The following is a 144179-nucleotide window of genomic DNA, read 5'->3' on the forward strand; positions in this document are numbered from 1 at the left end:
TAGCTTACATTTAAAGTGATAGGAAAGTCAAAATTAAACTTGCAGGATTCAGATAGAGCATGTCATTTTAAGACATTTTTAAATTCAATTCTGCTGTTGATTGGTGCCTGCACACATTTGTCTCTTGTGATTGGCTACCTAGATGTGTTCATCTAGCTACCAGTAGTGCAGTGCTTTTCCTTCAGCAAAGGATAAAATGTGAATGAAGAAAATTTGATAATAGAAGTAAATTGGAAAGTTATTTAACATTGTTCTATCCAAATCATGAAAGAATTTTTTTAGGTTTCCTACTTTGTGTATTTTTGTATGTACTTCACTGGACAGCCTAGTGAAATACTGAACTGTATGGTTTAATACTGGACACAAAGTAGGAAACCATGCCTGTGAGCAAAATATTTGGTGACCACAGTTGTTTTTTTTTACAGGGCAGCACAGGGGAAGCACTAGACAACAATTTATTTTACTTGGAGATTTGTATTTGTCTCCCTAACAGTGGTTGCCCCATCCTAAAGCAATGAGGAGCCATCAATCAAGCTAGAGGAGTGGAGCTGATTTGTTTTTCACCTTTCTCCAGGGCAATTAAACATGGAATATAGATAACTAGCTGTTGCCCGCGGTTTGCTCACGTGGATTTTGTGATTTGTAAAAAATAGCGAAAAACGCGACTACTTGCAATGAGGTGTGCCCTCACATGTGTGCCCGTTCGGGTTGCACACTCGCTGACATGAACTTCTTGAGTTTTCATTAATTCTCTGTCGCCTAGATTTAGAGTTGGGCGGTAGCCGTCAAAACCAGCGTTAGGGGGTCCTAACGCTGGTTTTTACCGCCCGCTGGTATTTGGAGTCAGTCAGGAAAGGGTCTAAAGCTCACTTTCCAGCCGCGACTTTTCCATACTGCAGATCCCCCTACGCCATTTGCGTATCCTATCTTTTCAATGGGATCTTTCTAACGCCAGTATTTAGAGTCTTGGCTGAAGTGAGTGTTAGAAATCTAACGACAAGACTCCAGCCGCAGAAAAAAAACAGGAGTTAAGAGCTTTTTGGGCTAACGCCGGTTCATAAAGCTCTTAACTACTGTGGTCTAAAGTACACTAACACCCATAAACTACCTATGCACCCCTAAACCGAGGTCCCCCCACATCGCCGCCACTCGATTAAAATTTTTAACCCCAAATCTGCCGCTCCGTATACCGCCGCCATCTACGTTATCCCTATGAACCCCTAATCTGCTGCCCCTAACACCGCCGACCCCTATATTATATTTATTAACCCCTAATCTGCCCCCCCCAACGTCGCCGTCACCTACCTACAATTATTAACCCCTAATCTGCCGACCGCACCTCACTGCTACTATAATAAATTGATTAACCCCTAAAGCTAAGTCTAACCCTAACACTAACACTCCCCTAAATTAAATATAATTTAAATCTAACGAAAAAAATTAACTCTTATTAAATAAATTATTCCTATTTAAAGATAAATACTTACCTGTAAAATAAACCCTAATATAGCTACAATATAACGAATAATTATATTGTAGCTATTTTAGGATTAATATTTATTTTACAGGCAACTTTGTATTTATTTTAACCAGGTACAATAGCTATTAAATAGTTATTAACTATTTAATAGCTAAAATAGTTAAAATAATTACAAAATTACCTGTAAAATAAATCCTAACCTAAGTTAGGTGCGGCCAGAAAAAAGCACGCGTAGCTAACGCACCCCTTCTAAAACTCCAAATCTAGGCCTGTGTTTCTTGTAAACTAAATACCAATTTTCATGTCTATACATCTTTGTTTTTTGAGATATACTGTAGGTATCCTCATAAATCACCCCCCCCCCTCCCGTTTTGACCTCCCTTAAGTGGATTTTGGGGAAATGGTAAAACATGTGTTTCTTTATTTTTCAAGGAGAATCTAAAAACCACTTTTCAGGTCTGCAACAGCGTCGGTTTTTGAGATATAGGTATCCTCATAAATCAGCCCCCCAATTTTGACCCCCTTAAGTGGATTTTGAGGAAATGGTAAAACAAGTGTTTATTTTTCAAGGAGAATCTAAATACCAATTTTCACGTCTGTAACATCTACAGTTTTTGAGATATAGGTAGCCTCATAAAAAAATCCACCCCCATTTTTCATCGCCTTCGAGACGTAATTTCTAAAAATCCTTCCTTAGTGAGTGCCTACGTCATAAAAACAACATACCTTTCAAATTTCACGTTCCTAGGTTAAACAGTTTGAGCTGGGCGTTGATGAGTCAGTCATTTAGTCAGGCAGTCAGGACTAATTCTTTTATATATATATATATATATATATATATATATATATATATATATATATATATATATATATATATATATACAGTAGATTATTGTGCTGTTTATTTACACCATAACAAAATAAGCTACATTGTAAAAAGTAGTACACAGCAGAAATGTTTTAGGTCTGAGAGGAAGACAATTAATATTTTATTCTGATGAATTTGAATTTGTATTTATTTTATTTGCCCACTGGAGGGGCTTCAGCTGCCTTATATTCTATTTTAAAACAAATGACATAAAAATACAAGTATATAATATATTTATTTCGATTAAATACAGCTTCAGATATTGGCCTCTAGTTATTAAGCTCCGTACTTACCTGCATTCGCCGGCCCCAATACGCCCGCCTAAGTTCACCTAACCTCGCTGCCACGGACCTGAATACGCTCGCCAAATGTATCAATAAAGCTGTCAAAAAGCCGCGCACCAAGTACGGAGCGATGAGCAGCGGACTGTGATATTTATCAGTCATCTATCTCGCTGCTCTTCGGGTTTTTCCCAGCTTTATTGATACCCCTGTCACTAAGCACCCACACTATACTATACTGTTATACCCCCTATATCGCCACTCCCGGAGCCCCCCGCAACTAAATAAAGATTTTACCCCCTATACCGCCGCCCCCGGAGCCCCCCGCAACTAAATAAAGATTTTACCCCCTATACCGCCGCCCCCAGACCCCGCCGCAACTATAATAAATATGTTAACCCCTAAACCGCCGCTCCCGGACCCCGCCGCAACTCTAATAAATATGTTAACCCCTAAACCGCCGCTCCCGGACCCCGCCGCAACTATAATAAATATATTAACCCCTAAACCGCTGCTCCCGGACCCCGCCGCAACTATAATAAATATATTAACCCCTAAACCGCCACTCCCGGACCCCGCCTCCACCTACATAATACCTATTAACCCCTAATCTGCCGTCCCCTATACCGCCGCCACCTATATTAAATTTATTAACCCCTATCCTGCCCTCCCTATACCGCCGCCACCTATCTTAAAGTTATTAACCCCTATTCTGCCCCCCCTATACCGCCGCCACCTATATTAAACTTATTAACCCCTAAACCTAAGTCTAACCCTAACACCCCCCTAAGTTAAATATTATTTAAATAAATCTGAATAAAAATTACTATTATTAACTAAATTATTCTGATTTAAAACTAAATACTTACCTATAAAATAAACCCTAAGATAGCTACAATATAACTAATAGCTATTTTAGGATTTAATTTTATTTTACAGGCAACTTTGTATTTATTTTAACCAGGTACAATAGTTATTAAATAGTTATTAACTATTTAATAACTACCTAGCTAAAATACTTACAAAATTACCTGTAAAATAAATCCTAACCAAAATTACAAATAAACCTAACACTACACTATCATTAAATTAATTAAATAAATTAACTACAATTACCTAAAATTAAATTCAATTAAATAAATTAAACTATAGTACAAAACCCCCCACTAAATTACAGAAAATAAAAAAAGAATTACAAGAAGTTTGTAATAATTTGTAATAAATAATAAAGCCCCCCAAAATAAAAAAATGCCCTACCCTATTCTAAATTACAAAGTAATCAGCTCTTTTACCAGCCCTTAAAAGGGCTTTTTGCGGGGCATTGTCCCAAAGTAATCAGCTCTTTTACCTGTAAAAAAAATACAACCCCCCCAACATTAAAACCCACCACCCACATACCCCTACTCTAACCCACCCAAACCCCCCTTAAAAAAACCTAACACTAACCCCCTGAAGATCCCCCTACCTTGAGCCGTGTTCACCCAGCCGGGCCGAATTCTTCATCCAAGCGGGGCAAGAAGAGGTCCTCCATCCGGTAGAAGTCTTCATCCAAGTGGCGTCTTCTATCTTCATCCAACCACGGCTCCATCTTGCAGACCTCCGACGCGGAACATCCTGCTGGCCCGACGACTACCCGACGAATGAAGGTTCCTTTAAGGGACGTCATCCAAGATGGCGTCCCTCAAATTCCGATTGGCTTATAGGATTCTATCAGCCAATCGGAATTAAGGTAGGAAAAATCTGATTGGCTGATTCAATCAGCCAATCAGATTGAAGTTCAATCCGATTGGCTGATCCAATCAGCCAATCGGATTGACCTCGCATTCTATTGGCTGTGGGTGAACACGGCTCAAGGTAGGGTGATCTTCAGGGGGTTAGTGTTAGTATTTTTTAAGGGGGGTTTGGGTGGGTTAGAGTAGGGGTATGTGGGTGGTGGGTTTTAATGTTGGGGGGGTTGTATTTTTTTTTACAGGTAAAAGAGCTGATTACTTTGGGGCAATGCCCCGCAAAAAGCCCTTTTAAGGGCTGGTAAAAGAGCTGATTACTTTGTAATTTAGAATAGGGTAGGGCATTTTTTTATTTTGGGGGGCTTTATTATTTTATTAGGGGGCTTAGATTAGGTGTAATTAGTTTAAACTTCTTGTAATTCTTTTTTAATTTTCTGTAATTTAGTGTTTGTTTGTTTTTTTTGGACTATAGTTTAGTTTATTTAATTGAATTTAATTTTAGGTAATTGTAGTTGATTTATTTAATTTAATGATAGTGTAGTGTTAGGTTTATTTGTAACTTAGGTTAGGATTTATTTTACAGGTAATTTTGTAAGTATTTTAGCTAGATAGTTATTAAATAGTTAATAACTATTTAATAACTATTGTACCTGGTTAAAATAAATACAAAGTTGTCTGTAAAATAAAATTAAATCCTAAAATAGCTACAATATAATATCTTTCACTATACCAATACATAATTTCAATTTAACAATATAAATACTTGCTCTCACAACTTACCACTACACTAGTATTTATAATATTTATAATATTCAGTCTACCATTCTATACAAAAGGGAATAATTGCTACAACCAAATGAGTCCATATATTATCCCCAGTTAAATTTATTTGTAACACTAGATACATAAGTGGAAACTGGAAAACTAGTAATATTAACTCCTGAGTATATGAAGATATATTTAAAATCACAGTGTTAATTCTGTGACATATTCAGTAGCTAATCTCGATAATGAGCTATGAAAAATAACATATACTTCTTAAAACAAAGATACCCTTATGTGAAAACATTTAGATATCTCTAGGAACCTGTTAAGCACTGATGATTATACTATGACATTATTTTATTATTGTATTATGTATATCTTCGGGACTTGTATTTGACTACAAGTCCCAGCAGGCTTAGGGAAGTGCATAGCAGCCGAGACATCAGGGCTCAAAGTATCCCATTACGCCATTCTGGGGGACATGAAATCAACTACATTTCCCAGAAGGCAGAGAGACACGTTTAGAAGCTAAGACGTTCACGTATGACGTCATCCGTATGGAAAATAGAACCGCTAAACTTAAATAGCGGCGAATCCGGGAAAATAAGGCAACTGATATTACATATATGCATAAGTCTAAGCCTTAGGTACCTTTTTAATGTTTTTAATGTTTATTATATATACGGCCACACTTCGCACACCACCAGTACAATCACATGACACTAGGTCACATGAACCAATAGGATTCTACCTACATCTGGGCGTGCCGCCGCCCCGTGGGTATGAATAGAGCTATACACACACCTCAGTTACAACAAACCCCTCTGAGGAAGAAGGAGACATAAACCTTTGAAACGCGTTAGGGTATTGCATTTAGGGTAACACTACTTACCTGTTTTATTATCTTTTAAACTGCTTTTTAAACTGTTTGGTTTTTTAAGCTAGCATTTTATGTATGAACTGAGCTTATGATCTGTTACTAACTGCTATTAACTGCTATTAACAACGTATACTGCCTGACCTGCCAGACTGGTACTATACTAATCCATCTGCACATGCAGTATTGATAATAACTGTATTAATATCGTTTATCTGGCCATCTGCTAATGGTGTGACATGTATAAAGACACTGGACATACCTAAATATATAAACAGACCAGCCCTTTACAGTCACTGACCCAATTAGCGATATTATCCGGATAAATTCCTGGCTACATCCTCACTCGGCTGTAATCACTGCTTGTGACATCTAAGGAATACAGACTTTATTTTCTGACTGGCTTGGGACATAACCATCTGTGAATCCACCTCTAATTATAAGTGCTGTAACAATACCTCATATCAGTGAGGACATAAAATGTGAGTGTGATATATGTTACTTTTTTATACTATTATTGAATAAAACGGTATTACACTATTTTTGCTGTTTTCTGTCTTTTTGGGTATATACCTGGACAAGAAAGTTCATACCAAGACAAGAGAACCAAGCTCCAAGAGGCAACAAGCCCAGGAAGTTTTCTAAGAAAACCAGCACAAAGGGGACCCACATCCCATTCTACTCCAAGAGGCAGCGAAACTATACAGATCAGAATACCTAGGACTCATCCAATCATCAGATACATCCTCCAATGCGGCAAACTTACCTCATAGGATTGAGGTAACTTTTGGTAAGGGTATCTAATACTCCTACACTACACCTGGATCTCCATATCTCATCTAAGACTTTATTATACAAGCGTATGACCATATATATTTTTTCCTCTTATCTACTTTTACCAACCAATACTGTCGAGACTCTATAATATATACAGTTTTTAAGAAAATCTATAAGCGCTGTTTATCCTTTGATATATATTAGTTATATTGTAGCTATCTTAGGGTTTATTTTATAGGTAAGTATTTAGTTTTAAATAATAATAATAATTTAGTTAATAATAGTAATTTTTATTTAGATTTATTTAAATAATATTTAAGTTAGGGGGGTGTTACGGTTAGGGTTAGACTTAGGTTTAGGGGTTAATAGGTTTAATAAAGGTGGCGGCCGTATAGGAGGGGCAGGATAGGGGTTAATAACTTTAAGATAGGTGGCAGCGGTATAGGGGGGGCAGGATAGGGGTTAATAAATTTACAATAGGTGGCGGCGGTATAGGGGGCGGCAAATTAGGGGTTAATAGGTATTATGTAGGTGGCGACGGGGTCCGGGAGCGGTGGTTTAGGGGTTAATATATTTATTAAAGTTGCGGCAGGGTCCGGGAGCGGCGTTTTAGGGGTTAGTAAGTTAATTTAGTTGCGGCAGGGTCCGGGAGCGGCGGTTTAGGGGTTAATAAGTATAAAGTAGGTGGCGGCGGTGTAGGGGGGCAGATCAGGGGTGTTTAGACTCGGGGTACATGTTAGGGTGTTAGGTGCAGACACTTCCCATAGAAATCAATGGGATATCGGGCAGCAGCGAACATGAGCTCTTGCTGCTGTCAGACTCCCATTGATTCCTATGGGATCCGCCGCCTCCAGGGCAGCGGATTGAAAACCAGGTACGCTGGGCCGGAAAAGTGCCGAGCGTACCTGCTAGTTCTTTGATAACTAGCAAAAGTAGTCAGATTGTGCCGAACTTGCGTTCGGCACATCTGGAGTGACGTATATCGATCTGTGTCAGACTGAGTCCGTTGGATCGTAGCTTACGTCATTAGATTCTTCTTTTGCCGGTCTGTAGGGCTTGATAACTACAGTGAATCAGCCTTGCCACAAATACGCTGCGGAATTCCAGCGTATTTGTGGTTGACGGCTTGATAACTAGAGGCCCATGTCTTCAAAGGATCCCTCATGTCAAGTGAAACAGGCCATCCTTAGCTGCAAAAAAAAGGAATACATCAAAGAGATAACAGGAATATTAGGAGTGGCCAAATCAACAGTTTGGTACATTATGATAAAAAAAAAGCAGTGGTGAGTTCTATAACACAAAAAAGACTAGACCTCCATGGAAGACAACAGTGGTGGATGATAGTAGGATCCTTTCCATGGTAAAGAAAAGCCCTTCACAACATCCAGCCAAGTAAAGAACACTCTCCAGGAAGTATGCATATCATTATCCAAGTCTACCATAAAGAGAAGACTTCACGAGAGCAAATACAGAGGATTCAACACAAACCATTCATAAGCCTCAAGAATAGAAAGGCCAGATTAGACTTTGCCAAAAAATATCTAAAAATGCCAGTCCAGTTCTAGAAAACCATTCTTTGGACAGATGAAACTAAGATCAACCAGTACCAGAAAGATGGGAAGAAAAAAGTATGGAGATGGCTTGGAACCACTCATGATCCGAAGCATACCACATCATCTGTAAAAAATGGTGGAGGCAATGTGATGGCATGGGCAAGGAAAAGTAAGAGTAAGATATCAGAGCAGAAAAAGATGTCACAGAGCTAACAGTGAAGATAAAGGATCCCTATACATCTAGAAAGCAAATATGTACAAGATACCCTCATATAACAAAGGATAAATTTGAATTAAAAATAAAACAATGTTATATTTAATCTAAAACAAATGTGCAACAATAAAAACAAGTTACATACATATATTGACAAATAAAAATCATACAGGTTAAATGTCCATATCAAAGTCGGGGGATTGTGTGTCCAGCGAGTTTTAACCAGAGCAAGTTATTGGCAAGATGACCGGGAATTGGTTCATGGCGTTCTAATAGTGATTCCGTTAGAAATAAGGCTTGTCCAGAATTTCCATTGTGAAGGAAAAGTAAAAAGAAAAAGAAATAGGGGGAATAAAATAACTTGGGTAAAAATAAGAGTACCAGAGGAACTCTGGATCAAACTCAGCAGCAAATTTGTCACCTAATAGTGGTGAATAGTTTAGTGCTGCAAGAGTGGGCTATAGAATATAGTGCTAGTATATAGGGTTTGAAAATATATTAATTAATTTGTGTTGAAAAAAATGTATAAAATGTAATACTAATAGGCCTCTAGTTATCAAGTCGTCAACCTCAAATACGCTGGAATTCCGCAGCGTATTTGTGGTGAGGCTGATTCGCCTTAGTTATCAAGCCCTACACACCGGCAAAAGTAGAATTTAGTGACGTAAGCTTCGATCCGCCGGACTCAGTCCGACACAGATCGATTCTTACGTCACTCCAGATGTTCCGCACACAAGTTCGGCACAATCTGACTACTTTTGCTAGTTATCAAAAAACTAGCAGGTACGCTCGTCACTTTTCCGGCCCAGCGTACCTGGTTTTCAATCCGCCCCCTGGAGGCGGCAGATCCCATAGGAATCAATGGGAGTCTGACCATAGCGAAAGTTCATGTTCGCTGCTGCCCGACATCCCATTGATTCCTATGGGAGCTGTCTGCACCTAACACCCTAACATGTACCCCGAGTCTAAACACCCCTAATCTGTCCCACCCTACACCGCCGCAACTAAATAAAGTTATTACCCCCTAAACCGCCACTCCCGGAGCCCACCGCCACTCTAATAAACTGATTAACTCCTAAACCGCCGCTCCCGGACCCCTCCGCCACTATAATAAACATGTTAACCCCTAAACTGCCACTCCCGGACCACGCCGCCACTATAATAAATATGTTAACCCCTAAACCGCCGCTCCCGGACCCCGCCGCCACCTACATAATACCTATTAACCCCTATCCTGCCCCCCTACACCGCCGCCACTATAATAAATTTATTAACCCCTATCCTGCCCCCCCTACACCGCCGCAACTATAATAAAATTATTAACCCCTAAACCTAAGTCTAACCCTAACCCCCCCTAACTTAAATATTAATTAAATACATCTAAATATTATAACTCTTATTAACTAAATTAATCCTATTTAAAACTAAATACTTTCCTTTAAAATAAACCCTAATATAGCTACAATATAAATAATAATTATATTGTATCTATTTTAGGATTTATTTTTATTTTACAGGCAAATTTCAATTTATTTTAACTAGGTACAATAGCTATTAAATAGTTATTAACTATTTAATAGCTACCTAGTTAAAATAAAGAGAAATTTACCTGTAAAATAAAAACTAACCTAAGTTACAATTACACCTAACACTACACTATACTTAAATAAATTATTCCTATTTAAAACGAAATACTTACCTGTAAAATAAACCCTAAGATATCTACAATGTAATTAATATTTACATTGTAGCTATTTTAGGATTTAAATTTATTTTACAGGTAACTTTGTATTTATTTTAGCTAGTTAGAATAGTTATTAAATAGTTATTAACTATTTAATAACTACCTAGCTAAAAGAAATAAAAAAATACCTGTAAAATAAATCCTAACCTAAGTTACAATTAAACCTAACACTACACTATCATTAAATTAATTAAATAAATTACCTACAAATAACTACAATTAAATACAATTAAATAAACTAACTAAAGTACAAAAAATAAAAAAAACTGTTACAAAAAATAAAAAAAATAAGTTACAAACATTTAAAAAAGATTACAACAATTTTAAGCTACTTACACCTAATCTAAGCCCCCTAATAAAATAACAAAGCCCCCCAAAATAAAAAAATGCCCTACCCTATTCTACATTAAAAAGTTAACAGCTCTATTACCTTACCAACCCTTAAAAGGGCCTTTTGCGGGGCATGCCCCAAAGAATTCAGCTCTTTTGCCTGTAAAAATAAAATACAACCCCCCCAACATTAAAACCCACCACCCACATACCCCTACTCTAACCCAAACCCCCCTTAAATAAACCTAACACTACCCCCCTGAAGATCATCCTACCTTTAGCCGTCTTCAGCCAGCCGACCACCGATGGAACAGAAGAAGACATCTGGAGTGGCAAGTCATCATCCAAGGGGCGCTGAAGAAGTCTTCCATCCGATTGAAGTCAACATCCAGGTGGCGCTGAAGAAGTCTTCCATCCGATTGAAGTCATCATCCAGACGGCGTCTTCAATCTTCATCCATCCGGAGCGGAGCGGAGCCATCTTCAGACGAGCCGACGCGGAGCCATCTTCTTCCACCGACAACTGAATGACGAATGACGGTTCCTTTAAGTGACGTCATCCAAGATGGCGTCCCTTGAATTCCGATTGGCTGATAGGATTCTATCAGCCAATCAGAATTAAGGTAGGAAAAATCTGATTGGCTGATTAAATCAGCCAATTGAAGTTCAATCCGATTGGCTGATCCAATCAGCCAATCAGATTGAGCTCGCATTCTATTGGCTGTTCCGATCTTCAGGGGGGTAGTGTTAGGTTTATTTAAGGGGGGTTTGGGTTAGAGTAGGGGTATGTGGGTGGTGGGTTTTAATGTTGGGGGGGGTTGTATTTTATTTTTACAGGCAAAAGAGCTGAATTCTTTGGGGCATGCCCCGAAAAAGGCCCTTTTAAGGGCTGGTAAGGTAATAGAGCTGTTAACTTTTTAATGTAGAATAGGGTAGGGCATTTTTTTATTTTGGGGGGCTTTGTTATTTTATTAGGGGGCTTAGATTAGGTGTAAGTAGCTTAAAATTGTTGTAATCTTTTTTAAATGTTTGTAACTTATTTTTTTTATTTTTTTGTAACTTAGTTTTTTTTTATTTTTTGTACTTTAGTTAGTTTATTTAATTGTATTTAATTGTAGTTATTTGTAGGTAATTTATTTAATTAATTTAATGATAGTGTAGAATAGGCATAACTCTTTTTATTTTTGGTAATATGTTTATTGTTTTCTGTAATGGTAGGTTTTTTATGTTTTGTAATGTTAGAATTTTATTTTTTGTAATCTTAGTTAGGTTAGGGGTTTAGATGTTAGTGGGTTACTTTGAAAAGGGGAATATGGCAGTTCAGGGGTTAATAGTGCAGTGGGTTACTTTGCGATTGGGGCTGTGGCAGTTTTGGGGTTAATAGTGTAGTGGGGACTTTGTGGTGGGCTATGTGTCATGCAAGGGGTTATTAGAGTGAGGGGCTTATGGTGTTAGTTGTTTTTTTTCCACATTTCTCTCTCCATTGAAGTCCTATGCGAGAGTAAGTTAACGCTGTTGCAATATTGTAACTTCTGCTCTTTGTGCTCGTTGGTTTAGCGTGCAAGCAAAAATATTTTATTTCAACTTTTAATACGCACTCTATCTGATGCATGCAAAAAGCAGAAGTCTAGTGGAGTTAGCGTGCGAGTGGGAGAGGTAATTACCGCTCTAGTCGTAATCTAGCCATTAGTGTTTAATATCCCTTTAAGCACAGGGAAATGTCTGCATTGCCTGCACTGTAAATCCACTCATCCTGTAACTAGGGTTGCCAGCTTTGCTTTGCTCTGCAAAATCACTGGACAACTTTAAGTTGACTGTGCACCCCTGACCCCGCGATAAATCTTTTTCACAACTTACAATTTTATACCTTGGTTGCCAGTAACACATACACAGCAGTAATTTGACTCCCTTGATTCCTAGTGCAAGAGCAGCGTTTTTACACTTTCAAGGTTACCAGTAATAGATAAGACATTTTTTTAACCCTCCTTGGCTGATAACAAAAACAGATGTGCAGTGTCACTTCTTTCTGGGGCCTATTTGTAAAGCATAGAGGCAGATGAGGCCTTTCAAATGTTAGCTTACATTTAAAGGGATAGGAAAGTCAAAATTAATCTTGCATTCAGATAGAGCGTGTCATTTGAAGACACTTTTAAATTCACTTCTGCTTTCAAATATGCTTTGTTTTCTTGGTATCCCTTGTTGAAAAACAAAATGCACATATCCTACAATAGTGGGATCTAGCTGCTGATTGGTGCCCGCACACATTTTTCTCTTGTGATTGGCTACCTAGATGTGTTCTTCTAGCTGCCAGTGGTGCAGTGCTATTCCTTCAGCAAAGGATAAAAAGGGAATGAAGGAAATTTGATAATAGAAGTAAATTAGAAAGTTAAATAATATTATATATATAAAATTTTGGGTGACCACAGTTGTTTTTTTTTAAAGAGCAGCACAGGGAAGGCACCCAACCACACCTTATTTTACTTGGAGATTTGTATTTGTCTCCCTATCAGTGGTTGCCCCATCCTGCAGCAATAAGGAGACGTCAATCAAACTAGAGGAGTGGAGCTGATTTGTTTTTGACCTGTCTCCAGGGCATTTACATATGGTAAACTTTAAATATAGATCATTATTGTGCTGTTTATTTAAACCATAACATATTAAGCTACAGTGAAAAAAGTAGTACACAACAGAAATGTTTTTGGTCTGAAAGGAGGACAAAGAATATTTTATTGAGATGAATTTTAATTTGTATTTATTTTGTTTGCCCAAAGGAGGAGCTTCCACTCTCCTATGTTAAAAAATGACGTACAAAATACAAATATATAATATTTTTATTTCAATTAAATAAAGCTTCATATATTGTCCATTGAATTTATTTGACAAAAATAAACTAATACAGCATATATAGCTTATACAACTGATTCTATTTACATTCAGTATACAAAGATCCACGTACTACCACAGTATTGATGGAATATAAATATTATATATATATATATATATATATATATATATATATATATATATATATATATATATATATGCTGTATATATATATAAATACACACATATATATTTTTATATGTGTGTATATATATATATATATATATATATATATATATTCACACACACTAACACATATTGGTATAATATATGGACATTCACAAACATTGCATAGTGGCTAAGTAGTCATATTTAACACAAGGGGTGAATGATATAAGTTATGGTCATTTAATATGTTCTTCTATTTAGAAAATATATTCTGAAGTTTAAAATATGTTAAAATCCCACTTGCAACATTAGATATGTGTAATATGTCACATGACTACAAACTGTTACATCTTCTCTTTCTTACTGACCAGCCTTGTATAGTCTGTGCAAATTTGTTAGCCTTAGTACCTGCAATAAATACAGTAGGTATAATGGCTGAATCCGGTACATGAGATGTTATTGACAACTGAGCTCTACAGAAAGCATGAATACTTTGCAAGTACCTTGCTGTATTGTTACTTTTCCTCTTGAACAAAATGATGTAACTTGTTGGTAAGAGGTGACATGATATGACTCCATAGTTTGACGCCAATACGGCCACAGCCTGCACTGAAGACAAATACATTCCAGTAGTGTTCATATAGACTGGAATAAATATAATCCATACAAACATGTAGATGAGCATGCTGAATGTGATGCTCTTGGCCTCGTTGTATTTATCCGGCAATTTTCTCCCTCTGTAAGCTAAAATAAAACAAGCAAGTGCAAGGAAACCAATGTAGCCCAACATGATACCAAAGGCCGCATACGATCCTTCATCACATTGCATTATTATAAGTTCAGGTATTTTGTAGATTTCTATTACAAAGGGTTCTTTCAGAATGATCCATACCATACAAAGACAGAACTGGAGACCAGTTAACACAGCAATAAGAACCACAGGCTGATATGTTAATGCTGGTGTAGGTTTACCACTTTTGTAGGACTCGAAAGCTAAGATTATTCTTAAAGATTTGACTAAGATGCAGGAAACACAAAGGGTGAAGCTGATACCATAGAGAGGTTGTCTGATCTTGCAGATAATATTTGTTGGCTGACCAATAAAGAGTACAATACTAACCAAGCTGACTAACAGAGATATCCCCAGTAGGTAAGTATAGTTGCCTCCTGCTGCTTTAACTGCTGGTGTATCTGAATATTTTATAAACAGGGTTTCTGTTATTAACACTAAAAGAGAACCCAATGAAGCAAAAGTCAATAGTGAATGTGCAAATGGATCATTCCAGTAGAAGTACTCAATTGTTCTATTATTACACTGAAAGCTTGTATTATATGACCACTGAGAAACAGGACACTTCAGACATTTATCCAAATCTGTAATGAAAAAAGGACAAGTTTATTACTTTAAAGATAATCTTATATTAAAACTCTTACATTGATGGGTATGATATCCAAACACAATATTTTGGCTGCAAAATTGCTAACCACAATCATGTAGCCAGAATGTCATGTGCATAGAAATCAATACAGGTATACCCCGCTCATACAGCGGGTTAAAGACCGGAGCCCTGCTGTAAAGTGAAAACCTCCTTAAAATGAAACAAGACGGTTTTAGCTTTCTTTTCACTTGCCAATGTGTTTAAAAACATGGAAACCTGTTTGAACTAACATATATGAGGGGTGCAATAGCACTATCTTTAGTTTAACACTTGCACAGCACAGTATTCAATTAGTATTCAATAAATACTGTACCTGTAACATAGTGACAATTACTGTAGTACAATATAGCACTGAGACACAGATTGCACTGTAATGCTGTAATCAGAGTGAACTGCGCATAACAAAATGGTGCCAGTCACTTTTCTCGCAATCTCACTATGATTTACAGCACTATTTCAAAATCCTTGGAGGTTGAACCTTAGCTCCATAAAACGCTGTATAAGCAAAGCGCTGTAAAGTGAGGTATACCTGTACCAATATTTTGTTGCCCTTCACATCCTGTTGCAATAATATTGTGTCAAGCAATATAAGTGTATAAAGAGGTTTGTAATATTTTCTCACTTTATGATTAATGTTAAGATATAGCGAGAATTAGTTCCAGACAATGGGGCCTATCTATCAAGCTCCATACGGAGCTTGACGCCGCAGCTCCATAACCCTGTCCGCCTGCCCTGATGAGGCGGACAGGAATCGTCGGAAATCGACCCGATCGAGTACGATCGGGCTGATTGACAACCCCCTGCTGGCGGCCGATTGGCCGCGAGTCTGCAGGGTGCGGCATTGCACCAGCAGCTCTTGTGAGCTGCTGGTGCAATGCTGATTACGGAGAGCGTATTGCTCTCCGCATTCAGCGAGGTCTTGCGGACCTGATCCGCACTGTCGGATCAGATCCGCAAGACCTTTGATAAATAGGCCTCATAGAGTTAAGGCTAGAATAAATAACTTTAAATGCTACCAGTTATAACTCCAGGTATGAGGAACAAATATATATATATATATATATATTGTGACAAGGCAGTAGGCCAGACATATTTCAAAAACAGTCAGGATGGCGAAGTTTGCAATATACAAATCAGGATGTGTAAAAGTAAAAATCTCTCTGGGACTCTTACCCCCTACCCAGGAAAGCTTCTCCCTATAACTAAGGGACAAGGAAGGTTTGGCACAACTATTGCTGAGATTTGAACTACTTTACCAAATACAGAGACCTCTCTCAAAGCAGTAGTATAGTGTTCAGTACACCCATGAATACAAAGCACCCCAACAGTATTATTTCTTCTTAACTGAAAGGGCTCAATTAAATTACCAGACATCAATATTAGGGCACTAATATTCAAAAGAACAGTCACACGGAAAGTCTGTGCACTTTCCACCATGCCTGAGAGGCATATCAGTCCACAACCTCCCAAAATGTTTGTTTTTTAGATAGGAAGGGCTGCCTTGATTTGTCTTAGGTATAGTGGGAAATGCTCCTGCAAGATCCTTGGCAGATAGATATCGCTCAACCTGGGCAGCCACAGCATCATAGGTAGTGGGGTTGCTTTGGCCAACCCATTCACAGAGTCCACGTGGAAGTTCCCTCAAGAAACGGTCCAGTACCAGGGTTTCCACAACTTGCACTGGGCTTTGGGACTCTGGTTTCAGCAATTTCTGTGCCAGGTGAATTAAGACAAACATCTGAGAACTCTGAGCTTTTCCTTCATTGAATCTCCAGTTGTAGACATGTTGTGCTCTGACAGTTGTCATTACCCCCATCCTGGCTAATATTTCTTTTTTAAGTCGGGAATATTCCGCAGCAGATTCCTCTTCCAGATCAAAATAAGTATTTGGGGTCTCACCCAGCAGAAAAGGAGCTATAATCCCAACCCATTCTGCTTGTGGCCAAGCTTCTTGGGTTGCTGTGTGTTTAAACATCAAGAGATATACCTCCCCATCATCCTCTAAAGTCAATTTTTGGAGGCAGCTGCTTCCACTAATTCTGTTTGCACCACCCAGCTGTGTGGGAATTCACTGAACAGCAAGAACTCTGCTTATATCCACAATGGAGTGTTCACTTTTCTGTGTCTCCATTACTGCTTCAAGTTGTGCCGCCAGCAACTGATTCTATTCTTGCTGAGCTGCCACTGACGCTGCAGTTTGGTAATTAGTTTATTTTTGCACAGCTGTAGCCTGTTGTAGGGCTTTTACAACATTCTCCATGTCAGAAAACCGTTTGGCTATCTTGTTGCTGACACCACTTGTGACAAGGCAGTAGCCAGGATGGCAAAGTTCATATAAAATATCAGTGGTTTATTCAACAACATTCACTTGAAAAAAGATAACTCCAGCCTTGGCAAATGCATTAAGAAAAGACCTTTATTGTTTCATGGTCCAAAGAAAAGCAACAACGTTTCAGACCTGCACTAGGTCCTTAGTCTGCATATGTACATACAAAGGCTACCTTTATACCTGTGGCCAGGTGTGGGTCAACCCCCATTGATTAAACAGCATCGCCATCTAGTAGTTATTTTTAAGAAATCTCCGTTAACAGCATTATTTTTTTATCTTAAAGAGACAATACTTTCCAATGGGATCTGTATTATACAAATAGGAATTAAATACACATGTAGCCAAAATATATACAAATTAAATTTACAAATGTAAGATCAGTATATCGGAATATAGAAACATTCATAAGTTGTTCTGACAAAATTCACTGAGAACAAAAGGCACATACACTGAGGATCAAATTCACTTTTTAATTGAATTACTTGAGATTATTTTATATCAAAACTATTTCCTTTTCTCATACACATTTTTTCTACAGAAACAGGGTACAGCTATGGGCTCCAATTTTGCCCCTACATACACCAATATTTTTATGAGCAGCTGTGAGGAGCACTTTGTGTATCCTCACAAGTTGTTTATACTCTATGGTGCCTCCTGGTGGAGGTACATAGATGACAACTTTGGTGTGTGGCTGGGCGACATTGGAAGCCTACTAGCTTTTGTGGATGATCTAAACAACTCTGTATTGGGGTTGAAATTTACTTTGACAGCCAGTGAAATATCAGTCAACTTTTTGGATACACTAGTCTATAAAGAAAATGGCTTTTTAAAAACAGATCTATATATTAAGCCTACAGACAGAAATAGTCTCTTACGATACAACAGTTATCACTCCCCAAATGTGTTAAAGGCATTACCCAAGAGCCAATTCACACGAATCAAGAGAATAGTCTGTAATCCTCAACAGTGTAACAAAAGACTAGAAGAAATGGATACAAAGTTTGTAGAAAAATAAAAAGAGAATGTTATTAATTTTCAGACAATATATTTTGTATTTCTATTAACTTTATATTTTGTTTTTTTATAGGTGGTAGACCTGAACTGTGAATTAGTTTCACTACATAAATTGAATAGTTAAAGGTTTGAGTTAATTTACATTCTTTTGTATTCTGGTTTTTAGTATTGCAATTAGATAACAATTAGATTGTTTGCATAGGTGAGCAATTAGGAGGGACCCACCCTATCTTTCTGAGGGTATTTAAAGAGATCGGTTTAGCTCTGCTAAACATTTAGCTCTGCTTCTTAGCAAAGGGATCAAACTAAAAAAGGATCAAATACATAAGGATATTTGAGTTATTTCAGGAGTTATTCAGGGTTATTCAGGCTTATTCAGTAGTAAATAATACTTATATTTGTTTATTGTTAAAGTGTTGCATAGTTTAAAATGTCTCAGATACAGTGCAATGGGTGTTTTGCACTTTTTAATCGTTCTACTTTTTGGAGATTTAGGGGCTGTCCTGTTTGTAAGCAGTTTTCCCTGTTAAGGGAGGAAATAGCTAAACTTCAAGCTAAGGTAAGTAACATACCTGTTACCTCTACAAAGCTGCCTCAGAAAGAAGCCCCTCTACCCCAGAGATCAACAAGGAGAGGCAGATGGATCACTGTAGGCTCTGGAAGAATTAGAACAGTAGACCAGAAGCATTGCCCACAACCTCTGCCATTGCAAAACTCCTATGCTGCTCTTGCCGAATACACTTGTGATGAGGAGATTGCTGTTTCTGAGCCCTCTGAAGCTGTAACAGGTAATTTAAATCTATTGGCACCTAATTTTCCAGGTAACATAACACAGGAAAGAACTGCAGATGTGTTTTTGAGAAAAAGACTGTTAGTGGGTGACTCTATTTTGAGCAATGTGTATTTAGGTGAAAGTAAAGGAGAAACAAGGGAGGTTAGATGTCTTCCAGGAGCTACTGCTCACAGGGATAAGAATCGTATTTTGAGAATTGTTAAGGCAGCAGGAAAGGGAAGTGAGTTAGATGTGATTGTTCATTTAGGAACAAATGATCTGGCTAGTAATCATGTTGCTGCTGTTCAGAAAGAGTTTTGTGACCTAGGTAATCATTTAGAGACTGTGGCATCAACTCTATCATTTTCTGCTATTTTACCTGTGTATGACCAGGAAGCAGGAAAGATGGAGCGGATAACAACATTTAATTCTTGGTTAGATAAGTGGTGCAGGGAACGAGGATTTGGTTTTATTGGCCATTATAGCTCTGTTTGGAAAGATACTAGGTTATTTAGGAGAGATGGCTTGCATTTGGATGCTAAAGGAACAGAGTATCTGGGAGAGGAGTTCAAATACTTTATTAGAAATCATTTAAACTTATAAAGGGGGGTAGCATTAATATATCCACCTGCCCCCCACAGCATGCCAAAACTGTTAGTCCAAGTAACAATTCTAGAAATTCTAGTAGAAAAATTCTTCGTGCCATGAGCACAAATGCTCGCAGCTTAGGAAATAAATTACCTGAACTCATTTCAATAATGACTAGGGACAACTTGGATTTAGTAGCTATAACAGAAACATGGTACAATGATTTGCATGACTGGGACATAGTCATACCTGGATACAGGTTATTTAAAAAGAACAGAGTAGGAAAGAAAGGTGGAGGAGTTGCTTTGTATGTAAATGAAAATATAAAGGTTACTGAAATTGTAGGAACAAATGATGAGGTGGAAAGTATTTGGGTGACTTTGGAAATTGGAGATAAAAATGTTTTTAGAATAGGGGTTGTATATAGGCCTCCATTGCAGGATGAAAAACTGGACAGTTTATTATTAGATTAAATAACCAAAATGACCATGAAGGGTAAGGTTATAGTACTGGGGGACTTTAATTTGCCAGATATAGACTGGAAGATTCCTTCTGCTAGATCGGCTAGAAGCAGGTATATTCTTGAATCTCTGCTAGGGGAATCACTTGAACAATTAGTCAAGGAACCAACTCGTAAGGAAGCTATATTAGATCTAATACTTACAAACAGTGATACAGTTTCAGATGTGTCTGTAGGTGATAACTTAGGATCCAGTGATCATCAATCTGTTTGGTTTAGTATTCATGTTCAGGAACTGTCCACCCAGACTAAAACAAAAGTTTTAGACTTTAGGACGGCAGATTTTTCATTAATGGGAGAATACCTAAAAAACTATTTAAAGGGGAAAACTCTTATTACAGGGGTTCAAGAACAGTGGGAATTTGTGAAAGGTGCCATTTTAGATGCAACCGCACACTGTATTAGACATGTCTGTAAAAGTAAAAGAAAGCGGAAACCAATTTGGTTTTCCAAAGAAGTAGCACATGCTGTAAAGACAAAAAAGATAGCTTATAAAAATTACAGACACACACAAGCAGATGATGATATGAAAATATGGAGACTCCAACAAAAAAAGACTAAGCAGTTAATTAGGAAGGTTAAAGCTCATGCAGAAGAGAAGATAGCACAGTCAGTAAAACATGGGGACAAAACATTCTTTAGATATATCAGTGAAAGAAGAAAAAATAAGGTAGGAATAGTAAAATTGAAATCAGTTGATGGTAGAATAATAGAAGGATAAGCAGATTGCAGACTGTCTCAATGATTACTTCTGTTCTGTTTTCACTAAAGATTGTGAAGATACAATGTCTACATTAAGGGATGCTACGCAAAATAGAAACAAGCTTAACAGTAATCTTTTTACAGAGGATGAGGTTTTGTTAGCATTATCAAAAATAAATGTTACAAAGGCAGTGGGTCCTGATAATATTCATCCAAGGGTTTTAAAAGAACTTCGATCAGTGCCAACTGTCCCATTAACTGATCTGTTTAATCAGTCACTATTAACAGGAGCTGTCCCAGATGATTGGAAAATAGCAAATGTAATACCTCTTCATAAAAAGGGCAGTAGAGAAGAATCTGGCAACTACAGGCCAGTTAGTTTAACTTCAGTAGTAGGGAAATGAATGGAAAGCCTCTTAAAAGAAAGAATTATGACTTACATAAAGGCAAACAATTTAGAGGACCAAAATCAGCATGGTTTTACTTCAGGGAGATCATGTCAGACTAATCTAATTGACTTCTTTGATTATGTAACAAAAGTATTAGACAAGGGAGGAGCAGTTGATGTAGCATATCTAGATTTCAGCAAAGCATTTGACACCGTCCCACACAATAAACTTATTCACAAACTATATCTCCTTGGTCTAGATTCAAAAATTGTGAACTGGGTGGAATGCTGGCTTAAGGACAGAAAACAAAGTGTCTTAGTAAATGGAGTTCATTCAGCAGAGGGGGCTGTTACTAGTGGTGTTCCTCAGGGGTCAGTTCTGGGGCCTGTTTTGTTTAACATATTTATCTGCTATATCAGCAAAGGGCTACAGGGGAAAGTATGTTTCTTTGCAGATGATACAAAAATTTGCAACAGAGTGGATGTTCCAGGGGGGGTAGACAAAATGAGAAGTAATATACAACAATTGGAGGATTGGACAAACGACTGGGATCTAGAGTTTAACACAGCAAAGTGTAAAATAATGCATTTAGGGAAGAAAAATCCAAATGTTAATTACAGACTCAATGACACTTTACTGACTGTTACAGACGAGGAACAGGACTTGGGAATTATTATTTCAGATGATTTAAAACTTAGTAAACAATGTAGTAATGTAGCGAGTAAGGCTAGCAGAATGCTTGGATGTATTGGTAGAGGTATTTGCAGCAGTATTTGCTCTTATCTGCCATCAATATCTATGTTTCTATGTTTCTATTAATGCCCATAAAGGCATTGAGGGTACTAGACAAAAAAACTGAGAGGTAAACCTTTGTAACCAAATATAACAACATGAGTAACAAAATAAATACAATTCTTAAAAAACACTGGCACATCTTGAAAGATCTTAACCCTTTTGTGAATGCTTTTAATAATCCACCTATGCCAGCCTATAGGAGAAATAAAAACATAAAGGACTATTTAGTTTGAGCAGATATAGGTGAAAAAAGGAAGTATACAGAAAACTATTGGTCCTGGGAAAACTGGTTGTTTTCAATGTTTGAGCTGCAATAACGGCAACTCTATTATAAAAGGAGAATTATTTTACCACCCCACTAAGGGTACTAAATACAAAATAAGACAATATTTAACCTGCAGATCAAGTTACATTATATATCTTATTAAGTGCCTATGTGGCCTTAATTATATAGATGAGTCATGTACAGAAGCTAGAGAACTAATTACAGAACACAAATCCAACATAAGGTGTAAAAATAAAGATGCTCCTGTCTCCTCCCACTTCTGGAAGTAGGACATAACATCAGTCAACTGAGCTTTCAAATTATTGAAAGGATTGATACTCCTAGAAGAGGGGGTGACAGGGAGGAACTACTCAAGGTTAAAGAAATTATTAAATCAACAAATTGCACACAATAAAACCCAGAGGTCTGAACAAGGACTTTGATTGGTCATTGTTCAGATAAAAAAAATTTGATGCTATTTTTATGATAATCTGATTTTTAAGTATTTGAAAAAAAACAACAGAAGTTAAGGTGAACATTTTAAACATAGCTTACTAAAAGAGAGTTGTTCCCTACAAACAAATAATACTAAAGGAACATGCAATATACTCTTCCCTCATTACCACTATCGGAATAACTGATTTTTTCTTTATTCCAATATACTGATCTTGTATAATTAGTAGCATAACCTCCTGTTTTTAATTTGCATATATTTTGGCTAAATGTGTCTTTTAATTCCTTTTTGTATAATACAGAACCCATTGGAAAGTATTGCCTATTTAAGAAAAAAAAAATAATGCTGTTAAAGGAGATTTCTTAAAAAATAACCACTAGATGGCGATGCTGTTTAACCAATGGGGGTTGACCCACACCTGGCCACAGGTATAAAGGTAGCCTTTGTATGTACATATGCAGACTAAGGACCTAGTGCATGTCTGAAACGTTGTTGTTTTTCTTTGGACCATGGAACAATAAAGGTCTTTTCTTAATGCATTTGCCAAGGCTGGAGTTATCTTTTTTCAAGTGAACGTTGATACAAGGGGGTGACTGACCCTAAACTCCCGTGCCTGATTCATAGATTGGTTCTTATTCAGCAACATGTCAGGGTGTATTAACTCTTTAATCCATAGCAAGGATAGCATAAACATAAACAAAAACCTACTCCTTTTAAGAGGCTTACTAAACAGTTTAACAGTCCTGTCTAAACATGAAGTGGCCAGCTAATCTGGTTACCAGCCAAATAAACATTTCACAGAATAAAAATTGTACATAACAAGCATTTATCAGCAGCAATTCTCCAGCTTTACCTCCCTTTTATCTGCCTGCTTAATGAGAAAGACACTGCTTACCACAGACCTGCCTATAAAGTCCCCACTGATTAAAAGTGAGACGGTATGTGAACTGCAGTAAAAAGTTAACCCATACATTACGGAGGAAACACTATCCTTTCTAATCTCCTACTGACATAAATGCCTTGTTTCGCATCTCCCCAGCATTTCTGTCAGATAATGCACTACTTCATCCAGAAAATTGTTGCAATTACAAATTTTTAGGCATTCTAATGTTTATTTATTTTGTTTGTTATGGTACCGACACAAAAAAGTGGAGAAAAAAAGCCAAATCTAACACATTTCACACAAAACTCAAAAAATGGACTGGACAAAATTATTGGCACCTTCTCAAAATTGTAAGAAATAATTGCATTCCAAGTTTGTGATGCTCCTGTAATTTGTAATTAAACTCATCTGTACCAATTAATAGGTGCTGACAATATAGAAATCACACCGGCAACCAGGTAAAATGGTGAAAAATTGACTCAACCTTTCTGTTGTGTGTCTCTGTGTGCCACACTGAGCATGGAGAAGAGAAAGAGCAGCAAAGAATTGTCTGAGGAATTGAGAACAAACATTGTAGAAAAGCATGGACAATCTCAAGGTTACAAGTCCATCTCCAGAGATCTTAATGTTCCTGTGTCCACAGTGCGCAACATTGTCAAGAAGTTTACAGCCCATGCCACTATAGCTAATCTATAAAACAAAAGGCTCCCAACAAACACTCTTCGTAACTGCCCAATAGTTAACTCCACATTGGTAAAGTCATTTCATCCAGTGTTACACAACTGCTACTAGCTCACTTACCAGTGAGAACAAAACACCACTTTCACAGAAAACACGCTGTCATGCCAAACACTATTCCGATAACGATCTTAGGGTATTCTTATAAGTTGGGAACCAAAATTTGCTTGTTATTACATAAAGGGCAAACCAAAGTTCTTCATGAGTTGTATAGTTACCACAGTCCATAGGCAACAGGTCTGTTCACTTAACCACAGCAAACGATTGCTGCCTCCAGATCCTTGTCCGTCCACCAAATGTGGATGAGCGTGTTCGTGTCCACGTGATAACGGTGACATCACCAGACCAGTGCGAAAACCTCCTGGCTGCATTAGGTGCCAAAGTACCCCAAATTCAATATCCTTGTTTAAAGGGAAGACAGCGTGCTACTGCAGTGATGAGTAGTTGTGGAATATAGCCACAGCAGTTGGATTCAGTCCATTGTGAGTGGCAATGCAGCTATAATATTACTGGCTGACTGGCAAAATAAATAGAATCAAAAAGAAGGGTCGCCAGTAAATATAAAAAATAAAACTTTTATTGATCTTCAATGATAAAACATAGAGGGACAATACCCCTTAGTTAAATAAGTCTGACGCGTTTCGGCAGGGTGCTGTACTCATAGTCCTTATAATACTACTGATATGCTCTGGACTCTGATTGGTGAAAACATTTTTCAAATCCTTAAAGGAATAGGGGTAGTGTCATACTCTGCAAGGGAGCAGGTTCAGGAGTAAGGAGCTGTTGTGCAGAGGTGTCAGGTTTTGGTACTTTGTAGAAACTGGTACTTTGTAGAAACAAACAGGATATTTGCATAGACTGAAATTGGAACTTTGTAGTATCAGGAAACAAGCAAGCAAAAGTACCTGAATCAGTCCTTAGGAAATAAAGTTTTAGGCAAGTTCAATTGCCAGGAATTCAGTCCAAAAATGAAACACAGTACCAAGGAATTATCCAGAAGAGAAGTCAGTAATTGAAACAGAAGTCAGGAACCAGGAAATCCAAGATAACTGTATTTCTCACAGGAAACAGGAGCAGAGAGTGTTTCAGAGTATCACTCTTAATGTGAAAGCACCAAAATCACAATATTCGTTTCCTGTGATCAAGCCATCTGGTGGCATAGTGGTAACACAACAGGCTGGGAAATAACAGCTGCAGAAATAGAGAAAGGTCCCAGGTTCAATTCCAGGCTGAACCCTGACAGTACCCCCTCCTCAAAGACGACCTCTGGGCGGACTTGGCATTCTCATATAACTCCAAATCTTTGATGCGTACCAAAGTGCCATCAGAGGCATATGCACAATCAGAGGGTATTATCTTTTTTGAAGGGCTCTCCAGAAGAGGATTCTGGGGACTGGAATTAGTATAGAGGGCCCCATCAGGACTGATCTTTGGTTTCTGTGCAGTTCTAGGCTGGTAGGTTTTGGAGAGGTGGAGGTGGTAAAGGACCTTTAGACCGCACAGCAGTTTGAAGCACTGTCCCTCCAGTGTCAGAATCAGTATCATCTTCAATGGTAGAATAGTTAGACATCTCCTCTGGAAGGCACAAAGATAAGAATGTAGCTGGATCTGGTAGGAAAATCTCTGGATTCATAGTACTAGGATTCTGTGTATGACATGTTAGTACTTCACAGGAATCAGAGTCTTTGGAAGGTGCAGTCCTTGGCTGATCAAATTTGGGATGTAGAATAGAACCCATGCAGAGCTCATCTCCAGAGGAATCCGAAGTGGAATCACAGTTTGACTTCCTCTCTGTAGCCTGTCCATTTGATAACTCAGGATTTAGAGGTGGAGACAGCGGAACAGACTTCTTAGGGGGTCTCACTGGACAATAGGATATTACATGCCCAGTAGCTCCACAATAGAAACATAAGCCATTATTTCTCCTTCTGGCCATTTCATCAGTGGTAAGAGGGGTTGAAATCCTCCTTTTGATTGATAAGGATACAGCCTTTGGGGTAGTGGGCACAGGAGTGGGAGTGCCAAAGCCCAAAAATTTTTTAGTGAAAAAGTCTTTCAGGCTATCCTGTAAAGTCTGGAATCCCGCAGTGAAATCTTGGATAAGTGACTTCAAAGCATCTGGAAGAGATTTTAGAAGTTGGTTAAGTTGTAGTAGATGAGATTCCACAGACAAAATTCTCTCTGACACTTCAGTCAAAGAGTGAATCACCTCTGCAAGCTCCAATTTAAGGCTTTCACATTCTGTCATACTCTGCAAGGGAGCAGGTTCAGGAGTAAGGAGCTGTTGTGCAGAGGTGTCAGGTTTTGGGGTTAATGTTGTGTTTTGTCTGCGTGAGTCTTTCCTTTTAGGCATAATTAAACAGGTACAAGGTTTTAGGAAATAAAGGAGATGGTTTTATTTATAGGATAAAGCAATGCAGAGATATGCAATTAGATAAGACAAAGTCTATAAGTTGTTGTATTAGGCAGGAATACAGTTCTTTATAATAACAGGCAGGATACTTGCATATGCTCTAGACTGGAACAGTGAAATTACATGCAGGAAAGCAGAGCTTTGTAATAACAAGCAGGATACTTGCATATGCTGTAGAACTGGAGCTGAGTAGAAACAGGCAGGAAAACAGAGCTTGTATAACAGACAGGATACTTGCATATGCTGAAGACTGGAATGTGTAATTACACTCAGGAAGGCAGAGCTTTGTAATAACAAGCAGGATACTTCCATATGCTGTAGAACTGGTACTTTAAGGAAACTTGTATAAACTGCAAACTGGTACTTTGTAGAAACAAACAGGATATTTGCATAGACTGAAATTGGAACTTTGTAGTATCAGGAAACAAGCAAGCAAAAGTACCTGAATCAGTCCTTAGGAAATAAAGTTTTAGGCAAGTTCAATTGCCAGGAATTCAGTCCAAAAATGAAACACAGTACCAAGGAATTATCCAGAAGAGAAGTCAGTAATTGAAACAGAAGTCAGGAACCAGGAAATCCAAGATAACTGTATTTCTCACAGGAAACAGGAGCAGATAGTGTTTCAGAGTATCACTCTTAATGTGAAAGCACCAAATTGCAAACAAAGCTCCCAGATAAAGGCAGTCTGCTGATTAAATGATTTCTTTCAGCTGGCAAGCAGGTGGAGCCAGAGAGCCAAAGTTGCAGCAAACAGAAAATCACAATATTCCTTTCCTGTGATCAAGCCATCTGGTGGCATAGTGGTAACACAACAGGCTGGGAAATAACAGCTGCAGAAATAGAGACAGGTCCCAGGTTCAATTCCAAGCTGAACCCTGACAGGTAGATATTGCGAAAAACACATGTTAATTGCCAAACGACAATTGAAACAAAAAGTCCCATCAAAGTTATATTAGTAAATTACAATAGCAACAAATACAAAACATTCAATAATCGGTATTGAACATAGTATCAAATACACCTATGAATATCACAAGCCCATAGTGTTAATATATATCTTGTTCATAATTTTAATGAGCCCCATGATTACTGCTGTATAGAAATTTTTCACAAGAAACATAAATGTGTTATAACGGTCCTTTGAAAAAATGGGACAAAAAAGGAAAATAAATAAATACATGAATGGATAAGTAAACAAGAGGATATGAGATGTCAGAGGGAAATACCAACTATCCATAAACTGGATTAAATTATCTAAAATCCCACATGTGATAATAAGTAATGGAAATAATCAACACTCTGGAGCATGTAATAAATGCTATATATTAGGGTGTAAAATGCAAATAATGGAAATGATGTGTGTAATATATACTAGGGTATGGAGTGTGAATAATTTAACTTAGTGAAAATTCATGGAAAATTAGTAACAAACAAATTGCAAAACTCTCACTGAACTAAGGGGCGTGATCTGGCACCAACAGTTGATAACATCATATTCAGAATTCAGACCAAAAGGAATCTTGGCCTGAAGTCTGAATATCCAGTACATCTCTTGTCTGGATAGTGCCTGAACATTTTTTTCCCTTATTTGTTCAATAACCATCCATCTCAAGATTTCATGGTTCTTATTGTGTTGTTTTACAAAATGGTCCACCAATGGTGTATTACTTTTACCAAATGAAAAAGCTCCACAGCACAGTGAAATTCAGCTCACTTTATTCCAGAGTGTGAATCTAACAGACTGTCTGTTAGATTCACTCTCTGGAATAAAGTGAGCTGAATTTCACTGTGCTGTGGAGCTTTTTCATTTTGTGATATTTGAGGCCTGCAGTGGGTCTTTTGCTTTCCACGTGCCCTTGCATTAAAAGGGACTTTTTCTGAATCCTATTAGACATGTGCGATTTGGTTCGGCCCGAATCGAAATTCGGACGAATTTGTTCGAATTCTGGATTTGGATCGATTCGAATTTCCGAATTGCGGTATTTCCGAATCTACCGAATAAATCCGAATCGATTCGAATTTATTCGGTAGATTCGGATGGATTCGGATGGCTGTGTATTACACTAGTATACTAGTGTAATACACAGCACATCCCACTTTACAGTGACCGAATTTCCGAAAATCCGAATCGATTTGAACCGAATCGAACTGAACCGAACTGAATGTGAACTGAATTTTTTCAAATCCAAAAGAATCCGAATGAATCCGAAACAAATTCATTCGATTTCTTCCAAATTCGAATCGATCCGAACCAAAATTCGAATCGGTCCGAATCGATCCGAACCGAATTTTTCGCGGCTGCACATGTCTAAATCCTATATATATGCTGTATTACTTCTACCCACATTAATTGTTGACAAGTGTTCTCGAATGCGGAAGCGTACCTCCCTTGTAAAAAAAGTTTTATATTTACTTTTAGTTACTGTAACTAATCTCCCTTGATGTGTACGAAAGAGAGCATTTTATCAAAGATTGCAACGATGGATTGTTCCAATGGTGGATAAAGAACCTTGATCAACTTCCAGACAAATTCAAGCTGACCTTCAGGCACAGGGTACAAATGGCACAGGGTACAAATGTGTCAGCTCGCACTCTGTCCCAATCTGAATGAAAAGGGGCGCTATTGTAGAAGACCCAGGAGTACCCCACTGCTGACACAGTAACATAAAAAAGCCAGATTGGAATTTTGCAAAATTTACCTGAGGAAGCTTTTGGAAGAATGTGCTGTGGACAGACAAAACAAAATGACAGCTTTTTGGTAAAGCCCATCATTCTACTGTTTTTAGAAAAAGAAATGAGGCTTAAAAAGAAAAGTATACAGTTCCTACAGTCAAACATGGTGGAGATTCTTTGATGTTTTGGGGTTGCTTTGCTGCTTCAGGCACTGGCTGTCTTGACTGTGCATGGCATTATGAAATCTGAAGAATACCAAATAATTATGTGGTATAATGTAGGGTCCAGTTTCAGAAAGTTGGGTCTCTGTCAGAGGTCATGGGTCTTACAGCAGGACAATGACCCAAAGCACACGTCAAAAAGCACCCAGAAACGGTTTAAGAAAAAGCGCTGGATCCAGATTTCAATCCCATAGGTCATCTGTGGAGAGATCTCAAAACAGCAGTTGGGAAAAGGAACCCTTCCAATCTGAGAGACCTAGAGCAGTTGGCGAAAGAAGAGTGGTCCAAAATTTCAGTAGAGAGGTGTAAATTCATTGATGGTTACAGGAAGTGATTGATTTCAGTTATTTTTTCCATGGGGTGTGCTACCAATATTAAATTGAGGGTGACAATAATTTTGTCCAGTCCATTTTTGGAGTTTTGCGTGGAATGTGTCAGATTTGCCTTTTTTTTCTCCACTTTTTGTGCCATGCCAATACAAACAAAAGAAATAAAGATGAGATTGCCTACATATTTTGTAATTGCAACATTTTTCTGGGAGATGTGGTGCATTATCTGACAGAATTGCAGGGGTGCCAATATTTTGGCCATGACTATATATATATATATATATATATATATATATATATATATATATATATATATATATACATACATACATATGTGTGTGTGTAATATAAAAATATAAAAACATTAAACAGTCCAATAGAGTGGAAGGCAAGGTTTCAATGATGCACCAGGGCTGCTCCTATTTCAGGTGGTAAGGCTCACCTTGGTACAGTAGATTTTTACTTTCTATGAAATCAGCTATACATAGCAATATCTTATCTATGTCTCTATTATGTACATTAGTTTTTAGCTGTCATAAAACAGTTTTTATAGAGTCTAAAACTGAATACAAAGGTAAAAAAGGTCAATAAAAATGATACTTCACACTGAGGTAATTTCTCACTACAATTACCTATACATAATCTCCCTCCAAACTGTAATTAACCCTTATCACAGCATCCCCTAACTGAACTCAACCCTAGTAGAAAACCCTTAAAACAAAAATTGCAGATCTGGGCCCCACTGTTATTATACTGATTTATGATCCTGCCCATTAGAAAATGTTACCTCATAAAAGTAAAAATAAATTGTAAAACTGATTAACCAATTAGAACTGACCATTTAGTTAAAGTTTATAACAGTGAACTATGTACTAAACTATAGAACTTACCAGCTTCAGGAGTGTAATATCCTTCTGCACATTCTATACAATCATAACAACAGGTGATAAAAGAATGTTTTTTGAAATATCCAGGAGCGCATGATTTTGAACAATTTGAAAAAGGAACCTGTGGTACAGAAAATAATAATTACTAGTACTGCAGTTATCTTGCTTGCATATGGAGCACAGATCATACTTTTTTTAATTCTTTATCAAGATTTAACAAGGACTATAGAACACACACAAAATGCATCTAAAGTAACAGAATGGATCTTTTGTTCACATAGAATAAACCTAAACTTTAGCATTCAGCTTGACCAAAACTTGCACGTTTTTGACAGTTAAAAGTTTTGGCTAATTTTGCAGCTTTACAGAAGCTGCATTGTGTCTGTTCCCATTTCATAAATTCTACTTATTGACAGATTCAAAAATAAGGAAAATGTTTTGTTTTTAAAAATTTTTAGTGGCATATATTTTAATATGTTTTACTTTGTGCCATTACAGTACAGGCTCGATCATGCAACCAATAAGTCTTAACCGGCCTACAGCCTAAGAGGTTGCAGATGTCAAACATCCAAGACTTATAAGGGCCTGATTATCTAACAGTCTCTGGGCTGGCAAGATTATTTTCGAATGCTTGTTGGTACTGTTTTCCTGGTGGAATTATCTAAAGTCACTGAAAACATGGTGTCTTGCTAAGGGGCATATACTGCATTCTCGTATGGGAAGGAGAAGCATACATTTCAAAACTGCACAATTAAAATTCAGGTAGATTACGAGTTGTGCGTTCGTGTTTTAACGCTGTAAAAATTGTAATTTCAGCCTTTTAGCCTGTAACGCAACATCAGTCCTGCACTCGTAAAAATTACATTTTTTCATGGGACTTTCATAGCGCAGCCATTACGAGTTTTGGGGTGAGGCTAAAAAGCTTGCGTTCCAGCCTATACCGACAAAATCCGTACCGCCATCTGAGAGCAGTAGTTATGAGTTTTACGCAACAAAACTGTTACACAAAACTCATGATTAAAGTGTTACAAAGTACACTAGCACCCATAAACTACCTATTAACCCCTAAACCGAGGCCCTCCCGCATCGCAAATACTATATTAAAGTTATTAACCCCTAATCTGCCGCTCTTGACATCACCGCCACTAATAAAATTTATTAAACTCTATTCCCCCGCACCCCAACATCGCCCACACTATAATACATATATTAACCCCTATTCCGTCGCTCCCTGACACCGCCGCCACAATAATAAACCTATTAACCCCTAAACCGCAAGCCCCCTAACACTACTATAAAAATTACAAAGTATCTAATTACAAAAAATACTAAATTACAAAAAATAACAAACACTAAATAACGAAAAATAACAAACACTAAATAACGAAAAATAACAAACGAAATTAGCAAAAATAAAAAAGAACTATACCTAATCTAATAGCCCTATAAAAAAAAAAAAAGCACACCCAAAAAAAAACCTAGCATACAATAAAGTACCAAAAGCCCTTAAAAGGGCCTTTATAGGACATTGCCCTAAGTTAAACAGCTATTTTACCTGTAAAAAAAAATACACAGACAGTAAAACCCACCACCTAACCAACCCCCCAAAATAAAAATAACTAAATCTAAAAAAAACCTAAGCTACCCATTGCCCTGAAAAGGGCATTTGTATGGGCATTGCCCTTAAAAGGGCATTTGGCTCTTTTGAATTCCCTTGAAAAGGGCATTTAGCTCTTTTAGGAAAAGCCCAAACCCTAAACTAAATTTAAAAAAACACTCCAAAAAGTTTAAAAAATACACTAACCCCCAAAGATCCATTTACAGTTCCTGAAGTCCGGACATCCAGGTGGCGAGAGGTCTTCATCCAGGCGGCTTCATCTTCATCCATCGTGGGGCCGGCATCTTCTTCATCCCTGCGGAGGAGGAGCGGTCTATGCGCAGAGGTGGAGGTCCAGGCAAAGGTCCAAGGCGGAGGTCAAAGGTGGAAGTCCAAGGCGGAGGTCCAGGTGGAGGTCCATCGATCCGACGTGGAGGTCCTCTTCATGCGATCGTCTGCCACACACTGAGGATTGAAATGCAAGGTACCCCTTTTATACTGGGGGATACCATTGCATTTCTATTGGCTGAAAAATATGAATCAGCCAATAGGAATTAGGGCTGCTAAAATCCTATTGGCTGTTCAAATCAGCCAATAGAATTTAAAAAAGCACCTGTATGGAGAGAGAGAAAGAGAGGCGCCTCATGGGACAGTATAGTGCCAGTAGAGAGATCAGACAGAGCGACAGCACGTAAGAGAATATACTCACAAGGATAGCGGCATATATGGATGCCTAGTAGAGCAGGACGGGACTTTCTGTCGCCCTGTGGCTGCAGATTGGCTGTTGGGCTCTGTGATCCTACGTCCAAGCACCGGAGTGTTTGTCTGTCGGGCGACAGAAAGTCCCGTCCTGCTCTACTAGGCATCCATATATGCCGCTATCCTTGTGTGTATATTCACTTACGTTCTGTCGCTCTGTCTGATCTCTCTACTGGCACGATACTGTCCCATGAGGCGCCTCTCTTTCTCTCTGTCCATAGAGGTGCTTTTCTAAACCACATTGTTCAAGAGTGCTGCCTGCTCCTCAGAGAAAGACACTGGGAATTACCACTATCTGAATGTTTTGAAACTCTGTGCACCTTATATAGAGACTTTATCTACTCTATCTTTTTGTTGTTCAATAGGATTTAAGCAGCTCTAATTCTATCGGCTGATTTGAATCAGGGTTTGGGGGGGTGGGGGTTTGTAATGTTAGTGGGTCTTTGTATTTTTTTTAGAAAAAGAGCTGATATATTTAGGGCAATGCCCTACAAAAGGCCCTTTTAAGGGCTATTGGTAGTTTATTCTAGATTAGACTTCTTTTATTTTGAGGTGTTTTTTTAAAAAAAAAAAAAAATTTAGAATAGGAATCATTTTTATTATTTTGGATAATTTGTTTGTTATTTTATTATGTTATTTTTTCGTTTTGGGGTGGGTTTTTATTTTTAGATTAGGAGTTGGCCATTTTATAAAAGAGCTGAATGCCCTTTGAAGAGCAATGTCCATACAAATGCCCTTTTCAGGGTAATGGGTAGATTAGGTTTTACTTTATTTTGTGTGTTTGGGGGGGGGGGTGGGGGTTTGTATACTGTTAGGGGGTGTTTCTTTTTCTTTTGTAGGAAAAGAGCTGTTATCTTTAGGGCAATGCCCTACAAAAGGCAATTTTAAGGGCCCTTAGTAGATTAGGCTTTTTTATTTTGGGGTATTTTTTGTTTATTTTAAACAGGGTATTGGAATAGGAATAATTTTTATTGTTTTGTTTAATTTCGTTTGTTATTTTTTGTAACGGTAGGTTTTTATATTTTTTGTAATGTTAGGTTTTAGTGTAACGCAGCTTAGGTTTTATTTCACAGGTAAGTTTGTATTTATTTTCACTAGGTAGTTAGTAAATAGTTAATAACTATTTACTAACTAGTCTACCTAGTTAAAATAAATACAAACTTACCTGTGAAATAAAAATAAAACCTAAGGCCTAGATTTGGAGTTTGGCGTTAGCCGTGAAAACCAGCGTTAGAGGCTACTAATGCTGGTTTTAGGCTAACTCCGGTATTTGGAGTCACTCAAAAAAGGGTCTAACGCTCACTTTTCAGCCGCGACTTTTCCATACCGCAGATCCCCTTACGTCAATTGCATATCCTATATTTTCACTGGGATCTTTCTAACTCCGGTATTTAGAGTCGTGTCTGAAGTGAGCGTTAGAAATCTAACGACAAAACTTCAGCCGCAGAAAAAAGTCAGTAGTTAAGAGCTTTTTGGGCTAACGCCGGTTCATAAAGCTCTTAACTACTGTACTCTAAAGTACACTAACACCCATAAACTACCTATGTACCCCTAAACCGAGGCCCCCCCACATCGCCGCCACTCGATTAAATTTTTTTAACCCCTAATCTGCCGACCGCCACCTACGTTATACTTATGTACCCCTAATCTGCTGCCCCTAACACCGCCGACCCCTGTATTATATTTATTAACCCCTAATCTGCCCCCCACAACGTCGCCGCCAGCTACCTACAATAATTAACCCCTAATCTGCCGACCGCAAAGCGCCGCCACCTACATTATAGCTATGTACCCCTAATCTGCTGCCCCTAACACCGCCGACCCCTATATTATATTTATTAACCCCTAATCTGCCCCCCTCAACGTCGCCTCCACCTGCCTACACTTATTAACCCCTAATCTGCCGAGCGGACCGCATCGCTACTATAATAAAGTTATTAACCCCTAATCCGCCTCACTAACCCTATAATAAATAGTATTAACCCCTAATCTGCCCTCCCTAACATCGCCGACACCTAACTTCAATTATTAACCCCTAATCTGCCGACCGGAGCTCACCGCTATTCTAATAAATGCATTAACCCCTAAAGCTAAGTCTAACCCTAACACTAACACCCCCCTAAGTTAAATATAATTTTAATCTAACGAAATAAATTAACTCTTATTAAATAAATTATTCCTATTTAAAGCTAAATACTTACCTGTAAAATAAATCCTAATATAGCTACAATATAAATTATAATTACATTGTAGCTATTTTAGGATTAATATTTATTTTAAAGGCAACTTTGTAATTATTTTAACCAGGTACAATAGCTATTAAATAGTTAAGAACTATTTAATAGCTACCTAGTTAAAATAATTACAAAATTACCTGTAAAATAAATCCTAACCTAAGTTACAATTAAACCTAACACTATACTATCATTAAATTAATTAAATAAAATACCTATAATTACCTACAATTAAACCTAACACTACACTATCAATACATTAATTAAATACAATATCTACAAATAACTACAATGAAATAAACTAACTAAAGTACAAAAAATAAAAAAGAACTAAGTTACAAAAAATAAAAAAATATTTACAAACATAAGAAAATATTACAACAATTTTAAACTAATTACACCTACTCTAAGCCCCTAATAAAATAACAAAGACCCCCAAAATAAAAAATGCCCTACCCTATTCTAAATTACTAAAGTTCAAAGCCCTTTTACCTTACCAGCCCTTACCAGCCCTGAACAGGGCCCTTTGCGGGGCATGCCCCAAGAAGTTCAGCTCTTTTGCCTGTAAAAAAAAAACATACAATACCCCCCCAACATTACAACCCACCACCCACATACCCCTAATCTAACCCAAACCCCCCTTAAATAAACCTAACACTAAGCCCCTGAAGATCATCCTACCTTGTCTTCACCTCACCAGGTATCACCGATCCGTCCTGGCTCCAAAATCTTCATCCAACCCAAGCGGGGGCTGGCGATCCATCATCTGGTGGCTGAAGAGGTCCAGAAGAGGCTCCAAAGTCTTCATCCTATCCGGGAAGAAGAGGCGATCCGGACCGGCAACCATCTTCATCCAAGCGGCATCTTCTATCTTCATCCGATGACGAGCGGCTCCATCCTGAAGACCTCCAACTGAAGAATGACGGTTCCTTTAAGGGACGTCATCCAAGATGGCGTCCCTCGAATTCCAATTGGCTGATAGGATTCTATCAGCCAATCGGAATTAAGGTAGCAATATTCTGATTGGCTGATGGAATCAGCCAATCAGAATCAAGTTCAATCCGATTGGCTGACGCAATCAGCCAATCAGATTGAGCTCGCATTCTATTGGCTGATTGGATCAGCCAATCGGATTGAACTTGATTCTGATTGGCTGATTCCATCAGCCAATCAGAATATTCCTACCTTAATTCCGATTGGCTGATAGAATCCTATCAGCCAATCGGAATTCGAGGGACGCCATCTTGGATGACGTCCCTTAAAGGAACCGTCATTCTTCAGTTGGACGTCGCCGGAAGAAGATGGGTCCGCGGTGGAGGTCTTCAGGATGGAGCCGCTCGTCATCGGATGAAGATAGAAGATGCCGCTTGGATGAAGATGGTTGCCGGTCCGGATCGCCTCTTCTTCCCGTATAGGATGAAGACTTTGGAGCCTCTTCTGGACCTCTTCAGACCCCGGATGATGGATCGCCAGCCCCCGCTTGGGTTGGATGAAGATTTTGGAGCCAGGACGGACCGGTGATACCTGGTGAGGTGAAGACAAGGTAGGATGATCTTCAGGGGCTTAGTGTTAGGTTTATTTAAGGGGGGTTTGTGTTAGATTAGGGGTATGTGGGTGGTGGGTTGTAATGTTGGGGGGGGTATTGTATGTTTTTTTTTACAGGCAAAAGAGCTGAACTTCTTGGGGCATGCCCCGCAAAGGGCCCTGTTCAGGGCTGGTAAGGTAAAAGAGCTTTGAACTTTAGTAATTTAGAATAGGGTAGGGCATTTTTTATTTTGGGGGTCTTTGTTATTTTATTAGGGGGCTTAGAGTAGGTGTAATTAGTTTAAAATTGTTGTAATATTTTTCTTATGTTTGTAAATATTTTTTTATTTTTTGTAACTTAGTTCTTTTTTATTTTTTGTACTTTAGTTAGTTTATTTCATTGTAGTTATTTGTAGGAATTGTATTTAATTTATTTATTGATAGTGTAGTGTTAGGTTTAATTGTAGGTAATTGTAGGTATTTTATTTAATTAATTTAATGATAGTATAGTGTTAGGTTTAATTCTAACTTAGGTTAGGATTTATTTTACAGGTAATTTTGTAATTATTTTAACTAGGTAACTATTAAATAGTTCTTAACTATTTAATAGCTATTGTACATGGTTAAAATAATTACAAAGTTGCCTGTAAAATAAATATTAATCCTAAAATAGCTACAATGTAATTATAATTTATATTGTAGCTATATTAGGATTTATTTTACAGGTAAGTATTTAGCTTTAAATAGGAATAATTTATTTAATAAGAGATAATTAATTTCGTTAGATGTAAATTATATTTAATTTAGGGGGGTGTTAGTGTTAGGGTTAGACTTAGCTTTAGGGGTTAATACATTTATTAGAATAGCGGTGAGCTCCAGTCGGCAGATTAGGGGTTAATAATTGAAGTTAGGTGTCGGCAATGTTAGGGAGGGCAGATTAGGGGTTAATACTATTTATTATAGGGTTAGTGAGGCGGATTAGGAGTTAATAACTTTATTATAGTAGCGCTCAGGTCCGCTCGGCAGATTTGGGGTTAATAAGTGTAGGCAGGTGGAGGCGACGTTGTGGGGGGCAGATTAGGGGTTAATAAATATAATATAGGGGTCGGCGATGTTAGGGCAGCAGATTAGGGGTACATAGGGATAATGTAAGTAGCGGCGGTTTACGGAGCGGCAGATTAGGGGTTAATAATAATATGCAGGGGTCAGCGATAGCGGGGCGGCAGATTAGGGGTTAATAAGTGTAAGGTTAGGGGTGTTTAGACTCGGGGTACATGTTAGAGTGTTAGGTGCAGACGTAGGAAGTGTTTACGCATAGCAAACAATGGGGCTGCGTTAGGAGCTGAACGCGGCTTTTTTGCAGGTGTTAGGTTTTTTTTCAGCACAAACAGCCCCATTGTTTCCTATGGGGGAATCGTGCACGAGCACGGTTTTGAGGCTGGCCCCTTGCGTAAGCAACTCTGGTATAGAGAGTTGAAGCTGCGTTAAATATGCTCTACGCTCCTTTTTTGGAGCCTAACGCAGCCTTTATGTTGACTCTCAATACCAGAGTTATTTTTATGGTGCGGCCAGAAAAAAGCCGGCGTTAGCTTTTCGGGTCATTACCGACAAAACTCCAAATCTAGCCGTATGTTAGTTACAACATAACTATTAGTTATATTGTAGCTAGCTTAGGTTTTATTTCACATGTAAGTATGTATTTACTTTTAAATAGGTATTATTTAGTTAATAATTGTAACTTTAATTTAGCTCTATTTTAATTATGTTAAAGTTAGGGAGTGTTAGGTTTAGGGTTAGGGTTACGGGTTAGGGGTAGGTTTATGGATTAATAGTTTAATTTAGGTTGTTGCGATGTGGGGGGCTGGTGGTTTAGGGGTTAACAAGTTTATTTAATGGTAGTAATGTGGGAGGCCAGAGGTATAGGGTTAATAGCTTTATTTAGTGGCGGCGATGTCTGGAGTGGTGGAATCAGGGTTAATAGATTTATTATAGTGTGGGCGATGTTGGGGTGCAGGGGAATAGGGGTTAATAACTTTAGTATACTGGTGGTGATATCAGGAGCGGCAGATTAGGGGTTAATAGATGTATTTAGGTGGCGACAATATTGGGAGCGGCAGATTAGGAGTTAATATCATTATGTAGGGGTAGGCAATGTTGGGGGCAGCAGATTAGGGGTGTTTAGATGTGGGGTTTATGTTAGGTTGTTAGGTGTAAACGTAACTTTATTTTCCCCATAGACATCAATTGGGCTGCATTACAGAGTTTTTCATTCCGCGGGTGTTAGTTTTTTTTTCTAACACTCTCTCCCCATTGATGTCTATGGGGAAAGTGTGCATGAGCACGTCAAAACTATGCTTGTATTTTGTGCAGTATGGAGCTCAACGCAACCATATCGCATGTACAAGCTGGCTGTTTCAAAACTTGTAATGGCAGCGCTATGGAGGGTGAAATAACGCAATTTTGGTTGGGTTTGTTAAATACCCTCTAGCGCGCATAACTCGTAATCTACCTGATTGTAAATTAAAAATCATAAAAAAGAGAAAGTAATTAGGTGTGCCTGCTTTATCTCAAACAGAAGTATACCAGTCTAAAAATTCAGTGTGCTTTTATTCTTTATATGTGAATAAATTACCAGACACAACTAAGATTCATGCTAACACATATGTAACTTTCAATAATTACTTAGAAATCAGATAAAATCACAGAAAAGCTTTAAAAATAATAAAAAACATGCGTGTGCACAAATATTCTGAATGTCCAATGCAAAGTGCATATATATATATATATATATATATATATATATATATATTTATATATATATATATATATATATATATATATTTATATATATATATATACAGTATTGCTTCTCACACTACAACTGCCCAGGGTGCATTTGAAGAAACAATAGCTAACGTCTATAGAAAGCACTCACCGGGTCTGTACAACTTAATAAATCAAGGTTTATACCTATTAGCATTTCTGGGTTTTAGCCCTGTCCTTAGACCATCGGTCTGAGGATGGGGCTAACACCCCCAAAACGTTACTGTGAATAAACCTTGATTTATTAAGTTGTACAGACCCAGTGAGTGCTTTCTATAGACATTAGCTATATATATATAGCTGCAGGCTCGCCAGAAACAGCAGTTATAAAGCAGTGGTCGGTCTAAAGGCCGCTGCTCCATAAACTGTCCGTCTGCTCTGAGCAGGCGGAGAGACATCGCAGAAAATCAACCCGATCGAGTACGATCGGGTTGATTGACACCTTCCTACCGGCGGCCTGCTTCCTGCTGGTGCAATGCTGAATACGGAGAGCGTATTGCTCTCCGCATTCAGCGAGGTCTGGCGCACTGTCGGATCAGGTCCGCCAGACCTTTGTTAAATATCCCCCTAGGACTGATGCTGGTGTACACTTGTGTAGCACTCACTTTCCTAAAAAGGCTATTAAAGAAAAGCAGATTAGAAAGGGGGGAAGATGACAAGGGATGCTTTAATTAAACCTTTACTAGGATGATTAAAACAAAATAATTCACATACACACATAAACAACTCTAAAAACACAGGGAGATTAAGGGTTGAGATTATCAGTGCACTGCAATGCTTTATCAATATATGTTAACAGTTATATCTATAACTCCTGGCCTAGGATGTCGGTGTTAATCCATAGTCAGGATATATATAGTTGTATACTGGCTCTATGGGGCTCTCGGAGAGGTTAGTTGTGATAGCAATATTATTGCTGTTAAAGGGACACTGAACCCAAATGTTTTATTTTGTGATTCAGATAGCGCATGCAATTTTAAGCAACTTTCTAATTTACTCCTATTATCAATTATTTTCTTTGTTCGCTTGCTATCTTTATTTGAAAAAGAAGGCATCTAAGCTTTCTTATTAATTCAGAACTCTGGACAGCACTTTTTTATTGGTGGATGAATTTATCCACCAATTAGCAAGAACAACCCACGTTGTTTACCAAAAAATGGGCCGGTATCTAAACTTACATTTTTGCATTTCAAATAAAGATACCAAGAGAATAATGACAATTTTATAATATGTGTAATTAGAAAGTTGCTTAAAATGTCATGCTCTATCTGAATCACGAAAGAAAAAATTTGGGTTCAATGTCCCTTTAATGGCGAATCAAGTGTCAGCTTATATCTGTAGGTGATTATATAACTTGGGTTAACTGTATCATGACCCTTCAGTTGACAGTACTGTAACTTTAATATCAAAGGCACAACATAAGGAAGTGCATTTAGACTCGCTACAGTTACTAAAGTAATGTAGCATTGCTAGGCTTGACAGCTTAATACTTATATATTTGAAGGATACTCAGTTCATACCTAGAATCTATACTGGAGATTCTAATATTGTATAGTTAACTTCAGCAAGTCTATATAGAAAAATATAAACAACTGTCGGTAATCATATGATACTCCTTTTGTCACGTGATTAGTATCGCTGAGGACTCTAGTTGTTTAATACAATGAGTTAAGGTACAGCTTAACTGATCAGATAGCTTATAAATGTGTGTTATTTTAATCCTATTGCCTTAAATATCCAACTTTAAATAAATTACCAGACTAGGTTTCTGTATATGATCAAATTACCTATGCTCACATCCAAAGTATATTTAGGATTGCACAATACCAACTATATATGTATAATATCATTACTTATTCTCAACCATTATGTAATAATATTTCTTCATAGTGTGTTTATGCTTCATCTCCCAACGATATCTTAGAAGCATTTAATCTGGTGTGCGTTAAATGAGTTAAATCCGGTTTCTATGACATACTAATCAGCTGTTAGCTTTAAAATAAATTATAAGTGATCTATCATGTGCAAACATCCGCAGCGTGAAGTCACTGAAGTTATATTCAAAAACCGCTTCTAACCACTTGTGACCAAATCCACCATTACCTCCCTGCAAGTTTAAAAAAATGCTTGTAGCATTAAAGTTAGCTAGTCCCTGACATTTTTCGCCACATTTGGCTTTATCAAAGAGTATGGCGTGGCGTGAAGCGTGGATATTTATTGGCTTTCATTACTCCGCCTCCTATGATGACATTGTTCACTTATTCCAAGCTATACTTCGATCCAATCACTGATTGTTTAAGAAACTTCCACTTGCTTGGCTCTGTTACTATTGGATGTTTATGTGGGTACACTATACACATAGCTTTATAGCAGGATACATAGTATTGACCATCCTATTATTTTATCGATCTACATTGTCATTATTTAATATAAATACATAATCGTCATACCTTATATAGCGATATATATACAGCGATACTAATCACATGACAAAAAGGATTATCATATGATTACCGACAGTTGTTTATATTTTTCTATATAGACTTGCTACAGTTAACTATACCATATTAGAATCTCCAATATAGATACTGGGTATGAACTGAGTATCCTTCGAATATATGAAGTATTAAGCTGTCAAGCATGTCAATTCTACATTAGGAGGTATTATAAACACTACTTCAGTAACTGTAGCGAGTCTAAATGCACTTCCTTATGTTGTGCCTTTGATATTAAAGTAACAGTACTGTCAACTAAATACAGTTAACCCAAGTTATATAATCACCTACAGCTATAAGCTGACACTTTATTCACCATTAACAGCAATAACATTGCTATCACAACTAACCTCTCCGAGACCCCCATAGGGCCAGTATACAACTATACATATCCTGACTATGGATTAACACCAACATCCTAGGCCAAGAGTTATATATATAACTGTTAACATATATTGATAAAGCATTACATCTCCCTGTGTTTTTAGAGTTGTTTATGTGTGTAAGTGAATTATTTTGTTTTAATCATCCTAATAAAGGTTATATTTTAATTAAATCATCCCTCCTCATCTTCCCCCCTTTCTAATCTGCTTCTCTTTAATAGCCTTTTTAGGAAAGTGAGTGCTACACAAGTGTACACCAGCATCAGTCTTAGACTGATAGTTTTGTGTCTCGTATACCCGGTACACAGCACCTAAGCTTCTAAATTATTATAATGTTATGTCTATAAATTTTAGACAAATAACAGACATCTATGTAACCAAGATAAGCCTTCCTAACCCTCTTATCTGAGTAGTGCCATTAGTACCCCTGTTTCTTCTCTCTTAGGTCTGCTGATGCACTGCTCATTTAATAATAATAATTGATTTTGTTTTTTATGATATGGTATGAGGAGATCATAGTTTTCCAGTATCGAGCTATTACTAGTTTGACTATTGTACAGATAAAGGCAACTTGTTTATTGGCTCTCGAGTGTAGCCCTTTAATTGGCTCATGTAGAAGGGATTTTGTAGGGGTTAGTTGGCTATCTTTTTCAAATATGTCACTTAATAATCTAGATGTCTGGGTCCAGATGTCAGTCACTAAAGGGCAGTCCCACCACATATGTGAGTATGAACCTTGATCATTGCAGCCTCTATGACATTTTGTTTTGGATTGGTCAACCTAATGCAGTCTAGTCAGGTGAATGTACCATCTGAATGCTACCTTTATGTAATTTTCTTTAAGATGTGCACAGATTGAAAATGATGAACCCCTATTTAATACCTCACTCCATTTTCTATCATCCAATTGAAGTTATACTCAGATTTCCATTTGCACATGAATGGAAGTTTAGCCACATCCTTGTGAATGTTGAATAATGGGTATAAATTTGAGATAGTTCCCTTTGTTCTTTTTGGTGAGAGACATAAGTATTCTACATAAGTAATTGCCATAAGTGTATCCTTGCCTAGAACTTAATTTACTCTTGCTGTTATGTCTATAAATTTTAGACAAATAACAGACATCTATGTAACCAAGATAAGCATTCCTAACCTTCTCATCCGAGTAGTGCCATTAGTACCCCTGTTTCTTCTGTCTTAGGTCTGCTGATGCACTGCTCATTTGATAATATTTTTTTTTTTTTTTTTTTAATGATATGGTATGAGGGATCATAGTTTTCCAGTATCGAGCTATTACTAGTTTGACTATTGTACAGATAAAGGTGACTTGTTTATTGGCTCTCAAGTGTAGCCCTTTAATTGGCTCATGTAGAAGGGCTTGTGTAGGGGTTAGTTGGATATTTTTTTTAAATATGTCACTTAATAATCTAGATGTCTGGGTCCATATGTCAGTCACTAAAGGGCAGTCCCACCACATATGTGAGTATGAACCTTGATCATCGCAGCCTCTAAGACATTTTGTTTTGGTTTGGTCAACCTGATGCAGTCTAGTCAGGTGAAAGTACCATCTGAATGCTACCTTTATGTAATTTTCTTTAAGATGTGCACAGATTGAAAATGATGAACCCCTATTTAATACCTCACTCCATTTTTCTATCGTCCAATTGAAGTTAAACTCAGATTATAGTGGCGGCGACATTGGGGGTGGCAGATTAGGGGTTAATAAATGTAGGTAGGTGTCGGCGATGTTAGGGACAGCAGATTAGGGGTTAATAATATTTAACTAGTGTTTGTGAGGCGGGAGTGTGGCGGTTTAGGGGTTAATATATTTATTAAAGTGGCAGCGATGTCCGGTTCAGCAGATTAGGGGTTAAAAGGTAGTTTATGGGTGTTAGTGTACTTTTTAGCACTTTAGTTAAGAGTTTTATACTACAGCATTAGCCCATAAAACAGTTAACTACTGACTTTCAAATGCGGTAGGAGTCTTGACAGGAGAGGGTGTACCGCTCACTAATACCGGCATTAGGAAAATCCCTTTGAAAAGATAGGATACGCAATTGGCGTAAGTGTATTTTCTGTATTTTCGAGTCGCGAAAAAAAAAGTGAGCGGTACACCTGTACCTGCAAGACTCATAATACCAGCGGGCGTTAATAAGCAGCGTTGGGACCTCTAAATTTATAGGGGCGTTTAAATCTTCTGTTGCTATTTTGGGGAGATTACTAGTTTCTAAGAAGTCTGATGTTTCAGAATTTGGTTTGGAGAGGTTTGCAAAGGTGTCTCTCTTCTTCTTTAAAGTTAAGGTTTGCATATAAGAGTATAGAGACTCTACATTTTTTTCTTATGACTGAGGCGTGAAATTGTGTAGGGTACACTTTATCCCAATACTTAGGTGTTTTAGCTTTAGTTAAATGGGTTTCTTGCATAAGAATTATATGGGCATTATTATTTTTGTATGTGGTAAGGTCTTTACGTCTTTTAATGTTAGAGTGGAGTCCTCTAACATTATGTGATAACACATTCAACTACATTTACATATAAATATGACACACATATATATATATATATATATATATATATATATATATAGACACTTAATATATAGCAGACACACAGTATCTCTAACATAGTCAAAAGGCACAATCTTGACCTGTAATGAAAACAATCAATTATGTAGTGAACAAACAATGTAAACTTTAACAATATTAGCTTACACCCAAACTGCAAATACAAGCATAAACATTCTGATAACAAGTTTCAGTTAACTGTGATGTAAAGTAGGGTTTGGGTGAGTTGGCGGACCCAACAGGTATGGAAAGGAGAGGGAAAACAAACAACAAAACAAACATATAGGAAAAGGATCACTAGGTCTAATCAATGGCTCATAAAGAATACCAAGAGTCCTACCGTAGCGTCCTATCAGCCGATTCTATCAGCCAATCGGAAATTAAGGTAGGAAAAATCTGATTGGCTGATGCTAAACCTAAAAAATAATGTTATATAATTCTGCACATAGTGCAGAATTATATAACATTATTTTACTGCTATAGTTATAAAACCCTTTTTTCCCTTTTAATATTTAAAAAACATGCCGCTTTTACAGACCCGCTCTCTGCTCTCTGCTGAGCGGGTCTGTTTTTTTTAGTCAGCACATCAGGCCAGCTGTATAGTCACAGCCCGGCCCGACCACGTCATAACATTAAGTGAAGCTCGCTCCTGCTGTCAGACAGAGCAGGAGCGAGCTGCACTTATTCTTATGGCGTGGTCGGGCCGGGCTGTGACTATACAGCTGGCCCGATGCGCTCACTAAAAAAACCAGACCCGCTCAGCAGAGAGCGGGTCTGTAAAAGCGGCATGTTTTTTAAATATTAAAAGGGAAAAAAGGGTTTAATAACTATAGCAGTAAAATAATGTTATATAATTCTGCACTATGTGCAGAATTATATAACATTATTTTTTAGGTTTACTGTCCCTTTAAGCTATTGGTGCAGCTCAGTGGGAACTGAGCTCTGAGGGTGGCAGCTTAAACACTGAGCGGAAATCAAAGTGTTTTTTTTTAAAGCTAGCTCCCAGAAGTGCATTGCTGCTCCTGCTCTTGATATATGGATAGGAAGTGAAAGCTTAAAAATGTAAGTTAGTTAACCTCCTGTTTGCTAGCACAACTAAATTACTGTGTCGCGAAATTATGTATGTCTAAAAAGCGTGTCATCAACATAAAAAGTTTGGAAAGCTCTGCTCTAGAGAATGGTTTTATTGTCTAAAATACAATATTAAATTCAAGAAATAATTTAGCACCTACCGTTTTCTCTTTCGTATGCCAGTTAAGAATACTTCTGTTTAACAATATTTTACCATCGAGAATATCAAATTTTCCAACATTCACAAATTTTGTTGAGCCATTTGTTGTTTGCCAGTAAATTAAATTATATCCAGTTAAGGTATCACCAAATTCATTAAAATAGAGCACCTCGCCATTAAATGTATATTTTTGTGCTTTTAGCTCCCTGAGTAGCTGTAAAACAAATTATTTTAAAAGTGCAGTTAGTTAGTGAAACAATGGTTACCTTGGGACAAAAAAAGAAAAAAAAATTGACTTTTATAATACAATAGTTACTATGTGCTAGCAGTACTTATCTAAACATACTTTTATAATAAAAAATAGTTTTATATGTAGTACAAGGGACACTAAACCCATTTTTTTTCTTTTATGGTTCAGATAGAGCATGCAGTTTTAATCAACTTTCAAATTTACCTATTATTCATTTTTCTTCGTTCTCTTGCTATCTTTATTTAAAAAGGAATGTGATGCATAGGAGCCGGCCCATTTTTGGTTGAGAACCTGGGTTATGCTTGCTTATTGGTAAATGGGTATGGGTAAATGTAAGCCTCCAATAAGTAAGTGATATTCATGAGGCTGAACCTAAAATGGACTGGCTGCTAAGATTTACATTCCTGCTTTTAAAATAAAGATAGCAAGAAAACAAAGAAAAATTGATTATCGGAGTAAAATAGAAAGTTGCTTAAAATGTCATGCTCTATCTGAATTATAAAAGAAAAAATATGGTTTCAGTGTCCCTTTAATTGTTATATTATCAATGGAGATGTGTTCAACTTTTAATTTTAACCAACTCCCCTTTTTTTGTTATTATCCTTTGATTTGTTTCTTTAAAAAATTAAAATACACAATCGGCCAGATTACGAATTTTGAGCAAGTTATTTCCACCGCTCACCTTTAATAGCGCTGCTATTACAGGTTTGCAAAAACCCGGCGTTAAATGCTCAAAGATATGAAGTCTCAGGTGTTAGAAAAAAAGACAGGCAAAGACCTTTATCATTTAGATATACATATACATCTCTAAACATGTATGTGTATATATATATATACGTTAATTGGAGTAGCCGTGTTAGTCCAGAGATTTAGATATCAAAATAACAAGAGTATTGCATTGAGCAATTATACTTTGTTATTGGACTAACTATACATTTATAAGATGACAAGCTTTCGGAAGAGTGTCTTCCTTTTTCAAGTCTGAACCAGTAGTCAAAAAGATGAGGGGGGAAAAAAATCAGGGCTGGTGAAACTTATGTATATGATTAAATAGGGGATTTAAATAAGAAAGAGCTCACATATTTTTATTTATTTTTATTTTTTCTTATTTTTATTTCAGGTGTGTCACTAGAAACTATTAAACTGAATATGCCTGTTGTTAATTGTGTACCCCATACAAAATCAAACGCTTGTCTGTGAGGTTTTTTGGAAGCATTAATACTACAAACTAAGACAGTCAATACATACTAATGGTTATGTATTCAAATTTGTCTTATGAGCATACACATTTAAAATGCAGGCCCAAATAGTATAATGTATGTACACATCAAGATCTATAACAATTTGTTTTAATATTAATACTGTTAAATAACTGATGTCCATGGATACTTATTTAACTCATAGTAAAATATAATAAAAATAATAATAATAATATAATTCTCATATATTTAAAAGACTCTAAACAGACAATGAACAGTGGAAGTTCAGATAAGGTACATTTATATAATTAAAAAGATAATGAAGGTCCTACTAAAATCAGAGTCAAAGTTATAAATAAAATGAGTACCTATACAATATACTAAATATTTTCTAAGCTATTGAGCGATTAATTGACCCTTTACATATATGTTAGACTTTTAACTATTCTACATTTTCCTTACCTGATGTTGTGACAAGTTAAAATCCTTTTCACATTTTCCATTTTTACACATAATATTATCGAGAGCTTGTGCTATGGCAGTAACTGCTAGGAAAGTGCTGTATATTATGCTCCATTCACTATTCTCCACCAAATAGTCATCATTTACTAAGGATACATTCTCAGCTCTGCATGCTAAAGGAGATTTATGTTTTAGAGAGTCAGAAAAAATACAATCCTTTGAAGAAGACTGTATGCATTCCAGATATTCCATATATTCCTTTGTACAACTGACTCGAAGTTCTTTATATTCCTCAAGAAACAAATTGAATGCGTTGTTTAAAGGCGGCTGGAGGTTTTTTGAATAATCTACAAATCCTGGCATGCGGACCTCTTTAAAATTCAACCCAATTATTGTACCAAGTTTGTCAATGTTATCCATACTAAAAACTTCTTGTGAGTTTACCCAAATATCCCCTGCAATCCATGTTCTGGATATGTTATATTTCAAGCATTCCGTAAATAATTTATGCACAATTGGGCCTTTTATAAATACAACAATAACATTTGCAGATGAGGTTTTGAGTGCAGTAATTGTGTTGGTTATTTCTGCTTCCATAGAAGGATGTTTCATATTTGATGGAATCACCTTTGAAAAGGAAGTGCATATTTGTTCATTTTTAAAATAAATATTCAAATACTCAACAACAGACCGTCCATAATCATCATCACTTGATATTATGCCAACCCAATTCCATCTAAATTCTTGGAGGAGCTTAGCAATAGCTTTTGTTTGATGTTCATCATTTGGAATTGTCCGTAAAAATGAAGGAAACTTAATCTTGTCACTGAGAAGAGGTGTGGATGATGCAGGACTCAGCTGCAAGAATAAAGTTTCAATATAAAACATGACAGATAATTAGCAAAGCATAGCAGTTGTGCATTTAATGATATTCTGGGTACATTTTCATCATCTATTTTCATATTTTTTTTAGAACAGCACAAGTGAATAAGCCCCAAAACCCTAGACAAAAAGGGGGTTAAACCCTATAAGTTTACAAAAAAACATAGGCCTAGATTTGGAGTTCGGCGGTAAAAGGGCTGTTAACGCTCCGCAGGCTTTTTTCTGGCCGCACCATAAAATTAACTCTGGTATCGAGAGTTCAAACAAATGCTGCGTTAGGCTCCAAAAAAGGAGCGTAGAGCATTTTTACCGCAAATGCAACTCTCGATACCAGAGTTGCTTACGGACGCGGCCGGCCTCAAAAACGTGCTCGTGCACGATTCTCCCATAGGAAACAATGGGGCTGTTTGAGCTGAAAAAAAACCTAACACCTGCAAAAAAGCAGCGTTCAGCTCCTAACGCAGCCCCATTGTTTCCTATGGGGAAACACTTCCTACGTCTGCACCTAACACTCTAACATGAACCCCGAGTCTAAACACCCCTAACCTTACACTTATTAACCCCTAATCTGCCGCCCCCGCTATCGCTGACCCCTGCATATTTTTTTTAACCCCTAATCTGACGCTCCGTAAACCGCTGCAACCTACGTTCTCCCTATGTACCCCTAATCTGCTGCCCTAACATCGCCGACCCCTATATTATATTTATTAACCCCTAATCTGCCCCCCTCAACGTCGTCGACACCTGCCTACACTTATTAACCCCTAATCTGCCGAGCGGACCTGAGCGCTACTATAATAAAGTTATTAACCCCTAATCCGCCTCACTAACCCTATCATAAATAGTATTAACCCCTAATCTGCCCTCCCTAACATCGCCGACAGCTACCTTCAATTATTAACCCCTAATCTGCCGAGCGGACCTCACCGCTATTCTAATAAATGTATTAACCCCTAAAGCTAAGTCTAACCCTAACACTAACACCCCCCTAAGTTAAATATAATTTACATCTAACGAAATAAATTAACTCTTATTAAAGAAATTATTCCTATTTAAAGCTAAATACTTACCTGTAAAATAAACCCTAATATAGCTACAATATAAATTATAATTATATTATAGCTATTTTAGGATTAATATTTATTTTACAGGCAACTTTGTAATTATTTTAACCAGGTACAATAACTATTAAATAGTTAAGAACTATTTAATAGTTACCTAGTTAAAATAATAACAAATTTACCTGTAAAATAAATCCTAACCTAAGATATAATTAAACCTAACACTACCCTATCAATAAAATAATTAAATAAACTACCTACAATTACCTACAATTAACCTAACACTACACTATCAATAAATAAATTAAACACAATTGCTACAAATAAATACAATTAAATAAACTATCTAAAGTACAAAAAATAAAAAAGAACTAAGTTACAAAAAATAAAAAAATATTTACAAACATAAGAAAAATATTACAACAATTTTAAACTAATTACACCTACTCTAAGCCCCCTAATAAAATAACAAAGCCCCCCAAAATAAAAAATTCCCTACCCTATTCTAAATTAAAAAAGTTACAAGCTCTTTTACCTTACCAGCCCTGAACAGGGCCCTTTGCGGGGCATGCCCCAAGAATTTCAGCTCTTTTGCCTGTAAAAGAATAAATACAATACCCCCCCCCCAACATTACAACCCACCACCCACATACCCCTAATCTAACCCAAACCCCCCTTAAATAAACCTAACACTAAGCCCCTGAAGATCTTCCTACCTTGTCTTCACCATCCAGGTATCACCGATCCGTCCTGGCTCCAACATCTTCATCCAACCCAAGCGGGGGTTGGCGATCCATAATCCGGTGCTCCAAAGTCTTCCTCCTATCCGGCAAGAAGAGGACATCCGGACCGGCAAACATCTTCTCCAAGCGGCATCTTCGATCTTCTTCCATCCGGAGCGAAGCGGCAGGATCCTGAAGACCTCCAGCGCGGAACATCCATCCGGACCGACGACTGAACGACGAATGACTGTTCCTTTAAGGGACGTCATCCAAGATGGCGTCCCTCGAATTCCGATTGGCTGATAGGATTCTATCAGCCAATCGGAATTAAGGTAGGAATTTTCTGATTGGCTGATGGAATCAGCCAATCAGAATCAAGTTCAATCCGATTGGCCGATCCAATCAGCAAATCAGATTGAGCTCGCATTCTATTGGCTGATCGGAACAGCCAATAGAATGCGAGCTCAATCTGATTGGCTGATTGGATCAGCCAATCGGATTGAACTTGATTCTGATTGGCTGATTCCATCAGCCAATCAGAAAATTCCTACCTTAATTCCGATTGGCTGATAGAATCCTATCAGCCAATCGGAATTCGAGGGACGCCATCTTGGTTGACGTCCCTTAAAGGAACCGTCATTCGTCGGGAGACAACGGAAGAAGAGGATGGATCCGCGTCGCCTGCTTCAAGATGGACCCGCTCCGCACCGGATGGAAGAAGATTGAAGATGCCGCTTGGAGAAGATGTTTGCCGGTCCGGATGTCCTCTTCTTGCCGGATAGGAGGAAGACTTTGGAGCCTCTTCTGGACCTCTTCAGCACCGGATGATGGATCGCCAACCCCCGCTTGGGTTGGATGAAGATGTTGGAGCCAGGACGGATCGGTGAACCTGGTATGGTGAAGACAAGGTAGGAAGATCTTCAGGGGCTTAGTGTTAGGTTTATTTAAGGGGGGTTTGGGTTAGATTAGGGGTATGTGGGTGGTGGGTTGTAATGTTGGGGGGGGGTATTGTATGTTTTTTTTTACAGGCAAAAGAGCTGAACTTCTTGGGGCATGCCCCGCAAAGGGCCCTGTTCAGGGCTGGTAAGGTAAAAGAGCTTGTAACTTTTTTAATTTAGAATAGGGTAGGGAATTTTTTATTTTGGGGGGCTTTGTTATTTTATTAGGGGGCTTAGAGTAGGTGTAATTAGTTTAAAATTGTTGTAATATTTTTCTTATGTTTGTAAATATTTTTTTATTTTCTGTAACTTAGTTCTTTTTATTTTTTGTACTTTAGCTAGTTTATTTAATTGTATTTATTTGTAGGAATTGTGTTTAATTAATTTATTGATAGTGTAGTGTTAGGTTAATTGTAGGTAATTGTAGGTAGTTTATTTAATTATTTTATTGATAGGGTAGAGTTAGGTTTAATTATAACTTAGGTTAGGATTTATTTTACAGGTAAATTTGTTATTATTTTAACTAGGTAACTATTAAATAGTTCTTAACTATTTAATAGCTATTTTACCTGGTTAAAATAATAACAAAGTTGCCTGTAAAATAAATATTAATCCTAAAATAGCTATAATATAATTATAATTTATATTGTAGCTATATTAGGATTTATTTTACAGGTAAGTATTTAGCTTTAAATAGGAATAATTTATTTAATAAGAGTTAATTTATTTCGTTAGATAAAAATTATATTTAACTTAGGGGGGTGTTAGTGTTAGGGTTAGACTTAGCTTTAGGGGTTAATACATTTATTAGAATAGCGGTGAGCTCCGGTCGGCAGATTAGGGGTTAATAATTGAAGTTAGGTGTCGGCGATGTTAGGGAGGGCAGATTAGGGGTTAATACTATTTATGATAGGGTTAGTGAGGCGGATTAGGGGTTAATACATTTATTATAGTAGCGCTCAGGTCCGCTCGGCAGATTAGGGGTTAATAAGTGTAGGCAGGTGTCGGCGACGTTGTGGGGGGCAGATTCGGGGTTAATAAATATAATATAGGGGTCGGCGATGTTAGGGCAGCAGATTAGGGGTACATAGGGATAACGTAGGTGGCGGCGATTTGCGGTCGGAAGATTAGGGGTTAATTATTTTAAGTAGCTGGCGGCGACGTTGTGGGGGGCAAGTTAGGGGTTAATAAATGTAATACAGGGGTCGGCGGGGTTAGGGGCAGCAGATTAGGGGTACATAAGTATAACGTAGGTGGCGGTCGGCAGATTAGGGGTTAAAAATTTTAATCGAGTGGCGGCGGTGTGGGGGGACCTCGGTTTAGGGGTACATAGGTAGTTTATGGGTGTTAGTGTACTTTAGGGTACAGTAGTTAAGAGCTTTATAAACCGGCGTTAGCCAGAAAGCTCTTAACTCCTGCTATTTTCAGGCGGCTGGAATTTTGTCGTTAGAGCTCTAACGCTCACTTCAGAAACGACTCTAAATACCAGCGTTAGAAAGATCCCATTGAAAATATAGGCTACGCAAATGGCGTAGGGGGATCTGCGGTATGGAAAAGTCGCGGCTGAAAAGTGAGCGTTAGACCCTTTAATCACTGACTCCAAATACCAGCGGGCGCCCAAAACCAGCGTTAGGAGCCTCTAACGCTGGTTTTGACAGCTACCGCCGAACTCCAAATCTAGGCCATAGATAGCAACTGTTGTAGTGTACACAATGCCCAAGGGCTTTAAAGTTTTAGAAATGCGCACAGAATTTTTTTTTCCTTTTGTCCGATATTTTTGTTTTGTTAAAAAACATTTTTCCATTTAGGGCAATTTTTGTTTAGTGTTGTATTCTTTTTGTCAGAAAATCGTTAAACACTTTCGCCTAGATTACGAGTTTTGCGGTAACAGAGGTGCGTTGCTAATGAGCCTTTTTTTCCAGAGCTCACTTTAAACAACGCTGGTAATACAAGTTTTCTGAATGGCTGCGTTAGCCTTAGAAAAGTGAGCGTTGAGCAAATTTAGCTCCACATCTCACTGTAATACCAGCGTTGCTTACGGTAGCGGTGAGCTGGCTATACATGCTCGTGCACGATTTCCCCATAGGAAAAAATGGGGCTGAGATGGCTGAAAAAAAATCTAACAAATGCAAAAAAGCAGTGTCCAGCTTCTAACGCAGCCCCATTGTTTCCTATGGGAAAATACTTTCTATGTCTACACTTAACACCCTAACATGAACCCCAAGTCTAAACACCTCTAATCTAACACTTATTAACCCTTAATCTGCCGCCCCCAACATCGTTGCCACCTGCATTATACTATTAACCCCAAATCTGCATATCCGGACACCGCCGCCACCTACATTATACCTATTGGTGATTGGAACAGCCAATAGAATGCGAGGTCAATCCTATTGGCTGATTGCATCAGCCAATTGGATTTTTCCTACCTTAATTCTGATTGGCTGAAAGGATTCTATCAGCCAATCGGAATTCAAGGGATGCCATCTTAGATGATGTCACTTAAAGGAACCGTCATTCGTCGTTAGTCCGTCGGAAGAAGAGGATGCTCCGCGTCGGATGTCTTGAAGATGGACCCGCTCCGTGCCGGAAGGATGAAGATAGAAGATGCAGCCTGGATGAAGACTTCTGCCATCTGGAGGACCTCTTCTGCCCCGATCGGATGAAGACTTCTGCCCGGATTGGATGAAGACTTTGGCCCGGCTGGGTGAAGATGGCTCAAGGTAGGGTGATCTTCAGGGGGTTAGTGTTAGTTTTTTTTTAGGGGGGATTGGGTGGGTTTTAGAGTAGGTTTATGTGGGTGGTGGGTTGTAATGTTGGGGGGGATATTGTATTTTGGTTTTACAGGTAAAAGAGCTGATTACTTTGGGGCAATGCCCCGCAATAGGCCCTTTTAAGGGCTATTTGTAATTTAGTATAAGGTAGGGAAATTTATTATTTTGGGGGGCTTTTTTATTTTTTTAGGGGGATTAGATTAGGTGTAATTAGTTTAAAATTGTAATTTATTTTTTATTATCTGTAATTTAGTGTTTGTTTTTTTTCGCAATTTAGTTTATTTAATTTAATTGTAATTAGTTTAATTTAATTTAGTTAATTTATTTATAGAGTAGTGTTAGGTGTAATTGTAACTTAGGGTAGGGTTTATTTTACAGGTATATTTGTATTTAGTTTAGCTAGGTAGTTATTAAATAGTTAATAACTATTTAATAACTATTGTACCTAGTTAAAATAAATACAAAGTTGCCTGTAAAATAAAATTAAATCATAAAATAGCTATAATGTAACTATTAGTTATATTGTAGCTATATTAGGGTTTATTTTATAGGTAAGTATTTAGTTTTAAATAGGATTAATTTATTTAATTATAGTAATTTTATTTTTATTTATTAAAAATAGATTTAAGTTAGGGGGGGTGTTAGGGTTAGGGTTAGACTTAGGTTTAGGGGTAATACATTTAATATAGTAGCTGCGACGTTGGGGGCAGCAGATTAGGGGTTAATAATTGTAGGTAGGTGGCGGCGATGTTAGGGACGGCAGATTAGGGGTTAATAAAATGTAACTAGTGTTTGCGAGGCGGGAGTGCAGCGGTTTAGGGGTTAATACATTTATTAAAGTGGCGGCGATGTCTGGTTGGCAGATTAGGGGTTAAAATTTTTTATTATAGGGTTTGCGATGTGGGGGGCCCTCGGTTTAGGGGTTAATAGGTAGTTTATGGGTGTTAGTGTACTTTTTAGCACTTTAGTTAAGAGTTTAATGTTTCGGCGTTAGCCCATAAAACTCTTAACTACTGACTTTTAAATGCGGTAGAAGTCTTGACAGGAGAGGGTGTACCGCTCACTTCTTCCAAGACTTATAATACCGGCGTTAGGCAAATCCCATTAAAAAGATAGGATACGCAATTGACGTAAGGGGATTTGCGGTAGCCAAAAGTCTTGGAAGAAAAGTGAGCGGTACACCTTTACCTGTCAGACTCGTAATACCAGCGGCCGTTAAAAAGCAGCGTTGGGACCTCTCAACGCTGCTTTTTAAGGCTAACGCAGAACTCGTAATCTAGCCGTTTAGTTTTTTTAACAAAAATTGTTCATTTTCAGTTGCACTGCAGACTTTTGGCATTTTCCCTTTGTCTGATGCTTTAGGGCTTGATTACAAATGGAGAGCTAAATATCGCTTATAAGAAAACTAAATTTGTGCTCCATCGTTTAATACCAGTGCTCGCTAATGTTTTGTATTCGAAAGCAAGCACCATAGACTCCAATGGAAGCCTCAGCATCAGAACCTAATGGGATAAGTAGCGCAGTGATTGCAGCATTTGTAAATATATATATTTATATGATTATATACATATATATTTATCTGTTAATATTTGTGTATATGCATATTAACACCTAAATATATATGTACTGTATATAGTCATATACATAGATATTTACTGGGAACACACAGTTCCTATAGGCCGCAATGTAAAGGCACTTTTCAGCCCACTCCCGCCAACTTTAGCCCCAAAAACTGCCCAGATGCATTTTGGGCACTTTTAGAAAATTAACCAGAGATGGGATCTTTGGTTAATTTTCTGAGCACTAATTGCAAACGTGACCTAGCCAAACTTACAATATAGTACATGCGATAACCTTCCACCATAAAGAAGTCAATAAAGCAAAAAAATGGGAAAAAAAAACCCTACTCATGCGTAAACCCGATCACATATTCTCAAGTGCGCTAACTGGACATGAAAATATAAATACTTCCCATTCCAATGTTCTTCACATAGCGGAATATGTTCTATTTATTCATAAATACATATATATATACTGTATATATATATATATATATATATATATATAACCCCTTAACGACACGAGTCGTACAGGGTACGTCGCACACAACCTGGTCTTTAAAGACCAGCGACGTACCCTGTACGACTTTGGGGATTAAAGCGGCTGGAAGCGATCCTGATCGCTTCCAGCCGCTTTACAGTTATTGCAGTGATGCCTCGATATCGAGGCATCCTGCAATAACATTTTTCCCCCATCCGATGCAGAGAGAGCCACTCTGTGGCCCTCTCTGCACCGGCATCGATGGCCGCAATCGTTGGTGGGTGGGAGCTGACGTGGGAGGCGGGTGGGCGGCCATCGATGAAAGGCTGAAGAGAGAGGAGGGCGGGATCGCGGGCGGGGTTGTCGGGAGTGCGCACCGGAGCGCGCGCGTGCACTGGGGGCGGCGGGCGGGCGCGTGCACGGGGAGGGAGCGGGTGGGAACCGCTTCACTACGGAAAAAGACATTGTACAGAAGTGGCAGTAAGGGGGGATAAAATCCCTAATAAAAGTTAATCTAAGGGATCTGGGAGCGGGTGGGGGATTGGTGGGGGGGGGAAGCTACACTACACTACAGAAAAAAGGAAAATAAATAAAAAAATTTAAAAAAAAATACATTTTTATTTGCAAACTGGGTACTGGCAGACAGCTGCCAGTACCCAAGATGGCTCCCAGTAAGTTAGAGGTGGAGGGTAGAGAGCTGTTTGGGGGGGATCAGGGAGGTTGGGGGCTAAGGGGGGATCCTACACAGCTGCATATGTAAATATGCTATACAATTTGTTTTTATTTTTTAAATACACCTTTTATTTTAGTACTGGCAGACTTTCTGCCAGTACTTAAGATGGCGGGGGCAATTGTGGGGTGGGGGAGGGAAGGGAGCTGTTTGGGAGGGATCAGGGGGTGGGATGTGTCAGGTGGGAGGCTGATCTCTACGCTAAAGCTAAAATTAACCCTGCACGCTCCCTACAAATGACCTAATTAACCCCTGCACTGCTGGGCATAATACACGTGTGGTGCGCAGCGGCATTTAGCGGTCTTATAATTACCAAAAAGCAACGCCAAAGCCATATATGTCTGATGTTTCTGAACAAAGGGGATCCCAGAGAAGTATTTACAATCATTTATGCCATGCTTGCAAAAGTTGTTTGTAAATAATTTCAGTGAGAAACCTAAAATTGTGAAAAATTTTACGTTTTTTTTTATTTAATCGCATTTAGCGGTGAAATGGTAGCATGAAATATACCAAGATGGGCCTAGATCAATACTTGGGGTTGTCTACTACACTACACTAAAGCTAAAATTAACCCTAGACGCTCCCTACATGCTCCCTAATTAACCCCTTCACTGCTGGGCATAATACACGTGTGATGCGCAGTGGCATTTAGCGGCCTTCTAATTACCAAAAAGCAACGCCAAAGTCATATATGTCTGCTATTTCTGAACAAAGGGGATCCCAGAGAAGCATTTACAACCATGTATGCCATAATTGCACAAGTTGTTTGTAAATAATTTCAGTGAGGAACCTAAAGTTTGTGAAAATATTTGGGAAAAAGTGAACATTTTTTTTTATTTGATCGCATTTGGTGGTGAAATGGTGGCATGAAATATACCAAAATGGGCCTACATCAATACTTTGGGATGTCTTCTAAAAAAAAATATATACATGTCAAGGGATATTCAGGGATTCCTGAAAGATATCAGTGTTCCAATGTAACTAGCGCTAATTTTGAAAAAAAAGTGGTTTGGAAATAGCAAAGTGCTACTTGTATTTATGGCCCTATAACTTGCAAAAAAAGCAAAGAACATGTAAACATTGGGTATTTCTAAACTCAGGACAAAATTTAGAAACTATTTAGCATGGGTGTTTTTTGGTGGTTGTAGATGTGTAACAGATTGTGGGGGTCAAAGTTAGAAAAAGTGTGTTTTTTTCCATTTTTTCCTCATATTTTATCATTTTTTTAAAGTAAATGATAAGATATGATAAAAATAATGGTATCTTTAGAAAGTCCATTTAATGGCGAGAAAAACGGTATATAATATGTGTGGGTACAGTAAATGAGTAAGAGGAAAATTACAGCTAAACACAAACACTGCAGAAATTTAAAAAAAGCCCTGGTCCTTCAGGGAAAGAAATTGAAAAATGACTGTGTCCTTAAGGGGATGTTTTTTTGGTACAATATATATTTATATATATATATATATATATATATATATATATATATATATATATATATATATATATATATATATATATATATATATATATATATATATATACACAGTATAGTATATATGTATGTATATATATATATATATATATATATATATATATACACACATATATACATGATTATATAAAGGTATATATATATATATATATATATATACAGATATACAGTATATAGGAATAAATATTTAGAAATACTGCTTTGTACAGAACATTGGAATGTGAAACATTTACAGTAAGTACACAGTATAACACTTTATTAAATATGAATATTGCATAAATATTATTTTACATGTTTTCATATACTTAACTGCAATGGGCTCCAATGCACTTATACATACAGTATCTCTATATATGTATAAATATGTATTTATGTGTTTATATGTGTATATATGTCTGTAAATACATATATACACATATGAATATATAAATACATCTGTACACACATATATATAGGCATTTATATATACATAAATGTACATATTTAGACATGTATATGTATGTATCTCAATGTTAAAGTCATTTGCATGACAACACTTTAGACCTCATATATTTGAGTCCTTATAACTTTTTTGTGCAATATTTTTTAGGAATATTTTTTATTAGATAATCACTTTTGTTGCCTGACTTATATCTATCCCTAATTGTTGAAGATAGATACGTAAGAAAATTAAAGATACAGTCTACTCCAGAATTGTTATTGTTTAAAGTGATAGATAATCCCTTTATTACCCATACCCCATTTTTTCATAACCAACAAGGTTATAGTAATATACTTTTAATTCTGTGATTACCTTGTATCTAAGCCTCTGCAGACTGCCCCCGTATCTAAGTTCATTTGACAGACTTGAATTTTAACCAATTAGTACCGACTCCTGAGTAACTCCATGGGAGTGAACACTATGTTAACTATATGGCACACACAAACTAGCCCTGTCTAGCTGTAAAAACTGTCAAAATGCACTAAGATAAGGCATCCTTCAAGGGCTTAGAAATTAGCACATGAGACTACCTAGGTTTCAATTTCAACAAAGAATACCAACAGAACCAAGCATTTTGATGATTAAAGGGACACTGTACCCAAATTTTTTCTTTCATGATTCAGATAGAGCATGCAATTTTAAACATCTTTCTAATTTACTCCTATTGTCAAATTTTCTTTATTCACTTGGTATTTTTATTTGTAAAGCAAGAATTTAAGTTTAGATGCCGGCCCATTTTTGGTGAACAACCTGGGTTGGCCTTGCTGATTGGACAGTACCAATAAACAATTGCTGTCCATGGTACTGAACCACAAATTGGCTGGCTCCTTAGCTTAGATGTCTTCTTTTTCAAATAAAGAAAGCAAGAGAACGAAGAAAAATTGATAATAGGAGTAAATTAGAAAGTTGCTTAAAGGGACAGTACACTGTAAAATTGTTTTTCCATAAATGTATTTTAAATGATTTGTTATACCAACTTCAGAGTATAAAATATTTGAGAAATTGCATTTTCGGGTTTATTTGTGTATCTGAAGTAGCTGGTTTTGTGCTTTGAAACCACAGCTTATTACAATGGGCTGAGCTTCAGGTAATATCAGATCTCATTATGTTATCACTTTCATGTACACAGACTTGCTTCCTTATCTTATATTTGTCTGGAGCACCAAAGCTCAATACTTAGAGAGAACAATGGAAAATTATCATTTTATTACTTAACTATCCTGCCCCCACTGAGGGTGTAATCTATTCTGCTGGCTGTGTTTATTTAGGCTTGTCAATAGAGTATACGCCAGTATCAAAACTTTCAGTATAGGTTGGGAAACCACAAGCTAAATCAACTATTTCAAATGCTGAAATATGAGTAAAGGAGCTACTTGCAACCAATTTAATACACTCTAGCAGGTAAAAAGGATCATTGGGAATAATTTAAAGGGGAGAAAGTTTTTGGGTGAACTGTCCCTTTAAAATTGCTTGCTCTATATGAATCACAAAAGAAAAAATGTGGGTTCAGTGTCCCTTTAATGTAAATTGGAAAGTTTTTTTTAATTTTGTTATTTATTTGCGATAAATTTGCATGCCTTTAACTGGACTATCCCTTTAAGTTTAGATATGGCAGTGCCCATTACTTTATAAAAAAAAATTAGAAAACCAAACAAAAAGCCTGAGTTCAATTACATGTAAAGACAAAATAAAGGACGATATATTGCAAAGTGTTTCTTTTTATGTACAAAAATATAGGCTTTGCTACATCATTTTTGTGTAATGGCTCTATTGTAGTAACATGCATAGGATCTAGGTCACTGGTTTTCAAACCTGTCCTCAGGCCAGAGTTTGAGGCTATCAGAATTAGAGCACAGGTGAAATAATCAGATGAATAGTAACCATGGTTATGTTACCTGCTCTCACCCAAAGTAATCCTTTAAAATCTGTCTTGTTAGGAAGGGTGAGAGGACAGGTTTGAAAACCAGTGATGTAAGCCAAAAATATTGGCTTGTTTTGTAGATAGATAGATAGATAGATAGATAGATAGATAGATAGACAGATAGATATAGACAGACAGATAGATATAGACAGACAGATAGATGATAGATAGATAGATGATAGATAGATAGATAGATAGATAGATAGATAGACAGACAGACAGACAGACAGACAGACAGACAGACAGATAGATAGATAGATAGATAGATAGACAGACAGAAAGACATACAGACAGATAGACAGACAAATAGATAGATAGATAGATAGATAGATAGATAGATGATAGATAGATAGATAGATAGATAGATAGACAGAAAGACATACAGACAGATAGATAGATAGATAGATAGATAGATGATAGATAGATAGATAGACAGAAAGACATACAGACAGATAGATAGACAGACAGACAGACAGACAGACAGATAGATAGATAGATAGATAGACAGACAGAAAGACATACAGACAGATAGACAGACAAATAGATAGATAGATAGATAGATAGATAGATAGATAGATAGATAGATAGATAGATAGATAGATAGATGATAGATAGATAGATAGATAGATAGATAGATAGATAGATAGATAGACAGAAAGACATACAGACAGATAGATAGATAGATAGATAGATAGATAGACGATATATAGATAGATGATTGATAGATACTGAGTAAATTATAATATAGCTGTAAAACAGAAAAACTTTATATGTGTATGTATTTGTCTCTAATTCAATTACAAAAAATAAAAGTACCATATTATATCATAAACTATGATAAGCAATAAAATTACATACCTGTGGTACAGAATGAAAGCTGAGAATCCTGGATATTGCAATAGAATTTTCTGAATATATTTCTCCAACAACAGCTTTTACAGTGGGTGCAACTATTGTGTGATTACAATCAGTTAAATTATTGATAGAAACCAGTTCAGGAATTAATCTTGTTGTTGCTTGAATGGCTTTCATGGCATCAGAACATGAATCATAAATTTCATAACCCAGTGTAATTCCTGGTAAAAGGGTGGAATTATTAATTTGTTCAATTGTGTATATCATAGCAAGCGCTTCAACCATTCGAGGCACATCCAACCTGGAAAGATATACAAATGCTTATAAGGAATACGTTGTTCTTTAGGTTATGTTTCACTAAATGAGAAAAATGTACATTAGATGCACACAAGCAAACAAATATCAAAATAATATATGACCAAAGAGACAACATAAATAAAATTATGCCATACATTTGCACAGTGGTTTTAATCAGTTTAGTACAAAAATTAAAATAAATTATTTAAAAGAATACTAAAAAATGTATTAATGATAAAATATGTTATTCCCAATCATGTTATCAATGATACAATAAGAAAGTATAACATTTATTCTTTCTTTGAGCTCTACATATCAGAGAGCTGCAAAATATATCTTGGTTTAATTGCAGTAGTGTAGTATCGGCTAGATTACGAGTTTTGCGTTATGAGTGAAAAAGCAGCGTTATGGCTCTTTTTCACTTCCGCTGCTATTACATGTCTTGTAGGTATAGCTGTACCGCAGACTTTTTGGGCCGTCACGCAACGTAACTACCACACTTTTTAAAAAGTCCTTTTTCAACGGGACTTCCACAGCACCGGTATTATGAGTTTGCCTGTCTGCCCAAAAGGTGAACGGTACAGCCTATAACTACAAGATCCGTACCGTAAACTGAAAGTCAGTAGTTATGGGTTTTACGCTACAAAGCTGTAACATTAAACTCATAACTAAAGTGTTACAAACTACACTAACACCTATAAACTACCAATTAACCCCTAAACCGAGGCCCTCCCGCATCGCAAACACTAAAATAAAATTATTAACCCCTACTATGCCGCTCCAGATATCGTCACCACTATTATTAACCCCTAATCTGCTGCCTCCAATGTGGCCGCCACTATACTAAAGTTATTAACCCCTAAACCTCTGGCCTCCCACATCACTAACACTAAATAAATATATTAACCCCTAACCCTAAGTCTAACCCTAAAACCCCTAACTTTAATATAATTTAAACAAATCTAAATAAAACCTACTATTATTACCTAAATAATACCTATTTAAGACTAAATACCTACCTGTAAAATAAACCCTAAGCTAGCTATAATATAACTAATAGTTATATTGTATCTAGCTTATGTTTTATTTTTATTTCACAGCTAAGTTTATATTTATTTTAACTAGGTAGCCAATATTGGAACAGCCAGTAGAATGCAAGATCAATCCTATTGGCTGGTTGGATCAATCAATAGGATTGAAGCTCAGTCCTATTGGCTGATTGCACCAGCCAATAGGATTTTTTACTCTTTAATACTGATTGGCTGATAGAATTCAAGGGACGCCATCTTGGATGACGTCATTTAAAGGAACCTTTATTCTTCAAGAGGATTTGAAAGAAGAGGATGCTCCGCGCCCGATGTCTTGAAGATGGAGCTGCTCTGCGTCGGAAGGATGAAGATAGAAGATGCCGTCTGGATGAAGACTTCTGCCCGCCTGGAGGATGACTTCTTGCTGCTTGGATGAAGACTTCTCCCAGCTTCGTTGAGGACTTTTGCCCACTTTCATGAAGACTTCTCCCGGCTTGATGAGGATGGATGTCCAGTCTTCAAAAACTGTAAGTGGATCTTCAGTGGTTAGTGTTAGGTTTTATTAAGGGTTTATTGGGTGGTTTTTATTTTTAGATTAGGGTTTTGGGCAACGAAAAAGAGCTAAATGCCCTTTAAAGGGCAATGCCCATCCAAATGCCCTTTTCAGGACAATGGGGAGTTTAGGTTTTTTAGATAGGATTTTATTTGGGGGTTTGGTTGCATGGGTGGTGGGTTTTACTGTTGGGGGGTTGTTTGTATTTTTTTTTACAGGTAAAAGAGCTGATTCCTTTGGGGCAATGCCCCGCAAAATGCCCTTTTAAGGGCCATTGGCAGTTTAGTGTAGGCTAGGGGTTTTTTATTTTGAGGGGCTTTTTTATTTTGATAGGGCTATTAGATTAGGTGTAATTAGTTTAAATATTTGATTATTTATTTGTTATTTTGTGTAATTTAGTGGGGTTTTTTTTGTAATTTAGTTAATTGTATTTAATTAATGTAATTTATTTAATTTTAGTGTAATGTTAGGTGTTAGTGCAAGACATGTTAGGTTTTATTTTACAGGTAACTTTGTATTTATTTTAACTAGGTAGCTAGTAAATATTTCATAACTATCTACCAACTAGTCTACCTAGTTAAAATAAATACAAACTTACCTGTGAAATAAAAAAAAACTAAGCTAGATACAATATAACTATTAGTTATATTGTAGCTAGCTTAGGTTTTATTTTATAGGTAAGTATTTAGTTTTAAAAATGAATTATTTAGTTATTAATAGTAGGTTTTATTTAGATTTATTTTAATTATATTAAAGTTAAGGGTGTTAGGGTTAGACTTAGGTTTAGGGGTTAATATATTTATTTAGTGTTAGTGATGTGGGAGGCCAGAGGTTTAGGGATTAATAAATTTAGTTTAGTGTTGGCGGCGACATTGGGGGCGGCAGATTAGGGGTTAATAAATTTATGTAGGTGGCGGCGACATTGGGGGCGGCAGATTAGGGGTTAATAAGTGTAGGTAGGTGGCGGCGGCAATGTCGGGGGTGGCAGATTAGGGGTTAATAAGTGTAGGTAGGTGGTGGCGATGTTGGGGGCAGCAGATTAGGGGTTAATAAGTATAATGTAGGTTGCAGCGATGTCGGGGTGGCAGATTAGGGGTGTTTAGACACAGGGTTTATGTTAGGTTTAAACATAAATTTTCGTTCCCCATAGGAATCAATGGGTCGCCTTTTTTTAGCCGGCTCTCCCCATTGATGTCTATGGGGAAATCATGCACGAGCACGTAAAACCAGCTCAAAGCAGCGCTGGTATTTGTGTGCGGTATGGAGCTCAGTGCTGCCATATTGCCTGCTAACGCTGGGTTTTTGCAAACCTGTAATAGCAGCACTATTAAAGGTGAGTGGTGGAAATAAATGCAAGTTATTAACGAGCTGCTCATAACGCAAAACTCGTAATCTGGCCGTATGTTGTTTGTTTATTTGCACATACATACAGTGTATAGGTGAGAACATTTTGGGCCAGATTACCAGTGGCACACCAACAGTTACGTGTAAGCAAAAAAAGGAGTTTATCGTGGCTGTGTTGCGCTCATATTACAAGTTGAAAGTAAATGTGATCGCTTGAGCGCAATTGAAGTTAACGCTCATCAGGATCACGCATCCTCAGAGCTCTGGTTAACTGTTTTGCAAAACAAAAAAGGGCCACAAAACACCTAAAAATACATTACAAAGTACAGTTACACTCATAATAACACTAATCAAAATTATTTCACAAAAATATTGCAATCCCGAAATGTCGCTCTTTGTACCTTGTGATTTTTAATAAATATCACTGCATGCTACCACTTTCTTGGATTTTTTTGCTTATTTAATGGTTCTGGTGGTTACCTTTTGTGGCTTGTATAGTACCCTTAGTGCTGAACTATCCTGTTTGTATTATACGAAACACTGGTGGCAGCCCAGGGTGTGTGATGAGGATATGGCTAGTGTTACTGCTAGTGGTGGTGCAGCAGCAGACAGCTTCGGTCAGGGCAGGAGCGGGTTGGTAGATCAGCAGGGGTACAGGTCATTCCTCCTGCATGCTGAGGTGTTGGATGAGCAGCATGATGCTGAAAATATATTTCAGGCACTTGGGAGTTATAGGTCATCTCCCTCGTCAGTGGTGGTGTAGTGGGTAGCAAAGCGGGCAGACACCAAGGTAGAATTGGGCTTTGTAGTTATGAACAGAGAAGTCAATATGGTAAGGGCTCTCTGTGAGGTGACTTTATCACTGTGTGTGGTTTGGTTCACATCATCCACCTGCTGGTGGTAAAGGCTGCTATCCCTAAAGCATTTCTAGGTTATCCTCAGACAGGGGTAAAGGCTTATCTTTGCAAACCTCCTTTTTCTCCTAAGCACACCCTCTAAGTTATTGAGATGACAAGAAGATATTGTAGCCTGCCCTGACTACAGTAGTTCAGTAGCCCTGCTCTTGTCCCCCAACCACCGAGCAAAGTAAGCGATTATTAAGGGAAAGCTGCAAGAGTAAATTTCCCTAATATTTTTTGTGTGACAGTGTGTTTCAGGACAGGTTTAAAAACTAATTATTTTCAAAGCGACCTTGACATTTTTGAGATGCTACTGAGCCAGTTTTACAAGTTTACTTTTCCAAGTAGCAAGGTGTTGCTTAGCTAAATCAATCAACTAAGAGTTTGAGTACTAAGTCTAGAAATTCTTTCAATGTCCCCTAACCATTGTGAGATAACAATCATGAGCTGTTTAAATTGCTGTGCTGATTACATCATCAAAAATAAGTAGAGGTATCTGTTTACTACCTATCAGTTATTTAAGTGTCTTATCTTTCAATCTAATATATATATATATATATATATATATATATATATATATATATATATATATACAGTTGCAAGAAAAAGTATGTGAACCCTTGGATTTAATAACTGGTTGAACCTCCTTTGGCTGCAATAACTTCAACCAAACATTTCCTGTAGTTGCAGATCAGACGTGCACAACGGTCAGGAGTAATTCTTGACCATTCCTCTTTACAGAACTGTTTCAGTTCAGCAATATTCTTGGGATGTCTGGTGTGAATCGCTTTCTTGAGGTCATGCCACAGCATCTCAATCGGGTTGAGGTCAGGACTCTGACTGGGCCACTCCAGAAGGCATATTTTCTTCTGTTTAAGCCATTCTGTTGTTGATTTATTTCTATGATTTGGGTCATTGTCCTTTTGCAACACCCATCTTCTGTTGAGCTTCAGCTGGTAGACAGATGGCCTTAAGTTCTCCTGCAAAAGGTCTTGATAAACTTGGGAATTCATTTTTCCTTCGATGATAGCAATCCGTCCAGGCCCTGATGCAGCAAAGCAGCCCCAAACCATGATGCCCCCACCACCATACTTCACAATTGGGATGAGGTTTTGATGTTGGTGTGCTGTGCCTCTTTTTTGCCACACATAGGCCTCTAGTTATCAACGTGTCTACTTTACCTGCCTTCGCCGGCCCAATACGCCTGCCTAAGCTCGCCTACCATCGCCGCCGCGGACCTAAAAAATCTCGCCAAAATTATCAATAAATCTGTCAAAAAGCCACGCACCAAGTACAGGGCGATGAGCAGCGGACTGTGATAGTTATCATTCATCCGATCTCGCTGCTCTTCGGCTTTTTGACAGCTTTATTGACAAGCTGTCACTAAGCACCCACACTAACTATACTGTTCTACCCCCTATACCGGCGCCCCCGGAGCCCCCTGCAACTAAATAAAGTTATTAACCCCTAAACCGCTGCTCCTAGACCCCGCAGCAACTCTTATAAATGTATTAACCCCTAAACCGCCGCTCCCGGAGCCCACCGCCACCTACATTATACCTACTAACCCCTATCCTGCCCCCCCTATACCTCCGCCACTATAATAAATTTATTAACCCCTATCCTGCCAATCCCGGACCCCGCCACAACTAAATAAATTGTTTAACCCCTAAACCGCCGCTCCCGGACCCCGCCGCCACCTATATTAAACTTATTAACCCATAATCTGCCCCCCCTACACCTCCGCAACCTATAATACATTTATTAACCCCTATCCTGCCCCCCCTACACCGCTGCCACTATAATAAAATTATTAACCCCTAAACCTAAGTCTAACCCTAACCCTAACACCCCCTAACTTAAATATTAATTAAATACATCTAAATAAATTTAACTCTTATTAAATTAATTTTTCCTATTTAAAACTAAATACTTACCTTTAAAATAAACCCTAAGGTAGCTACAATATAATTAATAATTACATTGTAGCTATTTTAGGATTAATATTTATTTTACAGGCAACTTTGTATTTATTTTAACTAGTTAGAATAGTTATTAAATAGTTATTAACTATTTAATAACTACCTAGCTAAAAGAAATACAAAATTACCTGTAACAATTAAACCTAACCTGTTACAATTAAACCTACACTATCAATAAATAAATTAAATTAATTAACTACAAATACCTACAATTAAATACAATAAAATAAACTAACTAAAGTACAAAAAATAAAAAAGCTAAGTTACAAAAAATAAAAAAAATAAGTTACAAACATTTAAAAAATATTACAACAATTTTAAGCTACTTACACCTAATCTAAGCCCCCTAATAAAATAACAAATCCCCCCAAAATAAAAAAATTCCCTACCCTATTCTACATTAAAAAGTTACCAACTCTATTACCTTACCAGCCCTTAAAAGGGCCTTTTGCGGGGCATGCCCCAAAGAAAACAGCTCTTTTGCCTGTAAAATAAAAATACAACCCCCACCAACATTAAAACCCACCACCCACATACCCCTACTCTAACCCAAACCCCCCTTAAATAAACCTAACACTACCCCCCTGAAGATCTCCTTACCTGGAGTCGTCTTCATTCAGCCGTGCAGCGATGGACCAAAAGAAGACATCCGGAGTGGCAGAAGTCTTCATCCTATCCAGGCAGAAGAGGACATCCGGACCGGCAAACATCTTCATCCAAGCGGCATCTTCTATCTTCATCCATCCGACGACGAGCAGCTCCATCTTCAAGACCTCCGGCGTGGAACATCCTCTTCTCCCGACGACTAGACGACGAATGAAGGTTCCTTTAAGGGACGTCATCCAAGATGGCGTCCCTCGAATTACGATTGGCTGATAGGATTCTATCAGCCAATCGGAATTAAGGTAGGAAAAATCTGAATGGCTGATCCAATCAGCCAATCAGATTGAAGTTCAATCCAATTGGCTGATCCAATCAGCCAATCAGATTGAGCTTGCATTCTATTGGCTGTTCCGATCAGCCAATAGAATGTGAGCTCAATCTGATTGGCTGATTGGATCAGCCAATCAGATTTTTCCTACCTTAATTCCGATTGGCTGATAGAATCCTATCAGCCAATCGGAATTCGAGGGACACCATCTTGGATGAGGTCCCTTAAAGGAACCTTCATTCGTCATCTAGTCGTCGGGAGAAGAGAATGTTCCGCGCCGCAGGTCTTGAAGATGGAGCTGCTCCTCGTCGGATGGATGAAGATAGAAGATGCCGCTTGGATGAAGATGTTTGCCGGTCCGGATGTCCTCTTCTGCCCGGATAGGATGAAGACTTCTGCCGCTCCAGATGTCTTCTTTTGGTCCATCGGTGCCTGGCTGGGTGAACACGGCTCAAGGTAGGGAAATCTTCAGGGGGTAGTGTTAGGTTAGAGTAGGGGTATGTGGGTGGTGGGTTTTAATGTTGGGGGGGGGTTTATATTTTTATTTTACAGGCAAAAGAGCTGTTTTCTTTGGGGCATGCCCCGCAAAAGTCCCTTTTAAGGGCTGGTAAGGTAATAGAGCTGGTAACTTTTTAATGTAGAATAGGGTAGGGAATTTTTTTATTTTGGGGGGATTTGTTATTTTATTAGGGGGCTTAGATTAGGTGTAAGTAGCTTAAAATTGTTGTAATATTTTTTAAATGTTTTTAACTTATTTTTTTATTTTTTGTAACTTAGCTTTTTTTATTTTTTGTACTTTAGTTAGTTTATTTAATTGTATTTAATTGTAGTTATTTGTAGGTAATTTAGTTAATGAATTTAATTATAGTGTAGTGTTATGTTTAATTGTAACTTAGGTTAGGATTTATTTTACAGGTAATTTTGTAATTATTTTAACTAGGTAGCTATTAAATAGTTATTAACTATTTAATAGCTATTGTACCTAGTTAAAATAAATACAAAGTTACCTGTAAAATAAATATAAATCCTAAAATAGCTACAATGTAATTATTATTTATATTGTAGCTATATTAGGGTTTATTTTAAAGGTAAGTATTTAGTTTTAAATAGAAATAATTTAGTTAATAAGAGTTATAATATTTAGATTTATTTAATTAATATTTAAGTTAGGTGGGTGTTAGGGTTAGGGTTTAGGGTTTAGGGGTTAATAATTTTATTATAGTTGCGGCGGTAAAGGGGGGCAGGATAGGGGTTAATAAATTTATTATAGGTGGCGACGGTGTAGGGGGGCAGATTAGGGGTTAATAAATTGAATATAGGTGGCGGCGGGGTCCGGGAGCGGCGGTTTAGGGGTTAAACAATTTATTTAGTTGCGGCGGCATCTGGGATCAGCAGGATAGGTGTTAATAAATGTATTATAGTGGCGGCGGTGTAGGGGGGACAGATTTGGGGTTAATATGTATAATGTAGCTTGCGGTGGGCTCCAGGAGCGGTGGTTTAGGGGGTAATACATTTATTTACTTGCGGCGGGGGGGACAGATTAGGGGTGTTTAGACTCGGGGTACATGTTAGGGTGTTAGGTGCAGACATCTCCCATAGGAATCAATGGGATGTCGAGCAGCAGCAAACATGAACTTTCGCTATTGTCAGACTCCCATTGATTCCAGGGCGGCGGTTTGAAAACCAGGTACCCGGGCCGGAAAAGTGCCGAGCGTACCTGCTAGTTTTTTGATAACTCCCAAAAGTAGTCAGATTGTGCCGAACTTGTGTGCGGAACATCTGGAGTGACGTAAGAATCGATCTGTGTCAGACTGAGTCCGGCGGATCGAAGCTTACGTCACAAAATTCTACATTTGGCGGTGTAAAGGGCTTGATAACTAAGGCGAATCAGCCTCGCCACAAATACGCTGCAGAATTCAAGCGTATTTGAGGTTGACGGCTTGATAACTAGAGGCCATGGTGTTGTGTGTTTCTTCCAAACAACTCAACTTTGCTTTCATCTGTCCACAGAATATTTTGCCAGTACTGCTGTGGAACATCCAGGTGCTCTTGTGCAAACTGTAAACGTGCAGCAATGTTTTGTTTGGACAGCAGTGGCTTCCTCTGTGGTATCCTCCCATGAAATCCATTCTTGTTTAGTGTTTTACGTATTGTAGATTCGCTAACAAGGATGTTAGGATTTGCCAATGACTTTTGTAAGTCTTTAGCTGACACTCTAGGATTCTTCTTCACCTCACTGAGCAGTCTGCACTGTGCTCTTGCAGTCATCTTTACAGGACGGACACTTCTAGGGAGAGTAGCAGCAGTGCTGAACTTTCTCCATTTATAGACAATTTGTCTTACTGTGGACTGATGAACAGCAAGGCTTTTGGAGATACTTTTATAACCCTTTCCAGCTTTATGCAAGTCAACAATTCTTAATCGTAGGTCTTCTGAGAGCTCTTTTGTGCGAGGCATCATTCAAATCAGGCAATGCTTCTTGTGAAAAGCAAACCCAGAACTGGTGTGTGTTTTTTATAGGGCAGGGCAGCTGTAACCAACACCTCCAATCTCATCTCATTGATTGGACTCCAGTTGGCTGACATCTCACTCCAATTAGCTCTTGGAGATGTCATTAGTCTAGGGGTTCACATACTTTTTCCATTTCATTCTTTGTGTGTTATTAGTTTAAGCAGACTGTGATTGTCTATTGTTGTGACTTAGATGATGATCATATCACATTTTATGACCAATCCATATCATTCCAAAGGGTTCACATACTTTTTCTTGCAACTGTATATATATATATATATATATATATATATATATATATATTTTTATTATTATTTTTTTTTGTAAAATATATATATTCCTACACATCTATATGGATATATACAGGTATAGATATATACAGATATATTTAGGAATATATAAATACAAAGAACATTTTATACTATGTGAAGAACATTTTAATGTAAAAAAAAAAGCATTTTTTAAATGTTTAAATTGATTTAAATTGATTTTTCCACTTCTAAGGTATTTAACTGGAAAAGGCTCCAAAGTGTCTGTGTATTTGTAATTACATGTGATATACAGTATGTGTGCTTATATGTGCATATATGTATGTATATACATTTATACATATATAAATACATACAGGGAGTGCAGAATTATTAGGCAAATTAGTATTTTGACCACATCATCCTCTTTATGCATGTTGTCTTACTCCAAGCTGTATAGGCTCGAAAGCCTACTACCAATTAAGCATATTAGGTGATGTGCATCTCTGTAATGAGAAGGGGTGTGGTCTAATGACATCAACACCCTATATCAGGTGTGCATAATTATTAGGCAACTTCCTTTCCTTTGGCAAAATGGGTCAAAAGAAGGACTTGACAGGCTCAGAAAAGTAAAAAATAGTGAGATATCTTGCAGAGGGATGCAGCACTCTTAAAATTGCAAAGCTTCTGAAGCGTGATCATCGAACAATCAAGCGTTTCATTCAAAATAGTCAACAGGGTCGCAAGAAGCGTGTGGAAAAACCAAGGCGCAAAATAACTGCCCATGAACTGAGAAAAGTCAAGCGTGCAGCTGCCAAGATGCCACTTGCCACCAGTTTGGCCATATTTCAGAGCTGCAACATCACTGGAGTGCCCAAAAGCACAAGGTGTGCAATACTCAGAGACATGGCCAAGGTAAGAAAGGCTGCAAGACGACCACCACTGAACAAGACACACAAGCTGAAACGTCAAGACTGGGCCAAGAAATATCTCAAGACTGATTTTTCTAAGGTTTTATGGACTGATGAAATGAGAGTGAGTCTTGATGGGCCAGATGGATGGGCCCGTGGCTGGATTGGTAAAGGGCAGAGAGCTCCAGTCCGACTCAGACGCCAGCAAGGTGAAGGTGGAGTACTGGTTTGGGCTGGTATCATCAAAGATGAGCTTGTGGGGCCTTTTCGGGTTGAGGATGGAGTCAAGCTCAACTCCCAATCCTACTGCCAGTTTCTAGAAGACACCTTCTTCAAGCAGTGGTACAGGAAGAAGTCTGCATCCTTCAAGAAAAACATGATTTTCATGCAGGACAATGCTCCATCACAAGCGTCCAAGTACTCCACAGCGTGGCTGGCAAGAAAGGGTATAAAAGAAGAAAATCTAATGACATGGCCTCCTTGTTCACCTGATCTGAACCCCATTGAGAACCTGTGGTCCATCATCAAATGTGAGATTTACAAGGAGGGAAAACATTACACCTCTCTGAACAGTGTCTGGGAGGCTGTGGTTGCTGCTGCTCGCAATGTTGATGGTGAACAGATCAAAACACTGACAGAATCCATGGATGGCAGGCTTTTGAGTGTCCTTGCAAAGAAAGGTGGCTATATTGGTCACTGATTTGTTTTTGTTTTGTTTTTGAATGTCAGAAATGTATATTTGTGAATGTTGAGATGTTATATTGGTTTCACTGGTAAAAATAAATAATTGAAATGGGTATATATTTGTTTTTTGTTAAGTTGCCTAATAATTATGCACAGTAATAGTCACCTGCACACACAGATATCCCCCTAAAATAGCTATAACTAAAAACAAACTAAAAACTACTTCCAAAACTTTGATATTAATGAGTTTTTTGGGTTCATTGAGAACATGGTTGTTGTTCAATAATAAAATTAATCCTCAAAAATACAACTTGCCTAATAATTTTGCACTCCCTGTATATACTCATGTATATACAAATATATATGCAACCCAAATTCTGAAAAAGTTGGGACAGTATGGAAAATAGAAAAAAAAAAAAATTAGTCCTTTTAAAATTCAATTCACCCTGTACGTTATTGAAAACACATTATACACTCATTTTAAATCTGATGACTGCAACATATTCCAAAAAAGTTGGGACAGGGGCAATTTAGGACTAATAGCGATGTGACAAGTTAAAATAAGAAGGTGATGTGAAACAAGTGAGGCAATCATGTAATCATAGTATATAATGAGCCTTCAAAAAAGTCCTGGTCCTTCAAGAGCAAGGATGGGTCGAGCCTCGCCAATCTGCCAACAGTTAACAGCGAATAATCCAACACTTTGAGAACAACATTTCCCAAAGACAAATCGGTAGGATTTTGGGGATTTCACCTTCTACAGTACACAATATAATTACAAGATTCAAGGTATCTGGTCAAATCTCGGTGTGTAAAGGGCAAGGTCGAAAACCCCTTCTCAATGCGTGTGATCTCCAATCCCTCAAATGTCACTGTCTCAAAATCTGCGATGATTCTGTAATGGATATCCTGACATGAGCTCGGGAATACTTTGGTAAACCTTTGTCAGTCAACACCATTCGCTGCTGCATCCACAAATGCAAGTTAAGGCTTTACTTTGCAAAGCAGAAGCCATACATCAACACTGTCCAGAAGTGCCACCGACTTCTCTGGGCTCGGTCTCATATGTGATGGACAGTAGTACAGTGGAAACATGCTTTGTAGTCCAACGAGTCAACATTTCAAATAGTTTTTGGAAAAAAGAGCCATCGTGTTCTCTCTGGCCAAAGAGTAAAAGGACCATCCAAGCTGTTATCAGCGTCAGGGCCAAAAACCAGCATCTGTCATGGTATGGGGGTGTGTCAATGCCCATGGCATGGGAAACTTGCACATCTGTGAGGACACCATTAATCTAGAAAGATATGTAGACATTTTGAAGCAACATATACTGCCATCCAGACGTCATATTTTCCAGCGACTTCCCTGCATTTTCCAGCAGGACAACGCCAAACCACATTCTGCCTGTATTACAAGGCAATGGTTGCGTAAGCAGAGAGTGCGGGTGCTAGCATGACCTGTCTGCAGTCCTGACCTGTCTCCAATTGAGAATGTGTGGCGCATTATGAAGTGCAAAATAAGGCAACTAAAGCCCTGTACAGTTGCGTAGCTGAAGACATACATAATGGATAAATGGGGGAAAAGTCAGCTTGGTAAACTTTACCAACTGGTGTCTTCAGTGCCCAAACACATAATAAGTGTTATAAAAAAAAAAGGTGATGTTACACAGTGATAAACAGTCGACTGTGCCAACTTTTTTGGAGTGTGTTGCAGTCATCACAATTGAAATGAGTGTATATTTTCAAAAATACATTAAATTTACAAAGTAAACATCAAATGATGTGTTAATAATTTGTTTTTATATAGTACAGGGTGAATTAAAATTTCAAATGCATTTTCCATACTGTCCCAACGTTTTCTGAATTTATATATATATAGATATATATATATATGTGACGTGCAATCATTGGAGGCAAGTGAGGCAGAGTGCTATGTGTGTAATTACACTTTTTTAAGTTTAAAAATATTTTCTTTTGTAATCTGGGGAAGTGACCATCCCTTCTTTGCTTACTGTGTACTTTGAATTACGGTCCGGACATTCAAGACCACTAATTTTAATGTAAGTGCTTGTATATATTGCACTTGTTTTAATTATCAAACCTTGTTGAATCAGAGTTGCTCCCTTTTTGTTTGTGTTTTATGACACATTCCTCATTTGACTTCAGCAACTAAACTATAGATGATGTAAATACAACACATTTATATAAATTAGTAAAACTAATTTTTTTTGTCTAATTATCCTCTTGGCTCTCACACTTTCAGATATAATGTCTCCTTCCTTTGCTTTTGGACACTAAGGGGCCGATTTATTAAAGTGCGGACGGACAGGATACGATGTAGAGTATTATGTCCGCCGTACATCGATAAATACAGCATACGCTGTCAGCATTTATCATTGCGCAACCAGTTCTTGTGAACTGCTTGTGCAGTGCCACCCCCTGCAGATTCGCGGACAATCTGCCGCTAGAAGGGGCTGTCAATCAGCCCGATCGTATAGGATCGGGCGGATTAATGTCTGCAGCCTCAGAGCAGGTGGACAAGTTAAGGAGCAGCGTTCTTTATACCGCTGCTTCATAACTGCTGTTTCCGGCGAGCCTGAAGGAACGCGCGGAAACTTCGGCCCCTAAGTATATAGAAAAGTTTTAACCTATTCAAATTTGTGCTTTATAAATTAATATTTTACTGGGATGGATATTAAAACACTTTTTTATATAACCATTGTAAAATAACTTAATCATTAAAAATAACAGTAAACAAAAAACAGCATTTCAGTCAACACGCTAATAAAGAATGCATCATACATAGTGCTGTTGTGCACACTACAGTACAGTGATAACAATAATAATACAAAAACATTAAACACCATTCAGTGAGTTACCATTTTGTATACATACACAACTAGTGCTGAGTGATAATATGCGCTGTGCTGTATGTGGTTTGGTACAGTCATTATTTTCTGTAGTAAACTGAATCACAGCAAAGGAGACCAGTAACATGAATTCCACCCAGCTTTTTAAAGGGACAGTATACACAAATTTGTATATAACTGCATGTAATAGACACTACTATAAAGAATAATATGCACAGATACTGATATAAAAATCCAGTATAAAACCGTTTAAAAACTTACTTAGAAGCTTCTAGTTTAGCTCTGTTTAAAAGGTTACAGGAAAACCCACTGCAAGTGGGAAATATCAGACACTCCCCCTTCCTCTGCATATGAAAAGACCAGAAGCAAGCTGGAGTAGGTATACTTCAGTATTCTCCTAAATCTTTGGGGCTTGGTAAGAAGTCTGAAAATCAGAGTACTGTTATTTAAAAAATAAGCAAAACTATCCATTTAAAAAAAAAAGAAAAAACGAGTGTATAATGTTCTTTTAAGAGCTGTATCCATGAAATTATTTCATTTTTAAATGGCGGAGTTACATGATTGTATTTATTCTGCAGGGAGATATTTGGCTTTCCTGCACCTATTTGCTGATATTTACAGTACATGTGTAGCAGACTTTTTTTTTATAATGCAGCGCTTAAAGGGACATAAAACCCAATGTTTTTTCTTTCATGATTCAGATAGAATACAATTTTAAACAACGTTCCAATTTGCTTCTATTACCTTATTTGCTTCATTCTTTAGATATCTTTGTTGAAGAAATAACAATGCACATGGTTGAGCCAATCACACAAGGTATCTATGTGCAGCCACCAATCAGCAGCTACCGAGCCTATCTAGATATGCTTTTCTACAAAGCATATCAAGAGAATGAAGCAAATTAGATAATAGAAGTAAATTGGAAAGTTGTTTAAAATTACATGCTCTTTCTAAATCATGAAAGAAAAAATTTGTGTTTCATGTCCCTTTAATTGCTAATATATACTGTGTGTACTGTGTATATAAACATTGTGTGCACAGACCTTTTGTAATGCAGGATTTGCAAGGTTTTCAAATAGATTTTAATGTGATCAAATTTAATACTACATGAACAGTAATTTTCTTTTCTTTTAACCCCCAACAAGTAGGTGTAAGCTATTGCTTACAAAAAAATAGCTAGATAAGTTTGATACAATTTTGTAATGGAATGCATTGGTATCACTCATCTGGCTTTTTTTGTAAGCAATATTTTTTTTAACCCCTTAACGACCGAGGACGTGCAGGGTACGTCCTCAAAAAAAAGGCAGTTAACACCTGAGGACGTACCCTGCACGTCCTTGGTGTGGAAAGCAGCTGGAAGCGATCCTGCTCGCTTCCAGCTGCTTTCCAGTTATTGCAGTTATGCCTCGATATGGAGGCATCCTGCAATAACCTTTTGTAGCCATCCGATGCAGAGAGAGCCACTCTGTGGCCCTCTCTGCACCGGAGATCGGTGGCTTTCCTAGTTGGTGGGTGGGAGCCTGTGTGGGAGGCGGGTGGCGGCCATCGATGGCCCTGGTGATGTGGAGGGGGGCGGGATCATGGGCGGGGATGGCCGGGGGCACGCATGGATGTGCGCACATGCACGGGTGGGGCGGGGGCGGACGCGTGCACAGGGAGAGAGCACGCGCAAAATTAAATAACAGTGGGCCAAAAATGCTAAAAAAACGATCAGTTAGGTGGTGGGGGTTGGTATGTGGGAGGGGGGAAGCCAGTACCCAAGATGGCCCCCAATAAGGCAGAGGGGGAGGGATAGAGAGCTGTTTTAGGGGGGGATCAGGGAGGTTGGGGGCTAAGGGGGGATCCTACACAGCAGCATATGTAAATAAGGCAGAGGGGGAGGGATAGAGAGCTGTTTTGGGGGGGGATCAGGGAGGTTGGGGGCTAAGGGGGGATCCTACACAGCAGCATATGTAAATAGGCTTAATTTTTTTTTTAATTTTTTTTTCAAACCTTTTATTTTAGTACTGGCATGAAATATACCAAAATGGGCCTAGATCAATACTTGGGGTTGTCTACTACACTACACTAAAGCTAAAATTAACCCTAGAAGCTCCCTACATGCTCCCTAATTAACCCCTTCACTGCTGGGCATAATACACGTGTGGTGCACAGTGGCATTTAGCAGCCTTCTAATTACCAAAAGCAAAGCCAAAGCCATATATGTCTGCTATTTCTGAACAAAGGGGATCCCAGAGAAGCATTTACAACCATTTATGCTATAATTGCATAAGTTGTTTGTAAATAATTTCAGTGAGAAACCTAAAGTTTGTGAAAAAAAATTGTGAAAAAGTGAAAAAAATTTTTTATTTGATCGCATTTGGTGGTGAAATGGTGGCATGAAATATACCAAAATGGGCCTAGATCAATACTTTGGGATGTCTTCTAAAAAAAATATATATACATGTCAATGGATATTCAGGGATTCCTGAAAGATATTAGTGTTCCAATGTAACTAGCGCTAATTTTGAAAAAAAGTGGTTTGGAAATAGCAAAGTGCTACTTGTATTTATGGCCCTATAACTTGCAAAAAAGCAAAGAACATGTAAACATTGGGTATTTCTAAACGCAGGACAAAATTTAGAAACTATTTAGCATGTTTTTTTTTTGGTGGTTGTAGATGTGTAACAGATTTTGGGGGTCAAAGTTAAAAAAAGTGTGTTTTTTCCATTTTTTCCTCATATTTTATAATTTTTTTATAGTAAATTATAAGATATGATGAAAATAATAGTATCTTTTGAAAGTCCATTTAATGGCGAGAAAAACAGTATATAATATGTGTGGGTACAGTAAATGAGTAAGAGGAAAATTACAGCTAAACACAAACACCGCAAAAATTTAAAAATAGCCTTGGTCCCAAACGGACAGAAAATGGAAAAGTGTTGTGGTCATTAAAGGGTTAAAATGATATATAATAGTAGAGAGACATAGAAATGGTATATTAGGTGTACTATGTCCTTAACTAATTTGTTCTACCGAAAAAAGAAACCCACAAATAATCCATCTAAAATTGAAAGGGAAGCCGTAGAGAAATTGAGTTTTAAAACAGAGTTAGTGATCCGTGCCGCAGACAAAGGGGGTTCAGTGGTGGTGATGACCAGAGAAAATTTTGTCGCTGAGGCTCTGAGACAGCTCACAAATCCACATGATTATAAGGTGTTGCTTTCAAACCCCACTAGGCTTTTTAGCAAAAAATTGAGGGATTTGGTGGATGATGGGCTGCACCAGGGCTTCATTGATAAAGATACAAGCATTATTTACTTGTCTCCCACCCATCAATACCTGTATTTAATCACCTCCCCAAGGTGCATAAGTCTATTGACAATGTAGTTGGCAGACCAATTGTCAGCTGCATAGGATCACTTCTTGAACACCTCTCTGAGTGGTTAGATCTAATTTTGCAAACAATGGTATTGGACCTTTGGAGTTATGTGCAGGATTCCAAGCACATTCTCAACTTAGTCTCTGGGATCGAATGGAGTACGTACTATAAATGGCTCACAGTTGATGTGAAAGCACTGTACTCCTCGATTCCACATGACAAGGGCTTGTTGGCACTCGACTTCTACTTGGAAAAGTACTACAAGGATAATCCTGATTTTTGTGATTTCATTCTGAGGGTAACATAATTTTTGTTACATCATAACTACTTCGAGTTTGAGGGGTTTTTCTACCTCCAGGTGTGTGGTACTGCTATGGGGGCGAAATTTGCCCCCTCCTATGCCAACCTCTTTATGGTGGGAGCAGGAACACATATTTGGGGGTGGGAACCCCTTCGGCTCGAAGACAGTTATGTACAAAAGATTTATAGATGATGTTTTGTTCATCTGGAGAGGTGATCAGAGTGATATACAGATCTTTGTTCAATATCTAAACACAAATGATCTAGGGATTAGTTTCACATTTGAATGGGACCCCAGTAGTATTAACTATTTGGATCTAACATTAGGCGGCATATGTGGGCAGCCCATCTCTACTTCAGTTTACAGAAAACCTATCTCAGACAATGCCCTTCTACAGGCTTCGAGTTGTCATCCGGAAAGGGCATTGCTAAGGGCATTGCTAAGGAGCAGTTTATTTGCTTAAAGCGAAACTGCTCAGAGGACATGAAATTTCAATATGAATCAGCAGAACTTTCTGAAAGACTAGAGGAAAGAGGCTATCGCAAGATTGTAATTGGCTCTGCTAGGAAGTCAGTAAGCAAAATAAACAGGTCTGATTTACTCAGAAACAAAGATAACTCAGTTCATAAACAGGGCTTTGGGCAGGACAAAATTATGTTCATTACAGAGTACTCTGAACAGTACAATCAAATTTGTAACATAATTAGGAAACATTAACCAATTCTGAGAGCTGATGATGGGCTGGCTAATTTAACAAACAAAGATTGCAAGTTTGCCTATAAGAGTAGTAGGACAATTGGAAACTTTGTGGCACCTACCAAACTTCACTCCACAAGAAAGAGTAATTCATTTTGGTTGTCCTCTGTGGGGATGTACAAATGCCACAATAGTTCATGTGTGGCCTGTGAAAAAGTGGAAACAGGAGTTGTGTTCAGATCCTCAGTTACAGGGCAGACTTATCACAAGCGTTCATGTCTTAATTGTAGATCCATTTTTGTTGTGTACATGATCAATTGTGTAGCATGTAACAAACAGTATGTAGGTCTCACAACACGCGAGGTGAGAACCAGAATCAGGGAGCACCTTTCCAGTATCAAATATGGTACTGCCAGTACTCCATTGGTACAGCACTTCACCCATGAGCACAACAAAAATGCGGACTCTTTTAAGTGGTCCTGTATAGAGAGTATTAGGGAAAAATTGTTGAGTAAAAGAGAGGTCTTCTGGATTTTCTAAGTTAAAAACTAGATTTCTAGAAGGAATCGATTCAGATTATGACTTAATTAATTTCTGGCAGTGATTTTCTGACCTCTACCACTTTAGTAGAATACAGTTTTGTAGTAATTTATTTCCATCCCATTGTATTTATGAAAAACACATTAAATACAAGGCAGCTTTATATAAAAAAAACCTTTGAAGAAATCATGTAGCCTTAAATATAGGGCTGTTTTTGTTGAAATTGAAATTTAATTTTGAATTTCTTGTCCATATATAAAGTATAATTGAAACTGATAAGTGGCTAAAATTCATGCAATCTTAGGTTCACATCCCATTGTGTGTCCTGATGTTAGTATTTATCCTAACGTAAATTGTTTGAGCAAAGATAACAGTTTGCAGTAATTCAATTTCATTTTATTGCATCTATGAAACAAATACAAAATAGAAAGCATTCTCACAAAGTTTTTGAAGAGCCGATGTAGCTCTAACTATAGGGCATACTCTGTTTATATTATAGCTTTGTTTTGAATCTTTTGTTTACATAAGAAAGATAAATTAAACTAAAAAAGTTGTTGAAATTATGTACATAGGTTTACATCACATTTGTGCACATGATGTTACTATTTTATTGTGTAAATTTTGCATTTACTGTCAACTGAACAATATAGAGTTCATGGGCTAATCTGCTGTTGTTGAATAACACTTGTCATTGTAAGTGTACTTATGTGCTAATTAAAATATTCATTGACCAATAGGAGGCAGCTTAGGGTTTTATAAGAATTTCCTAGGGCAAAGTTCGCCAGCTTCAATTACGGTTCTAAGCTGAAACGCGTCAGCTGTTTGCTTTGCTGACCTCCCTATTTTACTATATGGCCTGGTATCCTGGCTTTTTTAACGAGAGTTCCAATAAAATTTGTTCATTTTAAACTCCATCTCCTGGCTGGTGCTCCTTTACTCTGTGCTTGTACTATTTCCTGGAAATATTGCCAATCCCAAGGTCTGTGGGTCTGTCTGTATCTGTGTGTGTGTGGGGGGGTATCTGTGTGTGTGGGGGGGGGCATCTGTCTCTCTCGGTGTGTGAGGGTCTGTCTGTCTGTGTGTGGGGGGGTACCTGTCTGTGTGTTTGTGTGGGGATCTGTCTGTCTGTGTATGTGTGGGGGGGATCTGTCTGTCTGTGTGTGTGGGGGGGATCTGTCTCTCTGTGTGTGTGGGGGGTCTGTCTGTCTGTGTGTGTGTGTGTGGTCTGTCTGTGTGTGTGTAAGGGTCTGTCTGTGTGTGTGAGGGTCTGTGTGTGTGTGGGGGTCTGTTTGTGTGTGTATGGGGGGGTTGTGTGTGCGGGGTCTATCTGAGTGTGTGTTTCTGTCTTTCTCTGTGTGTGTTTCTGGCTGTGTGGGTCAGTCTCTGTGTGTGGGGTCTGTCTTTGTGTGGGGGTCTGTCTGTCTTTGTCCAGTATTTGTGTTATGTGCTATTTTCCCTGATACTCAGCCTGCATTTCAGCTGGCTGAGCATCATGAGAAATATAGTTCCAAAACCTCTGGAGGGCAACAATTCATGACCCCTGTGCTAGAGGTTAACATAACTAACTCTTCTCAGGTGTGAAACACTTGTTGGTGCAAGTAATTTAGTGATATGTGTGTGTGTGTGTGTGTATATATATATATATATATATATATATATATATATATAATTTATTTATATATATCTATATATATATATATATGTGTGTGTGTGATTCTTGTGTGTATCATTGCCAGTGCTTCGCCAGCCTTTTTAACCTTGTGAAATATATATATATATATATATATATGAATAATTTTGATCAGAAAGTGTATATAAGTGTAACACTTTATTTAAATATATTTGTGTTGACTACAATTAAGAAATGAAAGAAATTGCACCATGTGTGAAATTGATCCCCATTCTAAAAAAATAAAAATAATTAAATAAGATGGTGAATGGAACCTTACTTCAGAGATTATAAAAGATTTAATAGAGAACTCTATGGTATGGTCTTATAGCACACAGATAAGAATGTGTTTCAGAAGGTGCTAAATCTATTATTTCCAAAACCTAAAGGGACATGATACCCAAATGTTGAAGCATTTGAAAGTGATGCAGCATAAGTAACTGTATAAAACTGAAAATATTGCCTGAACATCTCTATGTAGAAAAGGAAGATATTTACCTCAACATTTCCTAAGTATTCACACCACACTGTAAAGAATTCTTGTCCCAGGACTTGCAAGGGAATGTGCATCTCTGACATGTGCAGGCACAGTCATTTTATTTTCCTATTGAGTTTAAGGAAGTTTACTGTGAAATCTCATGAGATTTAAGTGAAGTCTCATGAGATCACAGCAAAGCAATGCAAGATCTCAGCACTGCTGATGCGTATTGGCTATTTTGTTGTGTTTTGTGTTTCAACTTGCAGCTTTACAGCAGCTCTAATTGTTCACAGAGCACTTACTGAGCTGAATAAATTTTGAGGTAAAATATTTTCCCTTTTTACATAGAAATGTTCAGATGATATTTTCATGTCAGTTTTTTTACAGTTACTGTATGCTGCATCACTTTCAAGTGATTTAGCATATAAGTATTATGTCGCTTTAAAGAAGGGTTTTCCCTACTGTACACCAGAGTTAGAAAGAAATGGTAAAGGATGGGCAATTAAAACTTAATTATGACTGCATTCTAAATGTTGAATGTTTGTTCAAATGTAAATATTTTTTTTCTTTATCATTCCATACTGTGTAATTACAGTTCCTTCTTATTTTCCCTTTTTTCTAGTTTGAAATGAGTTTAAAAAAAAACAAAACATTGAAACATATGAATGTAAAATATAACATCATGCTGATTCTTCATTTTGACTCTTGTGATATAATCATCCCAAGAAAAAAATTATATTACTGATTAATAATGAATGCATGTGTCAAATAAAATGTACTGATGTTCTAGAACATAAATTATGATTTACTTATTTTATGTTTCTTGTATTTTATGTTATCATAATGCTCAGTGTCATATTTATGGGCCTGTATCTATTAGTAAAAGAAATATACTCACCCGGTACAAATGAATGCATCATCATCTGTGGGTTGGAATGAAAATTTTTCATGAATGGGAAAGATTCCACCTATCATGATGTCCCCCAGCTGCCGAGCAACAGGATACTCCTGAATATTACAGGATGGTATTAATTCCCAAAATCGACATAAAAGTAATGCATAAAACCATACATGCCAATACATGGTTATTTTAAATGTTTTTAAAAGCGTATCTAAGAAAGAATTAACATTTAGCTTTAATGAAAGAGCATGTTGCAATATGCTCGCTTTCACCTTCTTTATAAGAATGATGACAGTTATGCTAAATATGTTAACTTTCTACATTCTGAGTATTTCCTGCTAGAGATTTGATTGGCTGTTTTTTAAAAATATGTTTATTCTCAAACTTTTTTTGTTCTAATTTTAGCAAAGGGATTTCCCTAACAGTGGAAATTCCTTTGCAATAATCAGTTATCAAATATATGTAGTGAAAGAGAAACATTATGGTATTGTTTAATATATATTAATTACTTGAGAAACACAAAAATGGTTGTGTGCATACCCCAAGGCCTGGTATAGGAATTACATTACTTATGCTTGTAGGAGTTAGGTTTTGGGTCTATTTTAAGAAATTCTAAGCAATATTCATCATTTGCAATTCTCATCTAGAGAAATGACATCAGTAGGCCTTTGTTGGCTTTCATACATGTGCTGAGTTCTATACACAGGGCAAGATTACCAGCTGAGTGATACTGACTATGGGCAGTGTATTACTTTGCTTTCAGCCTCACACAATTAGTATTGCATGATTTGATATTACAAATCTTTTATTAAAAAACTTAACCAAAGGCTTGTTTCATACACACTGATAATAAAAACTTTTCATGGGAACAATCATTCATGTTTTTGTCAAGTTAACAAATTCTTGCGATAATCGCTTTTATTATAACTTTTTAAAAGCTGGTGTAAACTGTATGAGGCTGATTTATGTAGCTGGAATGCAACCGTTTCTGCGCCCGCCTTCAGGCTTGCCGGAAACATAAATTAAGAAGCATGGGAGCATATCTATCAAGCTCCATATGGAGCTTGGACCCCCGTGTTTCTGGCGAGCCTTTAGGCTCGCCAGAAACACCAGTTATGAAGCAGCAGTCTAAAGACCGCTGCTCCATAACCTGTCCACCTGCTTTTTGGAGGCGGACAGACATTGCCGCAATTCAACTTGATCAAATACGATTGGGTTGATTGACACCCCCTGCTAGCGGCAGATTGCTGTCCACATTCAGCGATGTCTGTCGGACATGATCTGCTGATCGGATCATGTCGGATAGACACATAATAAATATGCCCCATGGTCTTAAGACCGCTGCTCCTTAACTCATCCGCCACCTCTGAGGCAGAGGACAGCAATCATCCCGATCAGATACGATCGGGATGTTTGACACCCCCCGCTAGCGGCCGGTTGGCCGTGAATGTGCAGGGGCGGCATTGCACAAGCATTTCACTAGAAATGTTTGTGCAATGATAAATGCTGACAGCGTATGTTGTCTGCATTTATCAATGTGGGGCGGACATTAATAAATCACCCCTGATGTGTTAAAAGTAACCACCAGCACTACAAGTGTCTAACTTCACAATAATAAGTACCTAAGTCACCAGATCCCCAGAACATTTAACTCCTAAATTTTCACAAACTCCAAAGCAGTAAGCCCTGCTGCTAAAATTGCCAGAGCCCCCAATGCTATACATAACTAATATCCCCTAACTTTTATTAACCCCTAAACCTCCACAACCCACCAAATTTTGTACAGAACTGACAGATACTACATACATACCCAGTTAGTGTTCCCATATTATTTGTGACTCCTGTTCCCCTAGTAATTCATGTTTTCAAGGTTCTGGAATGCCATATACACTCCCCAATACTTCTCAGTATAATCCTTTTACTTTTGCTGTTACTACCATTTTACTCATGCTTTCTATATATTTATCATATCTATAGGTTTTTGCATGCATAATTTTATAAAAATAAAAAAAAGCTTTACAGATTTGTTTGTAGGCAGGATAATTTATTTACTAGATATAACTCTTTCATGCTGAGCTCAATATAAATGCTTCATAAGCAGGTACAATTTTCATTAACCCTATTTCATTCTAATGACCCCTAGACCTGCTTTAAGATCTCCATTATTTTACATTTGCTATATTCTATAAGTCCAAAAGTGTTCCCTTACATTCATAGGAGGTACATTTGAATTTGTTTCTTTGCATCATTCAAGGTCTAAAAACACTGCATCTTTTTGTTGTTTTGTCCAGTTGTCATTTTCTGCAAATAAATGCTCCAAATGATAATATTTGTATTTGAAATTAGGGACAAATGTTGTCAGTAGTTTATAGAATAAAACAAAAATGTTAATTTTACTCAAACACATAACTATAAATAGTAAATCCAGAAAAACTTACTGCTAGATTACGAGTCTTGTGTTAGCCTTAAAAAGCAGCGTTGAGAGGTCCCAACGCTGCTTTTTAACGCCCGCTGGTATTACGAGTCTTGAAATGACAGGCTCACTGCAAATCCACTTACGTCAATTGCGTATCCTATATTTTCAATTGGACTTGCAAAGCGCTGGTATTACGAGTCTGCCAAAAAGTGAGCGGTACACCCTTTCCTGTCAAGACTGGTACCGCATTTAAAAGTCAGTAGTTAAGAGTTGTATGGGCTAACGCCGTAGTATAAAACTCTTAACTAAAGTGCTTAAAAGTACACTAACACCCATAAACTACCTATTAACCCCTAAACCGAGGCCCCCCCACATCGCAAACACTAAAATAAATATTTTAACCCCTAATCTGCCGAACCGGACATCGTAGCCACTATAATAAATATAATAACCCCTAAACCGCCGCACTCCCACATCGCAAACACTAGTTAAATATTATTAACCCCTAATCTGCCTGCCCTAACATCGGCGACACCTACTTACATTTATTAACCCCTAATCTGCCGCCCCCAACGTCGCCGCCACTATAATAAAGTTTTTTACCACTAAACCTAAGTCTAACCCTAAACCTAACACCCCCTAACTGAAATATAATTTAAATACATCTAAATAATATAACTACAATTAAATAAATTATTCCTATTTGAAATTAAAGACTTACCTGTAAAATAAATCCTAAAATAGCTACAATATAACTAATAGTTACATTGTAGCTAGCTTAGAGTTTATTTTTATTTTACAGGTAACTTTGTATTTATTTTAACTAGGTAGAATAGTTATTAAATAGTTATTAACGATTTAATAACTACCTAATTAAAATAAAGACAAATTTACCTGTAAAATAAAACCTAACCTAAGTTACAATTACACCTAACACTACACTACAATTAAATTAATTCCCTAAACTAAATACAATTAAATACAATTATCTAATGTATGGAAAAAAAACCCCACTAAATTACAGAAAATAATAAAATAATTACAAGTTTTTTAAACTAATTACACCTACTCTAATCCCCCTAATAAAATAAAAAAGCCCCCCAAAATAATAAAAAGCCCTACCCTATACTAAATTACAAATAGCCCTTAAAAGGGCCTTTTGCGGGGCATTGCCCAAAAGTAATCAGCTCTTTTACATGAAAAAAAAGGTACAATACCCCCCCAACATTAAAACCCATTACCCACACACTTAACCCTACTCTAAAACCCACCCAATACCCCCTTAATAAAACCTAACACTAACCCCTTGAAGATCACCCTACCTTGAGATGTCTTCACCCAACCGGGTCGAAGTCCTCAACGAAGTGGTCCGCCAGACGGGGCGAAGTCTTCATCCAAGCCGCGAAGAAAAGGTCCTCCAGATGGGCAGAAGTCTTCATCTAGGCAGCATCTTCTATCTTCATCCATCCGGCGCGGAGCGACTCCATCTTCAAGACATCCGACGCGGAGCATCCTCTTCAAATGACATCCAACTGAAGAATGAAGGTTCCTTTAAATGAAGTCATCCAAGATGGCGTCCCTTCAATTCCGATTGGCTGATAGAATTCTATCAGCCAATCGGAATTAAGGTAGAAAAAATCCTATTGGCTGATGCAATCAGCCAATAGGATTGAGCTCGCATTCTATTGGCTGATTGGAACAGCCAATAGGATGCTCCACGTCGGATGTCTTGAAGGTGGAGCTGCTCCGCACCGGATGGATGAAGATAGAAGATGCCGCCTGGATGAAGACTTCTGCCCGTCTGAAGGACCTCTTCTTCCCGACTTGGATGAAGACTTCTGGCCGTCTGGCGGACCACTTCGCCCGGCTTCGTTGAGGACTTCGGCCCAGTTGGGTGGAGACTTCTCTAGGTAGGGTGATCTTCAAGGGGTTAGTGTTAGGTTTTATTAAGGGGGTATTGGGTGGGTTTGTAGGGTTGGGTGTGTGGGTGGTGGTTTTTAATGTTGGGGGGGTATTGTACTTATTTTTTCAGGTAAAAGAGCTGATTACTTTGGGGCAATGCCCCGCAAAAGGTTCTTTTAAGGGATATTTGTAATTTAGTATAGGGTAGGGCTTTTTATTATTTTGGGGTGCTTTTTTATTTTATTAGGGGGATTAGAGTAGGTATAATTAGTTTAAAAAACTTGTAATTATTTTATTATTTTCTGTAATTTAGTGGTTTTTTTTTCGTACTTTAGATAATTTTATTTAATTGTATTTAGTTTAGGGAATTAATTTAATTGTAGTGTAGTGTTAGGTGTAATTGTAACTTAGGTTAGGTTTTATTTTACAGGTAAATTTGTCTTTATTTGAACTAGGTAGTTATTAAATCATTAATAACTATTTAATAACTATTCTACCTAGTTAAAATAAATACAAAGTTGCCTATAAAATAAAAATAAATCCTAAGCTAGCTACAATGTAACTATTAGTTATATTGTAGCTATCTTAGGGTTTATTTTACAGGTAAGTATTTAGTTTTAAATAGGAATAATTTAGTTAATTGTAGTTATTTTATTTAGATTTATTTAAATTATATTTGTTAGGGGGGTTAGGGTTAGACTTAGGTTTAGGGGTTAAGAACTGTAATATAGTGGCGGCAACGTTGGGGCGGCAGATTAGGGGTTAATAAGTGTAGGTAGGTGGAGGCGACATTGGGGACGGCAGATTAGAGGTTAATTAAAATAATGTAGGTGTTGGCGATATTGGAGGCAGCAGTTTAGGGGTTCATAAGTATAATGTAGGTGGCGGCGGTGTCCGGAGCGGCAGATTTGGGGTTAATAATATAAAGCAGGTGTCAGCGATGTCGGGGGCGGTGGATTAGGGGTTAATAAGTGAAAGATTAGGGGTGTTTAGACTCGTGGTTCATGTTAGGGTTCATCAATAGGGCTGCGTTAGGAGCTGAACGCTGCTTTTTTGCAGGTGTTAGGTTTTTTTTCAGCCAGCTCTCCCCCATTGATTCCTATGGCGAAATCGTGCACGACCACGTTTTGCCAGCTCACTGCTAACGTAAGCAGCACTGGTATTGAGGTGAGATGTGGAGCAAAATGTTGCTCTTTGCTTACTTTTCTGCGGCTAACGATGGGTTTGTAAAATCCCGTAATACCAGCGCTGTCTGTAGGTGAGCGGTGAGCTTAAACTGTTCGTTAGCACCGCACAGCCTTACCGACAAAACTCGTAATCTAGCCGTTATAATTTTGCAGTGGTTTCTTAATTTTTGCAGAGCTGTATATACTTTTGAGCCCTTCCCAATCAAACACCTTGACAGATACCAATCTCTTTTAAACCCTTTTTATACTTTTTTTAATTAAGCTTATATTTTATATTAAATATATTTATATATGACTGTACTACTTTATTTAAATATCTTTTATATGTTTTTTGTGAAACTTTTATTCTAGCCCTAGCACTTTAATTCAGGTCTCCAGTATTTTAGTGCTGTTATTTGTTACACTCAAGTTATGTGATTACTAATAGACGTTTGTGTGCATGAAAGTTTCCAAGCAAAGAAAAGATCAAGATTACTCTAAGGCATAAAATTTAAACACATAGGGGCCGATTTATCAAATGTCTGTCCAACATGATCCGCTCAGCGGATCATGTTCGACAGACATCGCTGAATGCTGACAACATACTCTGTTGGCATTTAATTCTGGTGAACTGCTTGTGCAATGCAGCCGTTGCAGATTTGCAGCAAATTGGGCGCTAGCAGGGGATGTCAATAAACCCGATCGTATGAGATATAGTGATGTTGCGAATTGTTCGCTGGCAAATAGTTCCCGGCGAACATAGCTTGTTCGCGTTCGCTGCGGCGGGCGAACATATGCGATGTTCGATCTGCCCCCTATTCATCATCATTGAGTAAACTTTTACCCTGTATCTCACATTCTGCAGACACATTTCAGCCAATCAGCAGCAGACACTCCCTCCCAGACCCTCCCAGCTCCTGAACAGCAGCCATTTTAGATTCATTCTGATCCTGCATTCTTAGTGAGAGGAGGGATAGTGTAGCTGCTGCTGATTTTATAGGGAAATTGATAGCTAGGCTAGTGTATTCAGATTCCACTACAGTCCTGAAGGACTCATCTGATCTCTGCTGTAAGGGCTAGAACATCAGTCTTTTTTTTTTTTTTTGCCTGTGTAATTTTGCCTGTGAAACATCAGTCTGCTAGTGTGAACTAATTGCAGTTGCCTGCCTGCAGTGCCACCACTCATATCTGTTGTAACAGTAGTGTAAATTTAAAAACAAAAAACTTTTTTGACTGTGAAACATCAGTCTGCTAGTGTAATCTAATAGCAGTTGCCTGCCAGCGTGTGTGCCAGGACCACTTGCCAACTAGTGCCACCACTCATATCTGTTGTAACAGTAGTGTAAATTTTGTAAAAAAAAACTTTTTTGACTGTGAAACATCAGTCTGCTAGTGTAATCTAATTGCAGTTGCCTGCCTGCCAGCATGTGTGCCAGGCCCACTTGCTAAGTGCCACCACTCATATCTGTTGTAACAGTAGTGTAAATTTTGAAAAAAAAAACTTTTTTGACTGTGAAACATCAGTCTGCTAGTGTAATCTAATTGCAGTTGCCTGCCTGCCAGCGTGTGTGCCAGGCCCACTTGCCAACTAGTGCCACCACTCATATCTGTTGTAAAAGTAGTGTAAATTTAAAAAAAAAAACTTTTTTGACTGTGAAACATCAGTCTGCTAGTGTAATCTAATTGCAGTTGCCTGCCTGCCAGCGTGTGTGCCAGGCCCACTTGCCAATTAGTGCCACCACTCATATCTGTTGTAACAGTAGTGTAAATTTAAAAAAAAAAACTTTTTTGACTGTGAAACATCAGTCTGCTAGTGTAATATAATAGCAGTTGCCTGCCTGCCAGCGTGTGTGCCAGGCCCACTTGCCAACTAGTGCCACCACTCATATCTCTTGTAACAGTAGTGTAATTTTTTTAAAAAAAAACTTTTTTGACTGTGAAACATCAGTCTGCTAGTGTAATCTAATTGTAGTTGCCTGCCTGCCCATGTGTGTGCCAGGCCCACTTGCCAACTAGTGCCACCACTCATATCTGTTGTAACAGTAGTGTAAATTTAAAAAAAAAAAACTTTTTTGACTGTGAAACATCAGTCTGCTAGTGTAATCTAATTGCAGTTGCCTGCCAGCGTGTGTGCAGGCCCACTTGCCAACTAGTGCCACAACTCATATCTGTTGTAACAGTAGTGTAAATTTTAAAAAAAACTTTTTTGACTGTGAAACATCAGTCTGCTAGTGTAATCTAATAGCAGTTACCTGCCTGCCAGCGTGTGTGCCAGGCCCACTTGCCAAGTAGTGCCACCACTCATATCTGTTGTAACAGTAGTGTAAATTTTGTAAAAAAAACTTTTTTGACTGTGAAACATCAGTCTGCTAGTGTAATCTAATTGCAGTTGCCTGCCTGCCAGCATGTGTGCCAGGCCCACTTGCCAACTAGTGCCACCACTCATATCTGTTGTAACAGTAGTGTAAATTTTGTAAAAAATAATAATTTTTGACTGTGAAACATCAGTCTGCTAGTGTAATCTAATTGCAGTTGCCTGCCTGCCAGCGTGTGTGCCAGGCCCACTTGCTAAGTGCCACCACTCATATCTGTTGTAACAGTAGTGTAAATTTTGAAAAAAAAAAACTTTTTTGACTGTGAAACATCAGTCTGCTAGTGTAATCTAATTGCAGTTGCCTGCCTGTCAGCGTGTGTGCCAGGCCCACTTGCCAACTAGTGCCACCACTCATATCTGTTGTAACAGTAGTGTAAATTTTGTAAAAAAAAATAATTTTTGACTGTGAAACATCAGTCTGCTAGTGTAATCTAATTGCAGTTGCCTGCCTGCCAGCGTGTGTGCCAGGCCCACTTGCTAAGTGCCACCACTCATATCTGTTGTAACAGTAGTGTAAATTTTGAAAAAAAAAAACTTTTTTGACTGTGAAACATCAGTCTGCTAGTGTAATCTAATTGCAGTTGCCTGCCTGCCAGCGTGTGTGCCAGGCCCACTTGCCAACTAGTGCCACCACTCATATCTGTTGTAACAGTAGTATAAATTTAAAAACAAAAAACTTTTTTGACTGTGAAACATCAGTCTGCTAGTGTAATCTAATAGCAGTTGCCTGCCAGCGTGTGTGCCAGGACCACTTGCCAACTAGTGCCACCACTCATATCTGTTGTAACAGTAGTGTAAATTTTGTAAAAAAAAACTTTTTTGACTGTGAAACATCAGTCTGCTAGTGTAATCTAATTGCAGTTGCCTGCCTGCCAGCATGTGTGCCAGGCCCACTTGCTAAGTGCCACCACTCATATCTGTTGTAACAGTAGTGTAAATTTTGAAAAAAAAAACTTTTTTGACTGTGAAACATCAGTCTGCTAGTGTAATCTAATTGCAGTTGCCTGCCTGCCAGCGTGTGTGCCAGGCCCACTTGCCAACTAGTGCCACCACTCATATCTGTTGTAAAAGTAGTGTAAATTTAAAAAAAAAAACTTTTTTGACTGTGAAACATCAGTCTGCTAGTGTAATCTAATTGCAGTTGCCTGCCTGCCAGCGTGTGTGCCAGGCCCACTTGCCAATTAGTGCCACCACTCATATCTGTTGTAACAGTAGTGTAAATTTAAAAAAAAAAACTTTTTTGACTGTGAAACATCAGTCTGCTAGTGTAATATAATAGCAGTTGCCTGCCTGCCAGCGTGTGTGCCAGGCCCACTTGCCAACTAGTGCCACCACTCATATCTCTTGTAACAGTAGTGTAATTTTTTTAAAAAAAAACTTTTTTGACTGTGAAACATCAGTCTGCTAGTGTAATCTAATTGTAGTTGCCTGCCTGCCCATGTGTGTGCCAGGCCCACTTGCCAACTAGTGCCACCACTCATATCTGTTGTAACAGTAGTGTAAATTTAAAAAAAAAAAACTTTTTTGACTGTGAAACATCAGTCTGCTAGTGTAATCTAATTGCAGTTGCCTGCCAGCGTGTGTGCAGGCCCACTTGCCAACTAGTGCCACAACTCATATCTGTTGTAACAGTAGTGTAAATTTTAAAAAAAACTTTTTTGACTGTGAAACATCAGTCTGCTAGTGTAATCTAATAGCAGTTACCTGCCTGCCAGCGTGTGTGCCAGGCCCACTTGCCAAGTAGTGCCACCACTCATATCTGTTGTAACAGTAGTGTAAATTTTGTAAAAAAAACTTTTTTGACTGTGAAACATCAGTCTGCTAGTGTAATCTAATTGCAGTTGCCTGCCTGCCAGCATGTGTGCCAGGCCCACTTGCCAACTAGTGCCACCACTCATATCTGTTGTAACAGTAGTGTAAATTTTGTAAAAAAAAATAATTTTTGACTGTGAAACATCAGTCTGCTAGTGTAATCTAATTGCAGTTGCCTGCCTGCCAGCGTGTGTGCCAGGCCCACTTGCTAAGTGCCACCACTCATATCTGTTGTAACAGTAGTGTAAATTTTGAAAAAAAAAAACTTTTTTGACTGTGAAACATCAGTCTGCTAGTGTAATCTAATTGCAGTTGCCTGCCTGTCAGCGTGTGTGCCAGGCCCACTTGCCAACTAGTGCCACCACTCATATCTGTTGTAACAGTAGTGTAAATTTTGTAAAAAAAAATAATTTTTGACTGTGAAACATCAGTCTGCTAGTGTAATCTAATTGCAGTTGCCTGCCTGCCAGCGTGTGTGCCAGGCCCACTTGCTAAGTGCCACCACTCATATCTGTTGTAACAGTAGTGTAAATTTTGAAAAAAAAAAACTTTTTTGACTGTGAAACATCAGTCTGCTAGTGTAATCTAATTGCAGTTGCCTGCCTGCCAGCGTGTGTGCCAGGCCCACTTGCCAACTAGTGCCACCACTCATATCTGTTGTAACAGTAGTATAAATTTAAAAAAAAAAAAACTTCTTTGACTGTGAAACATCAGTCTGCTAGTGTAATCTAATAGCAGTTGCCTGCCTGCCAGTGTGTGTGCCAGACCCACTTGCCAACTAGTGCCACCACTCATATCTGTTGTAACAGTAGTGTAAATTTTGTAAAAAAAAACTTTTTTGACTGTGAAACATCAGTCTGCTAGTGTAATCTAATTGCAGTTGCCTGCCTGCCAGCGTGTGGGCAGGCCCACTTGCCAACTAGTGCCACCACTCATATCTGTTGTAACAGTAGTGTAAATTTAAAAAAAACAAAACTTTTTTGACTGTGAAACATCAGTCTGCTAGTGTAATCTAATTGCAGTTGCCTGCCTGCCAGCGTGTGTGGCAGGCCCACTTGCCAACTAGTGCCACCACTCATATCTGTTGTGGTTGTGGTGCTCTAATTCCCTTTGGCCATAGAATAATGCCCAGTGTTCAGAGGCCACGTCCCATGAACTCGAAAAGTTCTGAGGAGGACATAGTTGACTTTTTAACACAGGACACCCAATCTTCTATAGTTTCCGCTCTGAACCTTGGCGCACCATCCTCCTCCAGCTTATCTTCGGGCACCTCTCAAGTTACCACCACTCGCCCGCCTGCCACCACCACCAACACTAGCACCACAGCCGCTTCACTTGATGTGTCAGAGGAGTTTTTTACACATCAGTTGGAAGAAATGAGTGATGCGCAACCATCATTGACAGAGGATGTAGATAACAGTGATATGTCTCAGTCAGGCAGCATTACAGACATGGACGTACGGTGTGATGATGATGATGTTGTACCCGCTGCTGCTTCCTTTGTTGATTTGTCAGATACAAATGTAGCGGTTGATGATGACGAACAATGCGTCCGTGGATGTCACGTGGGTGCCCGCTAGAAGAGAAGAAGAACAGGGGGAAAGTTCAGATGGGGAAACAGAGAGGAGGAGAAGGAGACGAGTTGGAAGCAGGGGGAGGTCGTCACAAGGAGCTAGTGGCACAGTCAGACAGCATGCATCGGCACCCGGAGTCAGTCAGACAGCACGCCAATCAACGCATGCTGTTGCCACCACCAGAATGCCGTCATCACAGAGCTCAGCAGTGTGGCATTTTTTTTGTGTGTCTGCCTCTGACAACAGCGATGCCAATTTCAACCTGTGCCAAAAGAAACTGAGTCGTGGTAAGTGCAACACCCACCTAGGTACAACTGCTTTGCGAAGGCACATGATCGCACATCACAAACGCCTATGGGATCAATACATGAGTAGAAGCAGCACACAAACTTAAAGCCGCCATCCTCCTCCTGGTCCAGCATCTTCAGCCACGTCAACCACTGCTGTCCTCCTTGCTGCCTATCAACCATCCGCCACTCCGTCTCTCTTCCGGAGCAGTTCCTGCTAATCTGCCCACAGTCAGGTGTCTGTCAAGGACATGTTTGAGCGTAAGAAGCCAATGTCACAAAGTCAACCCCTTGCCTCGCGTCTGACAGCTGGCTTGTCTGAACTCTTAGCCCGCCAGCTTTTACCATACAAGCTGGTGGAGTCTGAGGCGTTCAAAAAATGTGTAGCTATTGGGACACCGCAGTGGAAGGTACCCGGCCGAAATTTATTTTCACAAAAGGCAATCCCCAACCTGTACTCGATTGTGCGAAAGGAAGTAATGGCATGTCTGGCACACAGTGTTGGGGCAAGGGTCCATATGACCACTGATAACTGGTCTGCAAAGCATGGTCAGGGCAGGTATATCACCTACACTGCACATTGGGTAAACCTGCTGACGGCTGCCAAGCATGGAATGCGTGGCTCTGCAGAGGAGGAGTTGGTGACACCGCCACAACTTGCAGGCAGGCCTGCTGCCACCTCCTCTACTCCTCCTACTCTATCCTCTTCCATAACCTCCTCGGCTGAGTCCTCTTCTGCTGCTGTGTCTTGCTCCACATCAACAGCACCCCCCAGCTCCGCAGGTACTATTCCACATCCCGGATACGGCAGTGTCACGCCGTCTTGGGGTTGACTTGCCTGAAAGCAGAGAGTCACACCGGACCAGCACTCCTGTCCACCCTGAACGCACAGGTGGATCAGTGGCTGACTCCGCACCAACTGGAGATCGGCAAAGTGGTTTCTGACAACGGGGTAATTTGGTGGCGGCATTGAAATTGGGCAAGTTGACCCATGTACCGTGCATGGCACATGTGTGTAATCTGATTGTACAATGCTTTGTGCATAAGTACCCAGGCTTACAGGACGTCCTGAAGCAGGCCAGGAAGGTGTGTGGCCATTTGAGGCATTTCTACATGGCCATGGTGCACTTTTCCGATATCCACCGGCGAAACAACATGCCAGTGAGGCGCTTGATTTGGGACAGCCCGACACGTTGGAATTCAACACTCCTAATGTTCGACCGCCTGCTCCAACAAGAAAAAGCCGTTAACGAGTATTTGTATGACCGGGGTGCTAGGACAGCCTCTGCGGAGCTGGGAATTTTTTTGGCACGTTACTGGGCGCTCATGCGCAATGCCTGTAGGCTCATGCATCCTTTTGAGGAGATGACAAACCTAGTCAGTCGCACCGAAGGCACCATCAGCAACATCATACCATTTGTTTTCTTCCTGGAGCGTGCCCTGCGAAGAGTGCTGGATCAAGCCGTAGATGAGCATGAAGGGGAAGAGGAAGAGTTGTGGTCACCATCACCACCAGAAACAGCCTTATCAGCATCGCTTGCTGGACCTGCGGCAACGCTGGAAGAGGATTGTGAGGAAGAGGAGTCAGAGGAGGAATGTGGCTTTGAGGAGGAGGAGGAAGACCAACCACAACAGGCATCCCAGGGTGCTCGTTGTCACCTATCTGGTACCCGTGGTGTTGTACGTGGCTGGGGGGAAGAAGATACCTTCAGTGACATCACTGAGGATGAGGAACGGGACATGAGTAGCTCGGCATCCAACCTTGTGCAAATGGGGTCTTTCATGCTGTCGTGCCTGTTGAGGGACCCTCGTATAAAAAAGCTGAAGAAGAACGACCTGTACTGGGTGTCCATGCTACTAGACCCCCGGTATAAGCATAAAGTGCAAGAAATGTTACCGAATTACAAGAAGTCGGAAAGGATGCAGCATTTCCAAATAAATTAAAAAGTATGCTTTACACAGCGTATAAGGGTGATGTCACAGCACAACGTGAATCTAACAGGGGAAGAACTGAAAGTAATCCTCCGACTCCCACGACCATGCCGGCAAGGACAGGACGCTTTACAGACGTGTTATTGATGGAGGACATGCGTAGCTTTTTAACTCCTATGCATCGCCACAGCCCTTCGGGGTCTACCCTCAGAGAACGTCTCGACCGACAGGTAGCAGACTACCTCGCCTTAACTGCAGATATCGACACCCTGAGAAGCGAAGAACCCCTTGACTACTGGGTGTGCAGGCTTGACCTGTGGCCTGAGCTATCCCAATTTGCAATAGAACTTCTGGCCTACCCCGCTTCGTGTCCTGTCAGAAAGGACCTTCAGTGCAGCAGGAGGTATTGTCACTGAGAAGAGAAGTCGCCTAGGTCAAAAAAGTATAGATTACCTCACCTTTATTAAGATGAATGAGGGATGGATCCCGAAGGGACTGACATTGGGCGATACATTCGAGTAAAAAAGGCCTGATGAGATGAGCTGCCTTGGGCTAAAAATGGTCCACATGCTGCTGTATTTTATCTTCAAATGCCGGATGACTTGCGTGACTTATCCGCCACCAACTAGGGTTCAAGCCGCAATGTTTTAGGGCACTTTCTGCCTGGGAAACAAACATCAATTTTTCTGGCCGCTGCTACAGCAGCGGCTGCAACAATACCTAATTTTTCAGGCATGTGTACATGCCAAATTTTTCTGGCCTCTGGTGCTGCACTGTGGCTTCAAAAACAAAACAAAAAAAAAGACACTTAACAGGATTAAACTGATAGGAATAGTACTACTTAACACACCACTCCTATCTGGTGGCACATTAGATTGCATGCGCAGTGCCCCAAATTTGAAGTAGGAGGACCGACCAAGCATCTTTTTCCATCTCCTGGTTCATAAAATCCATGCCATATACACATCCCCTGATAGGGGACACCACAGTGGAAGGTACCCGGCCGAAATTTCTTTGCACAAAAGGCAATCCCCAACCTGTACTCGATTGTGCAAAAGGAAGTAACCTTACCATGGGTCCCAGACCGCACGTCTTGTAATTCTCTGTCTGGGAAATTATCTATCAAATCTATCTATTTATCTATAAAATCTATCTATCTGTCTATCGTATCTATCAAATGTATATTGCATCTATTGATCTATGTAATCTATGTATCTATCTAAAATCCATGCCATATACACCTCCCCCGATATGGGGAGTAACAGTTATTAAACTGATCAGAATAGTACTGCTTAACACACCACTCATATCTGGTGGCATAGTAGATTGCACACGCAGTGCCCCAAATTTGAAGTAGGAGGACCGACCAAGCATCTTTTTCCATCTCCCGGTTCCTAAAATCCATGCCATATACACGTCCCCTGGTGTCGCAACTGCCTCTGGGAACCTTACCATGGGCCTCAGACCGCACATCTTGTAATTCTCTGTCTGGGAAATTATCTATCTATCAAATCTATCTATTTATCTATCAAATCTATCTATCTGTCTATCGTATCTATCAAATGTATACTGCATCTATTGATCTATGTAATCTATGTATCTATCTATCAAATCTATCTAGCTCGTGGCCGGACTGTTTTGTGACAGCCACTTGTGTTTTGGCCAAATGTCCATCGGCCAAATGTCCGTCGGCCAAATGTCCGTCTGCTAAGATTTCGGCCACGATTGCACGCGCAGTGCCCCAAATTTGAAGTAGGAGGACCGACCAAGCATCTTTTTCTATCTCCCGGTTCCTAAAATCCATGCCATATACACCTCCCCCGATAGGGGGAGTAACAGGTATTAACCTGATCAGAATAGTACTACTTAACACACCACTCATATCTGGTGGCAAAGTAGATTGCACGCGCAGTGCCCCAAATTTGAAGTAGGAGGACCGACCAAGCATGTTTTTCCATCTCCCGGTTCCTAAAATCCATGCCATATACACGTCCCCTGGCGCCGCAACTGCCTCTGGGAACCTTACCATGGGTCCCAGACCGCACGTCTTGTAATTCTCTGTCTGGGAAATTATCTATCTATCAAATCTATCTATTTATCTATCAAATCTATCTATCTGTCTATCGTATCTATCAAATGTATATTGCATCTATTGATCTATCTAATCTATGTATCTATCTATCTATCTATCTATCAAATCTATCTATCTCGTGGCCAGACTGTTTTGTGACAGCCACTTGTGTTTCGGGCCAAATGTCCGTCGGCTAAAAGTCCGGCCACGATTGCACGCGCAGTGCCCCAAATTTGAAGTAGGAGGACCGACCAAGCATCTTTTTCCATCTCCCGGTTCCTAAAATCCATGCCATATACACCTCCCCCGATAGGGGGAGTAACAGCTATTAAACTGATCAGAATAGTACTACTTAACACACCACTCATATCTGGTGGCACAGTAGATTGCACGTGCAGTGCCCCAAATTTGAAGTAGGAGGACCGACCAAGCATCTTTTTCCATCTCTCGGTTCCTAAAATCCATGCCATATACACGTCCCCTGGCGCCGCAAGTGCCTCTGGGAACCTTACCATGGGTCCCAGTCCGCACGGCTTGTAATTCTCTGTCTGGGAAATTATATATTTATCAAATCTATCTATTTATCTATCATATCTATCTAACTATCTATCGTATCTATCAAATGTATATTGCATCTATTGATCTATCTAATCTATGTATCTATCTATCTATCAAATCTATCTATCTCGTGGCCGGACTGTTTTATGACAGCCACTTGTGTTTCGGCAAAATGTCCGTCGAACAAATGTCCATCGGCTAAAAGTCCGGCCACGATTGCACGCGCAGTGCCCCAAATTTGAAGTAGGAGGACCGACCAAGCATCTTTTTCCATCTCCCGGTTCCTAAGATCCATGCCATATACACCTCCCCTGATAGGGGGAGTAACAGGTATTAAACTGATCAGAATAGTACTACTTAACACACCACTCATATCTGGTGCCACAATAGATTGCACGTGCAGTGCCCCAAATTTGAAGTAGGAGGACCGACCAAGCATCTTTTTCCATCTCCCAGTTCCTAAAATCCATGCCATATACACGTCCCCTGGCGCCGCAACTGCCTCTGGGAACCTTACCATGGCTCCCAGACCGCACGTCTTGTAATTCTCTGTCTGGGAAATTATATATCTATCAAATCTATCTATTTATCTATCAAATCTATCTATCTATCGTATCTATCAAATGTATATTGCATCTATTGATCTATCTATCTAATCTATGTATCTATGTATCTATCAAATCTATTTATCTCGTGGTTGTGCAAATGGACTGTTTGCGGTTGTTTGCGGTGCGTTAAACGGGGAGTTTGGTCTGTCACTGTGAAGCAGGCGTAACCCTTACACTACCTGATCGATACAACATCATACCTGATGTTTTAAAGCACGTTATTCCAAACAATTTAGGAATGTTAGGTGATTTATGCCCTTTATGGATTAAAACCAGACTCTGCATCAACTATGTAATTTTCCATGGGAGTTTTGCTATGGATCCCCCTCCGGCATGCCACAGTCCAGGTGTTAGTCCCCTTGAAACAACTTTTCCATCACTATTGTGGCCAGAAAGAGTCCCTGTGGGTTTTAAAATTCGCCTGCCTATTGAAGTCAATGGTGGTTCCCCCGGTTCGCCCGTTCGCGAACAGTTGCGGAAGTTCGAGTCCGCCGTTCACAAACGGAAAATTTTAAGTTCGCGACATCACTAATGAGATATGGCGTATTGCTGTCCGCAGCCTCAGAGGCAGTGGACCAGTTAAGGAGCAGCAGTCTTAAGACCGTTGCTTCTTAACTGCTGTTTCCGGCGAACCTGAAGGCTCGCACAGAAACAGGAGCATCAGGGACCATTCAGCCCTTGATAAATTGGCCCCATAGGGCCAGATTACGAGTGGAGTACAAATTAATGCTTCAGCTCGAGTGTTAATTGAGCTAGAATTAAGCTTTTTGCGCATATCAGGTTGCGCTTATATTACAAATTGAAAGTAAACTGTTTTCGCTCTTGTACTAACCCAACAAGCGCAAAAAGCCGAAGTTAGAATATCATGTGCCCATTCACATATTCCCCCTTAGAAGTCAATGGAGGAAAAAAAGTGGAAAGAAACACCCTACTCATGCGTAAACCCGATCATGTATTCTCATTTGTGCTAACTCAAAATGAAAATAATATTTTCACATTTTAATGTTCTTCACATAGAAGAATATGGTCTGTTTATTCATAAATACATATTTCTTTATAAATATGATGTTTTTTTGCACAAATATATATTTATACCTATATATATATATATATATATATATATATATATATATACATATATATATATTAATGATTATAGATGATTATATATAGGTATATATATATATATATATATATATACGCACACAATATATATAGGAATATCTATTTATAAATTCAAAGTCAAATATTTAAAGTAAATAGATTTATTTAAAATGAATATTGCATAAATATGCTTTTACATGTTTTTATCTACTTAACTGCAAAGGGTTCCAATGCACTATATACACACATACATAGCAAATAGAAAACTATGAGGTATGGAATCCAAAAATGCAAGATAAAAAAAGGTTTCTTTGATTAAGGAGTGAGCGTAGTCATCGTCCAATGCCAATATTACACCTGGTTTAACGGACACCAATCAACAAGGTCTACCTAGGTGTTGAGCCAAAAATGGGCCAACTTCTAAGTTTACATTCCTGTTTTTTCAGATAAAGATAGCAAGAGAACAAAGACAAATTGATAATATGAGTAAATTAGAAAGTTGCTTAAAATCTGAATAATGAAAGAAAAATGTGGGTTTTGTGTCCCTTTATTTTAAAACATATTATTTATTACATTTGCATTAAAAGTAAAACAAACTCACATATGAGTGATGATACAACTACTACGTAATCTCACATGTTTCATATCCAACTGGTGCTTTCTCAAACATTGGTTGGGGGCTTGTGTGCTCAAACTTACATATCCAGGTAACCCTGCCCCAAAACCATGACGTATACGTTATGCTTGTGAGCTACAATCGTAGTTAATCATAGAAATGTCAGCTTGCACAAACAAACTATGTACACCCTTATCTAAAATGGAAAAATAATTAATACAATACATTTTTTGCTTTCAACAATTATATGTAAGCCCTATGGCAGTGTTAGGACAGTGTAATTAAATTGCATCTTATAGATAATATTCATTCTTTTTGAAAAACGTTATAGAGTTGAATATTTTGTAACATATGTAGCACCTTAACAGAGGATAAAGAAATATAGCTGACAATATGTTGCAATTTGCTCACACCTTGCAGATATGTCATTTAAAGTGAATGTCAACTTTCACGAATGAAAGCCCTGCTTTTAAAAATACTATTAAAAACAGGGGCACTTTCATTCATGAAAGTTTACAATGAAGACGTTCTTTTAAAATACTTACCTTTTATTCCTAGCAAGCGTGGAACACCAAAGCAGCAATTCCCCCGCCTCCAGGTAGTCTCTTCTTATGTCAGAAATGACACATCCGACTTCCTCCAATAATGGCTCCCCCCCCCCAGAGCAAACATTGCCTGAGGCCACGCCGTGATTGGAGAAAGCCAGATTCGTCATTTCTGAAGTAAGAAGAGACGTCCTGGGGGCAGAGGCTCCAGTGTTCCACGCTTGCTAGGAATAAAAGGTAAGTATTTTAAAAGTGCTGCTTCAATGTAAACTTTCATGAATGAAAGTGCCCCTGTTTTTAATAGTATTTTTAAAAACAGGGCTTTCCTTCATGAAAGTTGACATTCTCTTTAAAGTCCTTGATATAGGTCCAAATCCCACAGTAAATTCATTTCTGTAGGCTCTTTTGTTCCTATCCAAAATATCAACGGTACTTCTCTATCCAGTAGTTGTCTATATCGATTACCTCCTCTCTATGTGGCTGGAATAAAATCTATAGCTTTCTATAGTTGGTGCTTTTTTGGGGATAAATTTAATTCCATTATCCAGGATGTCTTTACATTGAGGGTCACGTGACAAAATACGAAGATTTTGTTGTTCAATTTTATGTATTGCTCCAAATTGATTACTGTATTGTGTCACACATTTTATACTTTCTAAATTCTGTGTCTTCCCTTTTTGTTTTTTCTTAGTTTGTTTTAATAGTTGGTCTCTAATTGTTTTGCATATCTATGATCTCATATGCATAAGGCTTTCACTATCATAACCTCTTATTACTAGTCTATTTACAAGGTCCAAAGAGTGTTTATCATAACTATATAAGTTTCTACAGATTCTTCTTGTTCTAATTAACTGGCCCTCTGGAATACCTTTCTTAAGATGTTTAGGGTGGCAGAAATCTGCTCTTAAAATCTTATTGCCAGCAATTTTCTTTCTATAAAGTTCTGCTGATATCTTATTATTTAACTCCAATTAATAAGACATCTAAGTACTGTATGCTGCCTTTTCCATCTGATGTGTGAACTTTAAATTCATATAATTTGAATAAAGATCAACAAGAAACTCCTCTGCCTGTTTTTCAGAGCCACTCCATATTAGTATCAGGTCATCGATGTATCTAGCATAAGTTTGAATAGATTTGAGTCCCCATGTATAAGTTGACTCAAACCATTGCAAAAATAATTTGGCATATGAGAGGGCAAATTTTGCCCCCCCCCCCCATTGCTGTGCCACATACCTGTAGGTAATAGTTTGAGCTGAATAAAAAGAAGTTATGAGTGAGTAAAAACCTTAGCACCTCTAAAATAAACTCTATTAATTCTTCAGGAAAATTGCTTTTCGAAAATATATAATACGCAGCTGCCTTAATACCCAATTCATGAGGGATGCAAGAATATAAAGAGGATACATCTATAGTCAGCTGGTAATACCATTTTAAGAGCAGATTAGTCTTAGGACCGCTGCCCCATAACTGCTTTTTCCGGAAGCCTGAAGGCTCACGCGGAAACAGGGGCATCAGTGGCTGTTCGACGCTTCATAAATCGGCCCCATAGCATTAAGTACAGATTGGATTGCTGTTCAACATATGTGATTTAACTAATTACCTGTGCGGTATGTGGTAAACAATATACAGAATCCACCAGTAGAAATTTAAAAGATAGGATACGTGAACATTTATTTATCTTCGATAGATAGAGACCCCCCTATGACACCAGTAGGTAAACACTTTAATCAGCATAGGGAGAAGAAAAAAGCATTACTATTCTAGGCTATAGAATTTATTCCAGACACATAGAGAGGAGGTTATCGATATAGACAACTACTGGATAGAGAAGTACAGTGGATATTTAGGTTAGGAACAATAGAGCCTACAGGACTAAATTTACTGTGGGATTTGGACCTTTATCAATGACTTTAAATGACATATCTGCCAGGTGTAAGCAAATTGCACCATATTGTCAGCTATACAGTATCTGTTTATTCTCCGTTAAGGTACTACATATGTAACAAAATATTAAACCCTTTAAAGCTTTTCAAAAGGAATGTATACTATTTATGCCATTTAATTACACAGTTCTAACATTGCCATAGGGCTTACATTTAATTGTTGACAGCAAAGAATGTATTGTATTATTGTTTGCAGTAGTTGTATCACCGCTCATATGTGAGTTTGTTTTACGTTCAATGCAAACGTAATAAATAATAAACTTTAAATTAAGGCTATGCATTGTTACATTATGTGAATACCTAAAATTGTGATCCTTTTTTGGGAGAATTTCTTTCATTTCTTATACACTTACATATACATCTTTAGACATGTATATTTATGTATCTCTATGTTAAAGCCCTTTGCCTGACTCTTTTTTTTCTAACACATGAGACATCATATCTTTGAGCCTTTATAACTTTTTTTGTGCAATATTTTTTGTTAATCATTTTTATTAGATGTTGTTATTAAGATTATAATCATACTTTGTAATGTATTTTTGATGTGTTTTGTGCAACTTTTATGTTTCACGAAACAGTTAACCAGAGCTCTGAAGCCACGGTAATCATTCTCGCGTAAATCGCAATTGCGCTCAAACGTTCGTCTTTACTTTCAACTTGTAATACCAGCGGTAAGCATGACAAGCGCAAACCCCTGCGATACATAAGTGTAGGTAGGTTGTGGCGACATTGGGGGAGGGAGATTAGGGATTAATAAATATAATGTAGTTGTCGGCGATGTTGAGGGCAGAAGATTAGGGGTTAATAAGAATAATGTAGGTGTCGGCGATGTTGGGGTTGGCAGATTAGGGGTTAATAAGTGTAAGATTAGGGGTGTTTAGACTCAGGGTTCATGTTAGGGTGTTAGGTGTAAACATAAAATGTGTTTCCCCATAGGAATCAATGGGGCTGCGTTAATGAGTTTGACGCTGCTTTTTTGCAGGTGTTAGACTTTTTCTCAGCCGGCTCTCCCAATTGATGTCTATGGGGAAATCATGCACAAGCACGTACACCCAGCTCACCGCTGACTTAAGTAGCGCTGGTATTGTAGTGAAGTGTGGAGCAAAATTTTGCTCTACACTCACTTTTGTTTGCTCTACGCTCACTTTTTGTTTTTTAACGCCGGGTTTATAAAAACCTGTAATATCAGCGCTGCATGTAAGTGAGAATAAAGTGCTTGTTAGCACCGCACAGCTCATAATGCAAAACTCGTAATCTAGCTGAGAGATAGTAAACACCAATAAATCTGTCACACATTATTGTGCCGAACAAAAGATGCATATAGATCATTTTCATTTATTCCACACCAAATACTGGCATTTCTTTTTTATCCTAACTACTCCCCTAATCCAATCACTTGCAGTTTACTTTCTCAGGGACAGATTATAAGTGGAGAGCTATTTAACGCTCCCGCTCAAGTGTTAACTGCATTAGAAGTAAACTTTTTGCGGGTGTCGGTTTGCACTCGTATTATGAGTTTAAAGTAAAAAGTTATCATTTGTGTGCTGACCAAATGTGCACAAAAAATGTATTCATAAATACATATATATATATATATATATATATATAATGGTATTTCGGTACAATACATATCTATACATATATACAACACACAGAGAAAGTCCAGCACTCACTTACAAGCTCTCAGCTAAGATTTAAAAGCAAAAATGGAAAGGTTAGTTACCGCATCTGGCCAAATGGGACAAGCCCAGGTTCCACGTCAAGGTCCTTTCCAATACCTGGGACCCTAAAACAGCCACACAATGCAAGCTCTCAAATCCAAACAAACTGGGAACAAGGGAAGGCTGCACAGGCTTATGTAATCACCCTAGACATATACAAAACACGGAAGGGGACTGCACTCTCATACCGGACCGGGTATACATCCCATGACCCTGCAACATGCTCAGCCCTGGGTGCTCACCGGCACTCACAGGAAGCTGTGCTGTCCCCAGAGTCACAGGCAGTTAACCCCAGACAGGTCTGGGTGCAAGAACCATATGGAAAATTACAAAACAAATTAATACAACACACAGAGAAAGTCCAGCACTCACTTACAAGCTCTCAGCTAAGATTTAAAAGCAAAAATGGAAAGGTTAGTTACCGCATCTGGCCAAAAAGGACAAGCCCAGGTACCACGTCAAGGTCCTTTCCAATACCTGGGACCCTAAAACAGCCACACAATGCAAGCTCTCAAATCCAAACAAACTGGGAACAAGGGAAGGGTGCAAAGGCTTATGTAATCACCCTAGACATATACAAAACACGGAAGGGGACTGAACCCACATACCGGACTGTGTACAGGTCCCATGACACTGCAACATGCTCAGCCCTGAGTGCTCACCGGCACTCACAGGAAGCTGTGCTGTCCCCAGAGTCAAAGGCAGTTAACCCCAGACAGGTCTGGGTGCAAGAACCATAGGGAAAATTACAAAACAAATGAATACAACACACAGAGATAGTCCAGCACTCACTTACAATCTCTCAGCTAAGATTTAAAAGCAAAAATGGAAAGGTTAGTTACCGCATCTGGCCAAATAGGACAAGCCCAGGTACCACGTCAAGGTCCTTTCCAATACCTGGGACCCTAAAACAGCCACACAATGCAAGCTCTCAAATCCAAACAAACTGGGAACAAGGGAAGGGTGCACAGGCTTATTTAATCACCCTAGACATATACTGTACAAAACACAGAAGGGGACTGCACTCTTATACCGGACTGGGTGCACATCCCATGACCCTGCAACATGCTCAGCCCTGGGTGCTCACTGGCACTCACAGGAAGCTGTGCTGTCCCCAGAGTCACAGGCAGTTAACCCCAGACAGGTATGGGTGCAAGAACAATAGGGAAAATTACAAAACAAATTAATACAACACACAGAGAAAGTCCAGCACTCACTTACAAGCTCTCGGCTAAGATTTAAAAGCAAAAATGGAAAAGATAGTTACCGCATCTGGCAAAATGGGACAAGCCCAGGTAAAATGTCAAGGTCCTTTCCAATACCTGGGACCCTAAAACAGCCACACAATGCAAGCTCTCAAATCCAAACAAACTGGGAACAAGCGAAGGGTGCACAGGCTTATGTAATCACCCTAGACATATACAAAACACGGAAGGGGACTGCACTTTCATATCGGACCAGGTACACACATATATATATATATATATATATATATATATATATAGGGTTATGAGAGATAGTGGATGGAAAGATTGTAATCATAGGGTGGAGTGTTGCAAGAGCCTACTGATAATTCATTAGTGAAAACTGAGATGACTCAGCTTGACTTAGCAGCTATGAAATTTGACTCTGCTTTTGCTTACTTATAGAGGTCTGTTATTACCTTATGCGTGGCCACGCATCTAGCCTCCCTAGAGAACTATGCACCTTTGTATTGATGTACTTATGCTTCAAAACATTAAGTGACTATGCACAGATACTCTTGATCCTTTTATCTCAGTTTTCACTAAAACCTACAAAGGTCTGAGAAATTCAAATGTGTGACAGTGATTTGTGCTTATTCAGTTATAACAGTCTTTGCATATCTGAATTATACCTTTTCTCTTGGAAGGAATTACATCTATTAAGTTTCAGTATCTGCCTGTTAGTTCACTGGCGCCAGTCCTAGTATTTTACACGTAGATGTAATTTTGTATTTTTTGTATTTTAATTACAATATTTAAGGATCCAGTGTTTTTTGGATTCTGTCAGCTCAAACGGGCCCGCGCTCGACACTGTGCACAAATAAACTGATTTTGATACTATATTTCGAGAGTGTTGCTAATTTTTTAACTTTAAAAGAGTGCTGAATTCCCAGTCTTTTCTAGTGATATTATTATATCTCACTATACCTCCCTTTCCCGAGTACTTAAAAAAAATAAATATATATATATATATATATATATATACACTCACCAGCCACTTTATTAGGTACACCTTGCTAGTACCGAGTTTTACCCCCTTTTGCCTTCAGAACTGCCTTAATTCTTTGTGGCATAGATTCAACAAGGTGTTGGAAACATTCCTCAGACATTTTGGTCTATATTGACATAATAGCATCACGCAGTTGCTGCAGATTTGTCGGCTGCACATACATGATGTGAATCTCCCATTCCACCACATCCCAAAGTGACTGTGGAGGCCATTGGAGTACAGCGAACTTATTGTCATGTTTAAGAAACCAGTTTGAGATGATTTGAGCTTTGTAATACGGTGCATTATCCTGCTTGAAGTAACCATAAGAAGATGGGTACATTGTATTCATTAAGGGATGGACATGGTTATCAACAATACTCAGGTAGGCCGTGGTGTGTAAACAATGCTCAATTGGTAGTAAGGGGCCCAAAGTGTGCTAAGAAAATATCAATTACACCACTAGCCTGAACCATTGATACAAGGTGGGATGGATCCATGCTTTCATGTTGTTTACGCCAGGTTCTGACCCTACCATTTGAATGTTGAAGCTGAAATCGAGACTCATCAGACCAGGCAACATTTTTCCAATCTTCTATTGTCCAATTTTGGAGAGCCTGTGCAAATGTTAGCCTCAGTTTCCTGTTCTTAGCTTACAGGAGTGGCACCTGTTTTGGTCTTCTGCTGCTGTAGCCCATCTGCTTCAAGGTTCGACATGTTGTGCGTTCAGAGATAGTATTTTGCATACCTTGGTTGTAACGGTTGGAGTGGTAATTTGAGCTACTGTTGCCTTTCTATCATCTCGAACCAGTCTGCCCATTCTCCTCTGACCTCTGACATCAACAAGGCAATGTTATCCACACAACTGATGCTCACTGGATATTTTTTATTTTTTGGACCATTCTCTGTAAACCCTAGAGATGGTTGTGCGTGAAAATCCCAGTAGACCAGCAGTTTTTTAAATACTAAGACCAGCAGTCTGGCACCAACAACCATACCACATTCAAAGTCACTTAAATCCCCTTTCTTCCCCATTCTGATGCTCGGTTTGAACTTCAGCAAGTCGTCTTCACCATGTCTAGATGCCTAAATGCATTGAGTTGCTGCCATGTGATTGGCAATTGAACAGGTGTACCTGATAAAGTGGCCGGTGAGTGTGTGTATTTATATATATATATATAGTAGTGAAGAAATGGGATGCACTCGCCAGGATTTTCAAAGTTACCATTTAATGTACATGGGCTCCATTTGAAAAAGGTCTAAGTGTAGACCGAAACGTTATGGGTTAAGGCCCTCCTGTTTAACCTTGTTTGGATTAAAAGGCTTGCTGTTCAAAATTTCCTGTGTTGCCTGCTTTCTTCCGGATACACCATATACACCGGTGTGTACTCTGGACCTTGCATATATATATATATATACATATATATATATATATACTGTATATATTTCTCAGATTGTAAGGGTTCCTTTTCCCAACTGCTGTTTCTCTCCACAGGTGCTCTATGGGATTGAGATCTGGACTCATTGCTGGACAGTTCAGTACTCTCCAGCACATTTCTGGGTGCTTTTTTTTTTATTGAGGTAAAAAAAATGTAATGTTACAAACGAGTTATATCACAGATGTCATATACAAATACAAAGAAAGAGCATATTTATCTTATTGACAATATACAATCAAATATGTTACGTTGCATTCAAGTAAAATATATAGAAATAAAGTTCACATTTTTTGTATTTTTTTATACTCTATGTAATGACGTAAAAAGAATAAACATGTAGTGATGCACACTGTATATAAAATAAAGAATATAAACTTTTGTCTAAGCTTTTTTAAACTTTGGAAACCCAGAATAATGTACAGACATTCACGGGTAAAATATAATAGATACATTCAAGAAAACAATATTCAATACAATACAGTGTCCATTGTTCTAGGACTCAAATTAGTTTCAGAAAATTATATGAACCAATATAAAGAAAACCTCAATTTTACACTTTGGGATTCCCCCAATAGAAAAACTGCCACTCTTGGACCTATGTACATTCATGTGACAAAAAAAAGAAGGGGGGCTAATAAATCTCAAAGGCCACTCTTGGGCCATGGTATAGTGCTTATTCAGAGGTTCTCTTTATTGCCACATACTGGGAGCCAGGAAAACAGAACACATTTTGTTTTCCTGGCTCCCAGTATGTGGCAATAAAGAGAACCTCTGAATAAGGATTTTGTGGTGCGTCTGCTACTTTTGTTCTATTTTACTTTGAGGATCTTTGCAGTAATCCTATTGCAGTATGCACCCTATTAAGGCTTGAAGTGCTGGATTTTTTTAACTGTTTCTTGCCATGGTATAGTGCAACAGCCTTAACTATAAAGAAAACTAGATAATAACAATAGCAGTAAAAATGCTAAGTTAACAATATTGTGCTAAAGACAAAATGTAGAACCTATTTCAATAGTACAATGTCAACAAAATTTTGAGTTACCTTAAGACCCCATGAGAGATGTCATACTTTAAATTACTAACTTTATAGTATATGATACTTATGGGGTTTATTTGTGCCTTAGAAGCTAGTGTTAAATGTGCATTTGACACAATAGGGACATGTTAATATACTGCCACAAAACCTGTTTTCTGTAGCAGAGACTAGAGGTATATGATCAGCTCTGATTGTTGTAGTGCAGACTGCTAAATTATTCTGCTTAAAATGCTAAGATCAATTAGCATGTTACTCGCATATGGACTTGAGATATAGGCCCCTAGTTATCAAGCCGTCAACCGCAAATACGCTGGAATTCCGCAGCGTATTTGTGGCAAGGCTGATTCGCCTTAGTTATCAAGCCGCCGCCTGGATGAAGACTTCTATCGGATGGAAGACCTCTTCAGCGCCCCTTGGATGAAGACTTTGACCGCTGCGGATGTCCTCTTCTGTTCCATCGGTGGTCAGCTGGCTGAAGACGGCTAAAGGTAGGATGATCTTAAGGGGGGGTAGTGTTAGGTTTATTTAAGGGGGGTTTGGGTTAGAGTAGGGGTATGTGGGTGGTGGGTTGTAATGTTGGGGGGTGGTATTGTGTTTTTTTTTACAGGCAAAAGAGCTGATTTCTTTGGGGCATGCCCCGTAAAAGGCCCTTTTAAGGGCTGGTAAGGTAATAGAGCTGTTAACTTTAGTAATTTAGAATAGGGTAGAGCATTTTTTTATTTTGGGGGGCTTTGTTATTTTATTAGGGGGCTTAGATTAGGTGTAATTAGCTTAAACATCTTGTAATATTTTTTTATTTTTTGTAACTTATTTATTTTTATTTTTTGTACTTTAGTTAGTTTATTTAATTGTATTTAATTGTAGGTATTTGTAGATAATTAATTTAATTTATTTAATGATAGTGTAGTGTTAGGTTTAATTGTAACTTAGGTTAGGATTTATTTTACAGGTAATTTTGTATTTCTTTTAGCTAGGTAGTTATTAAATAGTTAATAACTATTTAATAACTATTCTACCTAGTTAAAATAAATACAAAGTTACCTGTAAAATAAATATAAATCCTAAAATAGCTACAATGTAATTATTAATTATATTGTAGCTATCTTAGGGTTTATTTTACAGATAAGTATTTCGTTTTAAATAGGAATAATTTATTTAATGATAGTGTAGTGTTAGGTGTAATTGTAACTTAGGTTAGTTTTTATTTTACAGGTAAATTTATCTTTATTTTAAATAGGTAGCTATTAAATAGTTAATAACTATTTAATAGCTATTGTGCCTAGTTAAAATAAATTGAAATTTGCCTGTAAAATAAAAATAAATCCTAAAATAGCTACAATATAATTATTAGTTATATTGCAGCTATATAAGGGTTTATTTTATAGGTAAGTATTTAGTTTTAAATAGGATTAATTTAGTTAATAAGAGTAATATTTATTTAGATTTATTTAATTAATATTTAAGTTAGGGGGGTGTTAGGGTTAGACTTAGGTTTAGGGGTTAATAATTTTATTATAGGTTGCGGCGGTATAGGGGGGGCAGGATAGGGGTTAATAAATTTATTATAGGTGGCGGCGATATAGGGGGGGCAGGATAGGGGTTAATAGGTATTATGTAGGTGGCGGCGGGGTCCGGGAGCGGCGGTTTAGGGGTTAATCAGTTTATTAGAGTGGCGGTGGGCTCCGGGAGCGGCGGTTTAGGGGTTAATACATTTATTATAGTTGCGGCGGGGTCTTGGAGCGGCGGTTTAGGGGTTAATAACTTTATTTAGTTGCGGGGGGGCTCCGGGGGTGCCGGTATAGGAGGTAGAACAGTGTAGTTTAGTGTGGGTGCTTAGTGGGTATCAATAAAGCTGGGAAAAAGCCAAAGAGCAGCGAGATCGGATGAGTGATAACTATCACAGTCCGCTGCTCATCGCCACGTACTTGGTGCGCGGCTTTTTGACAGCTTTTTTGATAACTTTGGCGAGCTTATTCAGGTCCGCGGCGGCGATGGTAGGCGAGCTTAGGCGGGCGTATTGGGCCAGCGAAGGCAGGTAAGTAGACATGTTGATAACTAGAGGCCATAGTATTAGATCACTTAAGTAGTTATTTTGTGCAACTTGAAATAAGCACTATTTATATATGTTCCCACTGATTCACCATAGATGGATCCTGAGTTAGTGTGTTATTTTACGTTAGAATCTCTCGCTCTAAAGAACGCCATCTAGCAGTATACTGCAAGCATCTATATGGGAAGAACATGTTTTCAAATATAATTTCACATGTCCCAGAAAGGCATAGAAGTAATATATCACTCTGTCTCGGCCACTGACAGAGCAAAGCAGAGATACTAAGGTGCTAAAACAATGACCCATAACCAAGTTCAAAACAGGCATTAGAATAGGAACGGTACATCAGAAGTAAATATATAAGGTTAACCATTAAGTACAAATATGCTACTCTTTATAAAATATCTTAAGAAACCTATTAACAGGTAGTGGACATAACATAAATAGTTAAGTATCTATACTTAAAGTTCAAAGCCAGCAGTCAGCACGTTATAAATATTAAAGTACTGTCTCTTTAAGGTATTGTCTCTCAACACTCAAAAATTAAGCAGATATGGCTATTAGATTAGGCGCATAAGTATATATAATAGTATGATAAAACATTTTCATATAGCTTAATATTTAGAGATGTACAATCCCGAGACACAGACCCTGCATATAAATATACATAAAATGTATAGATGTACTAAAATTTCTGCAAAAAATGACAAGGACTGTATCTCAGGACAAGTTAAAGTTGAGCTTAGTGCACTAAGAGTACAAGACGCTGAAGATATCATGTTCTATAACAGAAAGATAAGTGTGCTGCCATTATTACGCATTATAAATAATCATGCCATAGCCTTACTAGCACAATCTTTACTAATAAATTTAAACTGAACTAAACTGTATCAATAGCTAAAAAAAGGAAAACTAGCTATGATGCATGTTAAGTAACATGTTTCCCATATTTCAACTCAGCATTAATATATCATAACAGGACCATGTGTTACTGTAGAACAATTGAACCAGCAATGAGATGAACTATATATTATGTAGAAGCTCGTCCAGCTAATTCAAATAAATGACAATGTGTAATTTATCCAATTCCTATTTTACACATTGGACCAGAGAGTTCCTTATTCTCCCTTTGTTTGGCCAAGCTGGTTAACAGTCCCACACAGTTAGCAGACTTTAAGAATGTCTCCTCTGAACGTATATCCTTCAAGACAGGGAAGGCATCCGATTCTTCTGAGCTTTGAGGGAAATGGAGTAGTACTCTGTACCCAACTGCAGCCTTTGAGCTCCCTATTAACCCGGTAGATACCGGGACAAAGTCTCTCTTGTAAGCCAGTCCCAGCATGACATTTTGATTATGTCTCTTAGGAATCGTCTGCGTCAGATCACACACGCTTTCTGCCCTCAACCCCAAGCTGCTTTTTAAGGGGAAAAATTGCCCGTGCTGGGGCCCTACAGCACCGCCATCTTCATGCTGGAGGGGATCATGGTCGGAGTTATAGTGTATGAGGGCACGACTCTTTACTGGTTTGCATAGTGGATCTTCAGTTAAGGTAGTAGAGGTAAGGTGCTCTTGCATGTGTATATCATTCAGGGTACAAACAGGGCTAGTTTCCAATGCTGCGAAAGATATTCCCACCCGGTCATGCAGAGGAACCAGCCCCACGAGGGGGAGCCCCCCCCCACAACCAACAGTGCTAGGAACTGATTTTACGGCTGTCTGAATGAGAGCGTGGGACATCTCACCCTGCGATACCAAGTTAGGATAAAAATAATGGCAAGTCGTTCCTCCATCTTTTGAAAGTGCCCTGTTAGAAGTGCCTGTATTTGGTGTAAGAAGTTGTCCTCCATCTTGGCCAATCACTGTTTAGGTATATGCGGGGAGTAATCAAAGCCGTCTGGTCAGATAATATAATAAGTTTTACTGTATATGCTGAGTTTGTTAGAATATAAGATATGTTACTTGGATAAGAATTTCATTGCAGTGGTTTGCAAGAGAACACTGCGCAACCGGACAGGTAAAAATTTACACTGCCGGGGGGTTATGGAGTGGGATCCCCTTTTCCAATGGCTTTCATAAAAAGTTCTGAAACATAGGAGCTGAAGGCAAAATATTTACATGAATGTGTTCCCCAATACCTCCCGATTCAGAATAAGTACAAATTATAGGTAGATGCTGTGGATATTTCAGGACTTTTCACTTATTTCCCATTGCGGTCCTTCAGCTCACAATGTTGCGACCTCTCATGGCCGTAACCCGGAAGTTTCCCCTCTGGGTGCTTTTAGACATGTGCTTTGGGTCATTGTCCTGCTGTAAGACCCATGACCTCTGATGGAGACCCAACTTTCTGACACTAGGCCCTACATTGCACCACAGAATTCTTTGATAGTCTTCAGATTTCATAATACCATACACACAGTCAAGACATCCAGTGCCTGAAGCAGCACAAAGCAACCACAAAACATCAGTGAACCTCCACCTTTTTTGACTGTAGGGACTGTATTCTTTTCTTTAAAAGCCTCATTTCTTTTTCTGAAAACAGTAGAATGATGGGCTTTAACAAAAAGCTGTCATTTTATTTTTCTGTCCACAGCAAATTCTCTCAAAAGGATTTTGGCTTCCTCAGGTAAGTTTTGGCAAACTCCAATCTGGCTTTTTTATGTTTCTGTGTCAGCAGTGTGATCCTCCTGGGTCTCCTACCATAGTGTCCCTTTTCATTCAGTTTGGGACGTATAGAGGGAGCTGACACATTTGTACCCTGTGCCTGAAGGTCAGCTTGAATTTGTCTGGCAGTTGATCATGGTTCTTTATCCACCATTCGAACAATCCTTTGTTGCAATCTTTGGTCAATTTTTCTCTTTCATTCACGTCCCGGGAGATTAGCTACAGTGCCATGGGCTGTAAACTTCTTGACAATGTTGCACACAGTGGACACAGGAACAGTAAGATCTCTGGAGATGGACTTGTAACCTTGATAATGTCCATGATTTTACACATGTATATGTATGTATCTCAATGTTAAAGCCCTTTGAGTGCCTTTTTTTTCTAACACCTGAGATCTCATATGTTTGAGCCCTGCATTTACAACTTCTGTGTGCAATATTTGTTTGTAATATTTTTTATTAGATGGTGTTATTATGAGTTTAACTGTACTTTGCAGGGGCGGAACTACTAGTGACGCAGCCGGTGCAGTGGCACCGGGGCCCAAGTGTAGTAGAGGGCCCCTCAAGCACTGAAGGGACCTCACAATGGCATTTTATAAAATGTTTAGCGCTGGCTGTATTTAATTTTCTAGTATGGTGGTTGGAGCAAAGCCATGTGTGGGACTCTCCTAATGTTTGCCACTTCCACATAGATGCCTCGTATGACTGGCTCAGAATGTGCATTGCCATTTTTTCAACAAAGGATATCTAAAAAATAGAAGTAAGTTGGAATATTGTTTAAAATTGTATTCTCTACCTGAATCATGAAAGAAAAAAAATTTGTTTAGCGAACCTTTAAGAACACCATTGATGGGGCATTATTTAAAATAGAGCAACAGGGGTCCCGAGGGTTATAAATATATACTTTTAGTTCAGTTGATATATTCCAAATGGTCCCAATTGATGAAATCTAATGGGAGGGGCACCATTGAATACTTCAGTCAGGTAGACCCATAAGAGAAGAATTTTGTGTTTAGGCATTATAACACTAGAGAATGACAACTATTTGCTTATTTGATTTGTGGAAATATTCGGTGAACTAAGCAGTTGTTCTATGGATGTGAGTGTGTAGCACTGCAGAGATTATTCTTTGTTCCAAAATATTTATTAATTTGAACTGTGCATGCCAAAACTTCCTTAGGAAGAACAAAGAAGTTAATTTAGTTAATCATACTTTACCAAGAGAGCTGTTGTTATACAGTATCTCTTTTTTTGTACTGGTGGTGATTATAAAATGACAACAAATAAAAGCTACAATGATAGTTTGCGGGGTCATGTACAGTTGCAAGAAAAAGTATGTGAACCCTTTGGAATGATATGGATTTCTGCACAAATTGGTCATAAAATGTGATCTGATCATCATCTAAGTCACAACAATAGACAATCACAGTCTGCTTAAACTAATAACACACAAAGAATGTTTTTATTGAGAACACACCATGCACAACATTGCAGGGAAGTTTGTGCTCATGAGAGCACGCTTGCATAGGCTCCAATGGGAGCCTCATTTTCATGACTTGAGACACGGCTGAGAACCTAGCGCATCGAAGGGGTAAGTCGCGCAGAAATGGTAAGCAAACTGTAAATATATATAATGTATATGCTTATATACATATATATTTATGTGTTTATGTGTATATACACATATTAACACATACATATATATGTATATAAGCCTATACATATATATTTACAGTGAACACACAGTCCCCATAGACCACAATGTAAAGGCCCTTTTAGTGCCGTTTTTTTAGTTGTTTTTTTTTATTAAAAAATAGATTAAAAAGCACTTTCAAATATAAAATTTGTACACAACTGAAATACTGACATTAGAATGTCCATGTCTGATTGTAATTAGCGTGTTTGTAAAGTTGAATGATTTAAAGCCCAGTATTTAATAATACTCTTAGAACATGGGCACTTTAAGTCATTAAACTTTACAATTATGCTTCTTTTTAAAATACTCACCTTTTTGTTGCTGTAAACTCACGGACAATCCTCCATCCACATCTCCTGAAGTATTGAGCAGATCGATGACGAATCCGCTTCCTCCAATCGTTGTGTGCCCCCTTTGGCGTCCAGCTCGTAAGGCACACAGCAATTGGAGGAAGCCGGATCGTCATCAATATGCTAAATACTGAAGGACATGCGAGCAGAGGATCGCTGGTAAAGTTTACCGTAACAAAAAGGTATTTTTAAAAAATTGTAAACTTTAATGACTTAAAGTGCGCCTGTTTTTAAGAGTATTTTTAAATACTGGCCTTTAAATTATTCAACTTTACAATCACTTTAAGGATAGTAAATTATAAAATTATATAAAATTATATGAAAGTATTTATTGCATACGTCATGAAACAGCTAGGTGGAAAAGATGCATTAAAAAAAATAGCCAGTCGGGGGGCGGAGCCAGCAGCATAACTAGCAAGACGTGTAGTGACTGAGCTCTCCTTGCAAAAGCGGTATTTTAGCCTTTTTTAGCTATATACACCTAGCGAATTTGCTCACAAACCACCTGGGGCAACTAGTGACACTACCCGGAGCAGATCCCTGTCCGATTTTTCAGTCAATTTTGACCGCAAAATTAGACTGCCCAGGAGAACCGGACCGCTTCCCAGGAAAGACCGCGGCTGCGGCCTACACCGGCACTCGACACCAGGCCTGAAGAAATAAAAGTGTACCTGGTGACAACAATACACCTTGTAGACTTACCGGACCTACAATAACCCTAGGAGAGAGGGGAAGCAACGACTGGATTCTGCTTTTTTCCACTTTGGCAGATGTGGTGACCCCCGCAGCATCCCACGTGGCGGCCTGTAAGTAGCGAGTTCCTTGCGGCTCCTATAAGGGACACATAGACTGTGACTTTTGTATCCAAATCGCTATGTATATTACCCCCCTCTAAGATACAGTCCACAGGCAATTGCTCACACAGACTTTTTCACAGCGGCCTTTTAACACTGTTACGGCCCTATATACTCTGGACACCTCTGAAGTTCGCTGCAGCTCACTTCTCCCTCATGCTTACTTGCAGCCCCTCAGAAGCCCACACTAACAGAATTCTCAGTACCTACCGACCACAATAAGGGCCCGGCACTACTCACTATCCTTATTATAACTGCTCTTCACTAGTCCCCCCCCCACCCTTTCCTGCAGGAGCGGGGTACCTGTGGGTCATACCCCCCAACCTTTTACCGACTTCGCCGATAGGAGGCATATCCCCGGGGGGGAGACAGTGCTTGCAGAAGGCTTAACTCTGTTAATTGCTTTTTCCTCATCCTGAAACTGCTTGAAACAAAGGAGGCTCTCACTATAAGCCGCCACTGGGCGAAGTACAACCATATGCCAGTTCTAATCTTAAACTAGTAGATCCACATGGCTCACAACATGCACTAGGAGACAGGGGTCCTTAGGGCCGAGGCATAAAATGGAACATAAAGGAATATGATCTAAGAAACTAAGAGATCTCTACCCAATCATATCATTTCATATTGGAGTACTTCTACTGAACCCCCACTTCCTTTATCATGCCACAAGGGTCTAGAAGAAAAACCGCTAATCCCTCAGAGTATAGGAAATCGGTGGTAGACCACTTTAAAGTCAAACCTACTCTGGGAAAGCCTGCAACCGATCCTGACACTCCACAGCAATTACTAGGAAACGGCTGTGATATGGCCGAAGCTGCTAACATTGAGAGCAGTATCCCTGACTCTGTAGCCTCAGATATTGTCACTACCCTTACTCAGAGGATGAATTCTCTCCAAGATTCCCTTACAAAAGCTATTAAGAGCTCCACGGCAGACCTCAGGCGAGATATTGGCGTTATTAGTGAACGCATTGATGTCCTGGAAAAAAAACAAGAGGACTTAACTGTTGAACAGGGAAACTTGGCTAACCACTCTCAAGTTCTAGTGGACATGCTAGACACAGTTGAAGCTAAGATGGCGGATATGGAAGACCGCTCCCGCAGAAACAACTTAAGATTTAGAGGTGTACCTGAAGAGATTACCCCAACTGATCTTAGCAAATACCTTCTTGAACTGTGTGAAATACTCCACCCTCCAGGTTTCCCCAACGAGACCCTGATAGACAGAGCGCACAGACTCCCCAGGGGGAGGAATGTCTCAGCAGAGAAACCAAGGGATGTGATAGCCAGATTCCACTACTTCACATACAAAGAACAAATTCTTAGAGCCATGTTTCTTCGCCCCACTCTGCCAGCCAAATTTGCCTCTATACAAATATTTCCAGATCTGTCTCAATTTACGATGCAAAAGAGAGGCACATTCCGTGAAGTGACAAAGACATTGAGACAGATGGGAATTAAATATAGGTGGGGATACCCTACTAAACTTCTGATTCAAAAAGATGGAAGATTCTACACAGCGGATACCCCAGACAAAGGCCTCTTCCTTCTCAAGGGATGGACCAAGTTCCCCAACCAATTTGGAGAAAATAGCTCCCTTATCCCTCAGGATATGGAACTCAACACTACCCCCTCCTCTATCCTAAGACCATCTGCATTTGAATGGAGGCCCCTTGCTCAGAGAAGTACCCCTTCTAAAAGACAGAACTTAGCACCTCAGCAACTATCATCAGATAGGGTAGAAGAATCCTCAGGAGATGAAGACTGATAAGTATATCCTTTGCTACTAAATGTTTTTTGTTATATTGTTTTGCAGGGGGGATGTTTTATTTGCTCCCTAGTTATGCAACTGTTATGAAAGGGGGAATGTTAAACTACAGGACTAGAGACATTGGATCCTGATTGAAGATAAGTTTCATGGACACATACATATTATAAGAGACTTCCTACCTTAGGAACCGTGCTCCTGACTCAGCTCTAACTGTGAAAATATCTGAGTACTACATACCTTTCTTGCAATGCTTAGATTTCCTATTGCTGATAATGTAAATGCTAGAATTCTTTTTATTGTTTGCAGTGCCTACAGTCCTTATGTGTTACTCTTGATATTGATTGCATGTACTGTCATAAGAGACTTTCTGCCTCAGGACTCATCCTCCTGCTTTGGCATTGACTGTGAAAATGTCAGAGTAATACATACCTTTCTTGCAATGCTCAGGCTTATTCTTCATCTGTGTTTACAGTTTTCATGTGTTACTCTTGATATTGATTACATGTACTGTCATAAGAGACCTTCTGCCTCAGGATTCATCCTCCTGGTCTGGCTTCGACTGTGAAAATGTCAGAGTAATACATACCTTTCTAGCAATGCTTAGGTTTATTTCTTATCATCTCTGTTACTTGTTGCAAATTTCAATGAATCCTATATGGAAGGTATATATGGGGATACGCTGCAAGGATATGGACACGCAATATGAGACTATCCCATTTTGCCCTATTGCTGATAACGAAAATGCTTGAATTTTTTTCTTTCTCTTACAATGTTTACAGTTATTCTGTGCTACTCTTGACACTGATTATATGCAATGTTTATCATAACTCACAAGCCCTATGTTTATCATATGTTACATTTGTCTAGAGATTTGAGACAGGTAATTCCTAACCAACCTAACAGCCTCTACAAGAGATAAAATATTACTATCTCTGTTCCAAAGTACGTATCATTTCCCAGGACCTTGACTCCCGCACCCTATTCCCTAGACACCCATACTTGCTTTAATAGCTCTCAGCCCGTAGTACTCTACAATTATATTTAAACCTAGCATACACCCACTAGGTACTAATAGAGACACATAAGCCGCTGAATATGCGAAGGGGTATGTTAAGATGGATGTGATAGGAAGGATATGTTTCATCACATGACTAGAGCCTGTTAGCCTCAATCGGAGAGTCTCGCTTGATAAGGCATAACTTATTGAGTCCTAAAGTAAATGCTATAAGACAAGTCCTAAGCATATCTGACAAAAAGGCTTTACTAGATCCCCTCTAGTTCTCTATTGCCTATATGAGTTAATTATTAATTAAGATATATTAGTTTTGCACCTGTGAGTATAGATTAGCCTAAATATCAATAGATAAGCCACATAAGAGATGCGAGATCAGAACTGAAACACCTGACCTTGGCAACTAAGCTGCCATTATGCACTTAAATGTAGATTCGCAGGTTTTGGTTATACAGAGTGAAGCTACTATGACCCATACCAGATGTTAGATCAGAACAGAAACACCTAACCTAGGCAACAAAGATACCATTATGTGCTAAAATATAGTTGGTAGGCTCTAATTACACAGACTGAAGCTATTATGATTACTGTGATCCTTCACCATTTTCTCTCGCATTTATGATTGAAAGATATTGTTTTGATCAGATAAAGTTTTTACATGACCTTCAGGACAGCACACTGAACCATTAATATCTCATTTTTCTCTCCTTGACATCTGCACTTTTAATCATTTACGGTTAAACCCTATACAGGAACACCTTTTTCTTCTTTCCTCATGACCTATAAAATGATACTAATTTATACAGTTACACCTCGATAAATATACATAGAATTGACCCTGCTTATCAGGGAAGTGATACACATTACTGTTTCTCTTTCCCCCCCCCCCCCCCCCCCTGCTTACAGACTTTGCCTCGGCCCGAACCCCATCTCCTCTCTCCTCTCTCCGATTTTCAGTTTTTCAGTTTTTCTTTCTCTTATTTCTTACTCTTTTGGACATTGGTTAATGCAGTCGTAGGACTGTATCTCTCCACCCCCCCCAAGGGTAACACCATAGCTTACCGAAAGTAAGCACAAGAACACAGATTCAATCGCACTCAATAAGTGACCTACTTTTCATATTTTCATAACTTATAAACAGACGATAACCACCAGCCCACACTCATTACTGCTCTCAGACTACTAACAACGGCTATTTAACTTCCCTTCTTCCTCCTTCCTCACCCTTTAGATCCCCCCCCCTTTTTTTTTTTTTTTTTTTTTTTTTTTTCTTTCGCGATGAACCCTGGTCTTAAATTTGTCTCCCTCAACACGAAGGGACTTAACTCGCCAGAGAAGCGAAGCATGGTACAAACTTACTTAAGGAAGCTCCAGTGTGATGTTTCCTTTTTACAGGAGACGCATTGGTCTTCAACTAATACTCCAATATTGAAATCTAGACACTTTCCGGTGGTCCTTAATTCGACCTACCATGAAAAAACCAGAGGAGTCTCAATTTGCATCAGTGCAAGAGTTGCATTTCAACCACAACATATAGAAATGGACCCAGAAGGGAGATTTCTTTTGGTGGTTTGCAAACTGAATTCACACCTCTTCACTCTAGTAAACTTGTATGCCCCTAACCAAGGTCAGATAACCTTCCTCCGCACGATGCTGCATCTTATCGATGGCCTGAAGCAAGGCACATTAATTCTAGGAGGAGATTTTAATCTAGTCTGGGACCCCCATACGGACAAAAAACTCCCGAAAGATAGAGTTTTAGACAACTACTCTAGATCTACAGCTCCTAAATTTCAAAACCTGATATACCAGTCTGAGCTCTATGATGTGTGGAGGGCATGTCACCCTGACTCACGAGATTACACGTTTTTTTCTCCCCCTCACCGATCATACTCGAGATTGGACTACTTCTTTGTCGACTCCTGGTCTATGAACAACATCACAAACTCTAGCATATGCAGCTGTCCATGGTCAGATCATGACGCTGTTACAATGTCTATTGACATTGAGAGATCCGCACTGGCTAGACCGTCATGGAGGCTCCCGAGGTTTCTCTGGGAGGACATCTCTTTTGTCACAGAATTGGTCGACAGGGTCGAGGAATTTTTAGACACTAACAGACCCAATCAGACTTCACACCAAATCAGGTGGGCAGCATTAAAGGCGTACATCAGGGGATTCTGTATTGCAAAGGCATCGAATATCAAAAAAAAATGGGGGGCCCCGCTAGGCAAGCTCACTTGCGACCTTCGGGCGAAAGAAAGGCAAAACAAACTAATGCCTACAGCTAGCCTATCCACTGAGATTTTGAATTTGAAATCACAGATTAAAAACCTGGAAGTGGAGAAATTTAAACGAGCCCTTTTGAGATTCAAAATGATTATGTACTCAAAAAGCAACAAAGCAGGCTCGATGCTTGCAAATAAACTGAAGCAGAAACTAGCTAGCTCCCGAATACCATACCTCGTCCTTGAAGGTCAAAAAGTACATGCTCCTGAAGACATAGGAAAGGCTTTTGCCGACTTCTATGAACGCCTGTATAACATCAACTCTCATGAGACACCCAGAGTGATGTCTCCTCCGGATATCTCCTCCTTCTTACAGAGACTAGGCCTACCCAAACTCTCAGAGGAAGACAAGGTTAAGCTAACTGAACCTATTACTGAAATGGAACTCGGAATAGCAATTAAACAGTTGAAGACTGATAAAGCCCCGGGCCCGGATGGGTTTCCGGGGCAATTGTACAAAAAATTACAAACGCAACTCAAACCTGTACTCTGTCAAGCGTACAACGAAATCAGAACTGAAGGACAGATACTACAAGAATATCTTGAAGCAACTATAGTTGCGATCCCAAAGCCGGGTAAAGACCCGACCCTTTGCGGCAATTTCCGTCCCATTTCACTTATTAATGTAGACACAAAATTATATTCTAAAATTCTCGCGGAAAGGCTGTCTCCCCTGCTGCCGGGATTAATCAACACAGATCAGGTCGGATTCGTGAACGGCCGGCAGGGCCCGGACAATACGAGACGACTGATTTCCGTCTTTTCCGAGGCGAAGAGACGAGCTGTCCCCCTTCTGGCCCTGTCACTAGACGCTGAAAAAGCGTTTGACAGGGTCAGATGGGAGTATATGTGGAGAGTTTTGGACACGTTTGACTTTCCACCCGAAGCCATAACCATGATCAAAGTCTTGTACTCTAATCCAAGTGCCAGAGTAAGAGGGTTGGGCTTCTGCTCTCCTCCCTTCAATATTTCCAATGGTACCAGGCAAGGCTGTCCACTATCCCCCTTGCTATTCGCCTTGGTCATGGAACCATTGGCAGAACTGATTCGGATGTCGCCTGTCATTGAGGGATTACCAGTAAGCACCAGTCAGGAAAAGATTGCTCTGTATGCGGACGACGTTACTCTCTTTCTCACAAACCCCCAAAGTTCAGTCCCGGCGGTTTTCACTGCCCTAGAACAGTTTAGCCTCCTGAGCTATTACAAAATAAACGTCTCAAAAACAGAGGCATACAGTATTAACTTGCCCGAAGACCAACTCCTGAGCCTACGTGAAACGTATGACTTTCACTGGTCTACATCGTCCCTCAAACATCTAGGTGTTCACCTAAGTGCAGACCTAGACGTCATCCTCTCTTTAAACTTTGACGCCCTCATCATTGAGTTGCGATCCTTAACACACAGATGGGATTTCAGAGAAATCTCTTGGATGGGCCGCATCGCCACGGTGAAAATGTCACTGCTTCCTAAAGCGCTGTACCTATTCCGATGTCTCCCATTGAACATCCCGCATGGTACATTACAACAAATTCACCGAATTTTCTCTAAGTATGTATGGGGGAAAAAGATGCCTAGGATTGGCTACAAAACCATGCAGAGAGAGTTCTCCAAAGGTGGAGTAGCTTTTCCAAATATATTCCTTTACTATGAAGCCGCTAGACTATCACAGATCACGGCTTGGGGCCCGACTAGAGAGGAACCGAAATGGTTCAAAATAGAGGAACTACACCTACCTGAAGGCCTAGACTTACCAAGTATTCTCTGGGTTCATGAACACAAGCAGCTGGTAGATAGAGTTCCTAACCCCATAGTACAACAAAATATCAAAATGTGGCATGTACTTAGACATCATAAGGAGATTGCCCCACATCCCTCACCGATTCACCAGATAAGGGGTCTTCTCTGGGACCTACCGAATATCCATCTTGAGTTTTGGATACAACACAACATAGACATGGTGGAACATCTGTTTTCAAACGGTAAACTTATGACAGTTCATCAAGTACTTGACTTACTAAGCGGTTCTCCCTTATGGCTCTACTTTGAATGCTGTAGGGTACTCAGCTTACTTCGCTCCTGGAAATTTGGCACTCAGACGCTCAGACCCCATTCTAAATGGGAAGAAAGATGGCTGCTTGAGATGGGGACGTGGAAACCCCTCACATTCCACTACAAAGCCATGCTACAAGACCACTCAGAAGGCCTCCCAAGCCAAATCAAAATGTGGTGCAAGGAGTTGGCTTTAATCATATCAGATATAGAGCTGAAAGCAGCGATTGAATTGACAAAAAAAACGATCCATTGTATAACGATCTTCGAAAGTTATATGAAACTAATGCTACAATGGTACAGAGTCCCCACCAAACTGTCGAGAATGTTTCCTAATGTATCTCCCGATTGCTGGAGATCGTGCGGAAGGGTAGGCTCCAATTCCCATATATGGTGGTCATGTCCTAAAATAAAGGACCTATGGAAAGATGTCGAGACACTCTTGCATTCTATGAATCTGACTATACAGCTAACGCCAAGGGTGGCACTCTTCCACATCATGGATAATACTCTCCCCAAATGTAGCAAACAACTGGTGATCTATGTGATGGCGGCCACCAAACTTTGCATTGCTAGAGCCTGGAAACAGGTTACCTCACCCACGATTTCGGAAGTCTGTGAGGTAATACAATACTTAGCCAACATGGAAAAATTTGCATATAGCTCGTTAGAGCGAATGGAAGTTTACTGGGCAATCTGGGGTGACTGGATTCAGATCCAGTAGACCCATACGGACTCCCGTACTGCTCTTCCTCTCCCTAGGCAGTTGGGACTGGAGATACCGCGCACAAGTAGTTTTACCTCCCCTTTTTTTTTTTCTTTTTTTTTTTTTTTTTTTTTCCTCCCCTTTCTCCCCCACTCACTCTCTTCATGTCTCTATCTCTACTACCGCGTTCTTTACCCTATCCCCTTCCCCTTTCCTCACCTCTTCTTACCTGAACTTCCCCTCCCATGTGATGACTCCCTCCCTACTAACCCTATAACCTACCCCTTACTCCCAATGCCACTGAATGACCATGTCAAAATACAGACCGACAAAGTAATTGAGAAACGTGGTTACAACTGTCACTTCAACCCTATCACTACGACTCTGGAGTTATACTCCGCTATCCGTGACTTCTAGATACATAGTAGACTCCCCGCATTGACCGAATAAGAAGCACAAATATTGTTTACAATATATATGGATGTATATAACTCTGCAATACGCCTAATTGTTATATGTTAATGCTATGTAATTGTTTTGATGTACTTGTGGAAAGTAATTTCTTTCTTTGGTTATTTAACTGTATGTACCTTTTGTTCTTAATAAAGAAAAAATTTAAAACTCAAAAAAAAAAAAAAAAAAAAAAAAAAAAAAAATAGCCAGTCATACTTACTATTTAATCAATTACCCATATGTTTTTACTGTCATTGTAACAAAATACTCTTTCTATTATGAGAAAAAAATCCCTTTGGAACTCCCCTTGAAAAACCTGTTTTTTTGTATTTTCTTTGCATGTTTAACACATTTTCCTACTACTACATCATTTGAGTATTTTTTTTACCAATACAATAAGAAACTATTTTAATGTAACAGTTTAAAAAAATAAAATAAAGTATAACACACATTCAGAAAGAGCATTTATTTTTAAAAGCTTTCCAATTTATTTCTATTCTCACATTTGCTTTGTTCTGTTGGTGTAGACTCTGGAATGTGTCTTATAGGGACGCTAAAGTGAACATTAAACTTAAAGGGACATGAAACCCAATTTTTTTTCTTTCATGATTTAGACAGAGCATACAATTCTAAACAAATTTTTAATTTACTTCTATTATCTATTTTGCTCCATTCTCTTGATATTCTTTGCTGAAAAGCATATCTAGATATGCTTAGTAGCTGCTGATTGGTAGCTGCACATAGATGCCTCCTGTGATTGGTTCCCTGTGTGCATCGCTATTTCTTCATTAAAGTATATCTAAAGAATGAAGCACATTAGGTAATAGAAGTAAATTGGAATGTTGTTTAAAATTATACTCTCTATCTTAATCATGAAAGAAAATGTTTGGGTATAGTGTCCCTTTAAATGGATAGGATAGAACATGTCGTTTTAAACAACTTTGCAATTACATTTTGCTTAGTTTTCTTGGTATGCATTGTTTAAGATTAATCCTAGATGAGCTCTGGAGCATACACATCTTTAGTTATCTGGCAGCAGTGTTAGCAACAATGTTTATAGCAATGTTATACATAGTTGCAAAGACTGTTGCCATAGAATGCTATAGATGTACACACTTCTAAACTCCTATAAGTCTAACTGGATTTAGTCTTTAACAAAGGATACCAAGAGAACAAAGCAAACTTGATAATAGATGTAAATTGAAAAGTTTTTTTAAACTGCATGCTCTATTTGAATCATTAAAGTTTAATTTTGACTTTACTGTGCCTTTAAGCACCCTATGCAGCAGCGTTTGCAACAATGTATAACACTGTTATAAACATATTTGCACAAACCACTGCCATAATGAGTTAAAGACACATACACACTCATGAGCTCCTTTGAGCCTAGCTTTACTGTCAATGTATTGTGAAATTTGTTTATTATGGAATCTATGGCCTAGATTACGAGTTTTGCATTAGAGGCTATGTAGTGCTAACGAGCAGTTTTGTCTCACCGCTCACTTACATGCAGCGCTGGTATTACAAGTTTTTAGAAACCCAGCGTTAAAAGACAAGAAGTAAGCGTTGAGCAAAATTTTGCTCATTACCGCACTCCAATACCAGCGCTGCTTAAGTCAGCGGTGAGCTGGTCGTACGGGCTCATGCACGATTTCCCCATAGGAATCAACAGGGAGAGCCGGCTGAGAAAAAGTCTAACACCTGCCAAAAAGCAGCGTAAAACTCACTAACGCAGCCCCATTGGTTCCTATGGGGAAATAAAATGTATGTCTACACCTAACACCCTAACATGAACCCCGAGTCTAAACACTCCTAATCTTACACTTATTAACCCCTAATCTGCCGCCCCGACATCGCCGACACCTGCATTATATTTATTAACCCCTAATCTGCTGCTCCAGACACCGCCGCCACCTACTTTATACTTATGAACCCCTAATCTGCTGCCCCCAACATCACTGACATCTACATTATATGTATTAACCCCTAATCTACTGCCCCCAATGTCGCCGCCACCTACCTACACTTATTAATCCCTAATCTGCCGCCCCAACGTCGCCGCCACTATAATAAAAATATTAACCCCTAAACCGCCGAACTCCCACCTCGCAAACATTATTAACCCCTAATCTACCATCCCTAACATCCCCGCCACCTACCTACATTTATTAACCCCTAATCTGCCACCCTCAACATCGCCGCCACTATATTAAAGTTATTAACCTCTAAATCTAAGTCTAACCCTAACACCCCCTAACTTAAATATAATTAAAAGAAATATATTATATATATATATATATTCCTATCATTAAAGGGACACTGAATCCAAATTTTTTTCTTTCACGATTTAGATAGAGCATGCAATTTTAAGCAACTTTCTAATTTACTCCTATTATCAATTTTTCTTCATTCTGTTGCTATCTTTATTTGAAAAAGAAGGAATCTAAGCTAAGGAGCCAGCACATTTTTGGTTCAGTACCATGGACAGCACTTGTTTATTGGTGCTGTCCAATCAGCAAGGACAACACAGTTTGTTAAAAAAAAAAAATAGGCCAGCATCTAAACTTACATTCTTGCTTTTCAAATAAACATACCTAGAGAATGAAGAAAATTTGATAATAGGAGTAAATTAGAAAGTTGCTTAAAATTGCTGCTCTATCTGAATCACAAAAGAAAAAAATTTGGGTTCAGTGTCCCTTTAACTAAATTATTCCTATTTAAAACGAAATACTTACCTATAAAATAAACCTTAAGCTAGCTACAATATAACTAATAGATACATTGTAGCTAGCTTAGGGGTTATTTTTATTTTACAGGCAAGTTTGTATTTATTTTAACTAGGTACAATGGTTATTAAACAGTTATTAACTATTTAATAACCACCTAGCTAAAATAAATACAAAAGTACCTGTAAAATAAAACCTAACCTAAGTTACAATAACACCTAACACTACACTATAATTAAATAAATTAACTAAATTAACAACAGTTAAATCAATTAAATTAGCTAAAGTACAAACCCCCCCCCCCACTAAATTACAGAAAATAATAAACAAATTACAAGATATTTAAACCAATTACACCTAATCTAATAGCCCTATCAAAATAAAATAAAAAACCCAAAATAAAAAAAAAAAACCCTAGCCTAAACTAAACTACCAATAGCCCTTAAAAGGGCCTTTTGTTGGGCATTGCCCCAAAGTAATCAGCTCTTTTAACTGAAAAAAATACAAACAACCGCCCCAACAGTAAAACCCACCACCCACACAACCAACCCCCCAAATAAAAATCTAAAAAAACTAAGCTCCCCATTGCCCAGAAAAGGGCATTTGGATGGGCATTGCCCTTAAAAGGGCAGTTAGCTCTTTTGCAGGCCCAAATTCCCTAACCTAAAATTAAACCCACCCAATACACCCTTAAAAAAGAACCTAATACTAACCCCCTGAAGTTCGACTTACAGGGAGAAGTCTTCATCCAAGCAGGGCCGAAGTCCTCAATGAAGCAGGGAGAAGTCTTCATTCAAGTCGAGCAAAGTGGTCCTCCAGACAGGCAGAAGTCTTCATCCAAACGGCATCTTCAATCTTCATCCATCTGGCGGAGCGGGTCCATCTTTAAGACATTAGACACAGAGCATCCTCTTCATCCGACGACTAAAGACGAATGAAGGTACCTTTAAGTGACATCATCCAAGATGACTCCCTTAGATTCCGATTGGCTGATAGAATTCTATCAGCCAATCGGAATTAAGGTAGAAAAATCCTATTGGCTGATGCAATCAGCCAATAGGATTGAAGTTCAATCCTATTGGCTGATCCAATCAGCCAATAGGATTGAGCTTGCATTCTATTGGCTGATTGGAACAGTTTGCATGCTCCGTTGAATTCTATGGGGAGAATAGTTAAAGGTATATGAAAGTTTTTAGCCACCAATCTGCAAGCGCTACCCAGGGTGCTGAACAAAAATGGTCCAGCTACTAAGCTTACATTCCTACTTTTTTCAAACAAAGATACAAAGAGAATGAAGAAAAGCTGATAATAGAAGTAAATTGCATGCTCTATCTGAACCATAAAAGAAAAAAATTGGGTTTCATATCAGTTGCGATATCTGAAGTCCAACTGTTTGTGCGCATTGGGTTTTAACTTGCGCACAAATGTTTTACTTTTAACTTGTAATACGAGAACTACCTGACGCACGCAAAAAGTTAACTTTCTAGCGAAAGAAACTCTCAAGTTGGAGCGCTAAAAAGCGCACCAATTGTAATCTAGCCCTAAATGGTCAGAAATGTGCAATAAAGTAGATGTGAATTAAAATTCAGATTGATGTAACAGGATTTGCCACATTTGTTGCATTTTAAATGATGAACAAACAATCCACTAAATAAACTGCAAAATGCATGCAACAAAAATATAGTTGATTTACACATGCAGTTGAAGCTTTATTCTAAAGATAGGAAATGTTTTTCTGTAGATGGGAAAGCCTTTTCCATAGGTAAGAAGTTCTTCAAATATGATTCAATCAGCCAATCAGATTGAGCTCGCAATCTATTGGCTGTTCCGATCAGCCAATAGAATGTGAGCTCAATCTGATTGGCTGATTGGATCAGCCAATCGGATTGAACTTGATTCTGATTGGCTGATTCCATTAGTCCGTCGGGCCAGCAGGATGTTCCGCGTCGGAGGTCTGCAAGATGGATCCGGAAGAAAGAAGATTGAAGATGCCGTTGATAGAAGACTTCATGCGGATCATGGACCTCTTCAGCTCCCGCTTGGATGAAGACTTCATCCGGATCATGGACCTCTTCAGCCCCCCGCTTGGGCTTGGATTAGGACATCGGAGGAGCTCTTCAGGACGGATCGGTGAACCTGGTATGGTGAAGACAAGGTAGGAAGATCTTCAGGGGCTTAGTGTTAGGTTTATTTAAGGGGGGTTTGGGTTATATTAGGGGTATGTGGGTGGTGGGTTGTAATGTTGGGGGGCTTGGGTATTGTATGTTTTTTTTAAAAGGCAAAAGAGCTGAACTTCTTGGGGCATGCCCCGCAAAGGGCCCTGTTCAGGGCTGGTAAGGTAAAAGAGCTTTGAACTTTAGTTATTTAGAATAGGGTAGGGCATTTTGTTATTTTGGGGGGCTTTGTTATTTTATTAGGGGGCTTAGAGTAGGTGTAATTAGTTTAAAATTGTTGTAATATTTTTCTTATGTTTGTAAATATTTTTTTATATTTTGTAACTTAGTTCTTTTTTATTTTTTGTACTTTAGCAAGTTTATTTAATTGTATTTATTTTGTAGGAATTGTATTTAATTAATTTATTGATAGTGTAGTGTTAGGTTAATTGTAGGTAGTTTATTTAATTAATTTATTGATAGTGTAGTGTTAGGTTAATTGTAGGTAGTTTATTTAATTAATTTATTGATAGTGTAGTGTTAGTTTTAATTGTAACTTAGGTTAGGATTTCTTTTACAGGTAAATTTTTAATTATTTTAACTATTTTAGCTATTAAATAGTTCTTAACTGTTTAATAGCTATTGTACCTGGTTAAAATAAATACAAAGTTACCTGTAAAATAAATATTAATCCTAAAATAGCTATAATATAAATATAATTTATATTGTAGCTATATTAGGATTTATTTTACAGGTAAGTATTTAGCTTTAAATAGGAATAATTTATTTAATAAGAGTTAATTTATTTCGTTAGATTGAAATTATATTTACCTTAGGGGGGTGTTAGTGTTAGGGTTAGACTTAGCTTTAGGGGTTAATACATTTATTAGAATAGCGGTGAGCTCCGGTCGGCAGATTAGGGGTTAATAATTGAAGTTAGGTGTCGGTGATGTTAGGGAGGGCAGATTAGGGGTTAATACTATTTATTATAGGGTTAGTGAGGCGGATTAGGGGTTAATAACTTTATTATAGTAGCGCTCAGGTCCGGTCAGCAGATTAGGGGTTAATAAGTGTAGGCAGGTGGAGGCGACGTTGAGGGGGGCAGATTAGGGGTTAATAAATATAATATAGGGGTCGGCGGTGTTAGGGGCAGCAGATTAGGGGTACATAAGGATAACGTAGGTGGCGGCGCTTTGCGGTCGGCAGATTAGGGGTTAATAAGTGTAGGCAGGTGGAGGCGATGTTGTGGGGGGCAGGTTAGGGGTTAATAAATATAATACAGGGGTCGGCGGTGTTAGGGGCAGCAGATTAGGGGTACATAAGTATAACGTAGGTGGCGGTCGGCAGATTAGGGGTTAAAAAATGTTTTTCGAGTGTCGGCGATGTGGGGGGACCTCGGTTTAGGGGTACATAGGTAGTTTATGGGTGTTAGTGTACTTTAGAGCACAGTAGTTAAGAGCTTTATAAACCGGCGTTAGCCCAGAAAGCTCTTAACTACTGACTTTTTTCCTGCGGCTGGAGTTTTGTCGTTATATGTCTAACGCTCACTTCAGACACGACTCTAAATACCGGAGTTAGAAAAATCCCATTGAAAAGATAGGATACACAATTTACGTAAGGGGATCTGCGGTATGGAAAAGTCGCGGCTGGAAAGTGAGCGTTAGACCCTATTTTGAGTGACTCCAAATACCGGCGGTAGCCTAAAACCAGCGTTAGGAGCCTCTAACGCTGGTTTTCACGGCTACCGCCAAACTCCAAATCTAGGCCTAAGTGTCTTAAAAATAACAAAGAGTCCAACTTTTAAAAGTATAACTCTTAAAAATGATAACTCTACAAAATTATATGAGAGTACAAATATTATATTTAGTCTTAAAGGTTATTTAATATAAGGAATTTTAGTTCCTTAATCTGACTTGTAAAGTGCAAATATATATATGTATATCTATGCAATATTTTCTGATTTCATCCCAGAGTGACAAGTAGCTACGTCCATAAAATATATCTGTTTATTTACACAGCTTTTTATGGCTCATTGAGGAATTAACAATTAAATTCTAACTAATCTAGAAATATATATTTTATGCTTCTTGACCATGCAAGACATAACTATATGACATATGGCTTATTATTTAGCTAAAAAGGGGTTTACAATATACAATTTGTAGCTATGGGATTAGATATTTCTATATTATATTAATAGGCAGAATTGACTAGGTTCTAGCCTAAAATATTGCATACTTACACATATAGATGAGAAAATGATAAATAACCCAATGTGATAAGACTCATACAATTACTGTTAGTTTCAAAATACACAATTATTTATTAGATCAGCTAAAAAGCATTAAATGACACAATATTCAATGTGTAGGCCTAAAGACAATAACAATTAACATTTACTTACAAGACAAATATACACTTATACAAACATACATGATACAGGTACCTTATTCAAATGTTGTAATAGGGTTGTCTGGGACAGTCTGGATGTTTCTGCTAGCTTCCTGTCCTCATCCTCCCTTCTCTCTCCTCTCCTTCTCTCTGACTCTGACTCTACTGACTAAATCTTGTTCTATATATTAAAACCTTGCTCCATCTGTTAGTATTACTTTAATACAATTGGTTCAATTTTTCCCTCCCTAACCATATTTGGAAAACTTAACACCATTGGTCCTAGCTGTTTACATGTAAATAGGGGCTATTGTAGGGGGTGGATAGCTATAAATCATGATAACCTGTTATCTACCACATCCACACCCCAACAGCCAAAGACTTCTATTTACATGTAAACATTTGGTGACTCTATTGAATGGGAGGAAGCCTGAGGAAATAACTCCCTTATTTACCATCTCCTGATTTTCTTTGAGGTAGACAGGGCATGGTAAACAAAAGGCTTTATTGCTTTTGTAACTGAAACAGTGCATTAAAGCAAAGGTTCCTGTATTTTTCATGGCTAGTTAATATGACTAGAATATTATATACCAGTACATAAATATGCTCATACGTACATACAATATATACATAGAAATGGAACTATAATATAAGCAATTTCACAAACTGTAACAAGTGTGAGGACCCTTTTTGTTTAAATAAAATTGTAGCATCTTTATTTTTATTTTTTTAAACTGCATGAAGCAGTTTTTAGGGGTTAAAGTGAGCGGGTTCACTCCAAATAGCTTGGAGTGAACCTGGTCCCCATGACTGTGCCACAGATCTGGTCATAAAAATTGTCCTCAAAATGGAAGTAAATATGTGTTAGAATAAACTTTATAAATAACAACGAAGAAAATATTCCCAAATTGAAAACTAGTATGTCTCTACAAATTTAATGTTCCAAACCAATGTCGTTGAATCTTCACAAAGGTCAGTTAAATAGTAGCGGTATATGCCCCAGCAGGTCTACACAGCAAACACCCCCAGTAGTGAGGAAAAACAGGCATCCACCATTGCGGAATAGAGTGAAATAAACTCACCCTTCTGCCAAAATCTTCTCCGGTTCTAGACGATTGATTGCTCAAGGCTGTACAAGGTATGCGCTGATAGAGATCCTCCGCTTGGCGTGTAACGCCACTGATCTTTCTCTGCTTCAAGCGTCCCGGCGCCTAGGCATGACGTCTAAACTGGGGGTGTGTGTGAGGCTGCGAGCCCATTGGCTGAACCGCTCCGTAGTGAATCCTTCCTGTGAAGACAATCCGCTTCCAAACTGAAGCATTAAACGCTGAGAAGGTAGGAACGGGGATGTAATTGGACAGAGACTGCAAAGAGGATTCCTTGTAATCCAATGTGTGAATAATAAGAAAAAAAGGAGCGCAGCTTCATCCGGTAAAAAAGTTCATCTTTATTAATTTGAGTACATGGATAAAATTCCAGCAGCAGCAGAAAACATAGAACAGGGATGAAAGGTCTGACTAGTTTCGGCTATCCCGCCGTAATCGTAAACCTGTACATCTTAAAATTGTATTGGTTTAAAAATACTTTACTATTCTCTAATTGGTTGGATAGAGGGCGTTGTTTGCTGAAACATATTAACTCCATGAGTGCTGAAAGGTGTAGTGGGAGCTAGATAACTATACATACTGAATATTGGAATATTTTAATGAAAACTATTTTACACCAGTATGTTCTGAAGGTGACAGATAATATTTACAGAAAGAAAGGAGGTTAGAATAATACCTAAATAATTCATACATCCTATATCTAAACATACATTTAAGATGGTTTTAGTATTATTGTATATATACCATATTGTTGAATATATTGCTACATAAATGGGTGTAACCCCTCTATATATCAAGAAAAAATGTTTAGAAAAAATGTTTCTCATATCACATATAGTTCAAGGGCAAAGGTGATATATACTCATACTCATATCTATAATGCAATACAATACATTGGTCTCAATTGACTAGAAGAACCCCCTAAAAATCAACCAAAATAATACAATTGTCTGAAAGAAACCTATTGGATTTAACCTATTCGTAGGTTAAGACACCTCAGGATAACTACGTGATCATAGTATTTGATTATAGCAGAACTGATGAAAAACATGTAGTTTCATCTAAGGCATATTAAGCTCTATAATTCTAGTATCTTATGGTATCCTAATACGATTAATTCATTCAGACAGTTCATACCTTATATATATATGTAAAGGTACTGAACACTGAAGTAGTGCAATGATAATAAACTAATAAGCTAAAGGCATATACACTGATGTATGGTGTAAAAGAAACCAATTGTCTTATAACTAACAATAGTCAGTAACTAAGAATTCCGAGCCATTATGGCCCAAATAAGTATCTAATAACACCAGACCTATAGTCATTTAGAAAATATCAATGGTAATATTTAAGGTGATACAAATTCTTAAAGTACACAATCTATAAAATATATATATAAATTGTCAGAGTCATATAAACCCTTATTATATGATGTGCAGAGTATTACATATGTTTATGACTTGGAAAAATTAAAAGATATTATATGTATATGTAGGGACAGAAAGCTCCAGAGAGGGGGTGATTATGCACATGTGCTACCTAACGTATGAACAGTGTGCAGTTAACTATACAATACAGGTATCATCGCCTCTGCGAGCACACAGAGTTATGTGATTGCATATTGGGATATCGGCCGCAGGCGGCCAAAAACGAGTAAAGGGTAAATGGTTGGCTGGAGTTGGCAGGTATTGCCACTACTACAGTACAAATAAGGATAAATAGTCACATAAAGTAATAATAGATAGTAAAATGAATAATCACATATATTGGTGATAGACAAGGAGCACAACTCTATGGGCAGATAAAGTTATAGCCCATTCATTGGCTTATTGCCAATGATTGATCAAATCGAACTCCGAGTTATATCCATCAGGAACTCTAGTCCTTAATTTAAAAATCCAGAAGGTTTCACGTCTGGCTAGGAGTGTATCCTTGTCTCCCCCCCTTAACAGTTTTTTTATTACTTCGATAGCCCTCCATTTGAAGGTATTGACTAAACAAGCATGTGTTTCAATGAAGTGTCTGGAGAGTGCTGAACATGTTACTTCGTTTTTAATGTAACCCAAGTGTTCCCGTATTCGGGTACGCACATCTCGACTAGTTTTGCCAACATACTGTTGGTGATGTTGTGTACACTCAATTAAGTATATAGTATAAGGTGTTGAACATTTTATAAGCCCGTTGGTTTTAAAAGTTTGGTTTGTGGTACAGGAATAAAATTCCTTACCCTCTACCAGATAATCACAGGCTTTGCACCTCCCATCACCACATTTGTATGTTCCTTGGATACTAAGCCAAGAAGATGGCTTCTTTGTAGGGGGTAATAGGGAAGGAGATAATATGTTGCCCAAAGTCATATTTTTTGAATATATGCATTTGAAACCCTTAGCTACCACTTCCTTTAGGGCTTTGTCCCCGTACAGTATTGGAAAATATCTTTTGAGGATGGCACACACCTCATCATACTCTGTAGAATACTTGGTGATGAACATAGTTCTATCATCCATGTCACTCTTGTATTTGTGTTTTAGGGCCTCCTGTCTACTCACCCCAGCCACCTCCTTAGCCACGTTTCTGACCATCTCCGGCCGGTACCCCCTTTCCACTAGTTTGTCAACCATACTCTTGCTTTCAACAGCAAAATCCTGGTCTGAACTGCATAGGCGTCTAGTACGTAGCAACTGCCCCTTGGCAATTCCCTTAAATACATGCCTTGGATGTGAGCTTTTGTGGTGCAAAAGTGTATTGCCAGAAATTGGCTTTCTATACAACCTAGAAGTGATTCGGCCAGTGTTTGAATCACCTACTAGGGTCACATCTAGGAAATTGATGGAAAATTTACTCCATTCATAGGTAAATTGTACCCCGTTTTCACTAGTATTCAAGTACTGTACAAACTTCTCTGCGTTCATCTTATCTGATGACCATACAATTAGTAGGTCATCTATGAAGCGTTTGTACAGTAAGATATGTTTCCTGAAGGGGTCACTATCTGAGTAGACAAAGGTTCTCTCAAGCCAGCCCATAAAGATGTTAGCATATGAGGGGGCAAATTTTGCCCCCATGGCTGTCCCTTGTCTCTGCAGATAGTAGACCCCTTCAAACAAGAAATAATTGTGTTCTAACAAGAACACAGTAACCCTTAAGATGTATTTGGTAGCTTCACTGTCTGTACCATAAATGGGTTCCAAAAAATGTCTGATTGCTTTTAATCCCATATCTTTAGGGATACTCGAATAGAGTGCCACCACATCAATGGTCATTAGAGAATAGTAAAGTATTTTTAAACCAATACAATTTTAAGATGTACAGGTTTACGATTACGGCGGGATAGCCGAAACTAGTCAGACCTTTCATCCCTGTTCTATGTTTCCTGCTGCTGCTGGAATTTTATCCATGTACTCAAATTAATAAAGATGAACTTTTTTACCGGATGAAGCTGCGCTCCTTTTTTTCTTAATAAACTTTATACTTTCTAGAATAAAATCTCTATGATGTATATTCATTTCTTCATCTGTTTCAAGGTAATAATCTACTGTTTTTAAACCATCAATGTGTCTTATGCAAGTATATAGAGAGGTTACATCGCAGGTTATAAGCCACATGTTATCATCCCATCACATTTTTATTACTTGGGTAGAATCTTTAAAGTGAAGGTCAAATTTCATGGCAAAGTGCCCGTTGTTTTAAAAAAAACTATTAAAAACAGGGGCACTTTCATTCATGAAAATTGACATTTCATCCGTTTTCTTAAAATATACTTACCTTTTCTTCTTAAAGCCACTCCAGCGCTTCACCAGCCCGTCGCAAGCCTCTTCATATGTCAGCAATGACGATTCCGGCATCCTCCATTCATGGCTTCCCCCCGGTGGAATCATTGCCTGAAGCAACTCCGTGATTGGAGGACGCCGGTTTCATCATTGCTGGGTAAGCAAACCAGGAAGAAGCAGGCGGGGCAATGTTTCAGAACGGCGATCCGGCGTTTCAGAAGAAAAAGGTAAGTATTTTTAAAATATGGTGCAATGTCAATTTTCATGAATGAAAGTGCCCCTGTTTTTAATAGTTTTATTTTTTTTAAAAAACGGGCACTTTCACATGAAAATTGACCTTCACTTTAAGATAACTCTCTAAAGAGGTAACATGTTTTTGAAGATATAAATCAACGTATTCTGATAGGTTTGAAGTTAAAGAACCTGTACCAGATACGATTGGGCGACCAGGTGAATTTGTTACTGACTTATGTATTTTTGGTAAAATATAGAATAGTGGTATTTTTAGGAATTTTTGCAGGAGGTAATTGAATTCTTGGTCAGTAACTATCGCTTTGTTTTTAGCTTCAGTTAGTATCATCTTCAATTCTAATTTGTAGAAGCTAGTAGGGTTTCTGAAAAATCTCTTATATGTATATACATCCCCAATTTATTCTCTACAGATGTTCATATAATGGTCTTTATCTAAAAGAACTATCCCCCCTCCCTTGTCCGCATGCTTCACCATGACTCTCTTATTATTTTCTAGGTCTTCTAGAACTGATCTCTCTTTCTTAGTTAAATTGTATTCTGTTGGTCTTAATTTATGCTCTTTCATTTTCTTTAGATCTTGTGTTACTAATGTTTACAAAATTGCTCCCTTTGTTTAAATTCACTCATGGGCCTCTATTTATCAAGCCGTCAACCGCAAATACGCTGGAATTCCACAGCGTATTTGTGGCCAGCCTGATTCACCTTAGTTATCAAAGGCTACAGACTGACAAAAGTAGAATATAGTGATGTAACATACGATCCGCCGGACTCAGTCCAACACAGATCGATGCTTACGTCACTCCAGATGTTCCGAACGCAAGTTTGGCACTATCCGACTACTTTTGCAAGTTATCAAATACCTAGCAGGTACGCTCGCCACTATTCCGGCCCAGCGTACCTGGTTTTCAATCCGCCGCCCTGAAGGAATTAAGGTAGGAAAAAGGAAGGAATTAAGGTAGGAAAAATCCTATTGGCTGATGCAATCAGCCAATAGGATTAAACTCACAATCTATTGGCTGATTTGAACAGCCAATAGAATGCAAGCTCAATCCTATTGGCTGATTGGATCAGCTAATAGGATTGAACTTCAATCCTATTGGCTGATTGCATTTTTTTATTTTCTGTAATTTAGTGTTTGTTTTTGTACTTTAGTTAATTGTATTTAATTGTATTTAATTGTAGTTAATTGTAGTTAATTTATTTAATTAATTTAATTGTAGTGTAGTGTTAGGTGTAATTATAACTTAGGTTAGGTTTTATTTTACAGGTAAATTTGTCTTTATTTTAGCTAGGTAGTTATTAAATAGTTAATAACTATTTAATAACTATTGTACCTAGTTAAAATAAATACAAACTTGCCTGTAAAATAAAAATAAACCCTGAAATAGCTACAATGTAATTATTAGTTATATTGTAGCTAGCTTAGGGTTTATTTTATAGGTAAGTATTTAGTTTTAAATAGGAATAATTTAGTTAATTATAGGAATATTTATTTAGATTTATTTTAATTATATTTAAGTTAGGGGGCGGAGCCAGCGCTCGCTCAACTGAGATGGCTGCACAAGAGTGAGCTCCGTATCTCAATGAGGGCCAAGCCATAAATATTGGGACATATTGGTGGACAATACGACTGCAGAATGCCCAGGAGGGTATAACAATGTATGCGGAAGCTTTGTGAAACATTCCGGTGCATGTAAGGAGAAGGCGCTTTAAAAATTTTACATCTCGCGCCATTAAATGGATCTACATGGCCGTCTATCTACAGTGCCACTGCATATATCTACTGCTGGTGCCGTTGAAGCTAAGTGCAAGGGCTGCTACAGACCCGAGATCAATGACCGGGTAACCGGATGGAAGAGACCCGCTGTACATGACTCTGAGAGGTGAGAGTCTGAGTCTGGAGGCGAGATGGTTACGCCATTGCAATATTGAGTAAAGCTGCTGGGTCGACTATAGACACAGAGGAGCAGGTGACTTTTAAATGTTTATGAACATGCATAAAATTTCACACAGAGTGGATAACATGATTGCACAGTTTGATGGGGACATTAAAAGCTAGCTGATATAGTGATAGAAAGCGAGAACTGGCCCTCTTAGTTTAACAATTTTTTTAAGTGCGTCACAACAAGTGAAAACAGCGCGATGCAATGGAGGCCTACAGATCTAACGTTACGCCTGAATGAGTCGCAGAGCAATATAAGAGATAAGTTAGAAAAGATGCCTTGCAATGTACATTAATTGTAAGAGATTTAACTCAGAGTGGGCTTAAGATCCTACAGTCTCGCCATTATTAAGATATCACTGAAGACCTATCTAAATGGTAATTTGTAATCAACAAAGCCTTTACCTAGACAGTCACTAAAATTGACAGACTTACGGATTGACGTTTGTGCTGGAGTGATTTTGCATCCCCTGGAAGCCATTGCAGGGCTAGAAATAAGAAAGCCTTAAAGACAGAATTATTGTTTTATAGTCCTTATTGAAGAAGTGTGCTAGACAAGATGTCACCAAAAAAAGGCTCTAGAGGAGATAATTCAAGTAAGAAAAAGGTGAATGGAGTGCCTTCAGTTAACAAGTTCTTTAAGAGCCTTGAACCATCACAGACCCCAAATACTCATGAGATGGAACCTAGATTGAGGACAGATTCAACATCATCTGAGTCTGATTCAGAGGCCTCTGGACACCCAGTTACAGTACCCAAAGCTTTACTTGATTCACTACCATCAAAAAAGGACTTTACCTCTCTTGTACAACAGGTAAAACAATGTATAAGGGAAGAAATAGCAGACATAAAAAAGACCTTACAGAGATGGGTCAAAGGGTAGATAAGCTGGAAGATGACTCAACTCAGCGACAAAAAGCATTGCTTGATTTTTCCAGCAGGATGTCACAGCAAGACCTGACAATCCTACAACTAGAAAATAAAGTTGACGACTTGGAGAATCGGAGTAGACATCATAATATAAGGATAAGGGGTATACCGGAGGAAGTTCTTCCACAAGAGTTGGAGGCCTATGTACAGAGTCTATTTGCATACTTGACAGATGAAGGGGGCGACTCCACCTATGCCCTTGATAGAGCACATAGAGCCTTGAAGTCTAGGCCCTCGGAAGATCAACCACCAAGGGATGTAATTGTAAAAGTTACCAGTTATCCAATAAAATAAATGCTAATGAAAAAAGCGAGACTAAAGCACCCAATTAAATTCAAAGGCCTGAGTTTCCAGTTATTTGAAGATCTGTCCTCCAGGACCCTGCAAAGGAGAAGAGACCTTAGACCACTTACAGCTAAAGTTCGTCAACAGAATATACCATATAGATGGGGACACCCATTCAACCTACAGATCCAATGGAAGGGTAGAAGAGTTGTTTGCCAATCTCCAGAAGACATTCCTTCAACTTGTAAAGAGCTGACACTGGATCTTCCTGAAATGTCTGAGAATTTAAAGATGCCCTTAGAGACACGCTTCGGTAAGGAGGCTCCATTGCCCCAGAGAATGGAGTGGCAGAAAGTGTCAAACCGGAGAAGTGACAAATTGGTTACTAAGCAAATTACTACTGGAGACACAGGACAAGAGACAACTTAAAGCATGCATAAGTATATTTTTATCTTATATTTGCTGCCTCTGAAATGCTTTGTTGTAAGTTTTGCTGATTTCAGAGTTGGAGTGTCTGGGGAAAGGTGATATATAGTTGTCAACTAAGCTGTAACAAAGACACCAATTATATACCCTGCTCTGGTCTTTATAGTTAAAGGAGTTAAGGTCAAAACCACATCTAGTAGAGACCATTTGAGAACATATATACTATGAACAGTGAAAGGTCAATATTTAAGCTTTCCAGCCATACTAGGAAAATGTAATGTTAACCTGTGATGATGTGTGAGTACATAGTGCCCCACAGAGCCGAT

The 144179-nt window shown here is 38.4% G+C and overlaps 1 protein-coding gene across 1 annotated transcript; it reads right to left on the minus strand.

The window, feature by feature from the left end:
• Positions 1-13730: 13730 nt before the first annotated feature.
• Positions 13731-84904, minus strand: LOC128656708 (G-protein coupled receptor family C group 6 member A-like). The gene is made up of 6 exons (XM_053710809.1): positions 84636-84904; positions 62442-62739; positions 48540-49397; positions 46630-46842; positions 31021-31138; positions 13731-14980 (listed from the first exon to the last, which is right to left on the minus strand). Exons 1-6 carry the CDS (start codon positions 84818-84820, stop codon positions 13941-13943), a joined length of 2712 nt encoding a protein of 903 aa, XP_053566784.1. The 5' UTR covers positions 84821-84904; the 3' UTR covers positions 13731-13940.
• Positions 84905-144179: the final 59275 nt, after the last annotated feature.

Source organism: Bombina bombina, chromosome 4, assembly GCF_027579735.1.
Source record: "Bombina bombina isolate aBomBom1 chromosome 4, aBomBom1.pri, whole genome shotgun sequence".
Taxonomy (NCBI): domain Eukaryota; kingdom Metazoa; phylum Chordata; class Amphibia; order Anura; family Bombinatoridae; genus Bombina; species Bombina bombina.

What these genes read in the sequence shown, in the direction of transcription:
- LOC128656708 (XM_053710809.1), bottom strand. Translation starts at nt 84,820, where the DNA reads ATGTATTGGCATGTATGGTTTTATGCATTACTTTTATGTCGATTTTGG. An exon ending in TTAACTTGTCACAACATCAG is followed by an intron (nt 46,843 to 48,539) that starts GTAAGGAAAATG and finishes TTTGTTTTACAG; the next exon opens with CTACTCAGGGAGCTAAAAGC. An exon ending in GGCATACGAAAGAGAAAACG is followed by an intron (nt 31,139 to 46,629) that starts GTAGGTGCTAAA and finishes TCTGTACCACAG; the next exon opens with GTTCCTTTTTCAAATTGTTC.